The following is a 144,179-nucleotide window of genomic DNA, read 5'->3' on the forward strand; positions in this document are numbered from 1 at the left end:
GCGTGCAAAACGAAGGGTTAATACCCTTGATGTCCATCAGCTTCCACGCAATAGCCTGCCTATGCTCTCTCAACACACTCATCAGCTTCTTCTTCTCCTCCTCCGTCAATCCAGCAGAAATGATGACGGGTAACTGAGATCCCTCGCCCAAGAATGTGTACTCTAGATGAGACGGCAACTCCTTTAACTCCAGGGGCGGGGGTGCCTCAACAGACGGTCTCTCCTTCGGGATCTCCTCCTCCTCGATGACCTCAAACACATCGAATCTAGGGGAAGGCTCGGTAGCCTGCAAAAGAGGGTCCTGCTCAACATCTACCTCAGTGACCTCACTCCCCTGATCATACATACTCATATCCTGCGTATCAGACGCATCTCTCCCACAAATCTCGCTGAGAAGGCCACCCACATGTGACATGAGAGTATCAATAAAGTAAAGAGTGTCATCATGCTGATGGGTGTGCCTCATAGATCGCTGAATGTCGAATGTGACCTCATCCTCATCTACTCGAAGAGTCAACTTGCCGTCGTGCACGTCAATAAGTGCTCGTGCCGTGGCAAGGAATGGACGACCTAAAATCAGTGGGACCTCAGAGTCCTCGTCCATGTCAAGGATGACGAAATCAACTGGAAACACGAATTTATCGACCTTCACTAACATATTCTCTACGATGCCCCTAGGAAACTTCACCGATCGATCGGCGAGCTGAATACTCATGCGCATAGGGGAAGGCTCACCTAGGTCAAGCTTAGCGAATATGGAATAGGGCATGAGGTTTATGCTACCACCTAGGTCAGCAAGCGCATTGCTGACAGTAAGATTCCCAATCAGACATGGGATGGTAAAGCTACCAGGATCAGACACTTTCTTCGGCAGCTTGTTCTGCAAGACGGCAGAACACTCCTCGCTCTGGGTGACAGTCGACAGATCCTCTAATTTCTTCTTATTCGTAAGAAGATCCTTCAAAAACTTCGCATACTTTGGCATCTTCGCCAAAGCCTCGATGAACGGAATGTTCACATGCAGCTTCTTCAGCATCTCCATGAAACGACCATACTGCTCTGCGTCCTTACCCTTCACTAACCTACCAGGGTAAGGGGGTGTCGGCTTATACACCCTCATCGGCTCCTTCTCTGACTCCTTCTCCTCTCCTGGAGACCTGCTGGACTGTGCTGTACATGCTGGGCGCAGCCTAGGGTGCACTCTGCCAGCAGGTGTCTCCATCTCAATCTCCTCGTCGACCTCCGGGTCCTCATCGACTACCGGCTCGACCTCAACAGCTCCTCGTCCGCTCCTAGTGGTAACAGCCTTCGCAGTGGCGTTCGGATTCCCAACAGTGCTACTAGGGAGACCACCTTGAGGTCTATGGTTCAGCTGATCGGCCAGCGAACCCACTGTCCTCTCCAGGTTTTGTAGTGCAGTGCTCTGACTCTTCATGAAGGTCTCGTGCTCCATGAACCTCGACTGTGTCTCCTGATGTCGAGTATCCTCTCGCGTGATAAACTGTGTGAGCAACTGCGTCTGCTTAGCTAACGTCTCCTGGTTTTGCCTCAGCATCTCCTCTATCGTCGGGTTTTTAGTACCCGAACTCGCCCCTGCTCCTGCTCCTGCGTCCTGAAACAAACTCTGACGCGGCTGAAACCCCGGTGGGTTGTTGTTCTTCCAGCTGAAATTCGGGTGGTTCTTCCAGTTCGAATTGTAACGCTCCCCGAAATTTCCTTGATTCCGATTACCCACAAACTCTACCTGCTCTGGTGACTCCTCAGGGCTATAGGACACACGGCTGTGTCATGCTTCCCTGTGCATATCTCGCATAGCTGCTCTTTCTTCATCTGCATCTCCTTCACCTGTTTCTGTAAGGCCTCGATCTGGGCTTGCATAGAGGTGGTAGTGTCAACCTTATGCACGCCTCTCTGTGCAGCAGACGAATCTCTAGACTCGGGAAACTCATAGCTACTCATCGCGATGTCCTCAAACATCTCGGTACACTCATCTGGGGTCTTGGCGGTCATCAGATTGCCGCCAGCAGTAGTGTTCAGCATATTCCTGGTAGCAGGCGTCACTCCATGGTAGAACTTCTCAACTAGCGCCCAATTCTCAAACCCGTGATGTGGACATTTAACCAACAACTCCTTGAAGCGCTCCCATGTCTCGTAAAATGACTCTCCTTCCTTCTGACGAAACTCCTGAATCATGCTCCTCAGACGAGCGGTTTTAGAGGGAGGAAAATATTTGCCTAAGAATTTCTCTCGCATCCCAGCCCAGGTAGTAATGGATCCAGCAGGAAGAGACTCTAACCAAGCATGAGCTCGATCAGTGAGTGAGAATGGGAAAAGACGTAACTTGCAGGCGTCCTCGCTAACGCCTTGCTCCTGAAATGTGTCACAGATAGCTGAAAAACGAGAGATGTGAACATTTGGGACCTCGAAAGGTAACCCATGAAACTGGACGGTGTTCGTAACCATCGAGATGATCTGGGGTGGAATCTGCCAGCTATTGACAGCAATAGCAGGGCGGGTGATGCTGGATCGAGCATTGGCCGCGTTCGGCCTGGCATAGTCTGCGACGACTCTCCTAGCTGGGCCTTCGTTGTCACCCATAGTAAAAGCAGAAGAGGAAGTGTGTACCTGACTAGCTCGGGAAGTGCGAAGGCGCTCGTGGAAATCTCGCTCGGGCTCAGACGAAGCAGCAAACGAAGGTGGCCCCTGTGAACGAGTATGGCGCATAAAACGAAAAGATTACTAAACTAAGTACTAAAGCAAATCTAACCCTAAGGGCACAAATTGCAAGCAAAAGGCACCTAAAGGCAATGGAAATCTATTAAAGCAAATAAACAACTAAATAGACGACTCGGGTCGTTCTCTAAAGTGCCAGTGTCCCCGGCAACGGCGCCAAAAACTTGATGTGTGAAAATGTATATATTAAATTCGGACAAGTTTTAAAATGGAATCACAACCTAAACCACACACAATCGGCAAGTGTACCGGTCGTAGTGTAGTGTAGATGGTAAGACCGGATATCAATCCGTGGACACTGTATGCAAACTTTAGATACTAAACCTCTATCGAGTAAATAGTCAACTTTTGGATTTGTTTTGAAATATATTGTAATAATAACTAAATGAAATAAACAGAACGTACGAAACAAAGCAAACAAACGAGGCAAGAATACGAGCAAACTGTGATCAAATATATATGAGATAAAGACTACCTAGGCATAGAATCCCTAGAATCATGCAATGCTACTGTGACAGTGATAACGGTTAAATATCTATTTCCCTCAATTGACCCCTCGCTAGAGATGTCCCAAGTGAGAAAGCAAGACTAAATGTGAAGTGCTAGAACGGACCGGCTCGAGCTATCGATACCAAATCCTACGAAAATAGAACCCTTTTGACCTCAGAAACAGTGATGTTGAGAGAGGATCCCAAAATCGCAAAGCAAACCTAACTTAGATAACCGAAATCCTAGGAAACCCTAATTACGATGCAATAAACGAGCCCGAGCTATCGGTCACCCAATCTACACACCAATAATTAGCTAATAACCTAGCTCACCCTAATCGTCTTTCGAGTCACAAGATGAGGATGCACGTTTTAGTAAATCAATTTTAATTATTAGTTGAATTGGTTAATTTCTCAACATAATACTCAAACCGAAAACCCTAAGATCAACGATTCAAATTAAACTCTAAGTCTAGGGGGAATTTCTTCGTGCCTAAACCGCTGAATTCATCAACCAAAAATCAATCAAAACACACCAACATGCAATATCAAGATTAATATCAAAGACAAGTTATGTAAATCACATCAAATAACCGAAATCAAGTCATAAACGCATTACAATCAACTAGTTCATCAAAACCTAGGTAGTTGTGAAGTTTAGCTACTCATAATATTCAAGAATTCAACAATACAAAGTCTGAAACAAACTGAAATCATAGTTCAAAGCGAAAAGAAACCGAAAAACCAATGTTTAACGAACCTGATACGCTCCAAACTCGAACCGAAAGCTTCCAAGACCTTTGCACAGCTTCAAGATGCTCCAAAATCGCCCCAATATGCTCCAATGCCGTCTGGTTGCCGAATGATCAAACCCTAATCGGCTGCCTTGGTTTTATAATTTTTTTTGCGAAATAAGACAACCTTACGGACCGTATGGTTAAAGGCTTGCGGTCCGTAAGGGACTAGGGCAATCCGGGTGCGCGCCTCCTCCTTGCGGACCGTAAAGACCAGGTCTTACGGTCCGTAAAGGGTCCTGTACAACATTATTTTATTTTTTTCTTGCTTTTCCGACACGTCTTTCCGTGTTCCTTTCGCTGCACCATTTTCCTTCCATTTTCACCGCGAAATTGGCAGGTTCATCATCAATTCCTGCAAATCCATAATTTAAACAATTAAGTATCCAAATCGCGAGAAAATCACTTCCAAAATCATCAGAATGTAAGGAATTCGATACAAAAAATATGTGTAATTATAAACATATCAAGTACCTCTTCAAGACATAGAGGTAAATGAAAAACTGAAATTCATAGAGAAACCCTTACAAATAGAAGATAAGAAATTCAAGTTTCTCAAACACAAGCGACTAGTACTGGTGAAAGTCAAATGAAATTCAAAGAGAGGACCAGAATATACTTGGGAACTGGAGTCAGAAATGAAGCGGAAATACCCTCATCTATTTCAATGAATCTCGAGGACGAGATTTTTCTTAAGGTAGGGAGGATGTAACAACTCTCATTAAAATTTATAATTAGAATGATAATTAGTCAATAAGGGAACCCTAATTGAGACACCCAAGTAATTCTGCACTAACCCTAAAATTTCCGGAATAATCGGAATCAGGATCAGGGCCCCTAAAACTCAAGGGGGTAAACCCTAATTGATAATTATCAACAAAAATTGCGTTGTACATACTAACACTGAATTTAAAAGTGAGTCATACAAGCTAGTCCCGTAGCCAGCAAGTCTACATAAATAGACTGCACCCCTTACGGACCGTAAGGGGAAATGCCATACGGTCGTAAGAGTGTCCCAAAATTCACTATAAATAGCCGACCTTGGCAGTAGCTTTTAGAAGTTGAAACGACGTCCCAACTTTCTGTATACGTCGAATTAGCACAGAAATACTACAATTAAACACACACTGCACTCGAATCGCTGCCGCAAAACAGGGTAATTACTCGATCGCTATTACGATTCATTTTCCGAGATCAATATATCCAAAGAATGTTTAAGTGCCGCCCACATTGGGTTATACTTTGTCATTCGTCGTTAAATCGATGAATGTTTAAGTATTGCACTTTGTCGTTCATTGTGAGAATTTGATTTCGTGAGTTATCGTGACTGCTGTATTGATCACTAACCCAGTTTTGTGTGCATTATTATTGAAATTAGGTTAACCAGGCTAAATCATATTCTGTCTGTGTTAAATCTGCAATGTGAGTCATTCTCTTTTTATCAACTGTTTTACAATACTCCAAATTATTTTCAAAGTTATAATTACAGTGATTAAGTTTATGTAATCACCAAATTACAGCCAGTATGTGGGGTATTATGTACATTACTACAGTTTTAATCACATTAGGTGGGCGAACCTAAAATTAAGTGATATACGTCATTCATTGGGGCAGCCAATGGTGATATGACCACAGTCACAGATCCGGTCAAGTGACAAATACTGTGGGTAGTTGGTAGATAATAAACATATGTAAAAACTCTTAATACTGTGAATTATAACAAATGTGTCGTTTCAGTAAACTGAATGATTCACTCAGTATTTCCCCGCTCACAAAACCTTTTTCAAACATGTTTCAGGTGATCTATTGTAATTCAGGAAAAGTGCTGGGAAGCAGTGCAGGCTTAAAATAGTGGCTCATTATAAAATAAAGAAATACGTTTCGTAAAAATAAGGATTTCTCAGTAAAACCTTATTATTGTAAATTATCGGGGTTTTATCCCGAATTGTGAAATAAAATAATCGGGAAAAGTTTTTAGCTTTAAAACGATCCTGGCGATAAATAAACTTCCGCTGCTAAATAAAATCACATAATTAAAATATCACGGGATTTCTGTCCCGCGGCTCCTGAAACGGGTCAAACCGGGTCGGGGCCGTGACACCTGGGTTGGGTACAAACGCCCAAGTCACCACCCCGGGTGGGTTTGGGTTTCGGCGTGGCCCCTTGGGCGGGGGTTTCAGCTCGGGCGTTGGGCGGGGCTATCAAGATGACATGGCAGGATCTCATTGGCCAAGAGAAGTAGCCGTTGGCCAACGGCTATATGTAAAAAAAAATTAATTTTTCACTAACAAACTCACACTTCTATTCATTTTTTTACCAAAATTATTCCGCCTCTTCTATAATCATCTCTATCTTATTTAAAAAAAAAAACATCCAACCACAATACGAAAAATGAATCTTCATAATCGTGGTTTTGACCCGAATAATCCGTGGGCATTACAAGAAACACCTAGCCCACCATCCAATCGTCCAATTGCTCCCTTTTTAATACACTACCCTATGCCGGATATGGCTGGTTACGCATCGTTTCTCTCGAATCGTTTGTATACTAACTTCCCTCACACCGACGATTCTATACCTAGCCCGATTCCACAAACGCCCATCAACCTTTCACAAACACCCATCAACCTTTCCCATACCGAAACTCAACCCCCCATCGATGGTCCTTCCGCATCCAAACCCATCGGATGCACGCGATCAATAGTTGGAGGACTATATGAAATATCTAGCCCAGTCCATCGATCACCTATCAAGTGAAGAGTTTGAACTAATATTGGAGACGAGAGAAGAGAGAGAAAAAATATTAGGGTGAAGGGGGCACCCCTAATGAGGTGAGGGGAAACTTTTTTTAACCCAATCATACGTTGCCATGTCATTTCCCCTCTATAACTTCCCTCTTGTCCAAAAACGTACGGGGTGCACCCCTCTTAGGGGAATTGTTTTTTATTAAAAAAAAAAAATTTTTGATTGGTTGAAAATGCGGGTGGCCCCACCATCTCCTCTCTCCTTCTTCGGTGAACACTCTCCTCACACCCTCCCCGATTTGCCTCCCCTCTTGGATGGCGGCACCTTCCCGCACGGCAAAAATGGTCCCCGAATGGAGTCCCCGAGGGTGCCCCGTGCACCCTTACAAACAGTAGAAATTTTTTATGTAATTTTCTTTATTTAAAAGACATTATTAAAAAATTTAAATTTGTTTATAAAAAAATATAAATATGGAGGTTTGGGCTGGCCACGCCCCAAACCCCCGCTCCATTATACCGTCTTTAATGTGGATTAGCTCAGCGAAACCCAACCAAGTCACGCATCGGGCCACGCCTTCAACCCCCCACCCCACCATACCCCACGTTCTAAAATATGTATAAAAAAGGGAACCTTGTTTGACTATGTGTTAAACTTGGTCCCAACACCGGAACCACACTTCACATCTCGGTGGCTGAAATTCCTAGGCATGAACCAATTGCCCTTTTCAACTCCCTATTAACCACCCCCTCCAATAGCGCGTGTGGAGATCCTACCGTGCTCATTGCTCAACGTCACCGCCGTCACAAGTCACCATCCAACACGTAACTCTCACGTTTTTAATTAGCGCGTAAGGGAATAGATCCACTGGATCCCACAGAGTCATTTCATAGATCATAGATGAAATATTATCTTGTACTCAACAACACAACACATGTGAAGAAGTACTCGGGCTTTATCAGGTAAAAAATATGATGTATCAAGGGGATAAATCACATTTAAGATGCATTAGGCTGTAAGGAGTGGTTAAACACTTTGAAGTGGCAAACCAAAAAACCGATCAATCAGAGTGCGCCATGAATCAGTCAAAAGTGTTTAAACTTTGGTGAAAAGTGTTGCCAATGGTTTAAACACTTGGTGAAGTAAACTATTTTTTTTTAAAAAAGGAAAAAATTGTGATTGGTTGAGATAGGAATGGGCCCCACCCACAATATCCCCTCTCTCTCTCACTGCCCTCACTCTCTCATGTTCCCGATCGGCAATATGTCACCGAGCGACAAACAAACCGACGCGGCAAAGGGGTTGGCGGCGATGTTGCCGCGCGTCAAACCACTTTGCCACTTCCCTTTGCTGCACCACACCGTATACCCTTATAGGATTTTTTTAATAAAATTAATTTTCTAATCATGGTTTAAAAAAACAGCTCAGGCGTGCACCTTAATGCGAGGCGCCCAAAAAGCAAGTTTGAGGCGACACCTCAGGGAGGTTATTTGTACATACACCTCAGCTCGCCTCATAGGTATGAGGTGCTAAAAAAAGCTGGCCTCATGACGTCTCGGAGGATTTTGAAGTTTTTTTACTTTTTCTCTCAGTTTCAAACATTTTTATGTGTTTTTTTATATATTTTTGATGAATCTAATGATAAAATTAGTTAGTATTTTCTATTTTATGAAACATATTATTATTTTTTATCTATATTCTAATTTCGTCTCAGGTCTACACCTTGGTTCGTCTTGTGAGACGAAGAGAAAACACCTCGAAGCACGATTCCATACTTTTTAACCTTGTTTCTAATGACAAGAAAATTAGTTAACTTCATTTTGATTTCTTCTAAAGTTTAATCTTTATGATTAATTAATGAGTGCATAAGCGTTTTTTAACTCAATGGAACATGTCGTTTAACCATATATATTAAGCCAACGTAAGGCTAGCTCACTTGATAGAGGATCTTGCCTTTTAGTAGGAGTTCTTGGGTTTAATCCCAAGCAACAAATAGTTTAGAATTTATTTGGTGTCATTTAGGAGAATGTAAGCATTGTCATCACAAAAAAACTATATATATTAATGTAATTACATTATTTTTTAAACCATTTGTAACATTTTAAATATTTAGGTTACTAACTTTGAAACAAAAAAAATATATATGTTTGAACCAGCAAACTGGTAAAAACGAATCCTTAAACTACACAAACGGCCGGTCTGATCATCCTACCCAATTTGCCTGGTTTAGTTGTTGTTCCATGAAACGTAACTAGCAGTACGATCTACATTTTTATACAAAACCGACGAATTGAATTGTGAACACCCTACATCTACTTGGATCAACAATGACAACTACTTAGGGCTATGAATAGCATGCAACCTGTAAACTTTAAACAAAATATAATTGTCTTTATATAAAAAAGACGTCATTTGTAATAACACTATTGATTTTAAACGGTGTGTTTAAAAAATAAGGGTTACAAAATAAATAATAGAGTTAAATGCCATTTTAGTCCATGTGGTTTGTGTCATTTTGTCAGTTTAGTCCAAAGGTTTCATTTTTTGTATGTGGGTCCAAAAATGTTTCACCGTTATCATTTTAGTTCACTTGGTTAACTTCATCCATTTTTTTATGTTAACAAGAAGAGCAATTCGGACATTTTATATGTAATTTTGTTAACTAGAAGGACAATTCAGCCATACAAAATGACCGAATTGCCCTTCTTGTTAAGAGAAAAATGAATGAATTTAACCTAGTGGACTAAAATGGCAATGGTGAAACATTTTTGGACTTTTTGGACCTATAGGCGAAAAATGAAACTTTTGTATTAAACTGACAAAATGACCAAAATCATAAGAAGTAAAATAGCATTTAATTTTATAGAAAAAAAAAAAAGAACAATGATAATATGTAAAAACAAAGGAAAAAAAGTAATGTTAGTGAACATAGAATATTCGTCATTAAACATTTTGCGTAACTTTAATCCCGAATATCGAAGAAGATGACCTAATATGATATTTTTAATCAATGGATGCATACTAGATGTGCACAATGGAGAAACACCAAAAGAGGTGACATAAATAAAATAAAAGGTGAAGACATAATCCTATTATTATTTAGTGTCAAAATGTGAAATGTGTGGTTTAAGGAAGAGATAAATATATAAAAGGTCGCCTACATCAAGTCTTTTAGCTAGATAAAAATGAAAGAGCACATATGCCACACTATAAAAAAAAAAAAAAAAAAGTCATCACATTTAGAAAAAAAATAATAATAATAAATGTATATGTATATGTGTGTGTATATATAATCTTTTCGTCTTCTTTACATTTCAGTCACCCCCTCTCTCTCTCTTGAAGATATTTTTCTCTCTTGAAATGGAGAATTCTCCGGCGACCCATCACCCATCGCCGCCGCCAACTCCGGTCACAATCTCCGACCCGAACAACCCATACCCAACAACCTTCGTTCAAGCCGACACCACTTCTTTCAAACAAGTAGTTCAAATGCTAACCGGATCATCCGAAACAGTCAAACAAGCCTCCACCACCACCCGACCCGACCCACCACCCAAAAACCCGATCCCACCCATGAAAACCGGCCCAAACAAAAAACCCTCAAAGCTATACGAACGAAGAAACAGTTTAAAAAACTTCAAGATCAGCCCGTTGGTCCCCGGTTTCGCAAACCCCAGTGGGACATTTTCACAAACACTTGGTGGGTGTTCTGGGTCTCCCCGGAATTATAATCCGGTGGAGATTTTGTCGCCGAGTTTGCTTGATTTTCCGAAACTGGTGCTGAGTCCGGTGACACCGCTTACTTTTGATCCGTTTAACCGGTCGCCGGTGACTGATGGGAGCCCGAATTTGGACGTTGGGGCTGAGGAAAAAGCGATTGCGGAAAAAGGGTTTTATTTGCATCCGTCGCCGGTGAGTACTCCGAGGAGAGAGGCTGAGCCGCAATTGTTGACGTTGTTTCCGTTGACTTCGCCGAGAGTTCTTGATGTTGAGTGATGGATGGTACTTTTTGTTGTGTTTTGTTGTACATTAGTTTTAAGTTTTAACCTTAGTTATTTTATTAATAATGATATGATGATTTTAATTTTAATTGGATGTTACATTGTTACTATGGATAGTTATTTTTTTTTATTATTTTTGTTGTTTAATGTTTTATTTAAATTTAAATTTAGAGTTGACAATGAGGTTTCGAATATCCAAATTAACATTTGGTAGAAACGTAGGTGACACATGACAATGAAAACGAATATCTTGTTTTTCAACCATTTTCCAATGTGATTATTAACTCACATACCTTTAATTTTATCCAACTCTTATATTATACATCGTTTATCGAGTTGAAAAGTCTATCCGTCAAAAACTTAGTTTTATCTTAACAAATGACTAAAATATAGCAATGTTAAGGAATAAGAAAAGAACTTGGTCGGTATTGAGTAGAAGTTAGTGATTAGAAACTTGAATTTCACTTTTTTTTTTTGGTGTGAGATTAGTTTAAAAAAATTACGAGTTTAAAACGACAGGACGTATATGGTGTTAAGCGATATGCACATGATTGCTTGATACACGCCAAAAATGCATTTATTAACATAATAATATATAATCTTGTAAATGACAATAAATAGCATATTAAAATTGTAGAACTATTAAAAATCTAGTTAAATATTTTGTATTTAAAGTTGGTTTTAAGGAGTGTTTAAGATGAAATTTAAAGTACTAGGCTACCAAACAAATAATTTTAATAATATAAGTCGATAAACGTGTATACCTGATAATATACACATGTATATAGCTGATATAAGGCGTTCTACGATTATACTATATAAATGACATAATATGTTATATTTTAACTAAATAATGTGTGATTTTGTACTTGACAAAAACTCTTTAAATTCATTAAAAAAGATAGAAAAAAATGTAATATTTTTGTTAATTAATTAATATGGTATAGATTAAAATATATTTACAAGAGTAAAAAGTCAAGCTTGTTAGTGTAATTAGATGGGTTGGATGTCGTGAAAAATGTGAGAGCTGTCACTTGACAGAGAAATTGTAAAGAAATGGTTGTCGAATCTTGACTCTTTTGATGACGAAGGAGATGCCAGGACAAAAGTGCCCACTATTTGCTTCTCTTGCTTGTGATCTAGAAAATATAACTTATTTTAACTTATCTTAAATATACAACATTTCTTTATACATTATAATATGAATATGAATTATTCTATCATAAAGTATGCAGATATGTATTTTAAAATCTATTATAAAGTTTTAGTCTAGATCGAAAAACACTATTTTTATTATTCCAATTTGATGGATGTTATTTAACGCTATTTAATATATGTTTTCAAACCGATAATATAGGTATGAGAGAAACATAATAATTTGTTATATAGCTGGGGCTCATTCTACATTCACTAATGTTATAAGAAAATAGCATTAACACTGGTATTTGGGTTTTCCAAAGGGTGATTTACACATAATTAAACTAAAATTTATTTTAGTTGTTACACATAAAACAGACAGTTATGTAACTATTTCATAAACTTTCTTTTCTCTCTCGTAGAATCAAGATGACACTCTATACAAGTGTGTCATATGATATTCGTGATTATTTACTTAAAGTTTGTTATGCATCGAACGTGTCTAGATTAATGTATATATAAGAGATCTTATATCATGTATGTTAAGAAAATGAAATGATGCTATGGACATATTTTTATTTATAAAGCAACCCTTTTTTCTAATTTTGAATTGTTGTACTTTTGATTTTTGTTATTTGTAATGACTAATTAAATAATTATCTATATGTTTGCTAACTAAGGGTGGTGAGAGCTCAAATCTTCGTATGATAAAAAAAAAGTCAATATACATACATACACACCGTCACCCATTACTTATATGAGCAAGGATTAACAAATATGATCGAGCACTATATTTTTGACTGATAAACAATTGCGACAATTGCATTAAATTGACATTCGTATTAATATATGATATATCATATCAAGTGGACTAATATAAAAGACGTATTTAATACGATTATAAGGATTTAATTAAACATGTGATTATTATTAAACAAAATAATTGAGTATTAGTTTTTTTTTTTTTTTTTTTTTTTTTTGGGCGTCTTTATCTCTATATTGTTTCATTATTAAATAAATAAAACAAAATAGTTTTCCATAAAAGAAAATGTTAGGAGAGGAGAGTAGAAAGTTTATGAACCTTTAAGTATGAAACATGTTGAATTGGAGTGCAAGGGATAACAAAGTCACGGATGCATTTTAGGATTGCTTTACTTTAATATCTAGCATGAAAAATCATGGAATCAACTTTGTTTATTTTTAGGATAAATTACAGTTTTCGTCCTTTATGTTTGTACCGTATTGCAATGGATGACATTTAACTTCAATAATTACAACCACAGTCCTTTATTTGGAAAACTCATTACACCCTAGGTCCTTTAACACTAACTAGGTTAAAATTTTAAGTTAAGTCTTATCAGTCAAGAGTAGTTTAGTCATTTTATCAACTAAATTAAAGAAAAGATTAAAAACCCACTTATGTCTTACTTTTTTACATTATTTCACTCCTCATTTTTTTCTTCACCATCACCACCACCACCACCAAATTTGCCGCCACCACCGAATTCGCCGCCACCAACACCAGATCCGTTACACCACGGCCTCCATCTAGTTCGTGACTTAACCACCACACTCCATCTAGCTCTTAGCCTCGTACTCAATATTCAACCAAATCCTCAAATAAAAACACCACTATAAAAAACTAAATAGGTAGCTCCAGGATGACAATATGTATATTAACTTCTGTAATTTCAAAGATCACAATCACTTTTGTAATTTCAAAGATTACAAAACATGACTAAAAAGTCAACAACAAACAATCAACACTTCAATCAACCATAACCATAATTTCAAAAACGATGGACTAAAAAGTCAACAACAAACAATCGAAATCATTCCAAATATCAAAGTAAAGTATGAGCGAACTGAATTTACCAGATGGATACTCAGAGAAGTTTGAAGAGTTCGAAGGGATGTTTCCACTCACTTCACCATCGATCGAAGACAGAAGATGAAGGGATTATGTGTCACAGCCCCCGATCCTAATCCCCGGGAACGGGCGACCGCGAGCCAGTTTCGGTGGTATCACGTTATTGTCTAATTTGGCAGCGGAAATTTTCATCAGGACCGTAGTTAGGAAATATGTTATCAGAGTAAACCACCACATTTTATAACATTAAACATATGGGTAAAACCCAAGTTTTCAGTATACACACTTTTATAGGAATAAATCATATTTTATTTAACAAAACATCTATTTTATTCTTAGGTAACTTTATTGCCACTTTTCCAAGCCTTCAGTGCTGTCCAGCTGGCTTCTATTTGGCTTTCACATTTTGTTACCTGAAACGCGTTTTAAAAACATTTTGTCAGTGGAAAATACTGGTGAGTGAATCCCAGTTTAATCAAGTTTAAGTAAAACCATTTCATAGTGTACAGTATTGAGGGCGATCTCGCAATTACATTTGTTTCAAAGTTATACCAATTATCACCCGTCGGTACTGTCAGACCTGACTTGTGGAAATGTTACTCCTTGACCAGGTGGTAACAAATTTTGTATACAAAACCCCAACATACCCACGATAATTGTATTCTTACAAATACTCAATAACTGTTTTTCGCATGGAAAGGTATTTAAGGTTTTGTAAAAACAATTAACAAAAGGTTTACAAAAAGTGGATCAACTCACATTGCTGTTTTAGGGTTTTCAGTAAGGATTTCCTGGGAATAATCTATAAATTACACAAATGCACGTGTGTTAGTATAATAACCCATTTTAACATTAGCAATACCCGCCCCGAGACGACATTCCAATGACTACGTCGGGCAGAACCACGACAGCCGTTACGGAACCCTAGATCAATCGGGCAGAATATCTAATACGTCTCAAGTGGTTATAATACTTACATCGTAGCAGAACCTCGCTATTTATGGGGGTATAATACCCGTAGATTATGCCTACTATCAGAATTTTGAGATTTAGAAAAGAAAATGAGCGATCGGAACTGAAGGCCGATGCCCTTCTTATATAGGGCTGAAATCTGGTCCTTACGCGGCCCGCGTAAAACAAAGACAAGGGTTACGTGGCCCGCGTCAACCCTGGTCAAACGTATAGCTGGGCTGAGTCGATGTGTAGGCCTGCCGGGTGTTGGGCCACGTGGCCGCACCGGGCTTTGCCACAGTTTAGGCTCACGAGGCCCGCGTAAGTGTAAGCTTAAGTTTACGCGGCCCACCTAAACTTAAAATTCTGATTTCTATTTATTTTTAATACTATTTAATGTATTTGAGGCCCATTTTCGCGTATGGGGTGTATTTACAGACATATTAGGATATTTTAAAATATATTAGGGTGTCGGAAAAATTATAAGGGTGTCGGTTTACGTTAGGGTTGTTATATTATGGCGCCGCCGCCAGACAATAAATTAAAAGTGAAATTTCCAAAAGAAGAAGACGAATCAGACAAAATCAGTTACGACAGTGACGTTGGAGGATAACGATTAAGAATAACCCTTTTACTGTAGCAGATGGAGTGTGGCGGTTAAATCATGAACTAGATGGAGGCTGTGGTGTGATGGATCTGGTGTTGGTGGCGGCGGCAGATTTGGTGGTGATGGTGATGAAGGTGAAGGAAGAAAGGGAAAGTGGAATCATGTAAAAAGGTAAAAGATAACTGGGTTTTTAATTTTTTTTCTTTAATTTAATTGGTAAAATGACTAAACTACCCTTGATTGATCATATTTAACTTAAAATTTCAACCTAGTTAATGCTAAAGGACCAAAGGTGTAATGAGTTTCCAAATAAAGGACTGTGGTTATAATTATTAAAGTTAAAGGTCATCCATTGTAATCCGTACAAAATAAAGGACGAAAACTGTAATTTACCCTTATTTTTATCATTTGAGTATATATTTTCGTACTTATCTTTTTTTTTTTCATTTTGTTATATGCCTATATCATATTCTTGTATTGATTTTTAGACTTACTAGTTAGAACAATAAATCTACCTTTAAATAATATATGCAGGCCTGTAAATGAACTAAACGCACATGAATAGAGGCACATTCGTGTTTGTTCATTTAACTTTAACCAACACGAATTTATAATCTAACATGTTTTTTTGTTCATGTTTGTTCATTAAAAATGGGCATATTCGTATTTGTTTATGGTCGTTTTTTAAAACTTAAACAAACAGTTCACAAATGTAAACCAACATAAACAAACAAACTTGAACGGGCATAATTTAGCAAACATAAAACAACACAAATGAACATAAATGATCAAACATAAACGGACATAAAGTAACATTTTTATATAAATTATTGATTAATTACGATAGGTTCCATTGGAAAGCCCAAATGTCAATTAGTTATATTTATACAAATAGTTAGAAAACTCATTTCATGTTTATATTTATATAAAATAACTATTTATGTATTTATTGAAATTGAAACAAACATGAATGAACGAATGACATGTGTGTTCATGTTTGTTCATTTGCTTAAATAAATATAAACAAACTTTCAGCCGAAAAAGTTCACAAACAGTTCATGAACGTTCATTTTGTTTACATGCCTAAATATATATGTATTGTCGATAGATAGAAAAACAGGTGAAACGATGTATAACTTCCAATGTATATAAAAAAAAAGATAGCTTAGAAAAACAGGTGAAACAATATGTAACATTTAAAACATAAAAATTATTAGTTGGCAACTATTTCAAACTTATAAGCAACTCACATTTCTCAATTATGACAATGTTGGCACATAAGTTAGGAACTCTATCGTTTAGAAATCATATGTCAGTATCAGACTTACAAGATACACAAACGTAAATACTACCTCAAAATGAAGATGCATGCATCTTGCATTCAGCATTCCTTACACCCTCAAGAGAGCAATTCTATAATAACCCACATAAATTTTATTTATTTTTTTGAATGGCAAAATTTTCAACATCTTAGCTCTTTCATCTTTACTTTGCACTTAAAAGAATATGAACCCACAACCGCACGTTTATTGTTTTATTTTGCTGTGCTTTGTGACAAAATGATTAACGGGATAATATCCTAGAGTGGTATTCATGTTCAAAACAATGATCTTGACGTTTGTGATTTTAGTGGTTTTAACTGAATCCTGAAAGCTTTTTACTAAACTAAAACAATGAAAATGATTTTAGTGAAAGTTATATGAGATTCAAAATCAAGAGACTGTTGAACAGTGACGAAGCTTGACCCGAATAATATGGGGGAGGGGTCGAAAACGTATATACCCAAAAATTTCTATGATAACCGGGGGGTCGAAAACATATATACCCAAAAATTTCTATACGAAAACTACATATATAACACTATTGAGCGAAAAGTTCGGGGGGTCGGGCCTCCCCCCACCCTTCTATACTTCGCCCCTGCTGTTGAAGGTGGGGGGTCGAAAACGTATATACCCAAAAATTTCTATGATAACCGGGGGGTCGAAAACGTATATACCCAAAAATTTCTATACGAAAACTACATATATAACACTACTGAGCGAAAAGTTCGGAGGGTCGTGCCTCCCCCCACACCCTTCTATACTTCACCCCTGCTGTTGAAGGTGGCCCCTCGTATCGATATTTACCGTTCAACACGTATGTTATGCTGATTTCGGAAACTTTAAAGTTGTTAGACGCGAAAAATATGATAAGGTATTAGTACCCTATCCAAAGTGCCACAATCTTCTTCAATGTACGTACCAACCAACCAACATCACTTCATATCTTTGATGCTTCCATATGCACTTATTTCAATCACTTCGACATTCACTTTAGAATTGAAGGCTCAAAGCCATGAGCATAAAAGTACGTACACCACATATTGATGGCGTCAAGTACGAACCTTAAAAAGCCATCCTTAGCCAAAGAGATAACAATCTCAAATGACCGGTATGCATTTGTACTTACCAAGTTAGTGGTGAATCAGTCATTCAGATATAAGTATAACATGATGCAACATTAGGGATGAATGAGCATGGATATGTTTCATGCCACTTTTTGCCCTTTAGAATTGTTTGGATTTTGATTTTAAGTAGTTCATTTTTTGTTTAATTTTAATTTGGGGGTGGCGGCGCAACTTGTTGCCCGACTACCTGTCATTGCTTTGTAATTGTCCTTTTTCGTGTGGATTGATATTGACGATATTACATTAAAAAATAAAATGTATTTTAAACAAAAAAAAAATTGGGGGTTTAGGGAAACAAATGTCTCAATTTAGTTAGTGATTAACAACCAAATGATCCATCAAACCAAATAAATGAAATACGATACAAAATCTTAAAAAAAAATTATTTTATGAGTATCAAATTTAAATATGAAGTGTTTACACTTTACATGAAGAAACCAACATCCACCTGAAATGCAAAAGAATGAAGATTAAATAGGTGCTCACCTTTAGGTTTCTCCATGTGTATGGTTTAGGGGTGTGTATTGGTTGGTTTGGTTTTTACAATTAATCATAACCATAACTGCTAGTTTTGGTTATGGATTTGGTAACCATAACCATAACCAAACTTCGGTTATGGTTAATCAGTTATAAAGTCAGTTATGATTAATATCGGTTAAGTAACCAAGCAAGGTTTAAAATAAATAGGGTTGTGCACGGTTTGGACTTAGCTTGAACCTTTTTTATAAGATAACCAAGACTAAACTTTTTAATTAACTACCGATGTTGGGTTCTTTTTAATTAGGTAATTCGCAAACAAAAAAAATTATGATCATAACACTTTAATTCCTAATCAAAATAAAGGGCATCCACATTAAGAACATTTTGTTACTAACATACTTTTATATTGGTAAAAACCCTCTATATGGTTACGTAAAACATAAATCCACTATATAAACTTAACATTACAAGTTTGGTTCGGTTTCGGTTATATCGGTTAACCAAAATTTCATAACCATAACCGATTGAGCAGTTATACAAAGTTCCGCAACCATAACCATTAGTTATGTTGGTTATCGGTTAATAGCGACTCAGTTATGTCGGTTATGACGGTTAATTTGCTCACCTACATGGGAAACTTTTTGTTTCTAGATTTAAGCCCGACACTCAAGTATAATCATTATATACGTGAAATACAAACACGAATATGTATGCGGATAAGGTTGGGTTTTGTGGGCTCAAAAGGCACTCCACACCATCACCTTTCACGCCACTAAACCATTACACATCTAGCTAGCACTATTGGACGCTGCCATGGCAAGTATCACGTTCATGTGGCGAGTTTTGTATTTTTTATTATTCTTAATTAATGTATAAAACAATCATTTCGAGTTACCTTAAATCAGTATCATATTTCACATAAAACTCCAATACCCCTCCTCGTGTGGATAGTAAAAAAAAAAATAGGCCTACATAGTGACACATTTTTTTTTAACATAGAGCCCCACAACACATAGACTAAGAGTTTGATTCATGAACAAAAGTTGAATATTGATAAAAAGTACGAACATGAGTAAAAGTAGATAGTATACACGACTCTTATTTGTGAATCTCATCTCTGTATAACATACCGATAAAAATATAACACACTAATAATAGTTATTTTGTGATTCTCTCTTTAATAAAAGGATTCAAGTAACGTAAATAGTCCCAATAGTCCGATAACAGAATCAAGAGGTTGCAATTAAAAGCTTATACAACCTTCTAGTTTTTTTTTTTTTTTTCGATACAGGCGGGCAAATGAACTATACCTAAAGCACAATTTACATTTTATTAAGTCCACATCTATTGGTATCCCTGAAAACCTACAACACTAGCAGACCTAGACACAAAGTTTGGTGTTGTGACACTGCATACATTTTTTATGTGTTATAAACTTATAATGGATTTGATACTCGTTTTTATTTGTAATATACTAATTTGACACATTAGTAACACCGATTCACCACACATTTTCAAAATGTGACAAATAAAATTTTCATTTAGGTATGCCACTACCTACAAGTTTTCGTACATACTAAATCCCCATCAAAGAAGACTTGGATAACCTTGGTGCATAGTCGCGATCAATGACCATGTGCACATTGAGCTGTTCACGTCATATCTATAAACAGAAAGGTTTATTAAACTAAAGAGTTGAATAAATCAACTAGCATACAACACGTAGTAAATGAAAAAAATGGATCGAGAAGAAAGAATACGTCAAATAGTTGTATAGAAGATGTAGAATTTAAAATAACAACCATTTTCATTTGTAATTAACTAAAGATGCATGTATGCTATTTGATTAAAACTAACTGATTATATATCAAGGAGTAAACTGTCAAAATGGTCCATGAGTTTTGGTCACTTTTGTCACTTTAATTCAAAACTCAAACACTTTGAATTTGGGTTCATGTGAGTTCAATTTTGTTGCCATATTCATCCAAAATCAAAATCTGGTCAGATTTTTTAGTTAACATCCATCTTTTTTGTCATTTCCCCCCCTTTTAATTTGTTATAATAAAACATTAAAAAATCATTTTGCCCTTCATTAAAGGGAGGAAAAAGACAAAAAAATTGAACGTTAACTGAAAAATCTAACCAAATTTTGATTTTGAATGAAAATGGCAACAAAACTAAAACCACAAGAACCCAAATTCAAAAGGTTTGAGTTTTGTATCATTTTGACGGTTTACTCTATATCAAGAAAACAAAAGAAAACATTAGATTACGTTAGGATCAAAATACATGGTGTAACATTTAAAATTCTAATAACTACATTTACAAAAATGAGTTTCACAAATGACCTAATCTGGCGATGCAGATGATTACCGATTCGACTTATTATTGACAAATCATCCACGACTAAAACTAGCGAGGAAGTACCAACAACTTTGTCAGCATCATAGGTGGTTGGTGGTGTTCCCATCCATCGTTTCTTTGAAAGTTTAAGGACGATTGGTGTACTCAATAATCCGTAGGGAATTTCTTTAAATAAAAAATATAATATTATATTTAATTTTCATCTTTAAAAAAATATATTAGTACACATTTTCTTTACCGGTATAAAAAAATGCCTCAGACGTTTTTTTTCCATTTGGTGACGTCAGAAAAAAATATAAATTTTATTTTAGTTTCCGAAAATAAACAGATGTTTTAGTTTTTAGCATTTATTTATAACTCATAATTCTAAATTTAGTTTTAAAGGTTAGCTGATGATGCATGTGGCCCATCGGGAAGCCCAGATGGTGAAGACAGCCCAGAGCCCAGTGAAGACGGCCCAAAACCTGTACCTGTAACCGATAACATCGACCCAGACCCGTTGGCAGAACGGTTGTTGGGTCTTTTATTTCTTTGCTCAAGTGATGATGGGTCAAATATACTAAATGAAATTATGCTACAAAACATAGCAAAACTTAAATAAGAACAGTAAAATGATGTAAATTGAAACTACACACCTTAAAAATGATAGTGCCAAAATCTAACTATAAACAATTTCTTCAAACTTCTAATTAACGGCAGTTAGCCTTAATACTCATAGGTGTTACAAAATCAAATACATTGGGAGAAAAAAGAATATATGTTTTAACATTTAATTTTTGTTACACGATCATCTCTCATTTACCACATAACATTTACCATATAAGTTTATGCATATTAACTATTAAGATTAAGATCATAAATCACTTTCTATTTAATTAAAAAAAAGATAATAATTCTTTGCACAACTAAAAATTAGTCTTCCCCACTTGTAGCATTTGACAATATGACCATTTTTTTAGGAAATTCATTCATTTTGTATCATCCGATGACATCTTTGATATTAAATGATGGCGATGATATATGATTAGTTTAAAGAAAATGTTTATAAAAACGAAACACCTATAACAATAATTTATATATATATATATATATATATATATATATATATATATATATATATATATATATATTTTGTTTCTATATATAAACATTTACAGGGGCGGACCTAGAGTGATAGAAGAGGTAACTTCCGTTGGCCCTTGACGCTCCGCTGACACTCCGACGGTAGTGTAAGTTTTGAAAAAAATTGACATTTTTTCGATTTCGTTACCCATTTTTATTGAAACGTTACCTCAATATGGATTTTCTAAATTCGCCACTGAGTATTTAGTTAATTAACAGAAACCAAATATTGTTATTGAAACACCAAATTAACTTTGCATTTGTAATGATGTTATATAGTTAATAATAATAATAATAATAATAATAATAATAATAATAATAATAATAATAATAATAAGAGTTAATTATAAGTTTTGTTCTTTATCTTTGTACCAAATCTAAGGCGGTGTCCTTTGCCTTTAAAATTGATAAGTTTTGTATTTAATGTTTTCAAATGCTACACGTTATGTGTTTTAACCCTAACTCAGTTAAAAATTTTTGTTAAATCATATCATAAAAGGGTAGTTTACTAGTTTAGTTCTTTTACCCCTATATTTAAAGAATATTTAAAAGTTAAAATATGTGTGTATATTAAGAAAACCCACATTTCTCTCTCTATCTCTCTCTCACCTACTTTCTCCAGCCACCACCCTCAACCACCTCCAGCTACCACCTTAAGCCACCATCCTCCATGCCACCTTCCACCACCTCCTTCTACCACCATCCACTCCACGCCACCATACCACACCACCTGCGACTGCTGGAAACTCTTCACAGGAAGACCTGCAAACTTCCCACACCAACACCACCACCACTACCATCACCATCCACTCCCAACCACCACCCACTACCCCCACCTACGAAACTACCACCAATCCACCACCCACCCCTTTCATTCTTATTCTCAAAACCTCTTATTCAAGCCTCCAATCATACAAGCACCAACAACAAGATCTGCAATTCAACAACAAGAAGCAACTACCCCACCAAAAAAATTAAGGAACTTTGAAACCTGCCAAAACCCCCAAAACCAAAAATCCCCAAAAACCCCCCAACGAGTCTCCGACCATTAACGAGTCTCCGGCCACCACCCACCTTGCCACCTATTGATCCGTGAAGTGATAAACGTTTTTTTATTTTGTATATAGAGAGGTGTTTGCGTAATAGATCTGACATTCCAGCGTTGTTTACGGCGCACACGGTGATGGTTTGGCGGCTGTTGATTTCGTCGGCGAGGTGTGTGATGGTGAGGTAGTTGTTGAAAGTTGAGAATTCCGGGAAGTTTGCGAGAATGCGAGTGATGTTATGGGCATTAACGGTTGGTATATGGAGGAGTAGGAGTGTTGCGGAGATGAAGGTTTTCGGAGGTGCATGGTTGTTTTCGGTGAGAGGAAAGTGTTTGTGTGTGTGTAACAGTGGTAGAGAAAGATGATGTCGCAACCCCCGCCCCCTGTCTGTCCCAGGAACGGGCAGCCGCGAGAATCAATATTGGTGGTATCGGTGTTTATTAATTTGGCAGCGGAAATTTCATCAGGACCGTAGTTAGGAAATATTTTATCAGAGTAAAACACCACATTTTATATAAAGAAGTATATTGGGATAAAACCCAAGTTTTCATTACAAACTGATTTATAGGGATAGACCATATTCTATTGAAATAAAACATCTTCTTTATTTAGGTAACTTTTATAGCCACTTTTCCAAGCCTTCAGTGCTGTCCAGCTGGCTTCTATTTGGCTTTCACATTTTGTAACCTGAAACGCGTTTAAAAACATTTTGTCAGTGGGAAATATTGGTGAGTGAATCGCAGTTTAATCAAGAAGAGTTTTATTAATTTACAGTATTGAGAGCGATTACAATGTTTACATCTACACAATTACTCATTCAGTATTGTCAATCCTGATTGGTGGGTCATATTACACATTGGCTAACTCTTTGTCCAATGGTAACGTGTTCCACATTTTGTATACAAAACCCCAACATACCGGCAGTAATTGAAGAATTACAAAGACTCAATCACCGCTAATCACATTGCAAAATATTTAAGGTTTTGTAAAAACAGTTTACAAAAAGGTGATTACTCACATTGCTGTCTTAGGGTTTTCCTTAAGAATTTCCTGGTGATTATCTATAATTTACACAAATGCACACACGTTAGTATAATAACCCAATATTTACATTGGCAATACCCTCCCTGAGACGGCATTCCAACGACTACGTCGGGCAGAACCTCGACAGCCGTTACGGAACCCTGGATCAATCGGGCAGCGTATCTAATACGTAACCGGGGTTATGATACTTACAACGAGGCAGAACTTCATTATTTAGGGGGGTATAATGCCCGAGTATAGAGCCTACACTATAGAAATTGAGAGAGAAAGCATGAGATTGAACGATTTCAACTGAAACCGATCGACCCTATTTATATTTGTGATCTGACATTGGGTCGCGACCCGCGAAAGAGAAAGAGAGGGTCGTCGCGGCCCGCGAGCTAGGCAGGGTAGGCCCTAGCTCCGCCTCATCACCGGTGTAGTCTGGACGAGTGGCGGGATACGTGGCAGCTCAGGGTTGCGCCACTTGACCCTTCGCTCGCGCCCCGCGACAGATCCTAAGGGGTCTGTCGCGCCCCGCCAGAAACCATTAATTTTTGTTTTTAATTAATTTTAGTAAAAATAAAGGTATTCGGGGCCGTTTTCGTATTCGGGGTGTATTTTAGGACGTATTGAGATATTTTAAATATTTTTAGGATGTCGGAATTATTTTGGAGGGTTGTTATATCCTCCCCACCTTGTTTTAGAGCTCGTACTCGAGATCTACTGGAATAGGTGCGGGTATTTTCTTTGCATTTCCGATTCAAGCTCCCAAGTGTAATCTGGTCCTTTTTTAGAGTCCCATTTTACTTTGACCAGAACTAATCTCTTGTGTTTGAGGTTCTTAATTTTTTTGTCTTCAATCTGTAGAGGTTTCTCTATAAATTTAAGTTGACTTTATTTTCTTATGTACAGTTAAAAAAAAATTCTTATGTATTTATGTTCACTTGTGTAACCGATAAATTTCAATTCAATTAAATTGTACTTACCTTTAAATATCCTTTTACCACATTTAAATTGAGTTAATGAAACTGTATCTATATCTATACATATAATAAAAGAAACCACTTTGAGAACACTTGTCATCATATTAGGCCATGTCTTATGAATAATTATAATTTTAGTTTATTCAATTCTAATTAATTATAGATAATCCTTCTACTAAATATTTATTTAGTTTAATTATTAATTTTATATTTATCTATTTACTTCAAATTCAAACTTAGTTATCTAATCTTCCTATCTATATCTATATAACTATATAAAGCATCTCCCATGGATATGATGGTAATTTCTATCCCTAATTTTAAGATGGCATATGAAAAGGTAGTTAAAATCCCTAATATTTTTACCTTTTTCTTCCCATTATAACCCTCAATCTTCTTTCATCAAGATCAATATCCAAGCACGGGTCTCCATTTACAATAGTTGCTTCAGATTCCCTTCACTCTAATCAATTCAAGCCATTGAATGCCATAATTAACCATCTTGAATGCTAGAAATCTAATTTCGCCCTAAATTTCTAAGACGTCATCTGAAAGGTCACTGCTAATCTCCATGATTTCATCCTCCGCTCCCAAATCTGTCCCTCCTTTCAATGAGTTCTTCAGTTTCTTATCAGGGAGTTGTGTAATCGATACCCTAATTAATTGTACATTCAATTTCGTATTGAATGCAATTGAAGATGTGGCTTGAATGTTGGGTTTGCAATTTAGGTGTTTATAGGCACTCAAAGAGTCGATTACACAGATGCAACAAGATAACATTAGTGGCTGCATATACAAGACAGAGCCACAGAATTATGTGGCTGAATGGAAGAGATTCCGGTCAACTTCGGTTCATCCCTGTTCACAATGCATGTTCCTTCTCGCACTTGATTTCAATTTGCAAGAACCATAAGGTTTTATAATTTATGGTTGGTATTTGCTATAATTTTTTAACATCATTTTCAACCCCTTTTGTTGATCTGCACTTGATTACAGTTTGCAAGATCACTGGAATATATAATTTATGCTTGGTGTTTGGTATGATTCTCCAAAATCAATGGTTTTGGATTTAACCCCTTTCATTTGATTTGATCTTGTGAGGTTTGATGATAAAAGACGATCAATAAGAGGCAACGATGACTAAATTTGATTTGATCAGGTTTCAGATTCACCGCATTTGGCGTGGCAGATTCAGAGGATGGTAACTGCAAGATATGTCTTTCATACTGCAGTTGCAACCTGTTGCGGCTAGGGTGGTGTAAGTCTGTTTATGTGATGGAAAAAAAAATATGAGCCTTAATGTTTTGCAATAAAATTATCTTTGATATCATATGGCTACTGTTGTTTGAATCTTTCATTTAGGAGCTATCTGTTTTACTATGTATTAGTGGTTGATAATTTTGATGCAGAAAAAACTTGCACCCTCCTCAATTCATGTTTTATTTTTTCATCTTTCGTTTTTATACCATCAATAGTTTAGACATACCAAAGTTTTTTTTCAAATTTGTATAGAGTGAATTATTTCTGCATACAGGGATGGTAATGAGCGACGTCTTACGGGGTACCATGAAACCGCTGACATCAACACCTTTCTATGGTTGGTATCCTGTTTCGCATTAGCAGGTAAACTGTTAAAATACTTCCAGGTTAATGTTAATATCCATTTTTTTCCCAACTCTTTAATTATCTTGCAAAAGGGCACACCCTCTTAACTCTTTATTTTCTAACTTTTACTTTTCAAACTTAAATTTTGTAACATATTTACTTCTGAATTAAATACAAATTTCCGGTTTGTAGCTTTATTAAACAAGGTTTTAATGTTGTCACTAATATTCAAAGAGTCCAATGTAGATTAAACTTGAAGTTGGGGTTTTTTGGTCGTATTTGATGACTTTGATTAGGTTAACTGACTTGCATTCCCAAAAGATTGTACACATATATGTAAAGACTGAGAACATGCTGTTGGACAAAACCAGAATCGTTAAAATTGTTGGTTTTGGGCTGCACGTGTTGAAGCCTCTAATCCAAATGACATTAGTTGTGAAATTGGGACCCTTGGCTATATGCCCCTGAGGTATATCTCCCCCATTTTCCTTGAAAGTTTGGGCAAGTTCAGGTCAAAATGGTTCATCTTTGAATTGCATCTGGATGTGATTATAAGATATTTTGAATAATTTACATTAACATAACGAGCTCTAACAACATGAGCAATAGTTTGGCGGCTCGGGTTTCAGGATATAGACATAGTTTGGGCGGACCTTGTTTGAAGTTTGATAAACCGATAAATATATAACTAGCTATTTGTTCATGTGTCTTATTGAAGAATATTATGTATAATGACCCCTGATGAATATTTACACACCTAATATTGATTATTGACTATTAAAAATCATACAATCAAAATCACTATAACCAAATGTTAGAAAGTCAGGTGGCTGTGTGTTTTAGGTTTGAATTGAGAGACATCATTTCTTTATGTACTGGAAGTGATACACTGTCCCTGCCCATTTCAGCCCAAAGTCCCAAACCCATAATCATATATGCAATGTATAGGGTTTTTTAGGAAAACTGAACATTGTTGGGGTAAGCATTGACATAAAAAGTCAAAGTGGGATTAGGATTAAAAAAAATAAAGAAACGATAAATCAAATAAAATGAGTCAGAGTGGAAATGTGTTAAAGTGATTACAATGCAGGTGGTCAAAATTACAAATAAAAAGTATGCTAAATTTTTTGACTTGATTGACTTATTGGTGTGAACTCTGAGATTGGCTAGAGCTATTATTTTTGCTCTGGTTGACTTTCCGGTCAACTTAAAAAATGCACAAGGTAAATTTTTTTACAGTCAAAATTTACCAAAAAGGCAATGGAAAGTCAAAGTCTAGCTGAGACGGGTTTAAATTGTTAACACAGGCTATAGATGGAATGGAAATTGATGAAGGCATTTTTACATGACAAAAAATGCACAAGGTAAATTTTTTTACATGACAAAAAAAATCGGTCATGTGTTCATGTGTTGCTAGCAGCATACATGGTTCAACCAAGGCTTAAATCTTTTTTAATATAACTCCCCAAAATTTATACATGTACACAATTAAACATCCCTTGAGCTACTCTCGGCCACTTATCATGTGTGCTCCTAGGAGCACATGATTTCCCTGTAGTTTTTAAATGACTAATCATCTTATTGCTTTCTTACTATTCTAATAATATGATTTTTGTAATAATATTTAAGTACATAAATTATTCTATTAACAAAAAAAGTTAGGTGGATTGGCCTGACCCGTTCTGTTTTTTTACTTACACCCGTTTTTGCCACCTCTATCTATTGTTATATTATACAAACCATTAAGTTCGCTTCTTTTTTGGAGAGACTTTGGTGCACTCCACACTTGAACCATTTGAAGACGCAACTTTCATATTATTTGTCAACTTTAACCTTGAGAATCACCAAGTCTATGTTTGTTGTCGGCCTTACCATAAAGAATTAATAAAAAGTGTTCGTTGTCATAACGAATAACCCACAAACAAACGCCATCCATGCAATAAACCCCAACAACTACGAGGTGATAAAACAGACGCATCCGTCGCAACGCGCGGACATTTCTACTTACTATATATATTAGATTATTTATAAATAATAAAAATAAGGTTATGGATAATACACTAATCACATTCATTAATAACATATATTCAAAAATACATTCTATTGTATTTGTGTATTTGGACTAAAGGACTAATCAATGAACCAAAATTAATCAAATTTAACATGATATGTATTTTGTAATTTTAGAGAAGTTAGTTAAAAATTTAGATGTAAATTGTCGACTCCGCCGCAACGCGCGGGTTTCCCACTAGTACTAATAAACGAAAATCATTTTGTACACGTGTCACTCTCTAGTGCCTCCTCCCTTTTAATAATAGTATTACATATTAATTTTATACACAAAATATAATATAATATTAATTAATATAGTTAGAGATAAACGTCTAAATTCAAATTTAAATAATAATTATCTATAACAAATATAAATGTATCAAATAATATAATAAGTATATTATTATTTAATATAGTTAGAGATCAAACGTATAATTTCAAATTTAATTAATAGTAAATTACTTTTGAGTCTCTATGTTTTAGTGGTTTTAACCACTTGAATTCAAAATCAAAAAGTTACTTTGAGTCTCTAACCGCTCATTCACACCCTCTGTAAAAAATTCAAAAAACCTTTCGTAAGGTTGAGTTCTCTAAGTTCTCACAACTTTTAGAAGTTTTTATTTTACCCTAACCATATATATTTGTTAAGATAAAGTATATTATTTGGATATAAACTATAATTACTAATAAAGTATCAAATCACATGTACAAGTAACGAAAATATAAATGTTCTTTATTTTTACTAAATTATCTAAATAAGTCATTTCATTAATAAGAATTATATACAAGTTTATAATTTACATTTTTCGTCACTTAACCCGTGTAATACACGAGGTTGTAAGCTAGTTTGATATTAGAGTAAATTATGATTTTGGTTGTCACACCCCCAAAATACCACCTAGGGAATGTACCTGCTAGGCGTGTGACGTACCAACAACGAGCCACTAATTACGTTGAACCCATACAAGTTTATAGATAAAATCCTCAATTATTATGAAAATACCATTAACAAGTTTATAAATGAAAACCAACATGTTCAGCGGAAGCAAATAATAAACCAAAGTTAAACTGTTTCAAAACCAATGTATAATATCAATAATCAATCACATGAATCCCTCCAGTCGACCCATGACCACTCCAGCTACTCCATACAGCAAATTCCCAAATACAAGATATCTAACAACCTGCGAGCATGCAACAAGTGTATCAGACAACGCTGGTGAGTTCATAGTTTTACGAAAACGTTGGTTACCAAGTGTTTAGTTAATCCATTGAATTTGATTCCGAAAGTAATGTTGATAATATCTCGATACTGAACAAGACGGCTCCTGATTTATGTTTTGCCCGTTCCCTAGTGCTCCTATCAAAACACTGGGCATGACTGGGTCATTAGTTCACAACCGTCCTCCCCGGTACGGTGTGAGGGTGCCAAACCTAAGTAGCGCTACCAACTAATACCCCGCTACCTACCCGGTAACAAAAGATGGGACTTAAGAATGATAGGGAGAGAATATTATCCAACATCCCAGTTTTACCCAAAAGACTTATCCCTCCCCGGGATACCCACTGACTGTTCCAACCACCGGGACGCATGCTCAAGAGATGAACTCACCTTGGTTTTGCTCGGTTAGACTAGTTACGTGTTCAAGTAGCTCAAAACATTCCTGACATGGTTTGTCAATAATAGTCAGTTTCGCATTCGTATTGAATCATCTACTTTGTCACATATTGCACAACTTGCACTTACAAAATACACGAAATATTTTACACGTTCTAACAGTTAGCTTCGTCATATATTAACCAAGTTAATGTCATTTATTCACACAGCAGATGTTCATGCCCAACACATGTTTGCTTTACGAGCCCAAGTTACAATCAACACTCAACAGTCCACACTAGCTTAATCAGTCAGATGCGGCCCAACCCGTTCTAATTCGGTGATCCTGCATGGGCCTTTAAATAGCAGCCCACTTGCTGGGGGTGCTTTAAATATTGTGGCCCAATTTCCAAGTCACAGCCCAATATAAATAAGAAAGTAACACAAGGTCTATTGAAGTGCACGACCCAAAACACATGGTCCTCTACCCGTGTGTGCGGCCCACTCGCTCACACTCACCTTTGTAACAATTTTCCATATTAACATATTATCCCTACCTTGCACCTTAGAAAACAATGTATATCAGTTATTTGAAATATTAATATGTATAATTCGAAAGTTCCAGTACTCATATAACATCTCATACAAACCTCTTAATTGATATAGTATAACCCACCCTTATTTACAATAACCAACCCGAACCATCACCTAATGAATATCATCAACATTATCCGTCTTCTACAAACAAGAAATCAATTAATCGAGTAACCTTAAACCACCACTATCAAATCTGAACCAAATAATCATGCAACAAAACTATGTGAACTTATCCTTGTTATCGATTCCCACTTAATAACATATAGTCAATTTCAACAAATAACACGACAACCTTCTGATGGTGATAACAATTAATTATTTAATCAGATTATACCAAATTACTGATCATATTAACTGATTATTTAATCAAGATTATACCAAATCATCAATCATAAATCTAATCCTAAATCGTATAACTAATTAACTGATCATATTCAAATTACTCTATATCTTAACATTGTAGGCACTCAATCATCTCAGTTCATAGATTAACTTATCATAAAAGATTTCCTTCTACTCATTCAATGTGTCACCATAATTAATTTCCATGTCATGCAAAGCATGCATATGATCACATGCAACCGTACACATGTAAGGTTTACACACTTTCTATGTTACTGACACAATATTGGGATTTCCACTTTGCACATGAGCCGCCATTTGTATTCAAGGTTACCAAACTTTTTCAACCACTAAACTTCAATTCCATTGGACCGATAAACTATTGTTACATCAAAATCTATTATAAGTCATATATTTGTTACATGCATACGTCAATATCAAGCACACATAATCATTCAAGAACCAATAATTCGATTCACATATATAATGATTCGCACATAAACAAGATCACACTATTACAAAATAACATGAATACGGATTTACTAACCAGGAGGGGCTCGACTAAAGAAGGTGATGCTCCGATGGGATCTACTGCTGTTGTTAGTTTTAACCTAGGGTTTACAAGTGATGGTGAAATCTAACACATGACACACGTAAATAAGAGAGGGGAGAGGTGGGCTCGGATTGGGCTATGGTTGCGAGGATTGGGCCAGGGATTTAATAATAGTTCACACGAATTGGGCTCAAGTGCAATAATAAGGTGAGTGCTCGTGTGGGCTCAGACCAGACTCCAAGTGGGGCGGGCCGAGGAGAACAAGTGGTTTGGGCCGAGGGACCCAAATGCCCATGCGTGCAAGTATGAGAGGATGTATGACCCGGTAAAGTGCACGACTGATAAACATAACTCAACACTTCTACACTAAGGGGGTGTTTGGCCTAGCTTTTTTTAACAAAGCTTATAGCTTTTTTAGCTTTTTTTACAAAATAAGCTTCATTTGGTGTTTGTTTTAGCTTTTAAACTTATGCTTATTAGCTTATATAAGCTAATTTGAATAAGCTTATTTGAGGATGATTTTTAAGCTTATTTGAAGAATGATAGAAATAAGCTATAAGCTAATCCAAACACTTAAAAAGAGCTTATCAAATGGGAGAAAATAAGCTATTAGCTACTTTAAAATATAAGCATAAGCCAAAAAATAAAAGCTAAGCCAAACACCCCCTAAATAACGCAAACGTAAACGATAACACATCACATGGCACGAGAAACATAACAATGTTAACTAAGAGGGTTGTGAAATTAGGTAAACCTTGAAAGTTCGGGTTGTCACATTGGCCCCTGTAATTATATCGCTTTTACCCTTTTAACCTAAAAAAGATTTTTTTAACATCTGAGCCTTCAACGTCTTTTTTTCTAACCATTTTGGACCCCAACGTCTTTTTTCTAACCCTTTTGGTAGGGGCCAAAAGGGTTAGAAAAAAAGACGTTGTGGGCTCAGATGTTAAAAGATTCGTTTTTTGGCTAAAAGGGTAAAAGTGATATCACCACAGGGACCAAAATCGTAATTTACTCTTGATATTAACTATATATTTGAACGTTTTGTTTAGTTTGGTATCAGATAGATTTTACGAAACTTAAAATAAAATTAACTAATATTATTTATCATTTCTACATTTACAAGTTTTAAATAAATGGTTAAATTTATTGAGACTTCGTTACATTTACAAGTTTTAAATAAAGGGTTAATTTATTGAGACTTTGTTAACAAATTTTACTACAATATAATAATCTATTTATATCAATATAAATCTATATATATATTCTAAAGTTTAGTTATATGTTCTATTTTAAAACCAAAATTTATGGTTGTTTTAAATGAGGTCATTTACATATATCCCCATCCTAAGATCATTTATTACATATATACCCAACCCATAAAATCAATTACATATTTCCCCCGTTTAAACCATACATATTACATATTTACCCATTTTATTAAAATCACTCCTATTGAATTACTATTTTACCCTTAATGAACTTATTAAATGATTATTACATTTTCCCCCTTTCTAATACCATTACTTACATATTTTATGATTTAATGTGTAATATAATTGTTTACAAATAAGATATTAACCTAATGATATGAATTCATTTTTTTTATAAGCCCTGCCTATTTTTTTATAAGCTTCTGCCTCTGTTATGTGAAAATTGAAAGTTTTGCTTATATATAATACGTCATAGCTCTTAAGCATTATTTTTTTTACAGAAAACAGTCATGCGACCATGGTTTAAAAATTTACTTTTGCTGTAAAACAGTTTTTTCAATATTATTTTGAATGTTTAAAACATGACAATTAGATTTCTGAAATAGCATTACACAAAAAAAAATGGAAATTTAGCTCCTGCTTCAAAACAATTAAAATGTTGATGATCGAACTAAGATTTAGGCTAAAGAAAAATTGATTACGACTTGAAAAAAACAAACGTATATTGTATAACAATATGTTTTTTTATATAAGATATTTTAGATAATCAATATTTTAACGTAAATTGTTAGTGTAGTTAACTAAAATTTAAATGTATAATGGGTCGGTTGGAAAAAATATGTAAACTTAAACTTAACCAGTAACTAGATATGTAAAAAGGTCACTTGTTTTATAAAATGGGTATGACCGTTTTTTTTTCAAAGAAATATTTTAAAGATTTTATCACAACATATAGAGTATTGACTAGATTGATTTTGAAGTTAAGAGATAAGAAATTAAGAAAAAGGGTAAAAGGGTAATTTCATAAAGAAAGGTGGAAATATGTAATTGATTTTAAAGATTGGACAAATATGTAATAAGGGCTTTTAATAAGGGGATATATGTAAAAATTCCTTTTAAATGCACCAGCCTATAAGAATCCTATTAATTTCATTTAATTTACTTAATAATCACAAGTTACATTACTTTAATCATTTGGGTCAAAAACAATTCCAGTTTAATAATCACAAGTTACATTACTTTAATCATTTGTGTCAAAAATAATTCCACAAAAATAATTCCACAAACCCTAGATCATCTGATAATAACAATAAGAAGAAAGCTCCGGCCGCACACAAATCTCCGGTATTCGACTGCGATTGCTTCGATTATTACACGAACTACTGGTTCCGGTGGGACACGTCTATTAACCGAGAGCTAATTCATCAAGTAAGAAGCTATTGAAGAAAACTTTACCAGTAGTGAACAGGTTAACTGTCGCGGCCGTAAACCTAACCAGAAGAAAGAGAAGGCGAGTCATCGGAGGTTCGCCGGAAAAGCTTTAAATCCTCCGCCAGAGGTTTCGGTTTCGCCTCCGTATGACATCTCATTAGTTGCATCGTTTTGGTTTTGATTTTTCCCAGGAATTGTTTTGTTTCGATCTAAGTTTTTTGAGTTCGTTTCGGTAAGATCTTTTACGTTTTTTGTTCCATTTTCAGTTTTTTTTTTTTAGTTTTGTGTAAATTTAGTTTCCTTTCCGGTTAGATTCGCTTTATTTGTTTTTGGTTCAGGTTCGGTTTTCATTTCAGCAACATTATTTGTCTCAGCTTATTTGTTTCGGTAAAATTATTCAGTTTGTATAGGTTCATTTCAGTCTGGTTTTGTTTTTTGGTTCGTTTAGGTTTGGTTTCAGTTTCCTTGGTTTTCGCTTTTAGTTGGGTTCCATTTTTATTTAGTCCCCGGTTCGCTTTCTATTGGCTCAAAACTATTTATGCAGATCAAGTTAAAAACATATATTCACATACACACACACACGTGGTTAAGGTACGTTGCATAATCTATACATCTTGCTTTAAACAGAAGTAGGTGCAACCCGTAAACGAATTGGAGGTTCAATGTTATGTTCGTTTATTTTCGCTCATTTATGTGCGATGATTGACTTTCGTTTATGTCTGTCCTCTCTCTTATTTGCGTTCGTTTGTAACCATTCTTTATTTTCATTTGAATGTTCGTTTAAATTTATACATTACTAATATTCATTTGAAATAGTTTTCATATTATCAAACCATTTGTTTACTTTTAAAAAGTTGGATGTAATGATATTGGTAGAATATTGACTTCTACCATGCTGGTAAAATTAACACAGTTTTACCACCCACCAACCCAATTACTACTCGCCTGCCTATTTAAATAAATGGGTTAAATAAGTAATGAACCGCATTCAGGTTACATGAATTTAAGCGTGACGGAGTTAGACTTGCATGGAGTTTTCCTACATATTTTGATAGGTCTGTTTGAATTTGCATATAAAAAATAATTATCTGAATATGATTTATTTCAACTTCAACTTTCAGTAAACAATTTCTAAGTTTAGCTATATCTTATATTTAAAATCAAAATTTATGGTTGCTTTAAATGCATTACAATTAACTTTAATGAAATAGTACCAGCCTTTATGACCATGTTTAATCAATGAGCCTCTTCCTTTTCTCCATATATTAATGTTTAAGTTAGGGTTTATAGTACGAGCCTAACTTAAACATTAATATATTAGATAACTAATACTTAATATTACAATTAACTTTAATAAAATAGTACGAGCCTTTATGACCATGTTTAATCAATGCGGCTCTTCCTTTTCTCCATATATTAATTGAAATAGCTCTAGCACGGGATTTCTGGACTCTGAGATACACTACCAGTTTAGCAAATGGTAGTCTTGAGGTAAGTTTATTGTACCATTGACGGTTCACCATTATCTTTAGAAATTTACTTCTGATGTATATGTTGCTTCTTTAAATAACTGAGAAATAGAGGCGAAACGAGTTGGTTAACGGGTATTAAAACAACATCACATGACTATAAGCACAATGACAATTGTCACAAATAGAGGACTACATTGTACCTATGCGTCAACTAAAAATAAAATTTAATTAAATGGACTAAACAACTACATTAAGTTTGAGACCAGGGTAAAAATCTAAAACATCATTTTTGTTTATTTTTTACTTTTATAACCAGATGTGTTGCAGGCATCTGAAAATGTTACCCTGGAGTCGGTACACAAGATTGGCAAGCTGGAGTGACATACGTGTCCAGATAACACTTTTTAAGTCCTGCATACCCTATTTATTAAGTATTGGGTTAATTGTAATAAATTTTAGTAAATAAATATATAGATTATATAACTAAACACTTGAAGAACTGTTAGGATTTGTTAATTTTGTTGGTTTATAAACTGCTTTCTTATCTATAAAAGGGAACAAAACCTGCAATTTGACTTTTAGATGTTAAAACTAAATTTATATGTATATGTGTATGTAGTATAATATGTATATATATATATATATATATATATAACATCTATTTTACACCATTTAAAACACAATGAAAAAGAAAAATTAAAAAAAATTGAAAACTGTGACGTCTTTTGAAGAGGATTGAGAAACCACACGTCCATAGATTTGAAGTTTGTGAGACCACATGTGGTGGGGCGCAAACCTCTCTTAAAGCGTCTTAAAAACGTGGGGGAACACTGTACCCTCGGGTGTTTTGGGCCTTTTTTGACTGGTGGTGCTACCACAAAGCGCCGAATGAGGAGTGAACTTTGGTCAAAATAACCATGGTCAAACGGCTAACTTTAAAAAAACCCGGTTTTTGTTTTAAAAATCTAGACTATATTCGCACTTTCGTATCGTGTCACGCACTATCTATATCCGTCGTCGTTCCAGGAAAAAACAATAACTATTATGCATGTCGTGCATCGCACGGGTATTCCCCCTAGTATATATTTATATTATACTATATAATAAAACATTAATGCGTAACACTTATCATTCATTCAACCCGTGTAATAAATGAGGTTTTTTTATAGATATACCTTTTTTATTATTTATTATACAAAATTATATTTATTCGACCCGTGCAATAGATGAGGTTTTTTAAAATATAACTTTTTATTATTTGATATATAAAATTAGATTTATTTAATTAGTACAATACACGGGGTTTTTTTAAGGATATATATTTTTTATTATTTAGTAAAGGAAATTACATTTATTCAACCTGTGTAATACACATATTTTTAAAGATGTAACTTTTTTATTATTTGTTATATAAAATTACATTTATTCAACCCGTGTAATAAATGAGGTTTCTTAAAGATGTATTATTTTATTATTTGGTAAACAATATCATATTTATTCAACTCGTGTAAAACAAGCGGTTTTAAATATATAACTTTTTTATTTGGTATATAAAATCATATTTATTCAACCCGTACAATATGGTTCTTACAGGTATAACTTATTATTATTTAATATATAAAATTATATTTATTCAACTCTGCAATAAAAGAGGTTTCTAAAGATATATTGTTTTATTATTTAGTATATAAAATTTATTTATTCGACCCGTGTAATACACGGGGTTATAACCTTGTTTATAAATATACAAATACATATACAAAATAAGAATCAAAGCTTAGATTATTTTTATTCCACTTATTTTTTTTTTATTATTTGACATATTGTATATTTATCATTCAATCACATTTAATATTTTAAAAAAGTACAAATCATTCATAATAAACAATTATTATTAATATTATTCTTTTTTAATATTTTAACAAACATAATTTGAATTTTATAATAACTGAAGACTTAAATGAAAACTTTAAATAAAGAAAATAAGTTTATTTAGTTATTTTAAGACTCAAAAGTAATTATTTGAACACTTAAATAACTATCCAAAATTAAATAACAAGTATTTATAACTAAATTTATATTAGGTATCTAAAAGTATTTTTTAATAAGATTATTTAATAGGAGAGATGTGAGAAAACCAAAAGTTAGATAGCTTAGAATGATAAAAATGCTAGTAATATATATATATATATATATATATATATATATATAGGGTAGGGCTAGATAGAAAACCCTATATATATAAAAAACCCGAGAAAACCCAAGCTCCCGACATTTTTTTTTTTGAAAAAAATAACACATGTAATATACATGTTTTTAAGACTTTTGGGCCAAAAAAATCAAAAAAGCGCCGAAGGGATATTTTTTTAAAAAAAAAACAAGTTTCAGCAATTTTCAGCGAAATTCTGTTTTTTTTGCTTAACACGTGTTAGGAGCTGAAATTTGTTTATTTTTTTAAAAAAAATCCCTTCGGCGCTTTTTTGTTTTTTTTTGGCCCAAAACACTCTAAAACATGTATATTACATGTGTAATTTTTTTCAAAAAAAAAAATGTCGGGAGGTTGGGTAAAAATGGCTTCCCATTTGGGTTTCCAAAGTTTTCTAAGAATTTTAGGGTTTTTTATCTAGCATTATCCTATATATATATATATATATATATAGGGCCAACATCATTTCATAACCATAAATATTTACAGAACTCGCAGAACTCCTAATAAACAATCTTTTTATTTATATATTTTTATGTTTAAGATAATTTTATCATTTATTATTTGTATTTTTACGATTACATACATGTTAAGAGTAATTTTGTCATTTTTTATATGTAATTTTATAATTACACATATGTAAACTAGTTTTTTTTTACATATATGTAATTAGTTATGACACATATATATAATTTTAGCAATTAAACATATGTAAACTACTTTTAACATGTATGTAATCAAAGAAATACATATAATAGATGATATAAAGATTCTAAATACAAAAACTTATATATAAAATGATTGTTTATTAGGACTTCTGAAAGTTCTGTAGTTATTTAGAGTTCTGAAATGAACTCAACCCTATATATATATATATATATATATATATATATATATATATATATATATATATATATATATATATATATATGTGTGTATGTGTCTGTGTTTTATTTACTAATTTTACTTTTGGGTTTTTCTAATATGTTATGTTTTATTTATTATTTTTTAGTTTTGGATTTTTCTAAGAGTAATTGCATTACTTAACTTTCTGTTTTAGGAATTGAACTTTTTGTGATCATTATTATATATTAGAGTTAATTACACTGTTAGTCCATGTAGTTTATGGAAAGTAACAACATCGGATATAGTTTAAAGTAACAATCTAAGGTTTTAACTTTTGATTTTGTAACATCTTAGGGCCTTAAGGCTAACGACTATTAAAAACTAACTGAGAACTTAGTACCCAACCTTGAACTTTGGAGAAACCACATGGACTAACCACAAAATTAACTCTTGTAATATATAAAACACAATTTTTCTTTTTTCTCTTATTATTTATTTAAACCTTTTTAATTATGTATGTACACTATTTTTTAAATAATTATACGTAATTGACGTATTATTGCTAATTTGAAGCCACTTTAGTAATTAGCTTACAAGTAAATTAACAGGAATATTTCACAAAATATAACAAAGTTTTAGGAATATTTCACCCAACGTAGCATCCAACTGTCGCACCACCGAATTGTTGCACCATCCAACACTGTCGCATCATCATGCCGTACTACCACTGTACCATGGAACCACCACCGCACCGTGTCGTGGAACCACCACCGACATCGTGTCATGGAACCACCATCGGCATCGTGCCGTAGAACCATCCAACCATTTTTTGGTGACCACCATGCAAATGAGAATTTAGTTCTTGATGGATATAAAGTGATGAATGGATGAGAATATAAATATGCTAAACTTCGTAGAAATTTAGTTCAAACTAAATTGTGATGAATGGATGGGTATATGATGGATATAAACGTCATACTTGCTTTATTGTTTGATGACCACCTTCAAACTAAACTCATATTGACCATTTTGGATTTTATAAATTAGCGTGCTTTGGTTTGTCCTCATTTTTTAATTTTTTTTAGTTAAATAATAAAAATAACTTAGTTAAAGAAAATGAAAAAATAAAATTTGTGTTTTAAATACTATCAGAGTTAGTTGTGGGGTTAGTCCCTGTGGTTTCTCCAAAGTAACAAGGTTGGGTACTAAGTTCTTAATTGTCAAAAAAGGGAATTGGCCTCTAATAATCCCACCTAGACCTTACTGGCCATTAATAATCCCATCTCAGAATAGTCCCCCCACCAGTCCCACCTTTCACTTATTTTTCCTACAATGATCATCTGTTAAAAAAACTTAACGGAGTTACGCTTTTTTTTTCCAAATTACAAACAGATTTTTAGGGCTTTTGATCAGAACGATGATACAGGTCCATTGATGTAAAACTTACTTCGAAATGGTGCTCCAAGTGACTTGATTTTGGTTAATTGGAAATTTAAACACCCGAATTGAAGCGTCGTTTTCATCGTTTGGAGCACTATTTCGAGGCAAGTTTTACATCAATGGACTCGTATCGTCGTTCTAATCAAAAGCCCTAAAAATCTGTTTGTAATTTGGAAAAAAAACTTAACTCCGTTAAGTTTTTTTAACGGGGGATCATTATAGGAAAAATAGGTGAAAGGTGAGACTGGTGGGGGGAATATTCTGAGGTGGTATTATCAATGGCCAATAAGGTCTAGGTGAGATTATTACATGCCAATTTTCCTTGTAAAAATATCGTAAGTTTTCAGTTAGTATTTAACACCCGTTAGCCTTAAAACCCTAGGATGTTACAAAATCAAAAGTTAAAGACTTAGATTGTTACTTTAAACTATTAGTACATAAGGTTGTTATTTTACATAAACCACACAGACTAACGGTGTAATCAACTCTATATATTAATTATTAACAATAGTGCAAGTTTAAATGAGAAAAAAAATTCTTTGTAAAAATAAGTATCAAAATTCAACCAATAAGAATGTTTTATTTAATATTTGTATCCAATGTTATTGTAAGGGTATATTGGTAAACTTACATAGATAACTAATTTGTAGTATTCTTCTTTAATAGCTAACTACATTAAACTTATAAGTTATTTTCAAAATATATATTTAAAAAAAAATTAGAGTATCAGATAAATTACAAGGTGTGTAGGATAAAGTGTAAGATAAATTTCGACATATGTGTAGAATATATGTAGGATAAAATTTTATATGTGTAGATTAAAATCTATATATATTCTAAAGTTTAGTTATATGTTCTATTTTAAAACCAAAATTTATGGTTGTTTTAAATGCATCATCCTATAAAAATCCTATTAATTGCATTTAATTTATATTAAATAAATAAGAGATAAGATAAAAATAAAATAAAATAATTATATATCAATAATCATTAAAATTAATATCATCAATAACACATTATACTAAATAATATATTATAGATAAAGGTAGATTAGTTTAAAGTTAACTTTGATCTTAATTTGTTTTAATAATTGGTTTAAAGATAATTATTCTAAACTTATGATTATTCTATAAAATGATCTTTGACAAGGTAACCATAAATTTAAATTTCGAAGTAACTAATATATTAAAAGTAGCTCAAATATAATTCGTAATAAAAACACAACAATATATTTTCAAAGAAAACATATAATAAAAAAAATAGGTAAAGGGATCCAAATGATATCAAATATTAAGAACTTATCCATGATATTAGTATCAGAATTTAATAGATTAAGATAAAATTTAAACCGAAAGATCATAAGTATCATAAAAATATCATTAAATTAAAGTTAAAAAGTAAAAAAAAGAATTATTATTATAATATTAAAATAATAAAAATATATAAAAAACTATATATATTATTAAAATATTAAAATTACTATTTGTACCGATACCAAACAACACCGTACCGGTATTTTCGATACCAGTACCGGTTGACACCAAACTTATCCCACCCCGTGATACTAAAAAATCATTAAATTAAAGTTAAACAGTAAAAAAAAGGAATTATTATTATAATATTAAAATAATAAAAGTATTAAAATAACTATATATATATATATATATATATATATTCTAATATATTATTAACAAGATTTTGGCTAAATTAATTAGATTATTATAAATAATAATAATAATTTACAAATAAAACAACACAATTTGCAACAAAGCAATGCATGAAACACCATATTAACATATAGTACAGTACATTAATGCTAGAACCTAATCTATACTATATTATAAAGCATTTCATAAGGATACCAACCAAATTTAAGTAATTACAATCTTTTATACTTATAGTACAACAACTTAATGATGTTAGTAAGGGGTGAAATGGTCTTTCTACACTAATATTAAAAAATAAAAAAAATAATTATCTATATCTATATCTATCTATCTATACTATATTATAAAGCATTTCATAAGGATACCAACCAAATTTAAGTAATTACAAGCTTTTATACTTATGGTACAAGAACTTAATGATGTTAGTAAGGGGTGAAATGGTCTTTCTACATTAATATTAAAAAATAAAAAAATAATTAAATGAGAATAGAATCACAATTAATTATAATAATACAATAATAAGTTCGGTTCTTAAATGCAATTAATAAACGAAACCTATTGGGATAAACCGCAAAAGCACTCCAAAGGTCCAATTTCAATCAATATGTAATAAATTTGACCGATTAAGGAATCTCCTATCATTGCTATAAATTCACCATTTCACTCAACATCAACTCCTTTGTCTACTATTGTGCGAGTTAGAGTCGAAAAGAAAGAGATAAGTTGATATGAAATTTATTTATCTTGGTGGAAAGGTGTGTTCTTTTATACCCATTTCAACATTTATTCGAAAAAACTTTGGTTTGTTTCTTAAAATATTCAAATGGGATAACAGTTTTCTTTTACATAATCTATGAGTTTATATTGATGTTTTATTATGTTTTTGGTGATTTAGTGGTTTTTTTTTTCAAATTATGATTTTATATTACATATAAAGTATACACACAGGTTATTGGATACAAAAAGACAGACACTTCATACTTCATCAAGGTACCCTTGCATGACTATAGTATCTGGAACCATTTACCAATGTATTGTTTAATTGTTCATAAATTAATAGTCTTTTTCCTTTTTGCAGCTTCATGTATATGGAGGTGTAAAAGGGTGGGTACGAGAAAAGTTATTCATTTGGAGATAGACATTTATTTGGCCTATTGGAATTTCCTTTTTTAATTTCTACTTTACTATTTTTTTTAAACATATGATGCTTTTGTGTGATTTAATTGATACTATATATAGGCAATATAGATGCAGAGGAAATATTTGAGGAGGTATTGTTTGACAGGATTGGGCAGCAAAATTTAAGGGCTCGGATGTTTTCAACCCGCGCAAAAGATTTAAATTGATTGCGTTTATCTATACTATCGTATAAAGCATTTCACAAGGGTTCCAACCAAATTTAAATAATTGCAACATATTATGCTTATAGTACAACAACTCAATGAAGTTAGTAAAGGGAATTAGTCTTTCTACATGAGTATAAATTGATAAATACAATTAAATTGATAACTTTATAAATTAAGTATTGTTAAATACTTGATAAAGAATTAAATCATTTGACTTAGTTGAACATCATCACCTTCCTCATATTTACATTGCTTTTCCATTTCAAGTTCTCCGTAACCGATTACTTGATTGAATTTTATAATTAAGTCATTATTATTTGGTTTAGTAATTGCTAAACATCATACAAATAAGGTTACAACCTTTTTTGCAATTTTATCAGATAGTTGATGAACATCATATGAAATAAAAATAAAAATAAATAATAATAATAATAATAATAATTAAATATAAAAAAACTTAATCAACGTTATTATGAATTTAATTATAACTATAAATGGTTTTAAAACTTAAAAGATGCTAACCAATTAGAAACGAAAATTACTAAAAGGTAATTTCATGGGGTATTATTATCTATAATACCTAATAATTGCAACAATAATGATTAAATAATGAACTTAATTACAGATGGTTTAAAACTCAAAAGAATGCTCTTTGCATCTTACCTCAAGTCTCATGGAATAAGGTTCAAATGATAACCATTGCATAATTAGGAACCACTTTTTAGCCCTTGGATCGTATTTTGATGGTTGAGACCTTTAAGTGCAATATCTATATCTCTAAGATGAAGATAATGTATGGTAATGAAGATTTGGAGCAGCAAGAGGTAAAAACAGCCCGAATTTTTCCTTTTATAAATTCGATTCGATTCGTGAGTGTTAGTGTGTGTGTTTATATTGATTAGGGTTTCATCAAATGCAATGTGAGGGTTTCCAATCGGTGTTTATACAAATAATATAGAACCCAATTTTTATGTATGTGTATGTAGTGTGTAGTATGGGGTCTTGCTTACCTCATTCAAGGAATAACAATGAAAGACAGGGGTCATTGATTTCGAAAAACTCCGCCCCTTTGTTCGCCTTCTTCCTGATTTTAAGTTACGGTGAGTCAATTTCCTTTTTTCTGATTCTAATCGATTAAGAACTATACGTGATTAACCAACGAATTGTGGTAGATTTTATGTTTCTATTGCAGTATTTGGATTGAATTGACTGTTGCAATTTAATAATCGTCAGTTATAGTTCGTTTTTTGAATATAGAGAAACACTGACTTATTTAAGGTGCTTGATTTGGGTGAATAGTAGCAATATAAACTGCTATTGTAATTTGGTGTGATATTCAATTCAATATCAGCAACCTAATCAAATTGTTCCCTAAACATAGAGTAAATGTGTTCACCAGCAAGGTAATAATATGTACTAATTTTCAATTATAAGAGACTTCTAATAAGGAAATATAGCTATTAGGTTATGTCAAGGTAAGCATAGTTTATAAAGAATATGTTGCAGAATAAAGTTAATACAACATTTTAGTAATAAATAATAAACTGCTTTCTTATCTATAAAAGGGAACAAAACCTGCAATTTGACTTTTAGATGTCAAAACTGAATTTATATGTATATGTGTATGTAGTATAATATATATATTTAACATCTATTTTACACCATCTAAAACAATGAAAAAGAAAAAATAAAAATAAAAAAATTTGAAAACTGTGACGTCTTTTGAAGAGGGTTGAGAAACCACACGTCCATAGAATTGAAGTTTTGTGAGACCACATGTGGTGGGGCGCAAACCTCTCTCAAAGCGTCTTAAAAACGCGGGGGAACACTGTACCCTCGGGCGTTTTGGGCCTTTTTTTGACTGGTAGTGCTACCACAAAGCGCCGAACGAGGAGTGGACTTTGGTCAAAATAACCATGGTCAAACGGCTAACTTTAAAAAAAAAAACCGGTTTTTGTTTTAAAAATCTATACTATGTTCGCACTTTCGTACCGTGTCACGCACTATCTATATCAGTCGTCGTTCCAGGAAAAAACAATAACTATTATGCATGTCGTGCATCGCACGGGTGTTCCCCCTAGTAAAATTAACTAATTAGTTAGAGATAGAATAATTAATGTAAGTTGTTATAAACTATTTAATATTTTCCATTATACCCTTTTATTACTCTTTAAATTGATTTTCTCCTCGTTTGATCTTTCCAACAATATTTATATATGTCTTCACCATTTTATATATAGTGACGGCAAAAGAACCAGAACATGATACCAAAACATCCGGAAACCTAATACTTTAAACATCTAGAAACTTGGTATTAGAACATTTAAAATGAGTATTTAGGTATGAGATTGATTTTAAACTTTTTCATATATTTAAAATGAGTATGATATTAAGTGATATACGCGTCTTTGTAACTTAAAGTTAACATCTCGTTAAATAGGTTAAATACAATGAATAACATAATTAATTAATATCAATATCATCATTTCGCCTTCCATTAATGCTAACAAATATAATTGTTTCATTTTGTGTTTAATAAATCTTTTTAATATATAACTTTTTATTTATTAACATTAAATGTACATATTTTTGTAATTAGATTCAGGGTAATATTATCTCTTTCCCATCAAATGCTTTTGTTTCCCTCCTCTCTCAATTCATATGAATTCAACCACCACAATTTCATAAATCTCTCCCTCTACTGCTTGAATTTAATTTGGTTCTTCAATAAGTCTTCAACAATTTCTGTCTAAGAAATCCAAACTTCAGGTAAAAATCAAACTTTTGTTGTTAGTTTACTAACATAGCTTATTCGTCTGCAAGGCCATAACCAAGGGATTTGATGATCGATCGCCAAAATTAATTTTTTTTATTAAAGTACGTAGACTGCTTGACTATTTTGTTTTAGTAGTTACGAGAACAAAACTTTGTTACATATCTAGTTCAACATGGTCTGGTTCGGCTAATGTTTATCTAACATGACCTTTTGTTATAATAATTTAGAGTGAATTTTAAGGATTGTCCTTTATCTTTATACCCGTTTTCAGGCGTTGTCCTTTATGTTCAAAATTGGCGAGTTTTGTCCTTTATGTTTTCATATTATACACGTTTTGTCCTTTAGGCCTAACCCAATTAGTTTTTTCAGTTAAATTCCTTTGAATTGACAAAAATGCCCTTATGTGCAAAGCATATGACCAAATTTAACTAAAAAAACTAACTGGGTTAGGCCTAAAGGACAAAACATGTATGATATGAAAACATAAAAGACAAAACTCGTCAATTTTGAACATAAAAGATATCGCCTGAAAATGAAGGACATCGCCTGAAAATGAATATAACAATAGAGGAGGATACTTGAAACTCACTCTAATAATTTATGAAAATCCAGGAAGAACTACGTTGCTATCATTATGGATGTTGACTGTCAGGAAATGTGAGTTTTTTCTTCACTCTTTAAATGCCTTTTTTTTTGTTTTATTTTTCTAATTCTTCTTTTTATGATGTATTGTGTTTAATCGAAGTTATAATACTGGTTTTCTTGACTAAACTTTTCAATTACAAAACATACATTTTAGGTGATACAAAACTCTTTTTTACTTACATGATGATTGTCTTACAAAAAAAAAAAAAATAGTTTTTGTTATCTCAATTCATCATTTCATCTTAAGAATTCCTCAAATAAGTTTTTTCTTCCAAAAATAAAAAAAATATTAAATAATACCACAACATGTGTTTAGAATTAAAATGGAAATTAGAAATATGCTTTTGGATTCAGAGACTACTTTACGGGTCAACTAGTAAGGACTCTTAATGATTTAGTACAAGGTCGCCAAACAACCTATGACTCTTCATTTTCAACAATTTAAACCACATCACTTTTGTAAGGGCAAACACCATATGACTAGACCGCTAAATCATGATTACATATCATCGTTCATAAATTTATTGATATTTTCAATTCTTTTATTAATTTTATATAATTAATTTATCATACAGAAAATATTTGTACTTACAAGTCCATCAAACATTATATAGAATACATCTCACCTTTTTTAATATCCATTAACTATTTATTAACTATTCTAACTTTATAGTTTTTAAGTCAAATTATGATATGTTTATGTCTTGTTCATATGAACACAACCATTTATTTACCTTTTTTGAAAACTACAGCTCTTACTTTTTTTTTTCAGTTACAGATTTTGTTATGTACCATTTTATATCAAAGGGTAAATGCCATAATAAACCAATATACTTTCTGTTTTTTCTTATAAAAGTTCTTTTACTTTTTTTTGTAATTAAAAAACCAACATACTTTCTTTTTTGTTTCATAAAAGTCCTTCCACTTAAATGCCATAATAAACCAATATACTTTATGTTTTTTCTTATAAAAGTTCTTTTACTTTTTTTTTAATTAAAAAACCAACATACTTTCTTTTTTGTTTCATAAAAGTCCTTCCACTTTTTTTTTTCACATTAAAAACTAACATACTTTATTTTTTTGTCTCATAGAAGTCCCTAAATAACTTTTTGTATATAAAAGTCTCTCCACATCTTATATTTGAACAAAATTGTGAATATTTTTGTTTCTTATTAATATCACGTTAGAAAAGAAATTGATATAAATTAATGTTTTAAATTTGATATATGACAAACAAAAGTATGTTCAACGTTTGTCTTTTCTTTTCTATTTTTAATTCAATAAATTGATAACAATAAATATTATTCGAAAAACAATATAATAAAATTCACGAGCATGGGTGACATAACTCAAAATAAAATAAAATAACAAACATATAAAATGGTAGGTATGAATCTAAAATCGTTAAAAAGTATAACATAATTTGTCAAATAATGTTTTCTTGATTTCATCCGATTATAATTAAGAGATTTTTGTTAAATTTTAATATTCTAATGGATTTGTATGATACAAGAGTAAAAAATATGTTGTTTTTTATGTATAAAAAGTGGTTGGGGGAATTTTTTAAGAAAAAAGAAAAGTATGTTGGTTTTTTATGTGAAAAAAAAGTGAAGAGACTTTTCTGAAATAAAAAGAAAGTATGTTAATTTTTTAAGTAAAAAAATAAAAACTTTTATGAAAAAAAAAAAAAACATAAAGTATGTTGGTTTTGTATGAAATTTGCTATTTATCAAAACCACAAAACTATTAACTTTTATGCTTCACAAACTTTTTGTTGTCATATTAACTTTTTGAATGCCCATGACTTTATAGTCTAGTGGTTTTTTGGGTGTGAGATAAGTCTTTAGGACCAATAGGTCTTGAGTTCAATTCCCACAAGAGGGTTTTCCCATATTTATTGGGTTTCCTTCTAAATTGGTGTAGTGTATAGACGTTATACCTAGTGGAGATAGATATGATCGGTGCTTCCGCTGGTGGCACGATGATACTCCAGTACTCCGTCAGTGATCCAAATTTGCCATTTAATAAAAATATATATATATATATATATATATATATATATGATCATTGAATACTTATAGCCGTTGATTCATGTCACATGATCATAGATCACCTTCTTTTTATTTCTTATTATTTGTTTTAATTTTTATTTCAGGTTGCATGTTTATATGCTCGACTATTTAAAAAAAAAGGGGATGAATCAAACGGCCGAGATTTTCGCCAAAGAGGCCGGAATAACCGACCCCCGTTCTGGTACGTTCACCGCCGATTGTTTTCCGATCACCGCTTCTTGTTTATTATTATTATTATTATTATTATTATTATTATTATTATTATTATTATTATTATTATTATTATTATTATTATTATTATTATTATTTTAACCATTAGTTGTTATAGTTAATGCTATACTGTTAAGAGTTTCGAATTTCGTTTCATATTTAACAAACCCTAGCCAACATTATAATGATTTTTAAGGTGTATTTGTTTGGTACTTTTTTGTTATTTGTTCAGTAGTTATTTCAATGGATTCTAATGTTAGATACTACAATTTCTGCTTTATAGAATTGCTAGGCGCTAGTCGGGTCGGTGGGGGTACCTGCCAACGATTTATCGGATTGGGATCTTTTATGTGTAATTTTTAGTTATATATATATACAAACACATTTTTATATGTAGTTTTTTTAAAGTAGACATGTTTTAACCCCTCATTTGACCCATTTTTTAAGCAATTGGCGGGAATTTACGAGGTTTGGTCGAAATTTGGCTGGGATGTGGCCACATTTTGGCAAGAATAGGACCGCCATTGATCGCCTAGTGATTAATCGGCCACTAATTGGTGAACCTCCGATTAGTGATTAACGGCGACTAATCGGAGGCTATTCGGGATTTCTACAACCATGCCTTTATGAACATAGTTTTTTTTTTTTTTTTTTTTTTTTAAGTTATTTATGTGTTGGTGTAGGGGGTAATGGAGGTGATGGGTTTTTTTTAAGTGACTGGTGGGCAGTATTCTGGGACCGTTATTCTTCGAACACACGCGCTGCTGAATCTAATGCTGGCCAGGATATCCCAGAATCCTCTGCGCAGGTGATCGTTTAGTTGCATTCTGAATTAACCCGTGCGCGCGTGTGCTTGTAGACTAATGTATATTGTATATCTTATGTAGGCACAAGTTGTATCTCAGACTCAGAGTCAGGCTGTGGCTCAGGTTCAGGCCCAGGCCCAGACTGAGATTCCGGCTCGTGCGCTGACTTTAGCGGACAATGGAATGTTGGGTTTTGAACCTTATGCTGCTGGTAGCCTGGGATCAATATGGAGACTGGCCGGACAGCAATACTATGCTAACATGTTGAGTGATCCTATTTTGGTTTCTACATTGAATGATGATCAACTTGGTGTTCTTCCTAGTTATGTCACTGCGGATTTTAACCCAGGATGCGCTATTCCGTCAAGCAATCCCAGGTATTTTTTCAGATATTTAATTCGATGTTGTTAGTTGTTACCTTTAATGCTGTTCTATTTTTCTTTTGCCACATTTTCATACTTAACGAGATAACTTCTGCAGGCTCAGCACGGACCAAATTCCGCGACGGCCCCGCCGCAGGGTATGATGCTAATATGCAGGGGGTGGTACGATGGGTCGGTTGGGTAACGGGTTGAAATGGGTCATTTTTGAATGGGCTGGTTACATAAATAATATTGTTATAATTATAATATGAGTCGTTGAATAAAATGATTTACAAATTTAGGAGGTTATATTATGAGTCGTTGAATAATATCAAGCTGGTTTTGACCCGTTTGATATCAAACACAACCCAAATCGATCCATTTGTTATATGGGCAGGAATTCCATCTATACTAATGTGCAGGTATTTTATAAGAAGTTTAGCATTTTTATAATTTATATAAAAGTAGTTCAAACTTTACTTGTGTTACAGGTGAATAGATCTGGGAATCGAGCAGGGAAGACTAATGGTAGCGATCCAGCATAAGCTAGAGCTTCAAGGATCATGAGTCAAGCCGCAAGCAAACCTGGTAGTTTGAATTAATAAGTTGAAATTCTTAAAAATAATACTTTAATTGTTTTAAGTTCTTAAAAAGGAGATGACTCCTTTCTTTGTTTTATGTTTTAAAGGTTATTTTGTGGACTTATCTACCATTTAGCTACACATAGGGTTGATTATTGAAGTATGTTGACTTGACTTGACTTTAGTGAAGTTACTCGAGTTACTATTTGTTAATTAGGTATAGTTATATTATTAAGGTTCTTAGGGTGTCCGGAGTGGTGCGGCAAAGGGGAGCGGCAAAGGGTTTTGCCGCGCGGCAACACCGCCGCCGACTCCTTTGCCGCTGCGGTTTCAATCTTGATCGGTGAAAGGATGCCGCTGCGGTGAAGGGAGGAAGGAGAGAGAGAGGGCTGCGGTGAAGGGAGGAAGGAGAGAGAGAGGGGTGTGTGTGGTGGGGTCCATGCCATCTCTCAACCAATCACACCCTTTTTTTTAAGTTTACCACTTCACCAAGTGTCTAACCATTGCCAACACTTTTCAGCATAGTTTAAACACTTTTCACTGATTGACGTGGCGCACTCTGATTGGTTGATTTTTTTAGTTTGCTACTCTCAAGTGTCTAAACACTCCTTATACCCTTAAAAGTAACACATTCCTTTGTTTCAAGTTCCTACAAGCGATTTTGTTGAATCATCTACCCTTTAGCTACAAGTTGGTATCTATTAGTTTACATGGTAAATTATTGTAGTATATTGACTTGACTATAGTGAACTTACTCGAGTTCCTATATATTAATTAGGCATAGTTATATTAGTAAGTAAAGTGATCATATCTTATCATACAAATTGGTGGACGGACATACCATTGAATGAAACCGGAGTGCTTTGGTTTTTACTATTTTGAGTTCTAACTTGCAATATACTCGAGTGAAACTTAGATTTTTAAGATACACATTGGCGACAAGGTCTAAAACGGAGGCGCAAAGCGCTAAGTGCTTGCTTTTCGTATTCGAGACGCAAATTATTATATAATTTTATATATATATTTCGTATAGGTTCTAGTATCATTTACCCAAAATTTAGACAAACATTTTATACATGTTTTAATATATAAATTACCTACATGTACAACCTAAAAGCATGTTGTAGAACATCCTAATGCACAAAAATATGGCATATACATGAAGCACGCCTCAAGGTCAAAGTTCTGCCTAAAAACCGTGCGTAATCTGCGCGCTTTATGTATTACTCGCACCTTATGTAGGCTGAAGCGAAGAGACACGCAAGTCAACCTCAGGCGCACTTTTTAAAACCAAGAACACACCCTCTTGCCCCCACGTAAATGCCGCACGACCAACAAGGCCTGAAAATTGCGTAAAACAAAGACAAGTACATGGGATTGGGAATGAACTTAGAGAGCTTTACGTTTTATGTCCATGAGGATTAAGCTTTGATTGTGGGGATGCTAAGTAACTTTATATAGTCGCTTAGTTCGGTTAGGTGTAAACGATGAACATGCGGAAACAAATAGGATATTGCAATGATGGAAGTAACATATGCAAGGGCGTAGGATAGTGGGGGCGGGAGGGGGCGGCCGACCCCCCGAACTTTTCGCTTAGTAGTGGAGAGTATGTAGTTTTCGTATATAAATTTTTGGGTATATACGTTTCCGACCCCCTGTTTTATAGAAATTTTTGGGTGTGTACGTTTTCGACCCCCCGGTCGGAAATCTCAAGCTTCGCCACTGAACACATGCATTACTTAAAAAAGTTGCATATCTAGAGGGATAGAGAAACACAAAGAAGATAAACACTACAAGAATAAATCGACAAAAGCTAGGGCCTCTAATATTGACTAGGGACCAATAACTCAATTGGTCAACTCGTATCGTACTAGAAACGATAAGTGGAACGTCTGAGAAAACAATCTAACCTCAATTGGTTGTAACTCCTAACAGCCATCGTTTACCTCTCCAAGTTCATTTTTTCGGTTACATTTTCTATTACGCCATACTCTAGCCATCTTCGTCCGTTACTTAAAAAATAAATTTAACTTTTCAAGCTATTCTTTGGTTATTTTCCGTTACATAATACTTTAGACCTGGTTTTGTGTTTTGGTTATTTGAAACCGTTATGAAAGATCTTCATAATGCTTGAATAATTTCAAAATATCATAATACAAGTGTGTAAACGAGTTGAGTTGAGCCTAGCTTGACTTTACTCAGGCTCGGGCACGATTCGTTATTATTTATTTATGTATATATATATATATATATATCTTTTCGAGAAATACACACACACGCGCTCACACACACACGCGTTCACACACACACACACGCACACGCGCACACACACACATATAAAACGTAATATATATTACCTATTTATATTTATTATAATTATATCTATTATTATATTTGTATAGTGACAGGCTCATTTAGCTTTCGAAGCTAATTAAGCTCGGTGTATAAAGCCCATACTCGAGCTCGTTTTTTAAATGAACTTCAATTTAGGCTTGAGCTTGGCTCGAACTCATTTAAGCTTGGCTCGGTTCGGATTCTAGTGACCCGATCTCGAGTAACCGAGGAGCTGCTCGACTTGTTTACACCCCTCTTACCCAAATATGGTTGTTCACTAAATACTTGTTCAAACATATCTAGCACATAGTGCTGCCAATCCGTGTGATACAAGGGGTTGCTCTCCATTGAGCTTGTTGAGATATGGATTCGATTGCCTAAGTCCCCAAAACCGTATGGGTTATTTTAGAAGGTTTCTCCATTTGAAAATTTGGTTTCCTTGATTGAGAATTTTCATTAATTATGTTTCTTTCTCAACAAGTTGCAATCCTTTATAAATAGAATGATAGGGCAATTGTAATTCTTAACACCTCATAATAATATCACAATCCTAGCTACATCCCGTGAACGTAGGTCACACTTACCGTACCACGTAAATCCTTGTATCATTTTCTCTTTCGTATATAATTTTGTTTGTGTGCGTGTGATTTGATTGTCTAACAGTGCTTGTTAGCATCCTTATGACATACAAATCAACTTGTAAGCTAGTATTTTTTTTTTCCTTTTTCACATTTAAGGTTGAACTTTGAGGTATGATATAAAAACACAGAGTTAATTACTGTTTTCGTCCCTGTGGTTTGTCAAAAATCACTATTTCAGTCCATTAGTTTAAAAATTGCGATTTCAGTCCCTGTAGTTTCACTTTCGTAACCATTTCAGTCCACCTCGTAACCATTTCAGTCCACCTCGTAACCATTTCAGTCCCTGTACTACCAGAATAAATGGATTGAAATGGTTACGAAAGTGAAACCATAGGGACTGAAATCGCAATTTTTAAACTAATGGACTGAAATAGTGATTTTTAACAAACCATAGGGACGAAAACAGTAATTAACTCCAAAACATATCTTTCCTAGATAACTTGAAGCATGTTCTATGGTGAGGTTCTACATATATGAGTGTTATTGTATCATGCAAATAGGAGGTATTTTCCATATATAAAGCTTTGCATTGATTCTTTCAATTAGTTTCGATAAGGATCTAAAGGAGCGCTACCATTATGATATATGCGAGTAGAGGGGGCGTTGCATGGCCTAACGCATAAAAACTAACGCAAGGTTCATATCACATGTAGAATGTGCATTATTTTTTGGCATTAGATAGATGATGTTTGTAAATGTATATTTAATATTCTTTGAGTGGTTATATCATTACAATCTTCTAAATATACGTATAAAATCGTGAAGTCACGAACTATGGTTGTGTTTATTCACAGGGGAGCCTCAACCCATTTTAACAAGTAGGCTTTAGTATTGGGCCTTATTGTCTTCTAACATCTGTTGTTTAGTGCTCGCCCTCGGGCCTCGGCTCATTTAGTAGCTAGACTATAGTAGTGGCCCTCGACTGTTTTAGTAATTAGAGTTTAGTAGCATGCCTCGACCCGTTCTACTATTCGGGAATTAGCAAAGACTAGTTTACTCCTTTATATCGGACCAACCGACCAACCAAATCATGATGTATGCAGAAATTTGCAGAAAAATTATAACGAAGATCGTTATTATTAGTTTCGAGTGTTTAAGGGAGACAGCCGGCAACCGAATAGTCAGCTAACCACTTTGTTTTTGGTAGTTATTGTTCAACAAATTTGCTTAGGTGCTATCAGATTGTTCCCTTAACTCTTTTTTTTTTTTTTTTTTTTTTTTTTTTTTTTTTTTCTGTTAGTGTGGATATCTCAAACTTTGGGGCAACAAACACAACTTTAATAAGAACAGTATCACCATATTAGAAAACTGAAAAGAAGGCCGATAAGGAAATACTGTTACCTTTTTTTGCGAAAGACTAAAAGCATTATATATGGCAATTCATTAAAATTGGTTGAACTTATATGTGGAAATCCATGTTATATTAAGGAAATACTATGTAATCCGTGGTCCGCTAAGCGCTATAGCCCCGCTATTGACTGCATAGATCAAACGCTAGTCTCACAACAGTTACATCTCAGTCGACTGCTTGGAGCAAATCAATTGCTGAGCTGCTCTTGTTGGAGCAAATCGAACTCCTCCTGCGTAAGTCTGTGTTAGCCTTAATTGATGATCAAGTTTGATACAAAAGTTAGTGAGTCAAATATGTAATTTATGTGTAGTTAGTTTGGTGTCAAAGTTGTATTATCTAGGAGTCTATGGGTCAAGATGTAGTTTAGTAGTAGACTTGTAAAGGGTTGCGACGGTTTTGATGAAACACGTCGATTCCCTCCTTGTCTATCTATATATATTCGATCTGTGGAAATCATAAAATTTGTCTTCATCAGTCTGAAAATCGAACTACTTGCTTAGTTTCTTTTTTTTTTAATATATATATTAATCATGTATATTAATATGTTTTTTTTACAAAGGAGGTGCGCTTCACGTACGTAATGCGTGGGCCTTCATCTCTCGCCTCGGCTTCGGGATCCTATCGCTTCTGTGCGCTTGCGTCTTTTAAAACTAAGAGTACACGTGGATTCATGATACAGGTATGTATAATCATTTTTAGGTTTTTCACATAGCCTTATTTGTTTATGGGAGTTAATATTCACACACCCCTTGTCTCTATCTCTCTCTATATACATAGATACAGAGAGAGATAGAGTGCGCAAGCATAGTTGTTAATAGCGAATAGCGACAAGGGACCTATATGCTACATAGCGAATAGCGACAAATAGCGACCGCTATTTTATATATAGCGATACACTAGAAAAAGAATTGAAAATTTTTATATGTATATTATATCAAAATACCTTGGTATATATGCTATTTTACATGTATATTTAACAAAAACCTATAAATCCAGCTATTTTATAGCTATATCTAATTGATATTTACATCAAAAAAAAAAAAAAGGAAAAAAAAAGAAAAAAAGAACTAACTGTCGCTATTCACGCTATTGGTCGCTATGACCCAAATAGCGACACTTGTTCCATATAAGACTACTATTGATTGTGATTTACAAGTTTAAGTTGGCACATTTTCAGAGTAATGGTTGTATGCTTTATCTGGTATCATTCGTAAAATATTTTTTGAGCAGTTTAATGTGGTCGAGATCCTTGACATTTATTTCCCACAATCCATGTAGTTTTGTTTATAAACTTCAATTTGTAATTGGAATACTTTTCTTCGTTTTATTTTCATTAGAGGACATGATACTTAGAATATAATTTGTTGCATAATTTACCCTTTGGCTACAAATGAAATTTGTTGGTTTACATCCGTAGAGACGTGACTTATTGAGCTTATTGTCCTTCTATATGCATTAATTAGAATGGTTGGCCAGTTTATGTCCTCTAACCTTGATCTGCCAATGTCGTAACAAGACTTCTTTTAGACAGTTACAGCTCAAATTTTATAAAAAAAAAAAAAACAGTTACAGAAATGACAGGTTAACAGTTTATGTTGATTAACTAACAACTGTAGTTGGTGAAAGAGTGTCAAAATTGACCCGCACCCTATCAAAAGTCTGGAATAACCAAACGAGGATTGACCTGAAATGAAGTTCCATTTGATTTTTGCCTTGTGTGTGCATCATATGTGCTGAAGGGAGTGATTTACAATGCAGGTATTCTTTTTGCGCACAAATATTTGGACTCGAATTTTTGTCATACGAGTCCTTGTCTTTAACTATTTATAGTTTGGGTTAACTGTGTTAAATGACCATTATAGTTACCGTGGTTTCAACTGTTTGGTTAGAGGTTGAGGGCGCCAAAACCGCTAACATAAGTCTGTATTGTTTACTTCTGCACGACGTGAATCATCACTGCATTATCTTGCCCGTTCGATTGTAATTTTTTCAATCAAGCATATTGTATTCAAAATCTTTTTCTTGTTATATTTCATGTGAATCGTGTGTTGTTCTTTGTTGCTTACATTACATTATCAACTGCAAGTTTCTATCTTGATACACGATTGCTATAGCAATGCCTTTTGGTGAGTCTGCGTCGTAGAATGTGTTTCGCTAAACGTGGGTTTCATTCTAACCAACGAGCTAGTCTAGGTTGGTGTTGGTTCGAGTGCTGTTAGCTTCGCTTTATACCATTGGTACATCATCCCTCCCGACAAATCTGATCGCATCGAAACTTGAGGTCATCCCAAGTTGTTCTAAAATGCAAAATTAATGTTACTAGTTAAATTCCACCCGCGTGTTGCGGCGGGGACCCAATGACTGCAAAACGCGTGTCAGTAACGGCAAGCAGATACCGAATACCGAATATCAAAACATAAATAAAAATGTCGTGAAAATGATAGTCAATCCGTCCTAAAAGAAGCGATTTTAAATAACCTAATATATAATAATAGGACCCACACGTCCTACACGTTGGAAATTCGGTTGTTTTCAGTTCAGTTATTACGGTGCTAACACGTTAAAATATGGATGAGCTCGGTACCGGTAACGGCACCGAAAGTACCGATCCGGAAAATCATCGAAATTAGCTACCGGCACCGAAAATGCTCGGTACAATACGGTATGGTATTTGAAGGTAAAAATCAATAAATATAGGTATGGTGCTAGACCGGTGTCGAATCAAAAGTAACGATTCTGAAAATGCCAAAAGGTGGGTACCAGATTGGTACCAAAAATGGTTTAGTATAGTAAATTTGATACCGATACGATACCGGTTTGATTACAGGATTTGATACGATTTGTTCATCAATAATCTAAATATCCAAGTTAATTTTACATGCTACAATTCATTCATTACGTAAAAAGACAAAAAATAAAGCAAAATAAGTTGTGTATATAAAACCTCATTCAAACGAAATACAGTTTACTTACTGTGTGTATGAAAAGTAATCTAAACTGTACAATTACTTGCATTGCTACGTTGCTACAGGATTTGATGAGCTCGGTACCAACCGGTACCGAAAATACCATTACCGAAATCCCCAAAAGTGGGTACCGGTACCGAATATACCTGGTACAGTACGGCTTGATACGGTCGGTACTGGTACGACACCGGTATTTGAGGGTAAAACCCGATGAATACCGGTGCCGAACGGATACCGAAAATACACTCAATTTGGTAAATTTGATACCGGTACCGGTATCCGATACTATTTATTCATTTGTATTTTTATTACTGTTAATTCATTTCTCTTTTTAATATTTAATTATTGATTAGTGTTCATTCACTTCGTTTTTTAATATATAGGTAAATATTGACTACTGTTCATTCACTTCATTTTCTAATATATAGGTAAATATGGTTGCAACTCTACCGCCATGTTTATCTATTTAAGGGGTCAAGTTATTCTACAAAGGCTTCTAATTGTAAGAAGTGTAAGAAGGATTTATAGAGTGACAAATGTCCAATAACCTAAAACTAAACCCACTACATCACCACCAAAAACCTAAACACCCACCCCCACCCCACCACCACCCAAAAACCTAACCCCCCCCCCCCCACCCAAAAACCTAAACCCCCCCACCCACCCCCCCCCCCCCGGGCAAAAAAAACAAAAAAAAAAAACTATACCTCACAAAAAAACCCCCAAAAAACCTACCCCCCCCCCACACCCCCACCCCCCAAAAACCTAAAAAAAACCTAACCCCCCCCCCCCCCCAAAAAAAAAAAAAAAAAAAAAAAAAAACCTAAAAAAACCTAACCCCCCAAAAACCTAAAAAAAATCTAAAAAAAAAACTAAACACCCACCCCCACCCAAAAACCTAAACCCCCACCCTCCACCCCTCACCCCTTCGGCAAAAAAAAAAAAAAAAAAATTTTTTTTTTTTTTTTTTTTTTTATGGTGGGTGATGTGGGGGTGGGGGGGGGTGGGGGTTTAGGTTTTTGGTGGTGGTGGATGTTTAAGGTTTTTTTTTTTTTTTTTTTTTTTTTTTGTAGTGGGGTTTTTTTGTTAGTGAGTTTTTTTAGGTTATTGGACACTTGTCATTCTATAGATCCTTCTTACACTTCTTACAATTAGGATCCTTTGTATTTGATCCTAATCCTCTATTTAAATAACAAGTTTTATGCCCTGCTCGTGTCCTCAACCAAAATGATGGCAAGACTGTAATTTTGAGTTGGGGGCAAAACTATAATTTGTCAGGATAAATGAGCGAGTGTTAGGTAGCTGCTTGACTGACATGAATAAAATTATATCGAGTCAACCAATTAAAATGAACACTACCATAGGTTTGCTAAAAAAAACTAAAACAATGACAAAACTGTAATTTTGAACGGAGGGGAATCGTAATTTGTCAAAAGCTACAACGATGACAAGATTGCAATATTGAACTGGGGGCAAAATCATAATTTTAACTGAAAGTAAAATCGTAACTTGTCAAAAGCTATAACGATGGTAATACTGTAATTTTAAACTGCGGACAAAACTGTAATTTTAAACTGGGAGGAAAATCATTATTTGTTTAAGCTAAATAAGAAAATATGCTGTTTAAAAACATATATAACTTTGACCGGAAAAGTCAAAATGTATTCCCTGGTCTTTAATATATACAATACAATACAATTTAAAAACCTTCGTATCAAAACAATGGAAACTTTGACCGGAAAAGTCAAAATGTACCTAGAAAACCCAATTTGGGGAAAACTACTACACTCGGGCCAAAAATCCAATTGTTCGTGAGGCTGAGGAGAGAAATTATATATATCTAAAAAAAATCAACTTGGGTTGTCTCTCTAGAATGAAAAGTGACGACCTTAAAACACCATACATACATACATACATACCCTTTTGTTTGGGTTGCCACTCTAAAATGAAAAGTAGTGACTTTTATATGGATACAAAAAGTAACTTAAGACATCATAATTTGTAAAAAGTCACGATCTTTCAATAATAACTTAAGATACAATGGTTTGTAAAAAGTCATGACCTTTCACTTATAACTTAAGACACAATAGTTTGCAAAAAGTCATGACCTTTGTCACTTATAACTTAAGACATAATGGTTTGCAAAAAGTCACGACCTTTTAGTTATAACTTAAGACATAATGATTTAAAAAAAATTGCCATTACCTTTCATTTATATGATAGTATAATATTATAAGAGGCCGGTTATTGTAAAAAATGCCTTAATGTACGCTACGTACGAGATTCGGTATCAACATACGAAATTTGGTTTATAACATGTGACTTTCACTTTTTTTTTTTCACATGCGATTTCATTTTTTATGTGAATGCGATTTTGAGTTTTTTTGGAACATGTGATTTCCCTTTTTTATGTACATGTGATTTCCTTTCTTTGTAACATAACGTGAGATTTTGCCATCGCATACGCATCGTATGTTAAGGCATATTGTACGATACACTTTTTCATATTATAATGTTATACCACCGTTTCGATTGAAAAATGAACACTTCAATTTACATTAGAACTTTTTTAATATTTGGAAACAACTAATTGCCACCGTTACGCAAAATTGACGCCACAACATATCAAACAAATTGTCAGACTCCACTTTATAAGGTTATATTTACGTGTCATATTTTTATTTAACACATATACACAACTTTCTATATTACTTATATACAATACATATAACACCACCATCAATGACATACAATACATATAAAAATTAACACCACCATCCACGACACAATAACCATCCACCAATGCCATCAATTACCGAAGCAACACCACCAAACCGAAGCAACACCACCAAACCGACATGAATGCCACATTCTAAGGGTACCATCGATTCCGCCAATCAACCGAAGCAACACCACCAAACCGATATGTATGCCACATTCTAAGGGTACCACCGATTCCGCCAATCAACCAAAGCAACACCACCTAATCGATACGTCTACTCCCACCACCGTTCCCCCATATGTGATCATCCATTTAAAAACTTTCAAACTCATTTATCGATCTCCCAGTCCCCACAATCATTCACCGATCATGATGATCAGAATAAGAATGATCGCCTCAATGCAACTGAAAATTCACTTCGATCTAAAGCCGACATAGGAAAATATAAAAATGCAAAACACGCGTATGAGAAAGGAAAATTCGGGTCTTGAAATTCTAAGAATACTCGAAGGCAACGTTAATCAAAACCATTTTTTGTTTTTTTAAAATCAAAAGAAAGTATATACCCTATTTGTATGCATCACAATCAAATCCAAAACTTCTAAGCTACACCAATTTTTCTAATGAAATCATCAAAGCAAACAACAATTTTTATAATGAAATCATCAAAGCAAACAAGAACATAGCTTTCGATATTAAATAAGAATAATTAATTTAAAAATTTCCGATCCACAAAAATGAAGAAGAGAGGTGGCTTGTGTGGTGGAAAACAATTCAACAAAAATGAAATTAAATTTCGTAAATCATTTATTGAAAAATTGATATCATAATTGGAATGAAATCTAGATTTTTTAAGCAACCAAGTTTCCGCAAATATCTTTGATTAAAAAATCCAAAAATCCTACCATACTCTTGGACACGTGTATACACATTCCACCTTATATAATCAAACCCTCCACAACACCGGAAACAAGATAAACATCACCAACCAAAACAAAAGAAGCTCCTCCTGCAACTGTAGAATATTTGACTTGTAACAATGGCGGCAATGCATTTCACAATAACTGCAATCCACAACATCTCTAAAGCAAACACTCCTCGTTTCACTTATCTCTCTTTCCCTCAAAAAGCTCCTAGGGTTTGCTTCACTTCTGCCTCCAAACATTCTCAGGTACAATCAATCAATTTATTCTAATCAATCCACTTATTATTACATACTAAGGGCTGCAGGGTTAAGACGGTCCGCTGACGCGTTACCATAAATTTTTGGATTTTTAAATATAAACTCCCTAAAAAGTTCTGGTTCCACCACCTTCTTAAAATACCGTCAAAAAAACGACTAACATCATAAACCAAATACAGTACGGATTAGGCCACCCGGGGTGGACTCCCTAAAAAAAAGTTCTGGTCCCACCACGTATTTAAAATACCGTCAAAAAAAGAGTAACATCATAAACAACCACCACGTACTTAAAATACCGCCAAAAAAACGAGTAACATCATAAACCAAATACAGTACGGATTAGGCCACCCGGGGTGGACAAATTTTTGTCCGTGATGTATTAATTCAACGCGTGCAACTTGGCCATATACCACTGCCACGCGTTGCCATCACGCGTGGATATTTTTGTCCGTTATATATTTGATGCTTTATCTTTTGGGGATGTGAGGGAAATTGTTGGTTGGGGGAAATTGTTGGGTGTGGTGGTGAGTGATGGGCATTTCCACTAAAAAAAGTTGTGAGCGATGGAATAAAGCTCGATGACGTGACGGAACTTGATTGAAAGTTGTGAGTGATAAATGGGTGGTGGGTAACAAAAAGTATTGAAACTGATTCGAGATAAAAGGTTCTGGTTCCACCACGTACTTAAAATACCGTAAAAAAACAAGTAAATTCATGAGTTAATTGCTTGGATGGTCCCTGTGGTTTCACGTTTAGTCCCCACCTTTTGAAAATAGCAGGTATGCTCCCTATGGTTTGTCATTTTGTTACTCGGATAGTCCCTGGGTAGATATTAGTTAGTTTAGAAATAGCTTGTATGCTCCCTATGGTTTGTCATTTTGTTACTCGGATAGTCCCGAGAGTAAATATCAGGGGACTATCCGAGTAACAAAATGACAAACCATAGGGAGTATACCTGCTAGTATTTTCAAAAGGTGGGGACTAAACGTGAAAAGGTGGGCAATTAACTCTAAAATCATAAACCAAATACAGTACGGATTATGACGGTTCAATTATAATACTGAAAAGTATTGAAACTGATTATGCTCATCCAGTCGTCCCTACCGATTATATGTATAGGCAAAAGATCAAATACAAATAATCTTAACATACTAAACATACAAATTGAAGGAAAACCCAAAAAGACAAGGTGGCATTTTTGTAATTACCACCAACTATCAAAGTTACAACCAAAAATACCTAAAAAAACACAATTTTTTTTTAACATTTTTTATTAAAAAATCGCTACATTTCGTTAGCAAAAAAAAAAAAAAAAAAAAATTTTGGCTGCTACTAAAAGTAGCGATTTTTAATAAAAAATGTTAAAAAAATAAAATAAAATAATTTGTGTGTTTTTTTTTATTTTTTTAGATTTTTTGGGGGTTTAGTTTTTAGCATTTTAGCTTGGGGGGGGGGGGGGGTTAGGTTTTTTTTTAGGTTTTTGGGGGGTGGGGGGGGTAGGTTTTTTTTAGGTTTTTGGGGGGTGGGGGGGGGGTTTAGGTTTTTTTTGGGGGTGGGGGGAGTGGTTAGGTTTTTTTAGGTATATTTGTAGAGTAACTTTGATAGTTATTGATAATTACAAAAGTGCCACCTTGTCTTTTTGAGTTTTCCTTCAATTTGTATGTTTAGTATGTTAAGATTATTTGTACAAGAACTTTACCCTATATGTATAACATCATTAGGGTTAGAGTGGTTTATTATATAATCAAGTTTTGATCAGGTGCTTTGTTTTGATAGAGAATACATGCAAGTCAAGAGACCAACAATGGGTGGTCGGAGAACGCCAATGAGGTGAAAGACAAAGTGAACGACATGGCGGGAAAAGCCGCCGACAGAGCCGGTGAGGTTAAAGACAAAGCGTATGATATGGGGGGAAGAGCCGCCGACAGAGCCGGTGAGATTAAAGACGAGGTTAAAGACAAAGTAAATGATATGGCGGGAAGAGCTGCCGACGGAGCTGGTGAGATGAAAGAGAAAGCGGAAGAGAAGAGCCGTGAGATGACGGAAAGTGCTAAAGAGACTGCGAGCGTGGTGGCCGATAAAGCCGAAGAAGGGTGGAATAAAGCGGGGGAGACGGCGGAGGCGGCTAAGGATAAAACTCTAGATGCGGCTGGGACGGTGGCCGAGAACACGAAGCAGACGGTGACGGGTGCGTGGGACGCGGCCAAAGAGACGACACAGAAGATTAAGGAGACTGTTGTTGGGAATCTTGATCATGAAAAATAGGATTACTAGTTTCTTTGCTAATGTCTTCTTTTTTTTTTCTTTAACATCTTGCACGCTTTTTATGTTGGTATGTTTCGCCTTTTGGTTCGCTGTTGGCGGCTATACATGTTTTAACAGTTTAAGGTTCACATAATGCAAGATGATTTGATTATGGTTTCAATCAAGTAGATATGGAGGTTATTGTTCTGTGTAGTAGGCAGGTTGGTGGATGACGAGGTGTTGTGAGCCCACCTGTGTTGCCGGAGTTGAAATTTTGCGTGGAGCCTAAACCACCCGTTCATGGCGTTGTGCTTGCGCTATCAAATTTCCACTGCCGTTGAGGGCAAATGGGAGGAGACGACGTGGCAACTCTGTGTTGGTGACTATGTGTTGGCGGGTTCAATTTTAAATATAAAATAATAATAATAAAGAGTGCGTATAAAAAGTGCGTGTCACGTGTCAAATAAAGCTATTCTTTCATGCGCTGTTTTACACCTCCCGTTTTTGCACCACACATTATTTCTGACGCGTGCTTACGTCTTGTCCATATGTCGCATAACGTCTCATTTTTCAAGCCACTTCTCACACCGTATAGTCTAACGTCAATCACGACACATGATTTTCATTTGAACATAGTTGAGGGTATCAACTTTGCTATGATTGATTTCCAAATTACTTGTTGAGTTCTTTACACATGATTTTCATTTAAACATAGGGTATCAACTTTGCTATGATTGATTTCCAAATTACTTGTTGAGTTCTTTTGCAAAAGAAACTGTTGAATTTATCACTGAATTATTAGAGAATATAGGGTAGACTTATATTTTATAAATTCTAGAATTTCTAAAAAGTGGAAAATGTATCATAAACAACCAAAACCCATCAAAACCCATATAAGAGAGTGAGTGGTGAATTATCAACCCAAACCCGAGTGAAGATTACTATAAATAGTATTGGACTGTGATCGGCTAGCATTTGCGGTGTGTGTATGCTTTAGTTTTCCCATTGGCCACAATGTTTTGTTTTTTTCACTGTGTGGCCTCACCTTCTTCACCACCGATCTTTACAACCATTTGAAACTGGCCACAATGTTTTGTTTTTCCACTGTGTGGCCTCACCATCTTCACTGCCGATCTTTACCACTACAATGTTTTGTTTTTTTCATAGAGTGACCTCACCGTCTTAACCGCTGATCTTACCCTCTTATGCTTTTGTATGAGAACTTTGACCCGATAATCACTCAAATTAACTCATCACGATTTTAAAATTCCAAGATGTTACCCAAACTCATAGAGTGAGTGGTGAATTACCATCATAAACAACCAAAACTAAAACCCACATATAAGAGAGTGAAGATTACTAAAACATCATATTTGAATCCTAACATTCTATAAATATTTCAAACACACCATCATACAATTATAAATATAAAATATTACATGATAATCAAAGTAAAACACCATACCGTCTGATTAAACATCATATTTCAATGACAAAGACTTAGCATCCAAAAATTAAAACAAAACCTAATAGTGTAGATTACTAAAACATCATATGCGAACCCTAATAGTTCATAAATTATTTTAATCTAAAGGCTCACATCAATATTTACAATTTTTAGGAGTTTTAAACTTTATAGTCAACTTCTATCTATATAATATATATTTAATTACTTGGGATATGACTAATACAATTATTATTGATTATTTTTACCTTCACTACATTAAGTACCTTTCTTGTTTTAACCAATCAAACACATTCATTTTAGTTTTTAGGGAAAATTACACTTTTTGTTCTTTATGTTTGTACCGAATTGCAACGGATAGTCTTTAATTTCAAAAATTACAATCACAATCCTTTATTTGCAAAGCCCATTACACAGTACGTCCTTTAGCACTAACCTGGTTAAACTTTTTTGTTAAGTGTTGGTGCAGTTTTTGTGTCCGATGCTATTCGAATAGATTAGCTTACATTTTATGTTGATTTTGTAATAGTTAGTGAAACGGTCAAATGAACGTGTATAGACCCGCTCGTTTGAAGTGGTCAAATGAAAGGGTTATTTGTTTGACCGTGTGTGTTTGCAAGTGAAGGTGGTGTGGCTATAAATACCACCCCTTGGTTATTTGCAACACTTGAAGGTTTTAGACTTGAGGGAGAGATCACCACTTGGTCTCTCCCCGGATGTATGCTCCTTTGGTATAATTTGGCTAGCTTGTAATCGGGCCGATTTGTAATGTTATGCTACCGAATTTATACAAGAAAGTTGTTTATCCGTCTCTAATCTCTCGTCTTTGAACATAATCACACACTAATCACGGGTTTCGGTCCCAAAACATGAACCTACAATTGGTATCAGAGCCATGGTACCCGACTTAGTGAACCTAACCATTTGCTAAGTCACATGAGCTCTTTGCTAGTGATTCTTGTGGGTTTTTGTTCAAGATGTAAAAGTGGTGTAAACATAAAAAAAAAAAAACCCTCTTAGATCTGGACCCAAAAAGTATGGATCTAGATGAAACAGACCATACACAAGGGTTAAATCTTATGTTTCACACCAAAATTATCAAGTTTTCATCATCCTTTATCATTTTTAAGGTGTTTTTGGTCAGATCTGCGGATGAACAGTTCGCTGTGTTCTTAAGGTGTGTGGCGGCTGTTTAAGAAACATTAGGGTTTCTTCAGATTTGGACCCAAAAGTGAACAACGAAGAACCTCCCTTTCACGAAAAACCCTCCTACCGAAGAACCATTGTTCACGAAGAATCATCTGCCGATGAACCTCTCTTAGCTGAAGAACCTTCTCACAAAGAACCCTGAATGCCGAGGAACCCCCTTTGGCCGAAGAATAACATCTGACGAAGAACATTCTTCGTTGCTTCGTTTGTTCGGTGATGTTGGTCTATACGAAGAACTCCTCACCTCCCGAAGAACCTCCACTCACGAAAAACCAGGACACACGAAACCTCCGACGAAGAATATTCTTCGTCTGATTGTGTAACAGGTCGGAGATGGTGATGTGTGGTGACTTCTGTACTGAATGTTTGGAGGTGCACGTTGGATGCAGAAACATATAAAATTTTAACAATTTACCTCATAACAAATTGTAGAGGTGTACAAATCGTTTTTTTTTTTTTTGAAAACCGGTTACGGTTATTAACCGGACCGGTTTTTTTGTTCAAAACAAAAACCGGTTTTTTTAATAACCGGTTTCGGTTACTAACCGGTTTTTCAAGTCCAAAATAGTAACCGGTGTAACTGGTTGGGACCGGTTTTTAACCGGTTTTTTTTAAAAAAAAAAACGGTTTTCTTAAAACCGGTTTCGGTTATTAACCGGTTTTTCGAATCAATAATAGTAACCGGTCACCAACCGGCGGTTCGGTTATAAAACCGGACCGGTTATAAAAAAACCGGTTAAAAAAAAAACGGTTTCGGTTCTAAAACCGGTTTTTTTGTACATCTCTAACAAATTGGAGTGGGGGTAGTGAAAAGTGAACGCAGGTTGGCCGATGGGCGGCGCCGCAACGGTGGTCCGTGGTAGTGAACGGCGGCTGGTATATGGCGGATGAGAGTGGTGTTTCAGGTTGATGAAGGTGGTGACGCATGAATGAAGGCCGATGAATATCAGGTGATGTCGGCTCTTGTTATTGTAGAGAGAGAAAGAGTGAGGTTAAGGATGATTGACGGCTGGACAATATTTGTCTAGGGTTTGCTTGAAAAGGATTTGGTTTGGATTTTTACTTGGGGCCCAGCTATATGCACTATTGTTGGACCAGATTCATGTTATGAGGTAAATGAAATTTGTATGTTTTGAGGCCCACTAGCAACCATTACCACATTATGGGCTCACGTGATGATGGTTCCTAAATTTTTGAAGTCACATTATAGTTTGAGGCCCACATGACTTCTTGTGGAATATTGATTGCAGCTAAAAGTCAATTTTTTCTTTGTGGGTCTTTCATTTCTAATGAACCTACCTTGGTGGAGTAAACAAATTAATAGTGGGAGTGGCGTAGTGAGTGTTTTAATTAAGTTATTGTGGGCCTTGAGTTTTGATGCAAATTTCGTTTTTTCATATAGCGTTGTAGGCCGGTGGTTTGGAAAAATAAAAAGAATGCTTTGAATGAACGTAAAAATTTTAGCATATGATATAGTGATATCAAATACATCCATAATCAACATCCAGCCGTAACGCAATGGTTGCATTAACTCGTTATGTAAAAAGCGGAACTCATGGGCCATGGCTAAGGTGGCCAACTAGTCTTTTATCTTTGAAGATAGTTAGAAAATGGTAAAAAGAAAACTAAGACGTGAATTTTGAATTTGTAAAGAAGGTGAAGCGTTCGTCATTGCTCCATTACACCTTCTATCTTTGGAACTGTTTGAGGTAGAGCTCGGATATGTTCGAGCCTACTGATTCACAATTGAGCCCGGCTTGTAACATATGTTGTAGGCCCGGATACAAGCTCATTATATTAAGTTGTTTTCTAGAAATACAAGATGCTTGCTAGTGATTCTAACAAAAGCAAACAGACAAAAAGATTGGCTAACAATTAGTTGGTTTAATCTTCGTAGTCCGTATCTTTGATCGCCTACTCCTAGTTGCCTCAAATCTCGATTATCTCATATGTGATTGCTCATAGAAACCCTATAAGAAATGTTATTTTACATATCTAATAATGTCAAGTAACGTCTTATATAAATCATTCACGTATAGTGATGTTATAAATTTAGCCGATGAGTTTTATTTAGCCTCATGTTCTTTTATAATTTTTAAATATTTATGTTCACATTAACTTATTTACAAAATTATAAGATTTATAATTTATACTTCACAACACTGGAGGACATACCGTATCACAAGGGGTAGCCTCCGCTATCCCTCAAACACTCGTCAGTAGTGTAAACAACAAAAGTTTTTAACCCTTTGAATTTGCAGTCCCTTTAATTTTTTTTTTAAAACGTTGTCGTTGTAATTATTTTTTAGATTTGCCACTGCTTCATAATGTGACGTAACGGTAAAACATCTCCCATGGTACATTTATTATCAACGTATACATTTACAAGTTGATATGACGTCATTGAATAGTTTTGTTAAGTGGTTGGCCACTTTTGGCGGCCACTTTTGACTTTTGTTTTTTTTTTCTTTTTTTTCATATAATAGTTATTTATAGGTGATGCCGAATTACAATTTTATCCCAGGTGTAAAATTACGATTTCGCCCTCGATTCAAAATAAATTTTGCTTTTGTCCCCTGTTTAAATTTACGATTTTGCCCTCAGTTAAAAAATATAATTTTGCCCTCAGTTAAAAATAAAAATATGGTTTTGCCCTCAGCTAGAGTCCTGCCAAATTACGATTTGGTTCCCAGTTTAAAATTACGATTTTGCCCCCAGCTAAAAATTATGGTTTCGCCCGCAGCTAAAATATTACGATTTTGCCCCCATTTCAAAATAAAAAAAAATGGTTTTGCCCTCAGTTCAAAATATTATTTTACCTCCATTTTAAAATTAGGATTTTACCTCCGCTAAAAATTGCAATCTTGCCATAGTTTTTTTTTTCTTTGACAAAACCATGGTAGTGTTTTATTTTACTTTGTTGACTTAATTTTGTTTTTATTCATGCCAAACAGCTGCCTAGCACTCGCTAATTGGTCCTGACAAATTATTGTTTTGCCCTCAACTCTAAATTACATACACGTTTGTCATCGTTTTAGTTAATTTTTTTTATCATAACTATGGTACTGTTTTTCTTTAATTGGTTAACTTGATGTATCTTTTTGATATCGTGTTATAGGTAGCATGTATAACTAACCGACATAAATGCATACATGTTATTAACCTAAGAAATACTTGGTTTAGCGCCCGCAACGCGGGCGGCGCATAACTCCAGCTGCCTAACACTGGCTCATTAGTCCTGGAAAATTACATTTTTGCCCTGAGCTCAAAATTACGGTCTTATCATCGTTTTTTTCATAGCAAAATTATAGTAGTTTTTTTTAATTGATTGAGAATTATTCGGCCATTACCCCACAACGCGGACGGTGCAAGTTTAGTAACACTTTCCAATTTCTCAAAATTCGTAGTCACCTCAGAAGGTTTAATATATCTTTTTTATATATAATTTAACATTTTCTTGGTTAATAGATATTTACACCAAAAAAAAAAATTTAATTGTGCTTCAATACCATTTTTTACTAGGATTTTGACCCGTCGTGCGTTGCGGCGGCGTCGAAAGTTACACTAACTTGTATTTATACTGTAAAAAAAAAGTAATGCACGGTACCCCTGACCGCGGAGGGGATAACCCCTCCCAGGCCACCACCCGACAAGCCTGAGCCTGGCAGTAAATACCCTTGCCGAGCCGACCCTTTGAGGGTACTTTGTTCGCCCCAAGGTTCGAACCCGGTACCTCTTGGTAAGAGGTGGGTGTCGGTGGCCAACTGGGCTACCCCAGTTGGTTTTATACTGTATATTTGACCCGAGTCTTTACTTAAAAAAATTACATCGCTATCGAATGAAAATGTAGTATATTTGACCCGACAGTTTACGAACGTACACAAAATAAGTAGAATATAGATAAAAAAAAAGTATAGTAATGTGTCCACGTTGTGGTGTAAAGTCGTAAAAGTCATTTAAACCAAATGAGGTGTCAACTTATTAAGTAGAAAAGGTTAAGAAGGTCAAAGTTGTCAATTACTGAAAGTTAGAAATGAATGTACAACTTAATTAAAGATAAAGGTTAATAGTGTTTCATGTCAAAAAATTAAGAGTGTAAAATGAAAAAATTTGAAAGTATAAGGACCTTTTTTGTTGGTTCAAAACTTTGAAAAAAAGAAATATCTAAATATGTAATGCAACATGGTGACTACCTATAATTTCTTAACCAAGCCCAAACAGTTTTATGGGCCTAGCCTAAACTTTCAAATTGAGTGCCAGACATTGTGACCTTTTGAGAAATCAAGTATTCAGCCTATCAAACTTGTGGTTAATAGAGAAAGTTCTACCTTTCTCTTTAATTTAATTAATAGTATATAAATTTCTCAGTTTTTTAGAAGATAAAAAGGATAAGTTGATGACATGTAAAAAAAAATATTAAAACCCTAACACCTTTCTGTTACACGTATCATACTGTTGGACACGTGTATACACATTCAAGCTGCCACCTTCCCCTCTAACTCCACCTTATAATCAAAACCTCCACAACACCGGAAACAAGATAACATCACAACCAAAACAACAAAAGAAAACTGTAGAATATTTGACTTGTAACAATGGCGGCAATGCATTTCACAAGAACTGCAATCTTCAACATCTCTAAAGCAAACATTCCTCGTTTCACTTCTCTCTCTTTCCCTCAAAAAGCTTCTAGGGTTTGCTTCACTTCTGCCTCCAAACATTCCCAGGTACAATCAATCAATTTATTCTAATCAATCCACTTATTATATACTATAAGGGCTGCGGTACGAGGGTCAAGAGGGTCCGCTGACGCGTTACTAGAATTTTTCGGATTTTTAAATATAAAATCCTAGATAAGTTGAAACTCCCTATTTTAACATGTAAAAATGTTCTGGTTCCACCACATACTTAAAATAGCGTCAAAAAAACGAGTAAAATCACAAACCAATTACAGTACGGATTATGACGGTTCAACCCGATAAGTATTGAAACTGATCTACTCATCCTTACCGATTATATATATAACATCATTAGGGTTAAATGGTTTATTATATAATCAAGTTTTGATCAGGTGTTATGTTTTGATAGGGAAAACATGCAAGTGAAGAGACCAACAATGGATACAACCGAGACGAATCAGTCAACTACTCAACTGGGAAGTCCTCGGAGAATGCGAGGAGCAAAATGGAAGAAGGAAAAGACAGAATGAAAGAAGGTGCTGGAGAGATGAAGGATATACACATGGATAATATGAAGGGAAAAGCCAATGAGGCGAAAGACAAAGCGAACGACATGGCGGGAAGAGCAGCCGATCGGGCCGGTGAGGTGAAAGACAAAGCGAACGACATGTCGGGAAGAGCCGCCGACAGAGCCGGTGAGGTTAAAGACAAAGCGAATGATATGGCGGGAAGAGCTGCCGATAGAGCCGGTGAAATGAAAGACAAAGCGAAAGAGAAGAGCCGTGACATGAAGGAAAGTGCTAAAGAGACTGCGAGCGTGGCGGCCGATAAAGCCGAAGAAGGGAGGAGCAAAGCGGGGGAGATGGCGAAGGCGGCTAAGGATAAAACTCTAGATGCGGCTGGGACGGTGGCCGAGAAGACGAAGCAGACAGTGGCTGGTGCGTGGGACGCGGCCAAAGAGACGACACAGAAGATTAAGGAGACTGTTGTTGGGACGTCTTCATCGGATGACGAAGATTCTTGGGGCGATGATCAGACCAGAAAACCGAAGAAGGTGATAGATGCAGATGTGAAAAATTTGAGGAGGAAAGTTGGGAATCTTGATCATGAAAAAAAGGATTACTAGTTTCTTTGTTAATGTCTTCTTTAAATATTTTGGGTTGTTTTTAACATCTTGCACGCTTTTTATGTTGGTATGTTTCGCCTTTTGGTTTGCCGTTGGCGGCTATACGTGTTTTAACAGTTTAAGGTTCACATAATGCAAGATGATTTGATTATGGTTTCAATCAAGTAGATATGGAGGTTATTGTTCTGTGTAGTAGGCAGGTTGGTGGATGAAGAGGTGTTGTGAGCCCACCTTGTTGCCGAATCTAAGGTTAAGACCACACACCAATCTACCGGGTGATCTACCGGGTTAAGACCACCCGGTGTGAGCGTTAGAAATTTTGCGTGGAGGCCAAAATATAAAATAATAATAAAAATAATGCTACTTACATACTCCTGTTTTTGCACGTAGGGGGAGGTTCATTTGCACCGAGTTAGACAATATAGGGAGGGGGAGGTTCATTTGAGAAGAAAATTTAATTGAGAAGAAAAAGAACAAAGGGTACAATTGTAAAATATTAAGTAGGTATTCATTCATCTTATTTATTACAATCTTTAAGTAATTAATTACTCATAAAGACTATTATTATTCTCTACACTAATTTTCATTGTCTACACACATAAAAAGTTATACTACACATTTCGAAAATTATCCTACACATACTTAAATTTATTCTACACAACTCATAATTTATCCTACACACCTACTAATTTGTCCTACACTCTAAATTAATTTTTTTTATTTTTTGAAAAAATATATATTTTGAAAATAAGTTATAAATTTAATGTAGTTAGCTATTAAAAAGGAAGACTAGAAATTAATGATCTATATAAGTTTACAAATATACCCTTGTATTAAAATTAAATACAAATATTAAATGAAGTAAAATGAAAGATTTTTATTGGTTGAAACTTGTTCTTTTTTCTTTTTACAAAAATTTTCTTCTCATTTGAACCTTCCATTTTAGACTTATTTTTTATTTTATAGTCTAGAATTTCTAAATTGTATCATATACAACCAAAACCCACATAAGAGAGTGAGTGGTGAATTATTGTCAGACTGAAGGGAGTGGGGCAACCTTTAGAGGGGGCGTCTTGCGATACGTGGCGCCATGTCAGATCAGAGGATTTTAAGCAAAAAAGGGGGCGTGGTGTTTGGGGCAACTCAAGTTGCCAAAGAAAGATGTGATTGGTTGTTTGAAAAGTTAAGGTTTTTTGATTGGTTGTTTGAAAAGTTGGTTTTGAAAAGTTGTTTGAAAAGTTGGTTTGTTGTTGGTTTGTGGCGTTCTCTGCAAGACGGGCAAGCCAAAATTTTCAAGAGGTTGCCATAGGGGGGCGGTGTGGAGGGCAACTTGGGGGTGGGAGTCGCCCCACTCCCCTCAGTCTCATAAACCACCCAAACCGAGTTAGACAATATAGGGTAGACTTATTTTTTATTTTATAGTCTAGAATTTCTAAATTGTATCATATACAACCAAAAAAGTGAGTGGTGAATTATTATCATAAACAACCCAAACCCGAGTTAAACCCAAGTGAAGATTACTATAAATAGCAATGGTGGACTGTGATCACAATGTTTTGTTTTCTCAGCAATAATGCGCCGTTGGGTTCGCTTGTAACGTATTTCAAACAATTAACTAAAATAAATCGAAACTTAATTTTTTATAATTTTTATAAGTGTTTATATAAAACATATATATATATATATATATAATAAATAATTAAACTTTTATTTATTTACTTTTAATATTAACTAAAAGAAAAAAAATGCTTTTATGAGAAAATTACACTTTATGTCCTTAATGATAACTAACTGAGTATATTATACATTGTGTCCTTTATGGTATGTGAAAGGACAATATTGTCCTTACCTTGATTTAACCTAACTAAGATAATTAACTCAGTTAGGTTAAAAGGACATAAAATGTTACATAACATGGTGTTTTTAAAGGTCACGTTTCATAATTTATATAATACATAAAGTACACAAAGTGTAATTTACTCTATAACTTATAAAGAGGCTATTCAAGTAGATAATTTGACTCTTACTAAAGAGAAAAAAAAAGATGAGCAAAAGTTACATGATTAATGTTTGTATCTTACAGCTGGGAGGTGCTGCTGGAGTTCATAAAGACAACATCAGAGATGGTACAAAAGTTATTACAAGAACTCATCAACAACCTTGGTGTGAAACTAAGCGACTCGAGATTCCACACGAACTTACGAGTTTTAATATGGTTAACCTCAACTTTTACCTGGCCTGTCCGAACCCTGAGCTAACTGTTAGCGTGGAAAGACACTCAAATGGTAGCATGCTGACTGTGCTTGTACAAGATGACATCGGTGGATTATACGTGAAAATAGGTGAACATGCATTGTCCGAAAATGAAGTGTGGGTTGAGATTCCACCCGTGCATGGTGCTTTGGTCATTAACGTTGGTGATTCACTACAGGTAAACTTTCATCAACAGGGGCGAAGCTATGAGGGGGGAGGGGCGTAACGAACTTTTCGCTCAGTAGTGTTATGTATGTACGTTTCGTATAGAATTTTTTAGGTATATAAGTTTTCGACACCCCGGTTTTATTAAAAAAATTAGGTATATACTTAGGTCCGGTAACTTCCGACCCCCGATAGAAATTTTTAAACTTCGCCACTGCTCATTAACATAAGTGATATAGTTAAAAACCAAAACCAAAGTGACATTGTTACAATATATTTTCTACTAATTAAATAACTAAAACCAATACCTTTATATAGAGATACAATATTAATAATAATAATAATAAAATGCTATGTTGATCAGTTCTGTTTAGACATAAAGGAAAACATGAAAACATACCTGATTGCAGCAGTACAGGCCAACAGAGAATCCAGATGTAGACACAGCAATAAGTTCTGACATGATTGTCATCTTGGTCTGGTTCCTCCTTAGGGTGCAATCTAATGATGGTGATGATAAGAAACCGACAAGGGAATCGGTTATGGAGAGGGAGGCGAGATTGATGTTATGTGCTATTAGGGTTTATGAAATTGTCTAACCCTTTAACCTCCACATTATTCTCCTTATATATGCACTCAGGAGGAAACCCTAACTAGTTAATAAGGGTAATTAGGCCCATCAACAATTACCAACTAATTATTTAATAGGATTGTTATATATTTTGATCCATATAATGTAAATGATTATAATGGCTACTTGAAGAAACACTAGATAAATGGTCGGAACCGAGATATCTAGGGGGTTTGAATCCGCATAAAAAAGGTTGGTTTCCACTCGATCGATTTAGGTCTAACAGACCTTCTTCTCCGGTAGTTCTGCAAAAAAGAACACCGTTAGCCTCGCCAAGGAGAGAAGAGGGTTCTCTCCTTGACCCGACTCCGGTGTGAGAATAAGTATTGGTAATGAAGAAGATGTATTTGAGAAGTGTGAGTAACTTGTATTCATACCTGATCTTTTTCATATTTATAGCCGGGAGTCGTTTAAAGGCGGGAAAACCTGTTAGTGAAAAAGGGACGGAAGATGCTAACCCCGTAAGCGGTTATGTTTCCTTCCGTTAATATTCCCTGATCCGACGTGATAGCACACGGATCGTGGTTTAGATCAAAGGCTAGGGATTTGGCCACGTGTAAAGTGACTTAAGTGGATATTACTCTTCATTTGCATGCATTCGTTGTGAATTTAGGGACGACTGATGTAGTGACACGTGTCCAGACGGTTGTAACCGTCTTGGTGGTGCACGATCGTATTATTTCTAGAAGATTGCTGCTGTAATCTGGTGTGACACCTTACCGTGTGGAAACAGGTGAATAAATCCCAAGTCTGGGCAAATAATATCCAAGTCTGGATATTAAGCGGAACTATCTAACTCCGGATTCTTATCCTTTGTTTTGTGTAGGAAAGGCGCAAGGTTTTATGGTTCCCTTTGGGCGCAAGTGTTGACTGTTGTAGGCCTTTTAAGCCTTTTTGTGAGACCAGTGCGCGGCCGCGCAAGGTGCCAGGCTGAAAGTTAAGGTTGTGGTATGGTCCCAAGCACTTATTATGAGGTTTTTTGGGACCTTACCCCTTCAAGTCCCCCCAGTCTAGTGTTGTACTTATGCAAATAAGTGGAGCACTGGACTTATGAGAAGGAATGCTTTTGGGTGCGGTATGTAAAGAATCTTCTACGAGAAGATTTTAATTTTGTCAGAAAAAAGAAAAAGGAGGATTTTGAAAATTATGATCATATCGTGACGTGTGATGATATCATAATATATTTGCGAGGGTTTGTTTTTCTTACATTGGGATACGAAAATTTTAGGGTTTATGCGGAATCACTTGGGTTTCTCAATTAGGGTTTTCTTATTACCTAATTATCATCCTAATTATTGGTTTTAGTGACAGTTGTTACACCGTAACCGACCTTGCTGAAAACTTCCAGGTACCTTGCTTACGGACCGTAAGCCAAGGGCCTTGCGGTCCGTATCCGATGGCCAGAAGACAAACTTTTGTGAGCTTTTAATTCTTAACCATGCAATCAAACCAACTCCGAAATCAGTCCCTCTTTTTCAGATGTGGGACCATCTTGATCAGCCATTGCATGCCTAGCATGCTTTTACATGTTTCCCATTCAATTTCAACTCACGAGGGTCTTGCAAAGTGACGGAGATTTCCAAGAATGAGTCTTGGATTCTCATAATGGTTGGCCAAGGAAAATAAACTATATTGATTTCTATTTACCAGGATTTTATTTTAACATTTTCAGTAGTAACAACCTATAATTCCCAAGTCCTTAATAAAGATACAACTTTATTTATTTGAGAGCAACCGGTTATCATATAAGATGGTTATCAGATGATTTAAGGATCTTGGGATTTATAAAAATTTCGGGTCGCTCAGAGGTGATTTAATAACATGTCGCCCTTGGGTCGTTCAGAGGTATTTTAAATAACATGACGCCCTATAAAATCCTACCAAACATCTTTTTATTTAATCCGGTTTTTCTGACACCTCTGTCTAACGTGACACGTGTCTTTATTTTAATGGACAGGAATTTTCGAGGTGTTACAACTTATGTTACAGAGTTCTTGATTATCATAAGAGACATCATGTTTGATTTGTCCTATTCATCATGCTCTACTTTTCTTCTGTAGTGCTTTATCAGAAGAGAGCAATAGGATCATCGTGTCTTAAGAGATAATCAAGGATTTAATTTAAGAGCTAATTCTTATAGAAACTTTAAGCAAAACATATTAGATTTAGGAATTAGAGTGGATGAGATATGATTTATAGAAGAAAATTATAGTGAGTAAAATTATGGGTACTAAGAATAAGGCAGACAAAATGATCACAAAAATTAATTGAGGATCATTAATATAAGGATCATTATGTGAAGAGGTTGTGATATGTCTATTACTAACATCAAAATAATAGACTACTTAAAGTTCTACTTAAACGAAGACAAAACAGCTTTGGCCAGAAGTGTAATCATTTAAGCATGTGTGTAACACCTCGAATTTTTGTGTCCAATAATGTGTTAACACGTGTCAATTGATTACACGTGGCATTGATATTAAATAAAGGACTAATATTGACAAACCTTGAAAATATATAAATTCGAGGGTTATAAATGTCAATCAAGGGTAAATATACTGTATAGTAACCCTAAATAATGCTTGTACCTTCACACGAGTAAATCATAGATCGTACGGAAGTGAAACGCGGAAGAAAGTGAGAGATTACAAACCACAGGGGTTAACTGTGTCAACATGTTTAATTATACCTCTGAGTGACCCTTTAACGCTCCCGAGGCTTTGTAACAGTATTATACGCTCACTAGAACATATTGTATAAATTCCGCGAAGTTCCGTTTTAAAACGAGAAAGTTATAATCAAATTCGTATGAGAAGGGTTAAAAGCGTCAATAATGAAAGTTAAGACTTTCTGAATAATTAATAAACTAAATGGGGACTTAACAACACGGGTAAATAACACGAGGTCCTTAGTTGTAATTAACCGAGGGCCAAACCGCAAAGTTACCCCTTCAAACCCGAAAGGTCAGGTAAATCATTACGAAAGATTTCGTTATTAATTACCAGATTCTGAAATCATTACAAAAGATTTAAAATTTCTGGAAATCTAACCTCTCGCGACCCGCGTGAAGTTTCGGGTTAAGTTGAGGCGGGCCGCGAGCCACCTCCTTTACTCGCCTGATATTTGAATCTCAGGCGGCCCGCGTACAAATGCATGGGAACTCCCATGCGGGCCGCATTAGACGCCCAGATGCAGAATGTTTGTAGTTTCTTGCCTTTTGAGCTTGTGAACGATCAAAACGCCAATAAATGAGGCATGGGCACCCTATACTCGACCCATAGCTCTATGGGACACCTGCCCATCATCCATGATCAGTGTAGGTTGTTGTGTAATGATCTTGAGGGCTTTGTTGCACTATAAATAGCCACATTGAGCTCATAACATTCACACAACTCAAACACTCAACTACTAATCATTCTAAAGCTCCCAAGCATTTCTTTTCTGCTCTCTAAGCAAGATACAACTTCTGTAAGTCGTTCAAATCCATTTTGGTCTTATATTTCCATAGATTTAGCTTATAAACTCAACCGTCGTAACTAACGGTTGTCACAACGATAATTCACAAATGGTCCAGTGAATTGTCGGATCAAAAGTAGTTTTGAGTTGGTATTTATGTGGGTAATAAACCCTTAAAAGGGTTCCCTCTGATCACCACTCTAACTATGTCAAATGTCGAGTCAAACGTGCACTTAAAAAGTCAACAGAAAGTCATTTTGCCGTTTTGTACATGATCTGTAATGTATACGTTATGAAACCTGTTTTGATGTTCATAAAACGTGATATTAAGCATATAAACTTGTTTGCGCTCATTTGAATCGACCGTTTGCTATGTTGACCCGGTTCGGGGCCAAATGTCGCAAAGTTTGACTTTTGCTTTGACTTCAGTTCTGACCCGTTTTAGTGAGGTATAGATATGCCTTAGGACTCTCTTAGGACCAGGTTACATGATGGTATAAACCTCTGTGATCGGTTCATGAGTTATCCGAGTCTTTTGCGCATTTCCGTTAATCGCCTAAAAGTTGACCGTAACGCTATTTTGAAAATAAAACGAGTATTTCGGACACGTGAATGGACCAGAATCTTGCTTATTAAATTATAAGCATGTCCTTAAAGTTTCACGTCAATCCGAGGTCTAGAATGAGAGTTATGCTAAATAGCGCAATTAAAGTAAACTTTTGTAATAAACGGCGCAATTAGCATAACGCCTATCTAAACCAAGATTTCGTCACCAAAACTTTTACCCACTGTATTAAAATAATATTTTGGGAATTTTAAAGATTTTTAATAATTTTTACCTCACTCATAACCTGCAGTTATGGCTACGGTTCGGTAAATACCGAATATGCCCTTTTCGGCCAAAACTTGAGTTCTACAAGGTCTTTTGACCCGATTCCAGTTGCTACTGATTTTAAATAATAAATAAAGTATTTTAGACTTTATAAACTGGTCGGGAAACTCAGATTTCCTGTAGAACTCGAAAAGCTCTTTAAAAGTCTTTAAAATGACCGGAAACCCCCTACGGGGCATAATATTAACTTAAACTCGTTACGGGCATCACGGAAGGTATCCTACTGATACCACAACCTCTTTAAGGCATATTGACTTAGGAAATAAGCGTAAGACTCTCATGGTTAACCGTTTCGCCTATTGCGCGCACGGTTCGGCTTATGAAACTAGTTTTCATAATTTAGCCGATACGGGTCAAATTATATTATTTGGACCCCAAAATCCAGAGTGTGAACCTTGAACCCATATAAAACAAGTCTCTGAACTTGTTTGGGGCAGAATCACATTCCATTCTCGGTTTTCGCCTTTTTCGCGCGATTAAACCATATATATATATATATATATATATATATATATTCCGGAACCAACCGGTCTAGGCTACGGCCAATATAAAGACCCGTTAGGATTCTAAGAGGTTAATTAAAACCTTCGTTCTAGATAAGGAGCCCCAGTAAAAGCTATCAGTGATTTAATCAAACTAAGGAAAATACTTGCAAAGGTAAATACTTTAACTTATTTCCCCTATACGGGCTTGGGTTACGGTATGTTAATACCGCTTGATTGAGCATTATATTTTTCCATCGCTTAGGTGGTTAATTAAGTAATATGATCGGCTCATTTAAACAGTTTTGTTTCTTAAAAGCCTTTGGGGGGTTTAATGACCGTTGTCCCGGATATCCTTGGCATCATTTTACGAAATGGCCACGACCATCGACATCCCGGTGTAGGCGTACACCCGGTATACATTGTCGACATTAAATTAAAAGACGTAGCCGTTGGTTTTTATACCACGGTTTTACGCAATGTGGTGTGTCTATAAATCTTTAACCCGACACGACCCGGACTACTGAACGCATAAAAGAACATGTAATACGTTCACAAGATTTTAATAATTTTCCCAAGTTATAAAAGAGTTTGTGCCTTGTGCATTCAAATCAATTTTAAATAAACATTTTCAAATGTGTCAGTTGAATGTATTTACCAGTGTAAACTGACGTATTTTTCCCCAAAAGATTAAGTGCAGGTACTATACGAAATGGGCTGGTAATAGCTTCCTAGGCATCACGAATAGTCTCGCAAACTCGATGCCGTATCTGAATGAACAATATTTTATTATTATTTTGATCCGCTGTGGATACATTCGACTTCTGTAATACATTTGATATTATCACCAAAGGTTGAAGTATATATTTATCTTTAAAGCTTCCGCTGTGCATTTATATAATTGTGTGGTTTGACTATATTGTTGCCAACATCGTCACGGTAACCCCCCACCGGGCCACCGGTGATACACGTGGAAATCGGGGTGTGACAATGTGTGCAAAGTGGTTGTAGCAAATCAGCTTTGGCCAGAAATTGAGACAATCACTTTAGTTATGCACTTGTTAAGTATGCCATCTATGAAGGAATTAAATCAGCTTTGGCCAGATATTAAGACATTCATGTTTATGATGCACACTTAACATAGCTTTCGTAATACTTGAACGATAAGTAGATGCATCAAATCAGCTTTGGCCAGAAGTGATACATCAGAAGCTCATTCAAGTTAAGCCATTTCGGTTTTGTAAAACATTATTTGATCCTCATTAATTAACTAAGTAATTACAAAAACCAATCATTTAATGGCGGAGCCCCGAGCTAAATCTTAGTTCACATTAAACAGCCTAAAATAATGAGGTTTCGAGTGAGATCTCGACTGAGTTATGAGATCTCGAGTCAGTTATGAGGTCTCGAGTCAAGTCTCGACTCAACTTATAACATTATGAGGTCTCGACTCATTAATGGTCTTGAGTCGCAACCTCAGTGTCTCGAGTCGTAATCATGGTCTCGACTGCTGTGAATTATGAGATCTCGACTCCTTATGAGGTCTCGAGTCGTACAGATTTAAGCCCTTAGTCGAAACCTCAGTGGTCTCGAGTCGAGACCTTATGATCTCGAGTCAAAATCGTTGTCTCGAGTTGTAAACATTTGAGAACACTTATGATTTCGAGTCGAGTTCTTGTGGTCTCGAGTCGAGACCTTTGTCTCAGGTGGTTAAAACTTATCTCGAAACTTCTATTACAGCTATTAATGTGAAAACATAACCGAAAATTCGAATTGTTAGGGATTTTGAGATATGGTTTCCTGTTTTAGTGATGATCTAATTTTATCATAATATTTCGAAAATTATAACTGTATATCTTTTAACAGTTTTCGAATGAACTTAACAGATTAAATTGGATCAAACAGGGAAATAACACTCAAAAATCCAAATTATATTCCAAAACATAAAGGAATTTCGAATTTTCCTAAGAAAACATGATGAACCCTAAAAAAAACATGATTCTGGAACCTGAAACCTGAATTTTAAGGCTTCTAAAACAGATTTCGGACATAAAATTAACCTATTCGATTTCGAGTCACATTATTAACCAATTCAGTTTATCGAAAAAGTGTTTTCGGTGACATTCAAAGAACTCGAAACCTACTATTATGGTTTATTAAGTTTTCAAACTCCGTTTTCCAGATTTCTATCCCAGAATAATGGATAAAAACAGAACTGATTAATCAACATATGCTCTGATACCACATGTTGATCAGTTCTGTTTAGACATAAAGGAAAACATGAAAACATACCTGATTGCAGCAGTATAGGCCAACAGAGAATCCAGATGTAGACACAGCAATAAGTTCTGACATGATTGTCATCTTGGTCTGGTTCCTCCTTAGGGTGCAATCTAATGATGGTGATGATAAGAAACCGACAAGGGAATCGGTTATGGAGAGGGAGGCGAGATTGATGTTATGTGCTATTAGGGTTTATGAAATTGTCTAACACTTTAACCTCCACATTATTCTCCTTATATATGCACTCAGGAGGAAACCCTAATTAGTTAATAAGGGTAATTAGGCCCATCAACAATTACCAACTAATTATTTAATAGGATTGTTATATATTTTGATCCATATAATGTAAATGATTATAATGGCTACTAGATTAAATGTAATATAAAATATTTAATCTTACATGCTAATTATAACTATTATTCAAGTTAGAGATATAATAGTTATTGACAAACATGTGTAAAGATAAATGATAAACTGTTAAAATGGTCCCTGAGGTTTAGTCACTTTTGCCATTTTAGTCTAAAACTCAAACATTTTGAATATGGGTTCTGTTGTTTCAATTTTCTGTCATTTTCATCCAAAAGCAAAATATGGTCAGATTTTTCAGTTAACATTCAATTTTTTTTGTCTTTTTTCTTTCTTTTAATGAAGGGCAAAATGGTCAAATTTTATTAATTTGTTATAATAAAACGTCAAAAGACCATTTTGCCCTTCATTAAAAAGGAGGAAAAAGACAAAAAAAACTGGATTTTAACTGAAAAATCTAACCAGATTTTGATTTTGGATGAAAATGACAACAAAATTGAAACTACATGACCCAGATTCAAAAGGTTTGAGTTTTGGACAAAAGTGACCAAACCATAGGGATCGTTTTAGCAGTTTACTCTAAATGATAACACAAATAATAATAAATCTATACCTATAATAAAGTAAATCAATGGAGGGACACGTGTCATTTATTGGAGCTATTCATTTTTAATTTTCTCGCCTTTATCTTCAACTTATTTTTTTAATCAAAGTCTTTATCTTCTACTTAATTATGGATAATTATTATTAATTAAAGTTAATTATTATATCGTTATCTAAATAAAACATTAATATCTATTTATATTTAGGTTTATCTATATTTATATCTATTCTATATCTATATATCCAAATCTAATCTTCTAAATTCTAATAAAAGATTTAATTCTAAAAAAAATATTTATATTTTTTTAACTTTTTAACAATTAATTAATACATAAATATCACTTATCGTTATCCATTATAATAAAATTAATTAATAAATTATTCTAATTAATTAATTAAAAAGGTAAAGTTAATTTACATATTTATAATATTTACTCACCAATATTAACGTATGAATTAACACAATGAGCAATGGATATATTTAATTGAAATATGTTATTAATTGTAATACAGTGTAATGGGTTCGTCATATATTACAACTAAAAAAGTTGTTTTTTTAATATGTAATTAAAGAAATTTACCCTTTTTAATAATTAACTAATTCATGGTTCCAAATAATGTCAACCCGTGTAATACACGGGTTTGTAATACACGTATAATAATTAATTAAAAAACTTTATAATTCATATTTTTCTTTTGGGGTAACTCGCCATTGGAAGTTGCCTGGGTAAACTCGAAAGGCAGATCTGGTGGGATTGCCCTGTCTTTGGGACCCGAATATTTTTACGCGTACTGGAACGGTTAAACAAAGGTTTTCCCTACTGGTTTGGGGCACGGTGAAAGGCATCAACGAACCGATTCACATCTTAAATGTTTACGCCCCGCAAACAACATCGGCTAAAAAGGAACTGTGGAATCAAATCAAAGTACTCAAAGAGGCTCACAACGGTATCTGGATTCTCCTGGGCGATTTTAACCAGGTCAGATCTGCTGAGGAACAGCGTAATTGCAGATATGATCCATCTCCCGCTGCTGATTTCAACAATTTCATCTACGAAGCGAATCTTGCGGAATATTGTATGAATGGTTTCAAGTTTACGAGATGGCTGGATGGAGGGAACAAACTCAACAAACTTGATCGGATGTTGGTGTGCGAGCGGTTCTGAGGGTTATGGCCGACAGCTTCACTCCGGGCTCTTCCACGGGAGCTTTCGGATCATTGTCCGTTATTTTTTACCACGACTTCAACGGACTATGGTCACATACCTTTCAAGTTCTTCAACGCATGGCTCTCTAAGCCGGGTCTTGATGAACTTGTCAGATTGACTGTTTGTGCTTTTGTTTTTGCAGGACCACCTGATTTATTCTTGGCAGAAAAATTAAGACGCATTAAAGAAGCAATAAAAATTTGGAACAAAGCAAACAGGAGGAAGGAGGGTGAAGTACTCAATGCTTCAACCGCTGAAATCCACCGACTGGATCTTATATGCGAGTGCAGGAATATGACGGAATCGGAAGCGGCGTCTTATCTTGAACATAAGAAGATTGTCTCCTCCATAAACGATGATAGGCTCAAGGATCTTCATCAAAAATCTCGGATCAAATGGGCTATTGATGGGGATGAAAATTCTGCTTTCTTCCATGGCTACATAAACAACAGAATATCAAAAAGTAGACTAAACGGGCTCTTGATTGACGGTGTTTGGTGCAACGACCCACCTAGGGTCAAGGAGGAAGTATGCAATTTCTTTAGGAACAAGTTCATTGAACCACTGCAGTCAAGACCACACTTCACATGCCAACACGTCAAGAAGCTATCGTCGGATCAGGGTATGTCTCTTGTCTCCCCGTTTTTATTCTCGAAAGTTAAGAATGCGGTTTGGGATTGTGGGAGCGATAAGGCTCCCGGTCTGGATGGTTTCAATTTCAAATTCATCAAACATTATTGGGACTTGTTTGGGGTCGACTTCTATAACATTATGGTTCGTTTTCATGAGTCGGGGCAGATTTCAAAAGGTTGTAGCTCCTACTTCATTGCACTTATTCCCAAAGTCAGCGATCCGAGCAATTTAAATGACTTCCGACCCATTAACCTAATCGGGTGTATTAGCAAAGACATCTCAAAGGTCCTTGCTAATAGACTTAAATCGTTACCGGCTCAGGGACTTATCTCTCGGATAGGAATATATTAGACGCGCCACTCATCATGAATGAAATAATATCCTGGGTTAAAAGGGCAAAATCACGGCCTTTCTCTTTAAAATTGATTTCGAGAAAGCTTTCGATAGTATAAATTGGGATTTTGTGGACTCGGTGTTTTCCCAAATGAACTTTCCAGAGAAGTGGAGATTATGGGTTCGAGGAATTCTTATGCCGTCTCGCTCTTCGATATTGGTCAACGGTTCACCAACATGCGAATTCCAATGTCATCGAGGGGTTCGACAAGGTGACCCTCTCTCACCCTTCATTTTCATTCTAGCCATGGAGGCTCTCTCGAGTTTCATGGTTAGTGCGAACTCTGCCGGATTGATTAGAGGTATCTCTCTTCCTAACGGAGGCCCATCTGTTTCTCATCTTGTGTTTGCGGACGGTGTCATGCTAATGGGGGAGTGGTCGGAGCAAAGCATTTTAAATGTAAAGCGTCTTATGAGATGCTTTTACCTCGTGTCGGGTTTAAAGATAAATCTAAAAAAGTCTTGTCTCTACAACGTTGGGGTTTCTCCAGAAGTTTGTGATCAAACGGCCAACTTACTCGGGTGCAAAGCCGGCTCACTACCTTTTACTTATCTCGGTTTAAATGTCCGGGGTAACATGAATCGCTATCACAACTGGGCACCGGTAATCGATTCCTTCGAAGCTCGTCTTTCGCTTTGGAAAGCTTCAACATTTTCCATTGGTGGAAGGACTACTCTAGTTAAATCGGTTCTTGATTCTCTCCCAGTATATTATTTTTCTCTTTATCTTGCGCCCAGTAACATGATTAATAAACTGGAACAATTAAGGAGAAACTTCCTTTGGGGAGATTCGAATTCTAGAAATAGAATGCATTGGGTAAATTGGGAGAAAGTCACAAAACCCGTTAAAAATGGAGGTCTCGGTTTGGGGTCACTTCGACACACTAATGTTAGGCTCTTGATGAAGTGGACGTGGCGTTATAAAACGGAAACATCACGACTTTGGAGAGCGGTAATCTCTAGTATCCACTACAATCCGAGGCATGGGAATTTCTTACCAACAAAGAGAGGCTTATCGGGTGTTTGGAACAACATCATTAAAAAAGAATCTGATCTCAGGAAAAAAAAACATTTTCCTCAGCCACTATATGCTTTGCAAGGTGGGCAACGGTTTTGGCGCTCAGTTCTGGACGGACGCCTGGGCATCGGACACTCCTTTTCAGGCTATGTTTCCCTCTCTTTTCCTGCTCGAACGACACAAAGGGTGCCTAGTCCGTGATCGTGTGCTGGGAAACGATGGTGGTCTCCCTCAGACATCATGGAATTGGTTTCGTGAACCTTCAACAGTACAGGAAATCCTAGATTTCGGTATGTTGACACAAGTTATCACTAGTGCAGTCTTTTCAGTAGCAAATAATACATGGGTATGGGCGTCAGACTCCAATGGAATCTTCTCGGTTAAAGCCGTTAAAAGTCTCTTGGGTGCTCCGACAACACAAACAGACGAGAATCACTTTCTTTAGAATAAATGGGTGCCCCACAAGGTAAATATTTTCGGGTGGAGATTATATCTTGATCGCCTTCCGACTAGGTGTGCACTGGAAAGAAGAAACATTGTTTTACCTTCGAACTTATGTCCTTTCTGCGGCGAATGTGAAGAATCCGTCGAGCACCTGTTCACAGCATGTTATGTATGTTCGTTCGTTTGGCAAATGGTATCCAGCTGGGTATAGATGCCTCCCATATATGCTTTCTCCATCTCTGATTTACTACAGAGTTATCGGCACTCCGGCGGATCAGAGGCGAAGGAACAGTTTATATACGCTATCATCCTCACTACATGCTGGGGCATTTGGAAATTACGAAACGAGGTGGTATTCTCCAGTAAACGGCTTGACCTCTCGAGGCTCATGGCGGACATCGAAAGTACAAGCTTCCTTTGGGTGAAAAACAGAGCAAAAAGGGTGTCGTTAGAGTGGTCAGATTGGTGCGCCTTTAATGTATTGTAATCTTCTTGTTTTTGTATGGTTTCTAGCTACTTGCTAGTTTGTTTTCTGTGGCTAATGAATTCAGCCGTTTAATAATATTATATTTCTTAAAACTATTTGTTTACGATAAAATTTATTTATGTAACCCGTGTAATACACAGAGTTTTTACCTAGTATAAATGATAATAAAGTCTCGTAATAAAAGAGCATGTATACATGTCGCTTCAATTATGTCAAAACTTATTTTTTTGTCTTTTTGGTGTTTTTATTATGTTAGATTTTAAGTAATGGAAGGTGTAAAAGTGTAGAGTGCGAACCATGAATATCAAGTCAAGCGTTTCCATCCCAATATTCAACGCCCCACTGTTCACAACAAAAATTGGACCGTTTCCTGAGGTGGTGGCTCGATATAAGGAAGTCGTTTATGAGGAGTACTTGAAAAACTACCTTAAAAAGTCTCTTGATGGAAAGAATCCCCTTCATTTTGCATCACTTGATTAGGATGGAGACTAATTATATTGAATATTTTCCTTCAGTTCCATTTCATGTTATAGGATTTTCTTGTGTGTAACAAAAGACTTCGTAAGTTGTCTTACTGCTAAGATCCGTTAATGTAACATGACACATAACAAAGTTAATCTTAATCGAATTAATATCTATCCCTTTTGCATAATATGACATCCTTGACTTTCACGTATAAATAAGGACAGAAGCGGAATTTAACACAATGGGATCTGTGGCGCAATGGTAGCGCGTCTGACTCCAGATCAGAAGGTTGCGTGTTCGATTCACGTCAGGTTCAATCCCTTTTTGCAATTTTTAATATCTATGGGTGCCATTTTGGTTTGAAATCGGATTTTTAGAGGAGTGTGCCTGTCTAGTGAAGGAAGTATGGGTGGAGGCTAATCGTGATTCATGTACACTGATAATCTTATGACACCATGGATGCATTGGTTAGAAGAAATGTGCAGATTGACTCAGTTCGTTGTCGTTTTTGTAACTGTCAAGATGGATGAATCTGTCGAGCATTTGTTCGTAGCATGCGAGTTTGCTCAGCTGGTTTGGGACTTTGTGGCTAGCTGGACCATGTGTCCGAGGTTCATTATCTTTGGGATTAAGGACCTTTTCGAAGCTTATAAACATGAAGTCGGTACTCGGAGATGGAAGATGACAGTCTACTCGGTTATCCAGATCAGAGCCGGCCCCAAGGGCTTATGACTCTAGGCAAAGGCCTAGGGCCTCCAAAATCAAGGGCCTCAGAATTTATATTTTGTTTCATATACTATATTAGTTTTGGCCTACATAAACAAAGTGTAAGGCCCAAATATAACAGCTATATTTTTAAAAAAGGGAAACCTTTCTTGCAGCCTCCAACCCTCAACGCGCTCAAGTGTATCCCAAAAAAAAAAACTAATCATTGCTTGGATGTCTTAATTATCTATCTCAATTGCAGATTCTCAATTCTCAAAACAGTAACAACTATTATTTTGCAACATCTACTAATCTTGTGTTGTGTATATATATTGATGATTGCTCAGCCCTACAAAATAATTCAGTTTTGCGATTTTAATCTTTAGTGTTTGTGATTTTGATTTGCTATCGAAACTTTCTTATTTTGATTTGCTATTGAAACTATTATTTTGTGTTGTGTATATATATTTGGATTAGCTATTAAAATTAAAAGTATTATTTTGCAACATCTACTAATTTTGATTTTCATTTGAAACTTCTTAGTTTATAAATTTTTAGGTCTCAAGCCCGGGTAATGGAAGAGGGCTTTTAGTTTATATTTTTTGTTGTTTGCATACCATTTTTGAAAAAAAAAATGTATACAAATTAAAGGGCCCCTACTTTGTGTTTCGCTTAGGGTCTCCAAAAACGTTGGAACGGCTCTGATCCAGATCGCGGTATGGTGCATATGGAAATGCCGTAACGACATGATATTTAATAACAAGCAGCCTAATATCATTGGTGTGAAAGAACAAATAAGAAACTTGAGCAAGGCACAAGCGATTACACGGGAACAATGGTGCGAATTCGATTTGTCTTGTTTGAGTTTGTAATATCTGTAATGGTGGCCCTTTTTATTTTTCTTTGTTTTGTATGATAGTGTGAACTAACGAGTTGTTAGTTCTATTGACGAATAAAGTTTTGTTGGCCGTCCAAAAAAAAAAAAAAAAACTACATAATTCCCTTACTCGAGCCAATGCGTGTACTTGAGGACCGCCAACTTCAGCCATGGTTTTTCGATGTGTACCCTCTTCACTACAAACTAAATCAGGACTAGTCTACAATCAATTAAACTCCTCGATTGCTTCCTTATCGGCTGCCGCATCTACTTGGGTATTCTACCCAAATCAATCGACTCCTTTTGATTAAGGTTGATGTTGCACTCCCACTTATCACACCTTCAACTGGTTATTCGCCTCGATTGATTACAATTAGCTCTGATACTGATTGTTGGAGCAATCGGTACTATATGCAATCACTAACACGAAGATTTTGTGACGAACTCCACAACGGTCCTTTTAGAAGTATCCTAATATCTGCTCACAGGTAACACGGGCTAGTGCTAAATCCGCCCCTGACTATAACTCGTATCCTTATAGACTTGGAATAAAGACAACATTTAAATTTTGAAAGCTGAATAAACAATAAATAAACTTATTGGAACTTGACTTCATTAACCCAGCCAATTTTTGTTTGACCCATCAAGGCCGGCCCATCGTCAATAAATCCTATAAGCTTAACTTAACACCGTTAATTTAAGTCCGTTTGGTCGATCTGAAGTTACAATGACATGAAGAAAGTTCAAAACAGCTATTTAACACAATTGGATCTGTGGCGCAATGGTAGCGCGTCTGACTCCAGATCAGAAGGTTGCGTGTTCGATTCACGTCAGGTTCAATTCATTTTTTTTATATCTTTTTTGTTCAAAATATTTTCTAAGTTAACCCTTTGCTCAAATTTCCAGTTTAGAAGATGTGGGTTCGATTTTTGAACTTGTCTACTACGATCACGTATTGTAATGATCATGCCAGATTGTTTGTTCCAAAAAAGGAAAAAAAAAAAAAAACTAGGCATTAGCGACGGAAATATTAGTCACCAAGATGCAACAGACTTCGTAGGGGACAAGATAGTTGCTTTGTTGCGATGAAACGAGCAAGGGTAAGAAATTGTGGCGAAACACACTAGTTGCTAAGTTGTGACGATGGCACTTTAATTAGTCTCTAATAGTAGCGGTGTTTTTTTTTTCTCGCGGCCAATACCGTCACACAATCTACAAATGGAAGTAGACTTTTGGGTGTTTTTTGAAAGCTCTTTTTGATAATGGGTGATCGGCTAGTCGAACTAGCGGATGTGGTGGTGACTTGGCGTCTCAACCAAGTGGGTATGTTGATGTGGCGAAAGAGACTGGATCCACTGTTTCAACTAGCGGATGTGCCTTGGCGTTCCAACCATTTGGTTATTACTTGCCCCATGTTTTTTTCTTTCTAAAAGGCTCTCTCTAAATTACGTCCTGGAGGTGAGGCTGGTTGTGCTACCATTTATTAATATATTATAAAATGTTAGAGCATCCACAATGTGGTACTTTTCATTCGTCCATTTCATTTTGGTATGCAGTGGACCTCCTTTGCTCGTCCAACCACATTGTGGCACATGTCCGGCTCGTCTCGAGTTTGGAGGTCCGGACTTCTTGTGTGGGTCCCCCCCCCCCCCACCCACCACCACTTACATACACATGTATATAAAACGTGTGTGTATATTGTGAAAAAAAAGTACAGGTTTTTTAGGAAAAAAAATTAAATATGATGTGACAGACTAACATTGTGAAATGCTATTTTAACATTTATGCATTCACTTTCACTTATCTGCTTTGATATTATATTTGTCAAAAATGGTAAGACTAGAAGGTATGGAGAGCCTCATCCCCACGGGGATGGGCCGCCACGTCACCGCCACGTAGGAAAGGCTTCAAGGGGATGGACCTAGGGGGGTGGGGGATGAGCCCCTTTATATATATATATGCATATATGTATAGGTGTGTGTGTAAGGAAAAAGAAGGAGAGGACCGGCAACCCCGGCTGTGGGGAGCCGGCCTTGCCGAGCCGGAGCTGTCGGGGGCGGTGTGGGGGACCGGCGCCGGTCCTAGCCGGGCCTCAGCCGGCCCCCATACCCACTAGTCTAATCGGAAACTTTATTCAAAATAAACTAGCTTGAAACAACAAGAATTTATCAAAGACAATACAATTACAACCCTTAATCAACCAAATGATCAACTACACTAAATCTAACAGACGATCAGTTCTACAAAGAATTGAAGAACTACAACCACAACCCTAAATCTAGTACACGAGAGGATCACAGAGAGAACCAAGAAAAATATCTACTGGAAGGTCTGGAACCCTAAAGGTAAAAAATTAAGAACTCATTGTTTCTTCTCTATCTTTGACAAACAAGACAAATGGGAGATTATATACTCCAGCTGAAGTCCAGCCCTATTTGCAACTCACGAGCCCATCTGCAATACACCAGCCCAATAGCAGTAGCCCACATCAACCTTTAATCAGCAGCAGCCCACATGCATAAATCCATACCTCATATTTAAAGAATTACAAATATTAGAACATTTAGAAAATATAAAACTGAAAGTATCACAATATTATTTATTATTTTTAACAATATTAAAAAAAGACAATGAACTTTACATATAGATAGAGCTGAAACTCAAAATAGAAACAAAATTATGTCTATATGCATACCAACAAATTTAAAGCTAAATGAACAGGAAAGGATATGTTCAGCAAGCTGACCAACCTTATCAAATACCTAGATAATTGAAAGGGTAAAAAAAAAGTTGTCTTTCATGACCAGCACCCAAGAAAGACTATATAGGCATGTTAGTGATATATACTAGGAAACACACAATCATAAAATTCGAGAAGCACATTTTAATTTTAAAATGGCTCCAAGCTTCAATGATGAGAATTCACTCTTCAACTTTGTAGTGAAAGAAGGGAATGGTGTCAAAGGTCTAGTGGACTTGGGCCTTACCGAGGTACCCGATCGATACATCCAGCCACCGCACCACCGAATCAACAATAAACAGGCTGCTGGTTCACATGAAAACCTGATCATTGATCTATCTGAGTTTGATGGTCCCAACCATGAGCAAGTGGTGAAGGCCATCGCCCATGCATCCGAAACTCTCGGGTTCTTCCAGGTGGTTAACCATGGAGTGCCATTGGAACTGCTTGAGTCGCTTAAAGTTGTGGCTCACCAGTTTTTCGGACAACCGGTTGAAAAGAAGGTTGTGTATCTCAAGGGGGTTAGTCCTACTCCCTTGGTCCAGTATGGTACTAGCTTTGTTCCTGAGAATGAGAAGGCTTGGGAGTGGAGAGACTTTGTTACTATGACATATACTAATGATGCTGAAGCTCGTGAGCTTTGGCCTAATGATTGCAAGTAAGAATCCTAAAGTACAATATTTTTTCACTTTTCTACTCTCTTCGTTGAGATATATGGTGGTGCTTTATCACGCTACATTAGAGTGTTTTATAGCTAACTACTAGACCTGGCAAACGGGTCGGTTCGGGTCGGGTCATGGGTCAAAACGGGTTCGGGTCAAAACGGGTTCGGGTCAAAACGGGTCAATTACAAAAAAGGGTTGTTTTGGTTCGGGTCGAAACGGGTTCGGGTTGGAACGGGTTCGGGTCGGAATGGGTCCGGGTCGAAACGGGTGGGGGTCGGAACGGGTTTCGGGTCGGGTCGGGTCAGTTAAAAATTGCTTTCTTTAATAAAAGAGGGAGGTTGTACATCAGGGGCAATTTTGTCGGGTCAGAACGGGTTTCGGGTCGTGTCGGGTTGGTTAAAAATTGCTTTCTTTAAAAAAAAAGAGAGATTGTACAATTGTTATACAGTTGTACATTTTTATAATACATAGAGATGATACATAGACTGACTGTATAACAAAGATGAAGTAATTCATGATTAACAACTTCATAATAAGAAGTCAAAAGATCTGTTTTTTTTATCAGCATATAGACTCTTTCAGTTTTTTAATTTTTGCTATTAACAACAACTAGCAGCGTAGTAATGAAGTTCATGATCAGCAGCTTTATAATAAGAACTAACAGCATATGTAGTAATGAAGTTTATGATCGGTAACAAAACTATCAACTGTTTCTGTTTTATATTTTAACTAAATGAACTAATGATTATGAAAGAAGAGAACGTCAACAAGAATTTCTTACCAACACCCATGTACGTATTGACCCTAAAAATTCGCTATTATGGCGAACGAAATTTAGTGAATTAATTGAAAAAGGAAATTCAATGAATTGATGCAGGAAATTCGCAGAATTGAATAGCATGATGCGCTGAATTGATGGAGCGAATTCGCGAATTGGAACCGTATTACACGCATACGTATTACGTAAGGTACGCGTCGAAACGGTTTGATTCGAAACGGTACGGGTCGAAACGGTTCGATTCGAAACGGTACGGGTCGAAACGGTTCGCGTCGAAACGGTTTGATTCAAAACGGTGCGGGTCGAAACGGTTCGATTCGATTCGAAACGGTACTGGTTGAAACGGTACGCGTCGAAACGGTACGCGATGAAACGGTCGATTCGAAACAGTACGAAACTCGTCCCGACCCGAAACTCGTCTCGTGCGGAAACTCGTGTCGGCACAAAACCCGTTGCGATCCGAAACCCGTCCCGTGCAGAAACCGTGTCGGCCCGAAACCCGACCGAACCGACCCCGTTCCGATCCAAAACCTGCGTCGTGCCGAAACCCGTCTCGGCCCGAAACACAATTTGAACTGAACTCGTTCCGATCTAAAACCCGTTTCGTGCCGTAACCCGTCTCGTGCTAATACTTGTGCCTGCTCGAAACCCATTCCGACCCAAAACCTTCCCCGTTTCTTTAAGACACTAACCCACATCGACCCATTTATTTAATGTTGTCGACCCGCTTTGACCCGAAAATAACAAGGTGGAATTTCAAGTGACCCATTGTGACCCATTTAGTTAAAATATCTTACCCAAACCAACCCATATAATTTTAAAACCAACCCAAACTGACCCATTTGGAAGGCTTTGGGTCAAGATTGCCCCCTCTACTAACTACCATACAGTGGGATAAAGCCACATAAATCCCCTCTATCCATTAATAAGAAAAAAAAAAGCAAACAAGAAAAAAATATGATTGGCTCTTGAAAAGTGGTCCCCCTAAACGCTCACCAAAACCATGGCTATGTCATCAATAATGACCTCCTTTGACGGTGGAGGGGCAGTGTTCTGGAGCGCCATATGCTGAGGTTAGGGGTGTTCATCAAATCGAATACCAAATTTTTCAAATTTTTATTTTTTACTTGAATTCGTATTCGATTCGATTTGTATTCGAAACCCGAATTCGAATAAATTCTATTTAATTCAAATTCATCATAAACGATAAATTATTTTACTTTCATTTTTTAAAAACTACTAAAACAAACTATATTTATCATAAAATATAATAATATGCAAAATTAATTAACCATCAATATTTAATATTCTGATATAACACATAAACACAACACGAATTCATAAGTCTTAGGTTTAGTCTAAACTGTTTGGGTCAGTGTCAGGTTGACACATGAGCACGTTTGGCTAAACGCCTAATCATGTTGTGTTCGTTTTAACTAGGTGGGTTGGTAGGTTGAGCTATTTAACCTATTTGTTTACTTTATTATTATTGTTGTTGTTATTACTTTTATTATTATTATTATTATTATTATTATTATTATTATTATTATTATTATTATTATTATTATTATTATTATTATAAATTGTGTTTTATGTAATAACTTAAATTTAGAAACTATTTGGATATTTTTACGCCAAAATCAATAAGCTCTAATTAGTAAGTTGGTATAGGGTATGTTTGGCATGGAGCTTTTAGGAGCTTTTAGGAGCTTATAGCTTTAAGCTTTTAAGAAAAAGCTCCTACTCAATAAAAAGTCTTGTTTGGTTGAAGGAGCTTTAACCTTTTAGATTAGAAGCTTGAAGCTTTTGGTTGAGCGCTACTACTAGGGTATGTTTGGTATGGAGCTTTTATGAGCTTCTAGCTTTAAGCTTTTAAGAAAAAGCTCCTATTTAATAAAAAGTCTTGTTTGGTTGAAGGAGCTTTAAGCTTTTAGGTTAGAAGCTTGAAGCTTTTGGTTGAACGCTACTACTAGTAGCGTTTAGAAGGAGCTACAAGCTTTTAGGGAAAAATGACTATTTTAACCTCTCAAAATAAGAAACTTTTTAATGCACAAACTTTCTAAATTTTTAGTTATGTCCATTTTGGTAATTTTATACATTTTATTAAAAGCTCCAGCTACTCTACCAAACACCAAATATATCTAAAAAGCTACAGCTACTAGCTACCAGCTACAGCTACCAGCTTCCAGCCACCAGCTATCAGTTTTCAGCTTTCAGCTACCAGCCACCAGCTACTTTTGCCAAACATACCCCTAGTAGCGTTTAGAAGGAGCTACAAGCTTTTAGGGAAAAATGACTATTTTAACCTCTAAAAATAAGGAACATTTTAATGCACCAACTTTCTAAATTTTTAGTTATGTCCATTTTGGTAATTTTATACATTTTATTAAAAGCTCCAGCTACTCTACCAAACACCAAATATATCTAAAAAGCTACAGCTACTAGCTACCAGCTACAGCTACCAGCTTCCAGCCACCAGCTTCCAGCCACCAGCTACCAGCTTCCAGCTACCAGCCAGCAGCTACTTTTGCCAAACATACCCATAATATGTATATTATATATGTTTCTTAAAGTTTTTTTTATGCAACCAAAAAAAATATACATAACTTATTTTTAGGTTAAATAAGTTGTGTTGGGGTTCATGACACAATTTTGTAATTTAACATGTAATCCAAATTATTCTAGTAATTGATTTTGCTCTTAGAAAGAAAAGATGAGCCAACTCGATCACTTGGGTTAAGAGTTACCATATAATTAAATTGGTTTCTTGTATTATATAGAGAAGTGGTGCTGGAGTTCATAAAGACAACATCAGAGATGGTACAAAAGCTACTACAAGCACTCATCAACAACCTTGGTGTGAAGGTAGGTGATTCAAGATTCCATGAACTAACAGGTTTTAATACGGTTAACCTCAACTTCTACCCTCCCTGCCCAAACCCCGAGCTAACCGTCGGCATAGGAAGGCACTCAGATGCCGGCATGCTGACGGTGCTTCTACAAGACAACATCGGTGGATTATACGTGAGAAAAGCTGAACCGGATCATGCATCACCCGGAAATGAACTGTGGGTTGAGATTCCACCTGTGCATGGTGCTTTGGTCATGAACGTTGGTGATTCACTACAGGTATATATAAATTTTCATCCACATAATTATTTACCGGAAGCAGCCTCTCTATTACTACGGGGTAGAGGTAAAACTGTTTACATTTTACCTTCCTCAGATCCTACCTTAACTTTGCTATTGCTATTGATAGGATTTATTAAGTATGATGATGATGATGATAGATTGATTTGCAAAACGTATTGATAAAAATATTTTCTGTGTATTGAATAAATAAAGAGATCACAATAATAATAATAATAATAATAATAATAATAATAATAATAATAATAATAATAATGATAAAGTGGGTGGAGATACAGGCTACGAAGTGATCTTGACCATCCATTTAGTTAATCAAGGGCTAAGATTAAATCAGGGAAATTGAAGGGAAGAAAAGAGGCGTGTGAGTTTGTTAAGGGGCATTCTAGTCAATCCAAGCCAATAGTTTTTCTCTACTCCAATTCCCCCCCCCCCCATTTTTTAAACGTTAATAACTCTTTCATACGACATTATTTTTTTATAAAAATTGCACCAAAAAACGAGCGTTTTTTATCTTTAAAACGAGTATACTATTGCTATATTTAAAAAAAATTAAAACCCAGTTGCGTAAAACGCAATAGAAAAACCCCTAGTTACGTAAAACGCACTGAAAAAAAAAACCTAAAAAATGTCATTTTTCTAAAACGCAATGCACCAAAAACACAAAGAAATGACTTATTTGTAAAACGCAATGGCCAGAAAACACAAAGAAATGTCTTATTTCTAAAACGCAATAGCCTAAAAACTTAAAAGAAAATGTACTTTCTAAAACGCAATGGACTAAAAACACATAAAAATTTTACCTAAAACGCAATGCATAAAAAACACATACAAATGTCTTATTTCTAAAACGCAATGGTCAGAAAACACTTAAAATATCTGTTTTCTAAAATGCAATGGACTGAAAACACATAAAAATGTGTTTTACCTAAAACGCAATACACAAAAAACACATACAAATGTCTTATTTCTAAAACGCAATGGCCAGAAAACACTTAAAATGTCTGTTTTCTAAAACGCAATGGACTGAAAACACATAAAAAAATGTTTTACCTAAAACGCAATGCACCAAAAACACAAAAAAATGTCTTATTTGTAAAACGCAATGGCCAGAAAACACTTAAAAATGACTCATTCTAAAACGCAATTGCTAAAAAAACAAAAGAAAATGTTTTATGTAAAACGCAATGGACTGAAAACACCTAAAAAAGTGTTTTTATCTAAAACACAATGCACCAAAAACACTTCAAGAATGTGTTTTTCTAAAACGCAATGGCCAGAAAACACATAAAAATGTTTTAGTTCTAAAGCGCAATTGCCTAAAAACACCAAAGAAAGTGTTCTTTCTAAAACGCATTGAACCATGACAATAGTTTTGTCTGTGCTGTGAATTGTCTGTGCTGTCAACCCCAGCCAGGGGCTCTGCCCCTTGGACCCTGCCAGGGGTTGCCGCCCCTGGGACCCCGCTACTAGGGGCGCTGCCCCCGGACCCCCGCCAAGATCGTAAAATACAATGACTAAATCAAAAACCCATATCGTAAAAATGAAATTAAAGAATTTCTTACATGGATCGAAGTGATTTCTTCAACAATTGACGATTTTTGAATGATTGAAACACTTATCAGCCCTCGAATCGAACGGATCGAGTAATTATCTTCAAAATCACCGGAAAAAACGAGATTTTGTATGAAATTTAACTGGGTTTTCTTCAAAAAAAAGCTGAAGAACACGTTGATCGGGTGTTTGAATCATTGATTGGTGATGAAAATCGCACTATAATGTAGTGATTATTGAGATAGAAAGTAAATAAATGGTTGAAGATGGTGGGTTTTGAAAATGGTGGGTTTTAAAGTTACTGGGTTTTCAAAAAGGAAGAATAAAGGGTTGGATTGACTAAAATACTCTTTTTCTTTATTTTAAATGTTGCCACATGTCCTAATCCTATTGTTTTCTACACTTCCTAGCCAAAATAAACTTCTTATTTGATCTTTTCCCATGATAAAGTTGGCCATTTAATCTATATAATAAAAGAAACCAATAAAGGGACACATGTCATTCACTGGAGACATCTCTATCTCCGACTTAATTATAATTAATATTAATTAAAAGATAATTATAAAATAAAATTTAATAATAAATTTAAACAATTTGTATAGAATATAATATACTCTTTTGAAATATTTATTAGATATCAAAATTATTTATCTTGAAATTAACAAAAGACTACACTAAATATAAATTAATATAATGTAAAGAGTTAAATGTCATTTTAGTCCCTGTGGTTTGAGTTATTTTGTCAGTTTAGTCCAAAGGTTTTATAATACACAGAGTTTATAAAGATATAACAACATATAATTTTTTATTGATCGGTATATAAAATTACATGTGCTCAACCCATACAATACATGAGGTTCTTAAAAATTTAACTTTTTTCTTTATTTAATATATAAAATTAAATTTACTTAACCCATACAATACACGAGATTCTTAAAGATGTAATTTTTTTATTATTTAATATATAAAATTACATTTATTCAACTCATGTAATAAACGAGAATTTTGAAGATATATTATTTGATTATTATTCAACCTGTGTAATAAACGAGGTTTTTTAAGATAATTTTTTTTTTATTATTTGGTATTTAAAATTGCATTTATTCAACCCGTGTATTACACGAGGTTCTAACCTAGTAATAATGATAAGTAATAATGATAAGACCTTGGTTACTATCTTAATATTCGACAAAATAATTACTAACGAACCTAAAAATAATATGATAAAATAAATAATAATAGATATAAAGTTAGTTAACAAAAGAGCTTATATATATATATATATATATATATATATATATATATATATAATGTAAGTATCTATAGAAAACCCACTTTAATTTAGAAAACCCGGGAAACTCAAAGCTCCCGATGTTTTTTTTTTCTTGAAAAAATTTACACATGTTATATACATGTTTTTAAGGGTTTTGGGCAAAAAAAAATCAAAAAAGCGCCGAGTAGATATTTTTAAAAAAAATAAACAAGTTTTGGTGTAACACATGTTACAAATATGTCAGATGAATGTAACATGTGTTACACCAAAACTTGTTTATTTTTTTTTAAATATCTACTCGGCGCCTTTTTTATTTTTTTTGCCCAAAACCCTTAAAAACATGTATATAACATGTGTAAATTTTTTCAAGATAAAAAAACATCGGGAGCTTTGAGTTTCCCGGGTTTTCTAAATTAAAGTGGGTTTTCTATACATCTTTCCCCTATATATATATACACACACACACACATTATCTCTCACATCAATATACCCAAATTTATGTTAGATTTTAAGCAATGGGAGGTACCAAAGTGCAGAACATAGAGTGCGGACTACGAACACTGTGTCAAGAGTTGCGGTCCCAATATTCAATGGCCCACTGCCCACAACAAAATTTGGACCGTTTCCTGAGATTGTTGCTAGAGACGGGGTGGCTCGATATAAGGAAGTCGTTTATGGGGAGTACTTGAAAAGCTACTTTGAGAAATCTCTTGATGGAAAGAAGTCTCTTGAGTTTGCATCAATGGAATAGGATGAAAAGCTAACCATCCTATTTTATGTTGAAACTTAAAAGGACTATTTTGTGTGTAATAAAAGACTTTGTAACACTGAAAGCGAACCTATGTGAAAGACTTTTTTTAGGTTTTCTTATTTTATATGCAACCGAATAAATAAAAAAAGTTCTTGTTTAATTTGTGTTGGTGTTTAATTATTCAACTTAATCATGAAGAAATGTTGAACTACACAGTGAATAAAATCAAATTAACGCAAAATTAATATCTCTCTGCTTTTAGGAAATCCAAATTATTAAGGAACTATTTATGTTATTTAGAGATTGAAAATTTATGACATGATCGGTGAACACAACATTACTCAACAAGATAGTTAAACGAGTTAAGGTTTGAGCTAGTAGACTCGGGTCATAAATGGGTAACACATTAATTAATGATACGAATAAAAACGTGTTTAAACAATTTCAACCAAGCTAATATGTGGTTTATGAAACGGATAACATGCACATTTAACTTATGGCTTCTTAAGCTAAAACCGAACGTATAACTCATGTTCTGGTTTTTAGATTATCATAATGTTTATGATGTTTTTTAAAAAATATTGTTCAGTTTAGATGTGGATGATTTAATTTAATAATCTAATATATCTTGTACCAAATAAAATAGTAACAATAGATTTAATTTTATTAAAATGAATAAACGTCAACTAATATGTTATAATAAGATAAGTGTTATAAAATTCTCCAACAAACTTAGTTATAAAAGATTGAAAAAAAACATAAACGTAAGTTTTAGTGTCGGTTCAACACCGTTGGTACAAATATATAATCAACCAACAAACAAATACCGGTTATTAAAAGTATCATAACCAAACCAAACCCAAGCATTGGTTTCTCAAATCTTTTATAACCTTTATATTATCATGCCGGTCACGTCTTTTTATATACTATCCATGTTGGGTGAGCCTTTCAAAGTTTCAATCATCTTGTTAAACATACTTTTTTATTTATTTTCTTGACTATGCCTTTGGCATATTCTGACGTCGTTGACTTGACTTTGACGAATAGGTATCATGGGAAGAGACTTTTATGTTTTAAAACAACAGGATCTGTGGCGCAATGGTAGCGCGTCTGACTCCAGATCAGAAGGTTGCGTGTTCGATTCACGTCAGGTTCAAACCCTGTTGGTCCTGTCTTTTTTGCAGTTTTAATAATCTGTGGGTTCATTTTTTTGGTTGCAATTGGATTTGAGCATTTCATTGGTTCTTTCAGGTCACTGATTATTGTGGTCATGCTCCAAGATTAGCATGGGTTGTTGGATGACTAACGCACTCAAGCTGTTTGCTAATATGCCCAACTCATTTTTGTCGATAACTTATATGACTTGGTTCTTGTATAGTTACGAGTTAACGCTACCCGCGTGTTACGGCGGGATGTTAATTATTAAAGTTATTAGTAAGTACATTTTACGAAAAACAAATATAAATTACATTTTAAAATATTATACGTATAGAATGAGAGCACAACATTCATCCACCGTTTCATGGAAAGACAATAAACGTTCATATCAAACAAATATACTTACTCAACCAACAATTATATCACACAAATGTCATGTTTGATACATATGCTAATACACAGATCTATAAATATAAATTAAAATTAGATTTATCAACTTTAATAAAAAAAAATAGTAACTATGACAGACAAATTGCCACGGTAAAAATCAAAACCATAGACTCCTTTCACAGTTTTCAACAACCTAATTGTGAAAGACACAATTTTAAATTCACAAAAAATCAAACATAAAAGTCTTTGATTTTTCTGTATTCCGTAATTATTATATAAATTTTATGTCAAACTATTCAAATAATTACTCTATTATTATTATTATTATTATATATAGGCTCGGCCAACCCGTGTCGACATTCGAGGCCCAAATTTTTAAAGGACCTGAAAGATTTTTATTAGCTTTTATATATATACTAAATTATATATTCAATATATGCATCTATTTATTATGCAAAAAAGTGTTGGTAGTGGAGTGAAAAAACCATCTCAAGATAATGTAAAGACCTCAAGTTCTAGTCTTGGCTCTCCACCACCAAAGTTTTATGTTTTTAAATCATTTCCCCTTAACCATAACTTTGAACCCAATTATTTTTGTCGCCTTAGACCTAAATCTTTTTGAGAGTTCTCGAGGAATACTCTAATTACATAAAATAAACACTTTATCTGTAAACTATCAAAGTATGATTATTTAAATTTGTAATTACATTACAATATATAATATATGTTAAGTGAAAGGGTCACATTTTATGCTTAAAGATTGAACAAATAGTTATATAATTTATCATGAGAGGTTGGTTATCCATAGACACGACCACACTCCCCCAAAATATCTCTCTCTCTACCAACAGACAAACATAAATCTTTCAGAATTAGTAACGACGACTCACCCTTTGACGTGATTTCGGATCGTTATTTCCGGCGAATAGAGATATGGGTGGCAAATCATCGGCGATGGCAACACAAATGATCCGGATCTGGAAAGAGAGAGAGGGGCCGGTAGGGTGGGTTTCTCCGATTACGTCTTGAATCTTTGTTCTTTGTCGGAGTAAAACTGAGATTCAATGAATCACTTTTCTGATATTTCTGTGTAGATGTTCAAAATAGCTGATTGGTTGGCGGCCTTTGGAGTTTCGGTTTCAAAGTGATTAATTGAGTTTCTAAATGTAACGGTGGGGGTTATATACGGTGTGAAATGGTGGCAGACGACGGGGGAAGGGCTGTTGAAGGAGACGCAGCGGTTTGGTTATAACTGTGAAGTCATCACGGTAAATGACGGTTAAAGATGGAATAGTTAAACGTGGTGGTTGTCGGGAATTGTTAATGGGGGGAAAGAAACGGTGGGAACGGTTAAAGTAACTGTGGCGGGACAACAATTGGTGTCATTATGGTTGACAGAAAACGGTGACCCGGTGAAATGTGGCGGTTTTAAACGTTGATTACTTCACACGGTGCGTCCCCGTATTCATATTCATAACGCGTCGGTTTTTTTTTCTTTTTTTCAAACGGTGCGTCGGTATGGATTTGTTCTATTGTTTCCATTGATTCCATAACGTTGTAACCGCTGCTGTAAAGTTCCGACGGGTGTTCTTGTTTTTTATTGGTTCCATAACCGTGTGACTATAACGGTGTGACCACCGCTACAAATTTCCGACGATGTGTTCTTTTGTTCTCAAACGTCACTTTTAGAATGTGGTGCTTTAATCGTTACAGCCTTTCATTTTAGAATGCAGTCTTTATTTGCCAATTATATATTCTTAAATAATTTTCCAACGGATGCGATTTTCTAAGAGACGCGACTATTAAACAAAAGAGGTAACCCAAGTTACTTTTTGTATGATTATATAATATGTCGGCTAAGAAATAAAAACGAAGATAAGTGTGCTTGTGTAGGGAAGTATGGGTGGAGCCTAATCGCGATTCATGTACAATGATAATCTTACTACCGGTCTTCAATAATTGCCTGCCGCTCGAGATGTTACCATACATAATTTCGGTATATAGTAGACATTGGTGACACCGTTCTTGCAATCGAACATAATTAATCCCCTTCTTTTGATTTTACCAACGGGCCATCGCCAAATTTCACCAACCTATTTATGTTAAGAGTCAATCTCCGAGAAATGACAACAAACTCCAGTCATATGGTTCGAAGCTCAGCTGACAAGATACCAAATTTCGTTAGTTTTGATATCATTACGATAAAGATTACAATCAATTAAACTCCTCGATTGCTTTCTGTTTGGCTGCGGCATCTACTTGGTTATTCTACCCAAATCAACCGACTCCTCTTGATTAAGCTTGATGTTGCACTCCCACTTATCACACCTTCAACTGCTTATTCACCTCGATTGATTAATAATGATTACAATTAGCTCTGATACCAATTACTGGAACAATCAGTATTACATGCCATCACTAACACAAAGATTTTGTGACGACACCACAACAGTCCTTTTGTATTTTACACTCGCAATTACAAAGATACATATCATCTATTTATATACATGTTTGTTTGCAAATTAGGTCCTGTTTGTTTACCTCTTAATGAGGCTCTTACATCTTACTGGTTCAACACTTAATGGTTCAGACTGTTTGTTTCATAAGCAAATGTATAAATGGCTCAGACATTTGCCTCTAAATGGTTAACCATTATACTGAGTCTGAATGGTTAAGACCTCTAATATGAATTGGTCAGACATTTGCCTCTGAATGGTTAAACATTATATTGACTCTTAATGGTTCAGACCTATTACCGGTTCATCACTTAATGGTTCAGACCTTTTACTGGTTCAGCACTTAATCATTCAGAGGTTGTCAAATGGACACTAAACATACTATACTATTTGTCATTTTTACTATAACTCGTATCCTTATATTATAGACTTGGAACATAGGCAACATCCAAAGTTTGAAAGCTAAATAAACTTATTGGACCGTGACTTCATTAACCGAGCCAATTTTTGTTTGACCCATCTAGGCCGGCCCATCGTGAATAAATCCTATAAGCTTAACCTAACACCGCAAATTTAAATTTGGTGTCCGTTTGGTCGATCTGGAGTTAAAATAACAAGAAGTAAATTAAAACAGCTATTCAGAACATCAGGATCTGTGGCGCAATGGTAGCGCGTCTGACTCCAGATCAGAAGGTTGCGTGTTCGATTCACGTCAGGTTCAAATCATCTTGGATTTTTTTTTTTTTTTTTATGCAATTTTTAATATCTATGGGTATGGTTTTTGGTAGCATGGGTTGTTGGATAATGCACTCAAACTGTTTGATAAAATGCCCAACTCATGTTAAGTCAAAATGTCATAACTAAGTTATATGACTTGTTTCTTGTATGTTGGCGTAGAAATATAACGAAGCGAGGTGTGCTCGTCTGGGGAAGTACGGGTGGAGCCTAATCGCGTTTCATGGTTCTCTACAGGTTACATTCCATGCCATAACTCCTACATTAATCATAGCATACACGATTACATGGTACAATGGTTGTGTTATCCGAGTTTTACAAAACTTTGTATTATTATGTGTTGTTTTTAACAACATCATGGTATATATCAAGTTAAGCTTTCATATTTTTTAAACAAAAAGTTATAATTACTCTCACATGTAGGGCTGCAAACGAACCAAACGTTCGGCGAACAGTTCATGAACCGTTCGACGGGAAGTTCGTTTGTGTTCGTTCGTTTATTAAACAAACGAACACGAACAAGAAATTTCATTTGTTTAGTTAAATGAACAAACATGAACAAAGGTTGTGTTCGTTCGTTTATGTTCGTGAACGTTCGGTAACGTGTTCGATAGTTCATTAGTGTTTTTAGTTTTTATATATATTTAAATACTTCAAAATTCTGATAAATTAAATATCTAATAAGTGTCAGTATATTACATATTCTGCTCATGAACGATTGTTTGTGTTCGTTTGTTTCCATTTGTGTTCACGAACATTAGTTTGTGCTTATTTGTTTCATCAACGTTTGTTTTTGTTCGTTGCCTAAAATTAACAAACAAACACAAACGAACACGAACAAGTTCATTTCCTTAACAAACGAACACGAACATAAAATCTCGTTCGATAAGTGTTCGCGAACGGTTCGCGAACACATACATTTCTTAACAAACGAATACGAACAAGGTCTTGTTCGTGTTCGTTCGGTTCGTTTGCAACCCTACTCACATGTACAAAAAATACCAGACTTTGTATATTCTTTGTATATAAAGTGAAACAATATTACATATTTAGATAGCTTTTGATTCAAATATTTACCTATTTACATGTTGTTAATTGGTTTAACATATGACAGGTAAATGTGGTTCACAACTTCACATCACTACTAAAAAACTGGGCATTAGCGAACGATATAAACCGTCGCTAAGACGTGACAGACTCAGCAATGCGACCACTGACCACCATCTCTAACGACGGCTCAACTTATAATTTAGGACCGTCCATTATTAATGAATCGTCAAAGGTAATTTTCCAAAGCAAAAAGAATACGATAATGCATCAAAAATTTATTCCTATCTTGTGTAATAGTCTTGGCACTCATTCTTGGATTGATCTTTTGCTTTCTTTTTATGTTAAGTTTCGGGTTCTCTTTTTTAGTTTTAGGTAATGTGAAACTGAATAAAAATTTAAACTAGCAAACATCTCTAAAAATATTTAAAAGGTTCGGTTTATCTAAGGTTTTTCCTAAGTAATTCCTCCTTAAGTTGGTTCTTACATTTTTCACATTATTGTCATGTTCTACAACTTTTTAATTAAACAAGTTATTTATTACAAAGTCTAAAAACAGCTCTTTAAGCTTGTTGAACTCGTCCGTAGCCACAAATGTCTTTGCCACAAACGGCGGCCTGCGACTTGTTTGTCGTTGTTTGCCAAAAACACTTCATCGCAGCCACTCTTACTCTCTTACCATCCACAACCAAGTATCTAAACCTAGTGATCAAGATTTGCTTACTCCTTGCAAAACATATGTATATGTTTCATATGCTAAAACTTAACTTGTACAATTTAATAAAGAAAAGAGTGATAAAAAGAAGAGGTATCCCAAGGCTTCTTTTTCCCTTTTAATTCCAGCAAGAAAAGCATCTGGACCCTTTTAAATACATCATTCCCTCCAATAAAACTTCAATCTTTCAAATTATTTTTATTGTGTGAGTGGCAAAAATGGCTCAAGAGAATGAAGATAATGAGATTGACCGATATCTAGTAGAAAAAATCGGTGATGCCATTGATCATTTAGGTGAGCCGAAGAATCTAGTGGCCAAATCATACTCGTTTAAAAATGAATTAATGAGTTTGTTGAACGATCTGCGAAAAACAAGAAACCCTTCAATACCTAAGGAGCATGTTTGGTTGGGTGTAAGAAGGGGCAATCTTTATACACTCAACAATTTGGTGACTGAATGGCAGCAGATTACCAAGATCCAAACCTCATTCGCCTCCAAAGAAGTTTATGAAGCTTGTGAGAACATGAAGAAAAGCATGAGGAAGATGAAGAAAGATATCAGTGGTGATCCGGAATCCAGTCAAAGAGGCGATACTGACGAGTCTCGTCGTAGTTATGATGATGAAGAACAACCCGAGACTTTTCTAAGACACACGAAAGAGGTTTATAGGTGGAGTTCAAGGCATGAACCAAGGAAAGTTCATGGTATTGAACATAGGGTGTTGGCAATGGTGAGAGAGCTTGTCATGCGAAACACCGATGCTCCGTTTAAGGTGTTTGGGGTTGTGGGTATTTCCGGAATTGGAAAAACAACTCTTTGTCAAACACTTTTTGGCAATGATTTTGTGAAACAACATTTCTCTCCAAGGATATGGGTCTGTTTATCCAAGCAAGAAAAAGTCGGAAATGAGTACTACAAAGAAGAGATTCTTGTCAGGATTTTGAAGTGTTTGGGGATTGAAGACGAACGCATTGATGATGCAAGAAAAGCCGGCGGACTCAAGAAACTAGTCGAAAATGAGTACTACAAAGAAGAGAGTCTTGTCAGGATGTTGAAGTGTTTAGGGATTATTAAAGAGGAACTCATTAATGATGCAAGAAAAGGTGGACTCGAGAAACTAGTCGAAAATGAGTACTACAAAGAAGAGATTCTTGTCAGGATGTTGAACTGTTTGGGGATTGAAGAGGAACTCATTGATGATGCAAGAAAAGGTGGACTCAAGAAAATGATCCTTCTTCTCAGGCTGCAACTGAATGGCACAAGGTATCTAATAGTTCTTGATGATGCTTGGAATGATGATAAATTCTTCTGTGAATTGACCCAAAAGGACCGGTTGGATGAGAACTGGGGCGCGGAGTTGGCATATGCTTTGCCAAAAGGGTATGGTGGAACGGTCGTATCGTCGAGCACTGATAAGGAACTGCTAAAAAATATGCTTGGAGAAGAAGTTAGTTTGCAGTATATGGAGCCACTCAACCGCGAGATCACCTGGAAGATATTTAAAAACGCGGTTGGATATGATGACGATGAGAGGGTGGATGATAATTTGGGACAAATCAAAGAGGAATTGCTTAACAGGTGTGATGGGATCCCGTTGGCCGCAAAACTGCTTGCTAAAATTGCTTGTAAAAATCTGGATATAAAGTCGAAAGGCCCAAAGCCACCAACCGCTGGCGGTGATAGCGGTGCTCATGTTTCAGAGATCGGAGACGATCAGACAGCATAAACGGCCAGCAAGAAGTTAACGGAAATAATAAAATGTGTTTGTGTTTTGCAATGTTTTCATGTCCGATATTTGGTAATAAGGTGAGCGATCCAGTTGTGTATGTTTTGTTTAGTCTTGAGATACTCTTAAAATACTGTTTTGTGGTTTGTGTTTGTGTTTGTGTTTGTGTTGTAAGAAAATAATAAAATTGTAGCTATAATATTGGTTTGTAACTATTACTCGTAATAAGAAAATAATTATAATATAACTTTTTATTTTATCATAATTTTGTTAAATTTATGGATCCAATATAGTATTTAAGGAGACCAAATTGAGAGTCGCGGATCCGAGAAATCTTTTTAGTAGGTTTATTGTTTTTAGATGCTCTAATTTCATATAACCGGGCGTAAAAGATTCGGGTTGGTTTGACGGTTCGGGTCGGGTAAATTTCAATAACCTGACGTAAAAAATTTCAGATCGGTGCAACTGAACGGTGGTTCTTAAATCGTGGGGTTATCTAGAAGTAAGGCTGTAAACAAACCGAACGAACAAGAACAAGGACTTGTTCGTGTTCGTATTTGTTTTCGTTCGTTAAGGATATAATGTGTTCATGAACGGTTCATAGACTACCGAACGAGATTTTATGTTCATGCTCGTTCATTAAGGAAAGGAACGTGTTCACGAACACAAACGACCACAGATAAAATCGGCGAAGACAACGGTGGCTAGAGGTGGATGGTGAGAGGGAGCGACGCTAGACCTTGAAAGCCCAATCGTTAAAGAAGGTCGTTAGTGTTTTTCGATGTGAATAATGAGAAAGAAAGTGAAACAGTGTATAAATAAGGTGGAGACAGAGTTTCCTATTTTATTTATTTGAGTAAGGAGATAAATAAGAATTAAAGAATATAAAAAGTTTAGTTAAATAAATAAATTATAAAAGAAATCTTTTAATGAGCAACACAAACGGACACGAACCACTATTAGAAAATTAGGTATTTGCTACCACATTTTCGGTCGCAAAACGGTGGCAATTGCCCTTTTGCCACCGTTTTGCCACAAAAAATTCGGTAGAAAAAACTAACGTGGCAGTTGCCCTGTTGCCACCTATTTGCTAGCGTTTTATTTTTTGCTACGGTTTTGCCATTGTTTGTTTGCCACCCTTTTGCTACTGCTTTTTGTCACTGCTACTATTTTTTGTCTCCATTTTGCTACTGCTACTATTTTGTCACGATTTTGCTACCGCTTTTCGCCACCATTTTGCTACGACTACTAATTTCCGTCACCATTTTGCTACCGCTTTTTAACACCTTTTTGTCACTATTTTGCCATTTATCCATAATACCTGCTGTTTTATTACCATTTAAACCTACTAGAAGAACTAAAAAATATAACCATTTATATAAATTGAAAATCATAACAAACATCCAATGTTCATCCATCAAATAACCCAAATTAAAACAACTAAATCCAAACATTCAAACTAAAAGTGTAAAATATGCTACCACATCTTCTTGAGCTTTGTAAAGTTTCCATACTAGCAGCAAAACACCAAGCATCGTTACCCGAGTCAAAGTATCCAACCATTACCTGCATAGATTAGTCAACAGCATCTTTACCGAGCTTTGTTACCTCTATAGTTGGTGGACCAGAGGCCGGCCTCTTTCTCTTTCGCTCTGGTTAGAAACTGCAGCCTCTTTCTATCCCATGTATTTTCTCATATCGAGATATTTGGTAATCGCATCAAGGGTATCTGAATGTCTACTTGATTCCTCAATCAACTGATGAACTCATCACCTCAGTCTTCACAACTTGAAGATAATGCTCTATCTTTTTTTTTTTTTGAACGGCGAAACTTCTATATAAAATATAGAAAAAGGGCCAGCAAGAAACTGGAACCCCAGTTAAACAATTACATCTCGGATATTAAATTCGCACCATCTAGCCCAATTAAGGTTTACATATTTAGATCGACTAGTAATCCAGTAAAACGCATTTTCTTTAATGTTGTCCGCCGTTCTATTGAAATGGATGTGATTGTTGTTGAATGTCGCTTCGTTCCTTGCCTTCCATATCTCCCATGTCGAAACCAAAAGGACCCCTTCTATAACCTTTTTCCAATCCTTTGACCCTTTCATATTTGCTACAATTCCAAGAATTTGCTGCAACGAGACATCGGAAGACGGGAAAGGAATCTTAAGCCACACAAGAATGCACCACCAAGTGGCTTTAGACACCCAACAGTCCCAAAAAAGGTGAAACGCCGTTTCTTCACTCAAACCGCATCTAGAACATAAACGGTTTTGAATGAAGACTCCTCTCTTAGCAAGGCTAAATTTAACCGGAATCTTGTTTAGACACGCCCTCCACCCGAAAATATTAATTTTAGGCGGAACCCAATTATTCCAAAACGGCCATAAAAAATCGTTATCTTTCTTCGCTGCATCAAATAACAAATTTCTCACCTTCGAAACCTTTAAAGGATCATTGTTGCTATTATCCCAGACCCAATAATCCGGTCCATTATGAAGATTATAATTGTTCACCAAATTGATAAGCTGAACAAATGCATCCTTTTCCATACCTTGCTGCAGATTACGAGCCCATACACCCAACCAAGAAAATTGCCCAGCACCATCCATGAAATCCGTAATTTTTGCTTCTTTATTTTGGGCTACTTTAAAGAGACATTTAAAACGATCCTTCAACGGCCCCGACCCAACCCAATTGTCTAACCAGAAACAAATTTTGTCCCCTGACCCCACCACGCCTTTGAGATTTTTCAAAAGAGACATACCAAGCGCACTAAAATCTTTCTCGATACCTCTTATATCTTTCCACATGCCGGCGACTCTACGATTAAGCGGGAAAGATAGGAAGTTGTTCTTCACTTTATGAATCGCCTCCACCACCCGGACCCAAAGGGCACCTTTGTTGTCTTTAAATTTCCACCACCACTTAGATAGGAGAGCTAAGTTCAAATTCCGGATATCTCCAATGCCCAAACCCCCAAGACGTTTAGGACGCACCATCTTACCCCAATCGATCCATTTAATGTTTCTCTTCCCATTCTTTAGACCCCACACGAAGTTTTTTCTAATTTTTTCTAGCTCCTTTATCACTCCAAGAGGCGCCTTAAACAATGATAGATAATAAATCGGAAGAGCCCCAAGCACCGCTTTAGCTAACGTGACCCTCCCCGCCAAAGATAAACTTTTAGCTTTCCAACCCGAAAGTTTAACATTAAACTTATCCACTATGGGTTTCCAAAACTTAATTCTTTTCATATTGGCGCCAACAGGAATACCAAGAAAATCAAAGGGAAACTCACCGGCTTTGCACCGAATAGAACTCGCCATATTCACCACGTGCTCCTCCGACACCCCGGCCCCGAACAAAGTACTTTTGTCTAAGTTAACCTTCAACCCCGAACAAAGGAAAAAACATCTTAGGATCCGATTTAGATTTAAGACATTTTCTTTAGACCACTCCCCGATAAAAACGATGTCGTCTGCATAAAAAAGATGGGATATCGAAGGGCCTCCATTAGGCAAAGAAACTCCTTTGAATACACCTCTGTCCACCGCTCTCTCCATTATCACGTTCAAAGCCTCCAACATAATAACAAAGAGGAATGGAGAGATCGGATCTCCTTGGCGGAGACCCCTATACAGTTGGAATTCCGAGGTAGGGGATCCATTTACAAGGACCGAGGACCTACCCGATTTCAAGCAAGCTTTAATCCAATTTCTCCAACGATTAGGGAAGTTCGAGTTTTTAAGAATTTCCAAGAGGAAATTCCAATTAACCGAATCATAGGCTTTCCGAAAGTCTATCTTGAAAAATAAAGTCTGTTTCTTAAAAATTTTGGCCCAAGATAATATTTCACTAAGGATGAGAGGACCATCCAAAATAGACCTCCCTTCAATGAAACCCGATTGAACGGGAGAGACCACCGACGCTAAAACCGGCTTCAATCTAGATGCTAAGACTTTCGAAATAACCTTGGGAATAATCCCGATGAGGGAAATGGGCCGAAAATCCGTTACCTCCATAGCATCCCTCTTCTTTGGGATGAGGCAAATAAACGAGGAATTGCAACCGATAGCCATTTTCGGTCTGGAGTACAATTGACTAAACATCTCCATAAAAAATCGTTCCAGTAAGATCCAGAATTTTTTTACAAGTTTGAAGGTGATCCCGTCCGGCCCGGGCGCCTTATCTCCCCCACACATCCAAACCGCATTTTTAACTTCATCCCTAGAAAACGGGACGACCAAGGATTTAGCTTCTACCGCCGACAACCTCTTAAACCCTTCAGGCGATACCAACGGTCTCCTACGCTTTGGTTCAGAAAATTGTTTTTTGAAGAATGCCTTGAATTTATTCTTAATCTCAATAGGGTTCGTGATAACCGTGCCATTCGACCACAACATGTTGATGCGGTTTGATCCCTTTCTGATGCTCACATACTTGTGGAAAAATTTAGAATTATCATCCCCCAATTTTGCCCAATTAAGTCTAGCTTTTTGCTTAAGGTCCACCAATTTCCTTTTTTCAAATTCTCTGATACGAAAGTTACAAAGAACACGCCTCTCTTTTTCATCTTTATTAAGCCGCCTATTTAGCGCGACCAAATCCAAGCTATTAATTTCCCCCAAAGCCTCAGATATCTCTTTTTCTTCAACCAGTCTCCCTTTACTCCTCCATTCTTTGATCTGGATTTTCAGATTTTTGAGCAGATTTTTGAGATTTACAAACCCATCAGGATGACCTCCCATTGAATCTACTGCCCCTTTAATAATGTCCCCAATCCCTTCTAACTCCAACCAAGAATTATAGAAGCGAAATGGAGGTGCTCCAAAGTCAACCGTAGAGCATTCCAACAACAGAGGTGAGTGGTCGGACAACCGCCTCGGGAGAGCTAAAAATTTTGCGAAAGGCCAGGTTTGCATAAAATCATCACAAACTAGGACCCTATCTATTTTACTCATACTCGATCCGTCATCCGGGGTATAAGTAAAATTGCTCCCACCCATCACATATTCAACCAATCCGGCGTCTCGGATAAAGTCGTTAAATAACATAGCTCCCCGATTATCAAAGTTGGAATATAAACGGTCCTGAATGAATCTAACCTCGTTGAAATCACCGATAAAAATCCATAACCCGGGCAAGCTATAACGGATATCTAACAGTTTATTCCAAAGAGCCCGCCTTTCAGAAACATCCCGTGGCGCGTAAATATTCACCACATTCAACATCAACCCCGACTGGATAATAATTCCCGACACCACTAAGAACGAGTCCTCAGACCGCACCCTTGTCATATTAAAAACACTAGGGTTCCAAATTGAAAACATACCTCCAGATCGACCTCTGGCGTTAACGCTAACCAAATCCCCTTCACCTGCACCCCAGAATCTGAGCATGTAGTCCTCACTCAGATTCGACATTTGAGTTTCTTGAACACACAGGAACGAGATCTTGTAGTCGCGCGTTAGCCTCTGAACCCACAAAACTTTGTCAAGACGCCCTGCCCCCCTAACATTAACCGACAAAAAATTCATGATGAAATGGGTTTCTCCAGTTCCTCCCTCACCAAAGATTCAGTTTCCTTTCTAAAAAGATCCACGTTAATCCCCAACCTCCTACCAACCGACACCGTAGCTTCAGTTTCGTCGGCAATGGAAGGCCCCAATGAGTCCTCTGATAAATCCGGCAATATATTAAGGTCTTGCACGCGACTCTTACCCAGACCATCTTCCCCGATTCTGAGAACTTCATCCCCTTCACCCGACTCCTTTCCGGAATCGAGCTTCTTGCTGCCGAGTGAAACTGAGAAAGAAACACTCTGCTTCTTTTTTCTAGAAGTGACGTATTTTAATTCAGACTTAATAATAGGCGAAAGGTTAAAAGGATCGCTGTTAGTCCGATCATCGGGCCCAACTGGAGAATTGTTCACCTCCACAATAAAAGGCCCAACGTCTCCCTCTTTAACAGGCTCAAAATCTGAGAAATTAACTAAGCTAACAGGCCCTTTGGAAAAATTCGAAATACTAGGTCCCACCTCTGGACGTTTAGGGTTAGAGGTGCTACAGCCCCCACCTAGGGACCCCACCCCCTGCTTTTCGATCTTCTCCCCGTAATCATCACAAACTTCCTGGTTCCCATGCAAACGCCCCACCCTATGCGCCGTTCTATCTTCTGCTTTCCTATAGGAATCAACCGTCTCTCTGTCTTCCTTTTCGCCTTTATCCGGCATGACGGACTCACCGGAGCTTGACAAGGGTCCCACCTCGTGGTCTGAGGAGACTGCATCTGAATCTACGACGTCAACATCTCCTTCGACTCCTCCAGACTCATTGCAATTGATAGGCTGCCAACCCTTATCCGTTTCGGTAATCCAAACCTGGTGGTAAGCCCCGTTGATGAGGACCCTAATTTCTTCATTTATCCTGGAACCATGGTGGACTAACACCCCAACCATTCCCACCGAAATATCGACATCTTTAAGCGATGCTTCAGAAGGAGCCACAATCTTCCCATAATTTTTTCCGATCGAATTAAAGACCTCACCGTCCCAATAGACCATCGGGACTCCAACTATCGACAGCCAAGCGATACGCTGAAACTCTAAATTTTGACCTTCCCACTTAACCAACTTCGAAATCCATTTACACCATCGATCACCGTTATTCTTGAAAGCTAAAGCCACCTCCCAGTTAGTAAAATTTATCAGAGTTCTAACACCACCCAAATACTTCATTTCCACGATACCCAGGTCATCTGCGATATTCTCTCGAAGGAAATTATTCACACTACCAACGTCACAAAAATCTACCACCAAAGCACCATCACCAAATACACTAAAGCTATCATCACCACTGGGGTTAACTTCAACAGTTCTGATCTTAGGGGCCCAAGCACCAAAGTTAAGCGGAGCAACTTTGGGCTGTGTCCCTCCTATCTTCTCCTGAGCTCTAGCATCACCACTGCCACTCACCTGATTCAAATCAACTCCTTTATTATTAGGAATATGAGGCACGGATTCAGATCGTCCCTGAAACTTCTGTCCATTCTCCCCTGGAAAAAAATTGCCATGCACATCTGTTCTAGTTCCATCAAACTGAAATTTCGCAACGTTAACCCCCAACTTAGCGCCATCTATCGAGATTTTCGAGAGCTCCAATACCCAGTCCTTTGTCCTCACTAGGTTGGAGAGCCTAATGAAGCCAAACCGATTACCACCCGCGTCGCGTTTCTTCGGCACAAAGGCATCCTCCAGATTTTGGTAATGCTTGAAAGCATCCCAAAGTCTATTGCTATCACACCAATCAGGGAGATTGGAAATAAAAAACGTTGTAGTACGGCTCAGATCCACCATTTTTCTCCGCTGCTTCGACTCCCACCTCTTCTGGTTTTTGCTCTTAACTACTTCCCAATCGTCCGGGTCCTTTTCTCCTCTAGCTAATCTTTCTTGTTCCTTCTGTTTGAGCTTCCTGAGATCTTCAATGTTGTCGAAGTATTCTTCGTACGGGGTCTTCTTCCTTGAGTTGTAGTGCCGTTGCTGCTTCCTAGCGTCTCCTTGTCTCCCTTTCATGCTTTCTATTGGGTAATTAGATAATGATAATGCTCTATCTGCAATTACATTCACAACTACAAATAATAAGCATCAAGTACAATAACAAGTGACAGTTAATTAAGTTAGTTACTTATCTGCAATTTACATTCACAACTACAAATAATAAGCATCAAGTACAATAACAAGTGACAGTTAATTAAGTTAGTTACTTTTGTATAAGCTTACTGTGACATGTATGCGGTCTTTTAAAGTGATGTAGGCTTTACTAGCTAGCTTGTCATGACTTTTGATGTAGGGTCGCAGTCTCTTAAGATCACTTATCACTCACGGAGTCACCTTTTACCGAAGTTGAAACTGTTTATCACATGTGACATGTTTATGCGCGAAGCATCAAACGAGTGGGATTCAGATCGCGCTGATACGATAATATCGCCTGGAACCTGCGTGGTACACGGCATGTTTTAACCATATTTGCACAGTTTCTTTATAAAATGTTGAAATGTATTTCTTTATAAAGTAAATAGACTGAAACTGACATGTCTACCTTCTTTACTCGTATAAACCCTTCAATTCTACATCCCGCTTCACGTGGTGTGGGTCTTTTTGCAAAAACAATAGCCTTTCCGAATTTATCATCTAACGTAAATTTTCGGGAATCCGAAGGTGTAACCAGGTGTTCCATTGCCTGTAGGCAAGAAATGTGTTACAAAGTAAAAACCACAGGGACCATCCGTGTACTTTTGAAAATCGAGGGACCAAATCCAAATTTTTGTAAACCACAGGGATCATCCGTGTACTTTACTCCGTTTTTTATTTTAAAAATTTATTTACATTATATAAACATGAACCTTCTCTCATGTTATGCCATCATAAATCTGACCTCACTATGGAAGCTCAATCATCAAACCACTTCATAGTTTATATTTTATAAACCTTTTGATAAACCAAGCATAGTTGATGCCGTAAATATATAAATTTCTTTAAATTCTTGAGAACTTGAAACTTAGCCTTCTTACCTCAACCAAGCTATTCGTATCGCGGTTTCCATAATATGATTCATGATCATGGGTCCCATGTGCGTCTCTGATTCAAGAAAATAAGACAACATGAATTTATAGCTTTTGTTTAGATCAGCAAAGTGACTGTTTAAAAAAATAATGATAATACTGTCTGAAGTTACTTACTTTATACCATTCCCCCTGCGGAAGATGCGGATAGAAGGATAACCTTGTACGTGATGTCTAGAAAAACATGAGAAAATGAGTATTAATCATAATAACTGAGAAGTATGAAGCATTTAAGTGAATAAACTATAACTGATTAATACAAGAAACTAAAGAATGTTTGTATTTGTGATGGATGCTGTTTTCATTGATGAGTGGTTATGGGTTCGGGTCAAAATAAATCTTTGTTTAGTAAGGTCAGTTGGATTGACCCATTAACACTTTTTTTTGTCCATTTCTTAAAAGTTTATAATTTATTATAAGTAAATGTAATTATTTGAAAAGCAAATTTGGTGGCTTTCAACCCATCTGCAATAAAACACATCCTACATAAACTCAGTTATAAGTAAACGGGTCGATACTGCTAGCTCTAAGTTGAGTGTTGACCCAACAAATCCAAATAAAATGTATTGAGTCTAATGTCAACAGTTGCCTTTTACAAAGATTTTGTTCATTCGCGCAATCCACCTTTCCCAAAAGAATACGTCCATCCGTTGTTGGATTATGTCTAATGATGCGAAATAGACGATATTAAGAACTAGAAAATGCGTAGCATTGACCGAATAAAATCTGTTATTTGAGAAATATAGACAGTAATTTAGACCTTTCTCTTATAATTTTGGCTTCTTTCTCCCATGACGGTTTCTGACATAAATAAACGACGATAAATATGAACTTTGAAGTAACAAAATACTTTGATGGAGTGTCTTATAAAAACAAAAATATTTAAGATGTTAAAGTTTACCAAAGTAGAAGCCAGTGAGATTGAGCGTTCTTAGCCTTTCTAGCTTGTCTTTCCTTTTCGGTGTCTGCCCATTTAACAACCAAAGGGACATTTGAACCCTAATACAAGAAAACAACAAGATTACTACTACACTTAAACTATCTATAAAAAAGAGAAAACAAATGCAAAATTATTAATATAAAGTGAAACGAGCGGGTAATTTATATAAACCTCCATCTTGTGTTTTCCATTAAGGCCCTCTATAGCAGAAACAACTTGTTCTTTTGTCTCGTACTTCACAAAAGCACAGCCTGCCATAGTCATGATTCTGAAACATGAACCGAAGCCCTAGAAGTAGATAACAAACTTAATATTTTGCAGTTTGCTAAACCAAGGACCAGAAAATATCATATGCACCTTTACTTGTTTGTTGAAAACCTCTGAGAATTTGTAGGTCTTTTAAGGTTTCATATTGTGATAATAATGCTGAAACTTCAGTCTTAGAAACATTCTTGGGAGGCATACTGATAAAAAGCTTATTTGCACTTATTCTACTACTTCATGTTTGATAAAATACCATTACAAGCATCATGTATATGCATCTTGTGGGCCATACGTGTTCATAGTTGTCGATAGCGAATAGCGACAAATAGCGACAAGGCACCTATAGGCTACGTAGCGAATAGCGACAAATTCTGAACTGGAATTTAATTGAACTCGTGCGTGCCCGCACGTCCTGCGGACACGAATGCAGCTCCCAAAACCCGGGCCCGCGTGGGGCAGTTTTTGCGCACAATTTAACCTTTAACCTCCTGCTTTTTTAAGCAGATTATGCAGTTTTTTTTGTATTAAAAATGGCCCAAACGAGAGGTGAAAAACTAAAAAAAAATACCTAACTGTCGCTAACTTCGCTATTCGTCGCTAAGACCCATATAGCGACACTTGGTCGCAAGGCTACATAGCGCGCTATAGCGGTCGCTATAGCCGCTATTAACAACTATGTACTTGTTACGCATGAACATAAGAGTATAATACGCATTATACGTTTTCGTCTTTTCAAGTATTATGTGCATCATATGAGGTTCCACAAGTCAGAATTAATTCTGCAAACAAATCGATAGATGTCGTTTTCATACTGATAAAGATGTTGTTTTCATACTGATAACATCAAGTAGACGAAGAGGAATGGCGGTGTTTTCCGAGAAATGAGAGAGAATACCTTGCTGAAAATGACGAGGTGTTCAATCTCTGACACTGCTCTGTTTCAACAGCACTGCATTATACACACATATTTCAGTTTTTTATAAACCTAAACATCTTAATTTCACAAAACACGCTACAATTTCAAAATCTACACACTTAAATCCTACATTCTCCATACAAACTATCAACATTTTCAATCTAACTCACTCAATACCATGAGAATCTAGATAACAGTAAATGAAATCACTCAAACACTGTGTTACACACACAGATTTCAGTTTCCATAACTTAAACAACATCTTAATTTCACATAACACACAACAATTTCAACATTCTATACCTAACTCAATATCATGATAATGCAGATAACACCAAATCAAAACACTCAAACACGTAATATTATCATCAACTACACAAACTTGAGCTTCAATTCCAACTATCGAGAAAGAAAACACATCGGAGATTCGAATTACCACCGTTCTCACCGGAAACGCTGACAAAAACCACCAAAATCAACGAAATTAGCAGCACAAACGAGCATCAAATCACAGATTCCAAACGCACCGCCACTGTCTTACAAAAACTCCTTCAATTTCCTCTTCTTTATGAAACGAGCTTTGATTCGAACGACGGCTTGGTTCGTGAGAGTGAGAATGACGGTTTGGTTCGTGAATGTGAGAACGGCTGTTTGATTGTACAGTTTGATGATAGCAGTGGTGGTGATGGTAGTGGCAATAGCAGTGGTGGTGATGGTGGCGGATTTGAGAACAACTGGATGAGCACGGTTTGGTGTTTGATCGAATGAAACGGTAACAGAATAGGCGGTCTGGTTAAAACAAATAAAGAAAGAGAATTAAAAACTCAATTTGCTACCTATTTTGCTATCAAACCATAAGGAAAGTACCGCTTATTGAAATTAACTTAGAAACAAGCAACTAAGTCCACTCGTAGTGGGGCGTTTTTTTTTTTAAATTCAAAAAAAAACGCTGGAAAACGGCCCGGACCCCATTACACCCGGCGTTTCCGGGCGTTTTTTTTGTTCAAATTTGTTGTTGGCGTTTTTTTTTAAAACGCTCATTTGTGTTTGACCAGCCACTTTTGCATGTGACCATATGTTTGATTAGCCAATCACCATTTGTTTCCTTTTTTTTAATAATTGGAAGGGGCGTTATTGGAATAATGCCCCACTACGCCACTTTTGCTATAATGCCCAACGCTGACTAGGATGCCACGTGTCGGATAATGCCCCATGGTGGGGGCATTATTTTTGTTCACCACTACGGGTGGTCTAAATTTGCTATCGTTTTTTAGTAGCAATTTAAGGAATTAGTTTACTGACGGCATCAGATTCTTGATAGAGAAAGGTCTGGTGGTAAGAAAAACTGCTTCCAGAAGATTGTCAAGTGTTTTCGCTCGACGATTCCATTTTTTGGTCGTTGCTTTGTCCCTTGTTCGTGTAACTCGAATCCTAGCCCTATCCCATTTTAGTTTTACACCATTGTGAAACTTACACTTTTTTTACTCTCTGATCGAGGTTCTCAGCATTGAAAAATCTTCGTAAACTAAATCACACATGTATATGTTGATATTTAAGAGATATACAGTCAAGAAAATCAAAAGCAATGGTGATATATATGCGGATTAGACACCAAAAACTAAACACTCAAAAAATGACTACAATTTAAAGAATGTGTTTAGTGACGCCATCAGATTCCTAATTGATGGAGAAAGGTCTGGTGGCAAGAAAAGCCGCTTCCAGGAGGTTGTCAAGTGTTTTCGCTCGACGATTCCATTCTTGGGTGGTTGGTTTGGCCCTTATTCCTGTAACTCGAATCCTAGCCCGGTATATCCCATTTTAGTTTTACACCATTGTGAACCTTACGCCTTTTTTACTCTCTGATCGAGGTTCTCGGCATTGAAAAATCTTCGTAAACTAAATCACACGTGTATATGTTGACATTTAAGAGATATACAGTAAAGAAAGTCAAGAGCAATGGTGAATATGCGGATTAGACACCAAAAAATAAACACTCAAAAAATGGCTACAATTTAAGTATTGTGTTTAGTGACGACATCAGATTCCTAATTGATGGAGAAAGGTCTGCTGGCAAGAAAAGCTGCTTCCATGAGGTTGTCAAGTGTTTTCGCTCGACGATTCCATTCTTGGGTGGTTGGTTTAGCCCTTGTTCCTGTAACTCGAATCCTATCCCGGTATATCTCATTTTAGTTTTACACCATTGTGAACCTTACGCCTTTTTTACTCTCTTATTGAGGTTCTCGGCATTGAAAAATCTTCGTAAACTAAATCACACGTGTATATGTTGACATTTAAGAGATATATAGTCAAGAAAATCAAGAGCAATTGTGATATATATGCGGATTAGACACCAAAAAAATTCTATAATTTAAGGAATGTGTTTAGTGACGGCACCAGATTCCTAATTGATGGAGAAATGTCTGGTGGCAAGAAAACTTGCTTCCAGGAGGTTGTCAAGTGTTTTCGCTCGACGATTCCATTCTTGGGTGGTTGGTATGGCCCTTGTTTTTATAACTCGAATCCTAGCCCCACCATTGTGAACCTTACTCCTTTTTTACTCTCCGATCGAGGTTCTCGGCATTGAAAATTCTTCGTAAACTAAATCACGCGTGTATATTTTGACATTTAAGAGATATACAGTCAAGAAAATCAAGAGCAATGGTGATATATATATATATATATATATATATATATATATATATATATATATATATATATATATATATATATATATATATATATATATATATATATATATATATATATATATATATATATATATATATATATATGCGGATTAGACACCAAAAAATAAATACTCAAAAAATGGCTACCATTTAAGGAATGTGTTTAGTGACGGCATCAGAATCCTGATTGATGGAGAAAGGTGTGTTGGCAAGAAAAGCTGCTTCCTGGAGGTTGTCAAGTGTTTTCGCTCGACGATTCCATTATTGGGTGGTTGGTTTGGCCCTTGTTCATGTAACTCGAATCCTAGCCCGGTATATCCCATTTTAGTTTTACACCATTGTGAACCTTACGCTTTTTTATCTCTCTGATCGAGGTTATCGGCATTGAAAAATCTTCGTAAACTAAATCACACGTGTATATGTTGACATTTAAGAGATATACAGTCAAGAAAATCAAGAGCAATGGTGATATATATGCGGATTAGACACCAAAAAAATAAACACTCAAAAAATGGCTACAATTTAAGGAATGTGTTTAGTGACGGCATCAGAATCCTAATTGATGGAGAAAGGTCTGGTGGCAAGAAAAGCTGCTTCCAGTAGGATGTCAAGTGTTTTCGCTCGACGATTCCATTCTTGGGTGGTTGGTACGGCCCTTGTTCCTGTAACTCGAATCCTAGCCCGGTATATCCCATTTTAGTTTTACACCATTGTGAACCTTACGCCTTTTTAACTCTCTGATCGAGGTTCTCGGTATTGAAAAATCTTCATAAACTAAATCACGCGTGTATATGTTGACATTTAAGAGATATACAGTCAAGAAAATCAAGAGCAATGGTGATATATATGCGGATTAGACACCAAAAAATAAACACTCAAAAAATGGCTACAATTTAAGGAATGTGTTTAGTGACGGCATCAGAATCCTAACTGATGGAGAAAGGTGTGTTAGCAAGAAAAGCTGCTTCTAGGAGGTTGTCAAGTGTTTTCGCTCGACGATTCCATTCTTGGGTGGTTGGTTTGGCCCTTGTTCCTGTAACCCGAATACTATCTAAATTTCCTAGTTGTTCTTGTTTGGTTACGACAAACGAAATCCTTCGTTTTAGTAATATCCAAATATCATAACGATTTGATTATCCTGCAACGATTAAACATAAAAGTGCTAACAAGATATTACAAAGCGCGTAGCCGCGTACCTTTTAAAGCTTTCCTTTTAAACGGTTATCCGTCCCGCCTTGCACACTCGATGATCCACCCAATTTACCTATATAATTTAATTCGAATATATCGTTTAGAACTTATGGTTCAATATTCACCATATAATACTCTTGGTTAATCAATTAAGCGATTATTTCATATTTTTCAAGTATTCCAATTCACTTAAACATCTTGTCGAACACCTTAAAGGCGAGATTATTATACTAACAAGATTATGTTCATTATCAACAAGTTGCCCATATGAACTCATCTTCATAATCCTATGCCTAATATAAATGAAACAACACCCAATTTGTATCATAATATTCAATTAACATCAAATATCACAAAGATTCAAGTGTTTAACACTAAACCCATATCACACCTATATGACAAACATTGAAACTAATAGATTATGACATGAATTGATCAATTATTGTCTAAGACTTGTTCCTAGACTTGTATTCATCATAATTCACCCATAACATCACTCAATTCTTCACTAATATCAGTTACAAGAATTTATGTACGTTTTGCCCAGCGATTGTAGTCCTCAATAGCCATAAGCTTAGGTGGTTTGTTATACGTGCCATAGGCGTTCTCCATGCTAAGCGAATCCGATATCGCTTTTGTAGTTGTTTTAGGATTTACGTCTGATGATGTAGCTCCGGTGCTATTGTATGCGAAAAAGTCACCGAACGGGTTCAGGAACTCGTCACCCATGATTGTCGTACCTAAAAAAGTCAAACTCGCTCAAACTTGAATACACAAAACAGGTGATCGGATGATCAGTCGTCCGGATGGCTATCTGGATGAAATGATCAAATGCACAAGACTCAAATGTGTCAAGTGTCGGATGGCTATCCGATCGAATGGTCAGTCGACAACTTACAAACTCAAACTTTCAAACAACCAAAACTCTTATCCGGTCAGATGACTATCCGATCGGATGAGTAGTGACGTCAGCAAGCAAGCAAGAACTCAGTAATAATTCAATCCGGTTGGATGACTATCCGATCGGATGAGTGACGCCAGCACAGTTCATTTCAAAATTCATGGTTTTTGATCGATTTTGATGCGATTTTGTTCGAATTTTGCAGTGAAATTTTGTAGGATTGTTATTTAACAGATCGTGCACACAATATGTGAATTTTAGGCCATTTTAACCGTGAAATCTTAGTCAATTTTAGATTTTAAGGTGTTTGAGATGAGAAAAGGTAGAACTAAGATGAAATCAGAGAAATAGATGAAGAATCAGATGAAATCTCCGGTAGAATAGGCTGAAATCGGTCAAATCTCTGTCAAATCGTTGTAGTTCCTCTCCGAATCCGACCTCCAAGCTTTGATACCACTTGTTAAGACCGGGAATTAGGCTCGAATGAACTCGCTCAGGTCAGATCTGCGATCAACGTGAGAGTGTGAAATCCAAACACGGTGTAGGAGTAAGATCAACAACGAAAGTACAGTTCAAAGCTTCCATTCTCATTAGATGTAATAGAAAGTAGAAAGTTCCGGTGAGAAAGTGCAAGAGCTTCGCCTCTGAGATCAGAACTGTTCCTTACAAGTGAGACCCATGACTCCTATTTATAGGCGAGCTCTAACTGTGAGAAAACATCAGCCGACCGGTTGATCATTCGTCCGGATGATCATCCGTCCGGATGACCCTGTCCATCCGATCGGATGGACTCCATCCATCCAGATGGACTTTACAACATACGTTTAGAACCGTTTCATCCCAGATATAATATAATACACATACAAAACTATACAACGACACTAACAGGACAAAACAGACTACATATAGACGAAAGCTACAAACATTAGTGCATCTACAATGAGGTTATTCTACAAGGGCCTAGGTTATTCTACAAGAAGATTTGAATGTTCCTGTAACAACTCTCACCAAAACTATTATTTCTTATTATATTTTGTCCAATAGGAAACCCTAATTGAGACCCCAAGTGATACTGCATGACCCCTAAAATTTTCAGAACAATCGAAATCAGGATCAGGGCCCCTAAAACTCAGGGGGGGTATTTCCTAGTTAGTATTATCCAAACTGTTTTCGATAGAAATTGAATTTTAACAAACCGTCGACTCACCCAAGCTACTGAGACGCGTGGCAACACCATATTAAAAGTGACCTCTCGCGCCACGCGCCAGGACCAGGTTTCCCTGTCGTGACACGCGAGCGCGCCGTTTTTCCAGTATAAATAGAGGAGTTTGGCACTTGATTTCCTGCGTTGGTTCGACGGTAAAATTCAATTCGTACACCCAGATATCGTCGAAATACTACAAAAACCCACATAATCTCGAAATTCTGCCGCAATAACAGGGTAATAACTCGATCGCTATTACGATTCATTTTCCGAGCAATCAATATATCCAAAGAATGTCTAAGTGCCGCCCACATTGGGTTATGCTTTGTCGTTTGTCGATAATTCGATAAATGAGTTGAAGCATTATACTTTGTCGTTTGTCGATAATTCGATAAATGAGTTGAAGTATTATACTTTGTCGTTTGTCGTTAATACGATAAATGAGTTGAAGTATTGCACTTTGTCATTTATTGGGAGAATTTGATCTCGTGAGTTATCGTAAAAGCTGTATTGATCATTAACCCGGTTTTTGTGAAATTCGTTAAGGTTCGAATCTCATGACTACCGTTAAGGTTTGATTTGGGTTTTACACCAATACGTATTCTATTCTGTTAAACCACCAAAAACACTCCCAACTACACCCTTACAATCAAACAAACTATTAAATCATCAGAAGATCCAGAATAATAAAGTACATGCTTAATTATCGGGAAAAGTAGAATCAAGAAGTTTGTTAACTCAATCCTGCATGATGATTAGTGAGTTATTCCTCTTTTGTAAATTCTTTTCTCACAGTTGTGAGTTATTCTTCTTTTATAAACTCTTTTCTCACCGTTTGTGAGTTGTTAACTGTTTTACAATACTCCAAATTATTTTCAAAATTATAACTTACAGTGATTAAGTTTATGTAATCACCAAGTTACAGCCGGTATGTGGGGTATTGTGCACATTACTTGATAATCGTCACCATTGGGGCAGCCATTGGGTGATATGACCATAATCACAGACACCATTGGACGTATGGGCTAATGGGTCGAGTGGTAAAGTACTGTGGGTAGTTGGTTGATATCAGAAACATTGTAAAAGATCTTAACACTGTGAATTATAATAAATGTGTCATTTTCAGCAACTAGAATAAGTCACTCAGTATTTCCCGCTGACAAAATCTTTTTAAAACGCGTTTCAGGTAATTACAATAGATTGGATCCGACACTGAAGGACTTCAAGAAGTGGCTTATTTTCAAATTAAGAAATATTGTTTTTATTAGCAGCTACCTTTGTAAAACATGGAATTTATTCCATCTTTTTAAATAAAATCCGGTGTTTCTAAACTCTGATATTTTTCCTAACTCACGGTCCTGATGAAATTTCCGCTGCAATGTTTTTTTTAAAATAATCACCGGTACCACTGGACTGCTCACGACACCGATTCCGGCTAGATGGGGTCGGGGGTCGTGACAGAAGGTGGTATCAGAGCTAAGCCACTGCTTTAAGCCTATAAGTGTTGTGATAATAATACTTAAGCTTAAATAAAAGAGTTAGGAGATTGTTATTAACTGGTAGCACATCTGATAGAATTTAGACTTAAACATAAGAAAAGATGCCTTAGTATAAACTAAGCCACTTGTTTAGAGCAAGTAGGTATTATAATAATAATAATACCTAAGCTTAAACGGAAAGTTAAAAACTTAATATTATCTGATAACATTCTGAATGATATTTAGACTTGAACTTAAGAATTTTGCCTTAAAATAAACTTTAAGGTAAATTACTTATATAAGTATAATGTAATGGATACTGGTATGTCATAAAAATAACGGTTAGCAGGCAATAGCACTTAATTGCTATTTATTCTTGCTTATTGATATTATTTGGTCTAAAATAAGATATGTTATGGGAATACAAATTTCCTTGATTCTGGATAAAAGTCCTAATAAAAGAGACACTTTTAAAATCTTGAAAAGATACTATTTATGGGAAATAGAAAATTTTCTCCGGCAAAACTGGGTATAGAGTAGCAGACTCTCCAGCTTGTCCGGATATACTGAGATTACCTCTCCGGCGCGAACCGGGTAAGATGGGGTATATAAAATGTCAAACAAGTGACAAGATTTCCCTAAATAAGTATCATGGCCTGATATCAGACTTGTTTTTGAAAATAAGAATCTGTTAAATACATTAACCTTATAAAGGGTATGTATATTACAGCATGTATATAGATATGTATATCTATAAGAAATTTCAAAAGCCATAACAATTGATAATTAGGGATAAAGCACAAGTATATGTGTCAATAATAAATTTAGATTCCTTTATCAAGAATCTCTTACCTATATCGATATCAAACATTATTTTGTTTGATCATCTACCTCGTAACTCGAGCAACAATAATAAATGGAAAACCCATTAGACACCATCAAAAATATAAGAATTCCCAATGCGTTACCATAAATTATTAACGCCACAATTATGAACTCAAATAAGAAGCATGTAAAATTTTGGTGCACAAGAAAAACACATGAAACTTAAAATTATACGTCCACAAAGGTCGAAGTTTATCACACACAACTTCCAAGGCAAGACCTTTGAAAAATATAAATTAGGCACGATGACACCAATATTAATTCCGTCGGTAAAAGTACTACTAATCAAAAAGCGGTATTTTGCCACATGATCTTACAAAACAATCAAAATCTCGCTGAGGTACGTTGGAACAATATTTCACAAACATCGGTGCATAGTCTAACCTGAGTCATAATTATTAGCACTACAAAAGAAGTCATATAGTTTTGCAAATTCCCTATTTCATTTCACTTCATTCGGCATTCTCTGATAATGTCATTTAACAATAGTTATCACACGAAATTCCAGATAAGAAGTTCTTATATTTCTTTCGTTGCAATTCTGACTTCTGCATATAAAGAGTTGACTTTCGTGTTTTCCACTTCTTTTAATGGTAATCATACCATGAGGATTTCTTTCATAGCAGCAAATATTGATCCATTTCATTTCTTGGTAAATCCACACGTTACACATGCACTGTTTGTTGCGCATATGGTTCATTTGAGTTATGAAAACCATAAGAGGGCAACATTCCAATTTGTTGTTTTATCAAAAGTTCAAATATCATTTCACTATACTTGATCTTTGCATTGTAAACCGCGTTTTTACAAAGCAATAACTCTCTAATATCGAAGCAATGAGTTTCTCGAAAAACTCGAGTTTCTTTTGAAAGGTATACATGGTTTTGTTGTGATCATGTCGAACTTTCTTATTCAAACTCGGTTTATTCAAAATCAGTTAACTTGCTCGCAATACATATTCCATTCAAAGTCCCATATGATGAATTGCAACCATCATATTCAAAATAATCCCAACAAGCACTTCAATTTTCTTGAACTATAACATGCTTGTTGGTCTTCAACTTCATTAAATCATTTTCTTTAAATCACGATCACCTTGTGGTGACGTTTTCACAAAATCTGAAGCTTGCGCTAATCTCGGATTAATTATTTAGTTATTTACTTATTTTGAATCCGCTTTGTTGATTTATTCTATACAAACAATCTTAACACAATTATGTGCTAAGATAAGGATACCCCATTTCATGTCCTATTTCTGTGTATCTCTTAAATAGTTCTTACAGCATCAATCGAGCCTTTCATGATATTTATTATCATCATTGATCGAAAAACATTATATAAATTTAAAATATAAATTTTATTTATTTTATATGGAAACTTACATAAGTTGTGACAACCCGAATTCTTGAGGTTAGTATTATCCTATTCCCCGACTCCTTTGTCGTATTTACATATCCTTGGAATCTTGTAAGATCTTTGTGCTAGTAGGAATATGTTGCAAACTTGTTAATGAGTAACGCATTGAAATACTCGATTTATACTAAGACATCTTTCAACCAAAGATCCTTCGACCGAAAGGTCCAACCTTCGAAGGATCACGAAACCGAAAGATCCAACCTTCGAAGGATCACGAAACATAAGACATAACTTTCGACCGAAGACCCTATCTTTCGACCAAGGATAGGATCCTTCGACTGGGATCCGGGTCTTTCGGCCCAGTCCTTCGGCCCACGAGTTTAAGGTTATATTTAGAACACACGTGTGTGATACGAACAGTTACAAACCCTAGACCCTCTCATTGTGTGACGGCAGAAGATAGGTTTCCTCTCTCGAAGCATCAAACTGTTGATCCTGTCTTTCGGTTAGTAAGATTCTTGTTCGTCTAGTGGATTAGAAATGCTTATGATTGCTTGTTTGATTTAACATAGTAACAACCTCGTTCATGGATTGAATACGTATGCGATTAGGTCACGACCGATTATGCTTGTGATATTATATTTGATTTGCAATTTCGATTATCGTTTATCGTAACAGTGATGGTGAACCCACATGTCTTGTGCCGATAACTTTTAGTGAATAATTCTGATATGCTGAATGTTGTGTGTGAATTAGATCGTTAGACATTATGTGTTAAATCTTAGTGACTAGTTAGCATGGATATTGGTTTTGATAAAATTGTTGTTAGACGGCACAACCTAAACTGTTGGGTCAAACTGATTAGACCTTGATACATGTTTACTGCACTGCTTGATGATCATTAGGGTTCCGTTTCGTAACTGATTGATCGAATAATAATTGCTGAATCGTAACCGAATGATAGCAGTTAAGTCGTATGTTTAGGATTCTGGGAACCGAAAGATAACTGTGGTAGTCGAAGGATAACTGGCATAGTCGAAAGATGGTATTTGGTTCGAAACATGATATTTGGTTCGAAACATAACTGTTAGATCGAAAGATAAGTATGTCGAAAGATAGGTAATAGGTCGAAGGATGACTGTGAATCGAAATATAACTGTGTGTCGAAACATAACCGTTAACCGATTGATAACTGATGTGTCGAAGGATAAATACGAAACGAAAGATAGTGTCGAAACATAACTGAGGTGTCGAATGAAAGTGTGAACCGAAAGATATTGAGGTGTTAACATTGTATTCGTGTACACTAGTTGATGATTAAATGTGAAATGATACGTGTTGTGCTGATATGCAAACTGACTGTTATTTGTAACTATCATAGGGCTTGGTAAATCACTGTTGTTAAACGAGTAAATAATTCTACCGAGCAAACCAAGGTGAGTTCACTACATTCGAGCATGCGTCCCAGTGGTTGGGGACAGTCAGTGGGTATCCCATGGGGGGATAAGTCTTTGGGTAAAAACGGGTATATTGGTTAATATTCTCACCTATCATCTTTTGTAAGTCCCTCATCGGGTATTAGTTAGTAGCGCTACTTAGGTTTGGCACCCTCACCCCGTGCCTGTAGAGGACGGAGGTGAACTAATGACCCAGTCTGGCCCAGTACTAGATAGGAGTACGTGGGAAGGGCAGTCGTGTATTTCAGGAGCCGTCATTGTTCGGAAATGAGATATTAACAATATTACTTGCATTGGTTATTGAACTGTTTTACATACAACGGGTAACAAACGTTTTCTAAAACTGTGAACTCGCCAGCTTTGTCTGATACACGTGTTACATGCTCGCAGGTCCTTAGGTACTTGGAACGCAGGAACTTGCTGGCTGGAGGGCGCGAGTGGTCATGGTTGCATTGTTGAGTTATTTAACAAACATTTATTTACTGTGGTTGTGTGAAACATATACTTTGTGATACGTTAATGCTTCCGCTGAACTTAATGGTTTCGAACAACTTGTGCTTGGATTTTATTACTAATAATTTATGAAACTTTGTTTTGACCTTGTGATTCAATGTAATTGGTGGCTCCTAGCTTGTTGTCACACGCCTAACAGGGACACTCCCTAGGTGGTAAATTGGGGGTGTGACAGTTTGGTATCAGAGCCACTGGTTATAGTGAATTTGGTTTTAAAAATGTTTTATAAAACCAGACTATAACTGAACTGATACGACATACTGATACGACATGGACCATGACACTCAGCTCCAGGCAGCAAGGTTCGTCTCTTGTTTACTATTGCATAGCATAGTTAGCACGTACTCATGATTAGTATCACACCCGAACGCACACTTGAAATTACAATACGAATTACTATGCTATCTGTTTATGCTACGTGTTTTAAGAGTAGGACTCTACTTGAACTTACATGCTCTATGTCGTGATGTCGACGGACGTACTGTATGAACTTGGGGAAACCTTTTAACATGAGTAGGGAGGAACTGAGATAAGCATGCAAATCAGGTTATTATTATGGGTGCACACATAATAACAACGTGGGGTGCATGTGAGTCCCAGTAAATCTCGACTAGTGTGAAAAAGGAATCCCACGTTGTTAGTCAATGTTGTATTAGAACCTCGAAAACTGTGAATACTATAGCAATACTTGACATCCGCTTGAAATGGTCTGCTAATTCGTTCCTTCTTCCCATACTTATAGAATCATGAACGGACGTGGTGGAGGTCGTCATGGTGGACGTGGTGGAGGCCGCGGTGGTGGACGTGGCGAGATCCATATGACCCAAGCTGAGCTAGAGGAATTACTCAACGCCCAGGTGGCTGCAGCCTTGGCAGCTTATCAGGCTGGTATGACATGTACCAGACATTCCTTTCCTTTGAATCGTAAACTTGAGTCTTACTTGTGGTATGTTTTCTCTCGTTAATAGGTCAGCCGGAGCCACAAAACCAGCCTCACCCACCGGTCTGCACATTTAAAACTTTCATGGATTGCAAGCCACAGACCTTCAGTGGCACTGAAGGGGCTGTAGGACTTATACGCTGGTTCGAAAAGGCGGAGTCAGTGTTCGCGATATGTAACTGCCCGGTTGGGGATAGAGTAAAGTTTGCAGCAGGCACGCTTGAGGATGGTGCCTTGACCTGGTGGAATGCCCAGGTCCAACTGCTAGGTATTGAGGCGGCGAACGCCACTACGTGGGATGATTTTAAAGAACTGATGAGAGAGGAATACTGTCCTCGAGACGAAATACAGAAGTTAGAGAATGAGTACTATGATCTGAAAATGGTGGGGTCTGAGATTGAAGCGTATGTGAAGCGGTCGTATGAGTTAGCTGATTTGTGTCCGACTTTGTCCCGACCCATGTCCCGAAGAATCGAGTTGTTTATTAAGGGGTTACCTCCACGGGTGAAGGGTTTAGTTACAGCGGCGAACCTCAATAACCTAACTCAGATTGTTAGATTGGCACATAAGATCGTTGACCAGGAGGTGGAGAGCGACTCATTGCCACCTCGTATTTCTAGCACTACCACAGCTGCCACTACTTCCACTGCATCTGCTGCTGATAGCAAACGTAAGTGGAACGATACGGACAAGGGGTCCAACTCTGCACAGCCTCAGAAGAAGATGGATACTGGCAGCACCCGTAGTTTCAGTCAGACAGCATCAGTGAATCAGAACTCGAGTAACAAATCAGGGCAGGGATCATATGCGGGGAAGCTACCCTTGTGCAGCAAGTGTAACTATCATCATAAGGGACAGTGTGCTCGGGTTTGTCATCGATGTAATCGACCAGGGCATATGGCTAGGGATTGTAGGGCCACTTTTCCAACTCAGCAGCAGCCATCACAGCAGTTGGGTAGGCAACAATCTCAACAAAATCAGGGTACTCAGAGAGGGTGTTATCAGTGTGGAGCCGAGGGGCACTTCAAGCGAGACTGCCCTCAGCTGAAGCAGAACACAGGGGGTAGTAACGGGAACAACAATGCGGGGAACAATGCGGGTAATGTCGCGCGTGGGCGCGGGTTTGTGTTGGGAGCTGGGGAAGCGCGGAACGACGGCAACGTGGTTACTGGTACGTTTTCAGTGAACGGTGTTATTGCTTCTATTTTATTTGATTCTGGTGCCGACTGGAGTTACGTGTCTTTAGAGTTTAGTTCTCAGTTAGGGCTAAGTCCTACACTTCTCGTAATGAAACACATAGTAGAAATCGCAAATGGTAAAACAATCGAAGCTACACATGTTCTATTTGGGTGTAAAATCGATCTTCTGGGTCAAGTATTCGACATTGACTTAATACCTATTACTCTTGGAAGCTTCGACGTGATCGTTGGAATGGACTGGTTGTCCAAGTATCAAGCGGAGATTCTCTGTAAGGAGAAGATCATACGTGTTCCCCTTCCTGGTGGGGAATTTTTATCAGTGCAGGGTCATCGCAGTGGGACCCCAGTTAGTATTGTTTCGGCAATGAAGGCTCAGAAGTATTTGCGTAAGGGCTATCCTGCTATTTTAGCTCTTGTCACTGATTCACCGTCTGACGAAAGGAAGATTGAGGATCTTCCAGTTGTTCGTGAATATCCTGACGTATTTCCTGAGGAACTCCCTGGTTTACCTCCACATCGTCAGGTGGAATTCCAGATCGACCTCGCCCCAGCGGCAGCCCCGGTTGCTCGTGCTCCTTATCGTCTTGCACCAGGAGAACTGCAGGAACTATCAAACCAACTCCAAGAGCTGTTGGATAGGGGTTTCATCCGACCTAGCTCCTCCCCCTGGGGAGCTCCAGTCTTATTTGTGAAGAAGAAGGATGGGTCCTTACGAATGTGTATAGATTATCGCGAGCTCAACAAGATGACAATCAAAAACCGTTATCCTTTACCTCGTATCGACGACTTGTTTGACCAGCTGCAAGGGTCAAGTTTTTACTCCAAGATCGACTTAAGGTCGGGTTACCATTAAGTGCGAGTCAGGGAAGAAGACGTTCCCAAAACCGCGTTTCGGACGCGATACGGTCACTATGAGTTCTTGGTTATGCCATTCGGGTTAACCAACGCACCAGCGGTCTTCATGGACCTCATGAACCGCGTGTGCAAGCCATACCTTGATGACTTCGTTATCGTTTTTATCGACGACATCCTAATTTACTCCAAGAACAAGGAGGATCACGAACGACATCTACGCCTTATCCTAGAACTTCTGAGGAGGGAGCAGTTGTACGCGAAATTTTCGAAGTGCGATTTTTGGATACGGGAGGTACATTTTCTGGGGCATATAGTTAATGAGATGGGCATACATGTGGATCCTGCCAAGATTGACGCCATTAGAAATTGGGCGGCACCGAGGAACCCTTCGGAGGTGCGACAATTTCTCGGTCTAGCAGGGTATTATCGTCGTTTCATACAGAACTTCTCAAAGATTGCACAGCCACTCACCTCGTTAACACAGAAGAAAGTAATTTACTCTTGGGGGACGAAGCAGGAGGATGCTTTCCAGCTTTTGAAACAAAGGTTATGCAGCGCACCAATCTTATCCCTACCAGATGGCACTGAGGATTTTGTAGTTTATTGTGATGCTTCGATTCAGGGCCTCGGTTGCGTGTTGATGCAACGCGAGAAGGTGATAGCTTACGCTTCTCGACAATTGAAAGTTCACGAGAAGAACTATACGACACACGACTTGGAGTTAGGAGCAGTGGTGTTTGCGCTGAAGATTTGGAGACACTACTTATACGGTACGAAATGCACCATCTACACCGACCACAAGAGCCTTCAGCACATCTTTGACCAAAAAGAATTGAATATGCGACAGCGTCGTTGGGTAGAGTTGTTCAACGATTACGAGTGTGCCATCAAATACCACCCAGGTAAAGCTAACGTAGTAGCTGATGCACTCAGCCGCAAAGAGACAAAGCCTAAACGTGTTCGCGCACTACAACTCACTATTCATTCCAACCTTCCTGATAAGATTCGTACGGCTCAGACTGAGGCATTGAAGGAAGAAAACATCGAAGCTGAGGGTTTACGCGGTATGGAAAAGCAGCTTGAGCAGAGATCTGATGGTATCTACTACATCATGGAAAGAGTATGGGTTCCTCTGTTTGGTGATCTTAGAGAACTTGTGATGGATGAAGCACACAAGTCACGATATTCTATTCACCCGGGATCGGACAAGATGTATCACGATCTTAAGGTTATGTATTGGTGGCCGAATATGAAAGCCCTCATCGCCACGTACGTGAGCAAATGCTTAACTTGTGCAAGAGTTAAAGCGGAACATCAGAAGCCTTCGGGTCTACTGCAGCAGCCAGAAATACCCAAATGGAAGTGGGAACAGATCGCTATGGATTTCGTTACTGGATTACCAAGGACTCAGGCTGGAAACGATACTATATGGGTGATTGTTGATCGACTCACGAAATCGGCACATTTTCTAGCAATCAAGGAAACAGATAAGTTTTCGCAGCTTGCAGCGGTGTATCTTAAGGAGGTAGTTGCTCGGCACGGAGTGCCAACTTCTATCATCTCAGATCGAGACCCGTGTTTTACTTCTGAATTATGGCAGTCTATGCACAAATTGTTCGGTTCAAAACTTGATATGAGCACCGCTTACCACCCACAGACGGATGGTCAGAGTGAGCGCACTATTCAGACGCTTGAAGACATGTTGCGGGCATGTGTGATCGATTTTGGGAAGGGATGGGAAAGACACTTGCCGTTAATAGAGTTCTCCTACAACAACAGCTACCACACAAGTATTCAGGCAGCTCCGTTCGAGGCATTGTACGGGCGGAAATGTCGTTCTCCTCTCTGTTGGGCAGAAGTAGGTGACAGTCAACTCACAGGTCCTGAACTCATTCTTGAAACTTCACAAAATATAGCTCGGATAAGGGATCGTATGGCAGCAGCGCGTGATCGCCAGAAAAGTTATGCTAACAAGCGTAGAAAGCCCTTGGAGTTCGAAGTTAATGATCGGGTTATGTTGAAAGTTTCACCGTGGAAGGGCGTTGTACGCTTTGGGAAGCGTGGCAAGCTTAATCCACGTTACGTTGGGCCATTCAAAATTCTAGAGCGGATCGGTAAAGTCGCTTACAGACTCGAGTTACCTGCGGAATTAGGTAATGTCCACGATGTGTTTCACGTTTCTCAACTAAAGAAGTGTCTGGTTGATGAGACACTAGTTGTGCCATTCCAAGAGCTCAAGTTGGATGACAAGCTGCAGTTTGTTGAAGAGCCTATTGAAATCATGGATCGGGAGGTCAAAGTGCGTAAACACAGCCGAATTCCGATTGTTAGGGTCCGTTGGAATTCAAGGCGTGGACCGGAGTTCACGTGGGAGCGCGAGGATCAGATGAAACTAAAGTACCCTCACCTTTTTCCCAAAGACAAGGCAGAGTCAAGCAAAACTAGTGAATCTCAGGGCGAGATTCCCCTTCAAGTTGGGGATGATGTAACACCTGAGGAAAATCCGCAACGATCTTGAATTGTCGCTTCACTCCCTCGTACCTACTTGCTAAATTTCGGGACGAAATTTCCTTCAAGTTGGGGATGATGTGACAACCCGAATTCTTGAGGTTAGTATTATCCTATTCCCCGACTCCTTTGTCGTATTTACATATCCTTGGAATCTTGTAAGATCTTTGTGCTAGTAGGAATATGTTGCAAACTTGTTAATGAGTAACGCATTGAAATACTCGATTTATACTAAGACATCTTTCAACCAAAGATCCTTCGACCGAAAGGTCCAACCTTCGAAGGATCACGAAACCGAAAGATCCAACCTTCGAAGGATCACGAAACATAAGACATAACTTTCGACCGAAGACCCTATCTTTCGACCAAGGATAGGATCCTTCGACTGGGATCCGGGTCTTTCGGCCCAGTCCTTCGGCCCACGAGTTTAAGGTTATATTTAGAACACACGTGTGTGATACGAACAGTTACAAACCCTAGACCCTCTCATTGTGTGACGGCAGAAGATAGGTTTCCTCTCTCGAAGCATCAAACTGTTGATCCTGTCTTTCGGTTAGTAAGATTCTTGTTCGTCTAGTGGATTAGAAACGCTTATGATTGCTTGTTTGATTTAACATAGTAACAACCTCGTTCATGGATTGAATACGTATGCGATTAGGTCACGACCGATTATGCTTGTGATATTATATTTGATTTGCAATTTCGATTATCGTTTATCGTAACAGTGATGGTGAACCCACATGTCTTGTGCCGATAACTTTTAGTGAATAATTCTGATATGCTGAATGTTGTGTGTGAATTAGATCGTTAGACATTATGTGTTAAATCTTAGTGACTAGTTAGCATGGATATTGGTTTTGATAAAATTGTTGTTAGACGGCACAACCTAAACTGTTGGGTCAAACTGATTAGACCTTGATACATGTTTACTGCACTGCTTGATGATCATTAGGGTTCCGTTTCGTAACTGATTGATCGAATAATAATTGCTGAATCGTAACCGAATGATAGCAGTTAAGTCGTATGTTTAGGATTCTGGGAACCGAAAGATAACTGTGGTAGTCGAAGGATAACTGGCATAGTCGAAAGATGGTATTTGGTTCGAAACATGATATTTGGTTCGAAACATAACTGTTAGATCGAAAGATAAGTATGTCGAAAGATAGGTAATAGGTCGAAGGATGACTGTGAATCGAAATATAACTGTGTGTCGAAACATAACCGTTAACCGATTGATAACTGATGTGTCGAAGGATAAATACGAAACGAAAGATAGTGTCGAAACATAACTGAGGTGTCGAATGAAAGTGTGAACCGAAAGATATTGAGGTGTTAACATTGTATTCGTGTACACTAGTTGATGATTAAATGTGAAATGATACGTGTTGTGCTGATATGCAAACTGACTGTTATTTGTAACTATCATAGGGCTTGGTAAATCACTGTTGTTAAACGAGTAAATAATTCTACCGAGCAAACCAAGGTGAGTTCACTACATTCGAGCATGCGTCCCAGTGGTTGGGGACAGTCAGTGGGTATCCCATGGGGGGATAAGTCTTTGGGTAAAAACGGGTATATTGGTTAATATTCTCACCTATCATCTTTTGTAAGTCCCTCATCGGGTATTAGTTAGTAGCGCTACTTAGGTTTGGCACCCTCACCCCATGCCTGTAGAGGACGGAGGTGAACTAATGACCCAGTCTGGCCCAGTACTAGATAGGAGTACGTGGGAAGGGCAGTCGTGTATTTCAGGAGCCGTCATTGTTCGGAAATGAGATATTAACAATATTACTTGCATTGGTTATTGAACTGTTTTACATACAACGGGTAACAAACGTTTTCTAAAACTGTGAACTCGCCAGCTTTGTCTGATACACGTGTTACATGCTCGCAGGTCCTTAGGTACTTGGAACGCAGGAACTTGCTGGCTGGAGGGCGCGAGTGGTCATGGTTGCATTGTTGAGTTATTTAACAAACATTTATTTACTGTGGTTGTGTGAAACATATACTTTGTGATACGTTAATGCTTCCGCTGAACTTAATGGTTTCGAACAACTTGTGCTTGGATTTTATTACTAATAATTTATGAAACTTTGTTTTGACCTTGTGATTCAATGTAATTGGTGGCTCCTAGCTTGTTGTCACACGCCTAACAGGGACACTCCCTAGGTGGTAAATTGGGGGTGTGACATAAGTAATTACCTAATTCATAATATAGTATTACTATATTTAAAATTCTTGTTAAAACCATTGAGATACAGAATTTATATTTTACATATAAAATTATGTTTGAGGTATACTCTCATTTTAGTTTTATTTAGTTATTTATTATTGGTAATTCATATTAATTTTATTATTAGTAATAATATTAATAGTGATAGTGTTAGTATTATTTTAAAATACTAGGGTTATTGTCAAAGACGGGTATTGAATAGCCTAGCCTTAGTTAGGCATGGACTGATCACCTATGCTTAAACAAGGCAGCACTAACCAATATCCAACCATGATAATAACTATTTACTATATATAAATTAAGTCATCATACTTAGTTAGTAAATTTCAATTACATGTAAAAATATTTTTATTATATATAGAAATATATATATACTTCGTACTGTAAAGAGAAATATATTTTCATAAAAATAATTAAAGGGACGAACAAAATTATCTAAATAATTGTCTAAGCATTCATGAACAAAACATATGATCATCTTAATTAATATTTCACAACTATTAAATACTTATAGAAATATTCTTTTATAATATATACATATTAAAATATCAAATGTCATTTACGCAACCCAATATTTAAGTATGCTTGATATTAGAATAAACATTTATTATTTTAATTTTATGATTTAAAATACCCTATTATAAAATCTTATAGTTAAACATACTTGATTTTAAAAAAAATGATAAATTTTAGAATATTGGGTAAACCTATTTATAAAACATATATCATTATTTTATCAAAATTATTACGGGTTTTGATATTTTAAACCTATCTATATTTATTTATTCTACTTTATGATAACATAAAAGGAAAAGGTATTTAGTAAATCAAAATATCATCAATCTTTAAATCAAACATTTTGATTAAAATCATCTGAATACAATTGTGTATTAGGACAAAAATACTCTAACTTCATTATCTTTTCATGTATTCTTACAAATCACCCATCGCAGCACATTGATTTTCTCATATCATAATTCGATATCTGACAAAACATTTTCATGTTTTCATTTCATTTTGAACCGGTCAATCTTAAATCTTCCTTAGGTACCAATCAAGGTAAGTTTTCTTCTGACAAAGAATTTTACTAATTCCAAAAAGTTCTTCACATTCATTTTAAGAATCTATAGATCATATATCTTTTGGCTTGAACCCAATCACCTTGAAAAACTATACCATTTCATCTCATTCGTTTGAACATTTCATCTTTTGAAATATCTAGATTCGCTTCCTTGAAACTCACAATTTCAAAAACGGTGAATTTATTCGGTCATCATTATTGAATTCTTTCAATCATTACAAACACTTGTAGCATCCGAATAGAGCTGTAGCCTGTGTTAAACCCTATTCATGAGTCATTCGTTTGATTTGTCATATTCTTGGTACAATTATGTACTCAGATTACAATACACTAAATCCTGTTGTCCAGTACCATTTAAGTAAACGATATTGATTTTCGGATAATCATTAACAAATCATTTTCCATACTTCCATTCACAAATAAATATCTATCCATTCAGAATCTCCCTCAATTGATCAAAGTAAGTTCATTTCGAATATTGAATCCAATTGTTTCTATAAATCATTTTTAACTTTAAATTTTCATACCCCTCAAAATATCATTTGATTCTATTCCACGCTACATTATTCCTCTTAATTAAAAGAAGAAACATAACCCCAAGAAAATATCATAGTTCAAATCTCGAGGACGAGATTTTTATTAAGGTGGGGAGAATGTAACAACTCTCACCAAAACTATTATTTCTTATTATATTTTGTCCAATAGGAAACCCTAATTGAGACCCCAAGTGATATTGCATGACCCCTAAAATTTTCAGAACAATCGAAATCAGGATCAGGGCCCCTAAAACTCAGGGGGGGTATTTCCTAGTTAGTATTATCCAAACTGTTTTCGATAGAAATTGAATTTTAACAAACCGTCGACTCACCCAAGCTACTGAGACGCGTGGCAACACCATATTAAAAGTGACCTCTCGCGCCACGCGCCAGGACCAGGTTTCCCTGTCGTGACACGCAAGCGCGCCGTTTTTCCAGTATAAATAGAGGAGTTTGGCACTTGATTTCCTGCGTTGGTTCGACGGTAAAATTCAATTCGTACACCCAGATATCGTCGAAATACTACAAAAACCCACATAATCTCGAAATTCTGCCGCAATAACAGGGTAATAACTCGATCGCTATTACGATTCATTTTCCGAGCAATCAATATATCCAAAGAATGTCTAAGTGCCGCCCACATTGGGTTATGCTTTGTCGTTTGTCGATAATTCGATAAATGAGTTGAAGCATTATAATTTGTCGTTTGTCGATAATTCGATAAATGAGTTGAAGTATTATACTTTGTCGTTTGTCGTTAATACGATAAATGAGTTGAAGTATTGCACTTTGTCATTTATTGGGAGAATTTGATCTCGTGAGTTATCGTAAAAGCTGTATTGATCATTAACCCGATTTTTGTGAAATTCGTTAAGGTTCGAATCTCATGACTACCGTTAAGGTTTGATTTGGGTTTTACACCAATACGTATTCTATTCTGTTAAACCACCAAAAACACTCCCAACTACACCCTTACAATCAAACAAACTATTAAATCATCAGAAGATCCAGAATAATAAAGTACATGCTTAATTATCGGGAAAAGTAGAATCAAGAAGTTTGTTAACTCAATCCTGCATGATGATTAGTGAGTTATTCCTCTTTTGTAAATTCTTTTCTCACAGTTGTGAGTTATTCTTCTTTTATAAACTCTTTTCTCACCGTTTGTGAGTTGTTAACTGTTTTACAATACTCCAAATTATTTTCAAAATTATAACTTACAGTGATTAAGTTTATGTAATCACCAAGTTACAGCCGGTATGTGGGGTATTGTGCACATTACTTGATAATCGTCACCATTGGGGCAGCCATTGGGTGATATGACCATAATCACAGACACCATTGGACGTATGGGCTAATGGGTCGAGTGGTAAAGTACTGTGGGTAGTTGGTTGATATCAGAAACATTGTAAAAGATCTTAACACTGTGAATTATAATAAATGTGTCATTTTCAGCAACTAGAATAAGTCACTCAGTATTTCCCGCTGACAAAATCTTTTTAAAACGCGTTTCAGGTAATTACAATAGATTGGATCCGACACTGAAGGACTTCAAGAAGTGGCTTATTTTCAAATTAAGAAATATTGTTTTTATTAGCAGCTACCTTTGTAAAACATGGAATTTATTCCATCTTTTTAAATAAAATCCGGTGTTTCTAAACTCTGATATTTTTCCTAACTCACGGTCCTGATGAAATTTCCGCTGCAATGTTTTTTTTAAAATAATCACCGGTACCACTGGACTGCTCACGACACCGATTCCGGCTAGATGGGGTCGGGGGTCGTGACAGTTCCCTCCCTGGTTGCAAATCTATTATGAGGTCTTCGATACTTACATAAAAAGTTTCCTAACAGGCATGGTTGCAAAAGTCGCTAGGCGCTCCCTAGTCGGATTCGGGAGTACTCGGGAAGTACTCGGCTTAGGCGGAGATTACTCGGGGAGTACTTGGCCTGGGATACCAGTACTCGTGCCTCGGCAGCCTACCTTGTAGCGAGTACTCGGGGAGTACTCGGAGCCTAGGCGGGACTTTTACAACCATAACAGCTGACTTGTTATCACCTTGGTCACAAAACGAGGAAAGATCAGAAAAGGTTGACGTGTGTGTATGTTTGCTTTTAAAAGCTCTTCAGAAAAGGTTGACGGGTGGGCAGTTTTGCAAATCTATTATGAGGTTATCAGATTTTCTGATGATGTCATCAGAATTTCTGGTAAAAAATAATAAAATAAATAAAATAAATAAATTAAAAAAAAACAGATTTTCTGATGAGGTTATCAGATTTTCTGATGATGTCATTAGAATTCCTGGTAAAAAAATAAATAAAAATAAATAAAAAAATTTAAAAAAAAATTCAGATTTCCGATGCGATCATCAGATTTCATCAGATTCAATCAAATTTTCTGATTAAAAAAATTAAATAAATAAATAAGAATTATAGTATATATACATATATAGATTTATAATAGTATAATATATTACATTCTTTTTCCGTATAATGCTTTCCTTTTATTTGTAGGTTGATGTCCTCAACCCCCATACCCGCTATTGCTGAGCCAGCCAACGAACCAGAACCTAACATAAGAAGAAGTAGGAGGCGTCGCGAAAGATCCCGTGTTATTGCACAAAGAATTGCTGCAGCGGTCGACGAACCGGTGATACTTTCTGATAGCAAGAGTTCAGAAGACGATAGAGGAAGCATCATGGCGGAAGACGACCGGCCATTGAATGAGACCGGCCGACTATGAGGAGAGGGCTTGTTACCGAGCATCGCCCGACCTACAGTAATAACACCTTGTTTTGAAATCAAATCTAGTATTATTAATATGTTACAAAATTCGGTGCAGTTTGATGGGAAGGATCACGAAGATCCGGGTCGACACATAGCTTCGTTTCTCGAAGTGTGTTCGACTTTCAAAATACGAGACGTTTTTGAAAACGCAATCCGTTTGCGGCTCTTTCCATTCTCTTTGCGAGACAAAGCCCGCTCTTGGCTTTTGTTACTTCCGGCAGGATCCATCACGACTTGGAACGAGATGTCAGAACTTTTCATGCAAAAATACTTTCCTCCAGAAAAAACAGCCAAGTTGAAGAATCGTATTATGACATTCAAGCAGGACAATGGGGAATCTCTACACGCTGCGTGGGAGAGATTTAGAGATCTTTTGATTGATGTCCCACATCATGGGCTGTCCAAAAGGCAGCTTGTACTTAATTTCTACCAAGGACTCAATTACGACTCACAAGAACGTTTAGATGTATATGCAGGAGGCGATCTTGGAACAAAAACACCCAATGAAGCCTATGCAATTATAGAAAAAGCTACCTTGAAGTCAAGTTCTTGACACAGTGGGGTGCGAACTAAAGCATCTTCCATTCCTGGCGTTCATGTCGTGGATACGTATACGGCTCTTACAGCACAGATTGGAGCTTTGGCAGCAAGAC

At 36.0% G+C, this 144,179-nt stretch overlaps 7 protein-coding genes, 3 long non-coding RNA genes and 5 other non-coding genes across 19 annotated transcripts; 13 read left to right on the forward strand and 2 right to left on the reverse strand.

Moving 5' to 3' along the window:
- The first annotated feature begins 2,098 nt into the window (after positions 1-2,098).
- On the forward strand, positions 2,099-2,205 carry LOC118491853. The gene has a single exon (XR_004892298.1). It is a non-coding gene; the product is annotated as a small nucleolar RNA R71 (small nucleolar RNA).
- A 7,845-nt stretch (positions 2,206-10,050) lies between these two features.
- On the forward strand, positions 10,051-10,874 carry LOC110937895 (VQ motif-containing protein 4). Its single transcript, XM_022180357.2, has one exon. The coding sequence runs from the start codon at positions 10,118-10,120 to the stop codon at positions 10,751-10,753; it is 636 nt and encodes a 211-aa protein (XP_022036049.1). The 5' UTR covers positions 10,051-10,117; the 3' UTR covers positions 10,754-10,874.
- A 14,255-nt stretch (positions 10,875-25,129) lies between these two features.
- LOC110937896 lies at positions 25,130-26,120 on the forward strand. Its single transcript, XR_002591103.2, has 2 exons — positions 25,130-25,704; positions 25,787-26,120. It is a non-coding gene; the product is annotated as an uncharacterized LOC110937896 (long non-coding RNA).
- A 22,565-nt stretch (positions 26,121-48,685) lies between these two features.
- Positions 48,686-57,006, forward strand: LOC110937897 (transcriptional corepressor LEUNIG_HOMOLOG). Of its 4 annotated transcripts, none has more exons than XR_002591104.2 (7): positions 48,686-48,832; positions 49,545-49,669; positions 49,749-50,044; positions 50,148-50,187; positions 50,521-50,617; positions 55,496-55,615; positions 56,553-57,006. XR_002591104.2 is itself a non-coding variant. In XM_022180358.2 (6 exons), the coding sequence occupies exons 1-5, from the start codon at positions 48,748-48,750 to the stop codon at positions 50,572-50,574; spliced, it is 600 nt and encodes a 199-aa protein (XP_022036050.1). In that variant the 5' UTR covers positions 48,686-48,747; the 3' UTR covers positions 50,575-50,617; positions 55,496-56,263. The 4 variants fall into 4 exon arrangements, 1 of the variants encoding a protein (XP_022036050.1); XR_004890838.1 differs by having other exon boundaries at positions 56,695-57,003; XR_002591105.2 differs by lacking the exon at positions 56,553-57,006 and adding an exon at positions 56,114-56,263.
- A 4,578-nt stretch (positions 57,007-61,584) lies between these two features.
- On the forward strand, positions 61,585-64,232 carry LOC110937898 (late embryogenesis abundant protein, group 3). The gene is made up of 2 exons (XM_022180360.2): positions 61,585-61,795; positions 63,584-64,232. The coding sequence occupies exons 1-2, from the start codon at positions 61,664-61,666 to the stop codon at positions 64,070-64,072; spliced, it is 621 nt and encodes a 206-aa protein (XP_022036052.1). The 5' UTR covers positions 61,585-61,663; the 3' UTR covers positions 64,073-64,232.
- Positions 64,233-71,257: 7,025 nt separating this feature from the next.
- Positions 71,258-72,681, forward strand: LOC110937899 (late embryogenesis abundant protein 14). Its single transcript, XM_022180361.2, has 2 exons — positions 71,258-71,452; positions 71,814-72,681. Exons 1-2 carry the CDS (start codon positions 71,321-71,323, stop codon positions 72,528-72,530), a joined length of 849 nt encoding a protein of 282 aa, XP_022036053.1. The 5' UTR covers positions 71,258-71,320; the 3' UTR covers positions 72,531-72,681.
- A 13,245-nt stretch (positions 72,682-85,926) lies between these two features.
- LOC110934177 lies at positions 85,927-87,054 on the forward strand. The gene has a single exon (XM_022177365.1). The coding sequence runs from the start codon at positions 85,927-85,929 to the stop codon at positions 87,052-87,054; it is 1,128 nt and encodes a 375-aa protein (XP_022033057.1).
- A 1,439-nt stretch (positions 87,055-88,493) lies between these two features.
- TRNAW-CCA lies at positions 88,494-88,565 on the forward strand. The gene has a single exon. It is a non-coding gene; the product is annotated as a tRNA-Trp (tRNA).
- A 2,033-nt stretch (positions 88,566-90,598) lies between these two features.
- On the forward strand, positions 90,599-90,670 carry TRNAW-CCA. The gene has a single exon. It is a non-coding gene; the product is annotated as a tRNA-Trp (tRNA).
- A 1,961-nt stretch (positions 90,671-92,631) lies between these two features.
- On the forward strand, positions 92,632-100,888 carry LOC110937900 (scopoletin 8-hydroxylase). 2 transcript variants are annotated; one of them, XM_022180362.2, is made up of 3 exons: positions 92,632-93,229; positions 96,795-97,143; positions 100,494-100,888. In XM_022180362.2, the coding sequence occupies exons 1-3, from the start codon at positions 92,727-92,729 to the stop codon at positions 100,737-100,739; spliced, it is 1,098 nt and encodes a 365-aa protein (XP_022036054.1). In that variant the 5' UTR covers positions 92,632-92,726; the 3' UTR covers positions 100,740-100,888. The 2 variants fall into 2 exon arrangements, with proteins under 2 accessions (XP_022036054.1, XP_022036055.1); XM_022180363.2 differs by having other exon boundaries at positions 100,525-100,888.
- Positions 100,889-101,823: 935 nt separating this feature from the next.
- Positions 101,824-101,895, forward strand: TRNAW-CCA. Its single transcript has one exon. It is a non-coding gene; the product is annotated as a tRNA-Trp (tRNA).
- Positions 101,896-103,059: 1,164 nt separating this feature from the next.
- Positions 103,060-103,894, forward strand: LOC110937901. The gene is made up of 2 exons (XR_002591107.2): positions 103,060-103,291; positions 103,382-103,894. It is a non-coding gene; the product is annotated as an uncharacterized LOC110937901 (long non-coding RNA).
- Positions 103,895-105,392: 1,498 nt separating this feature from the next.
- TRNAW-CCA lies at positions 105,393-105,464 on the forward strand. Its single transcript has one exon. It is a non-coding gene; the product is annotated as a tRNA-Trp (tRNA).
- An 11,316-nt stretch (positions 105,465-116,780) lies between these two features.
- On the reverse strand, positions 116,781-118,520 carry LOC118491212 (protein disulfide isomerase-like 5-4; the record flags this gene model as incomplete). The annotated part of the gene is made up of 7 exons (XM_035988784.1): positions 116,781-116,968; positions 117,073-117,213; positions 117,545-117,611; positions 117,713-117,769; positions 118,185-118,259; positions 118,356-118,396; positions 118,497-118,520. Coding segments are annotated over 7 exons (513 nt in total), but the record flags the coding sequence as incomplete, so codon positions are not given.
- Positions 118,521-118,525: 5 nt separating this feature from the next.
- LOC110937902 lies at positions 118,526-120,500 on the reverse strand. The gene is made up of 5 exons (XR_002591108.2): positions 120,155-120,500; positions 119,695-119,748; positions 118,893-119,578; positions 118,707-118,823; positions 118,526-118,594 (listed from the first exon to the last, which is right to left on the reverse strand). It is a non-coding gene; the product is annotated as an uncharacterized LOC110937902 (long non-coding RNA).
- Positions 120,501-144,179: the final 23,679 nt, after the last annotated feature.

This window comes from Helianthus annuus, chromosome 4 (assembly GCF_002127325.2).
Source record: "Helianthus annuus cultivar XRQ/B chromosome 4, HanXRQr2.0-SUNRISE, whole genome shotgun sequence".
NCBI lineage: Eukaryota > Viridiplantae > Streptophyta > Magnoliopsida > Asterales > Asteraceae > Helianthus > Helianthus annuus.

Excerpts from the sequence above, each read along its gene's own strand:
- LOC110937897 (XM_022180358.2), top strand. The coding sequence starts at position 48,748 with ATGCTCGACTATTTAAAAAAAAAGGGGATGAATCAAACGGCCGAGATT. Across the intron at positions 48,833-49,544 it reads AATAACCGACCCCCGTTCTG|GGGGTAATGGAGGTGATGGG; the intron begins GTACGTTCACCG and ends GTGTTGGTGTAG. Across the intron at positions 49,670-49,748 it reads TCCCAGAATCCTCTGCGCAG|GCACAAGTTGTATCTCAGAC; the intron begins GTGATCGTTTAG and ends TATCTTATGTAG.
- LOC110937899 (XM_022180361.2), top strand. The coding sequence starts at position 71,321 with ATGGCGGCAATGCATTTCACAAGAACTGCAATCTTCAACATCTCTAAA. Across the intron at positions 71,453-71,813 it reads CTGCCTCCAAACATTCCCAG|GGAAAACATGCAAGTGAAGA; the intron begins GTACAATCAATC and ends ATGTTTTGATAG.
- LOC110937898 (XM_022180360.2), top strand. The coding sequence starts at position 61,664 with ATGGCGGCAATGCATTTCACAATAACTGCAATCCACAACATCTCTAAA. Across the intron at positions 61,796-63,583 it reads CTGCCTCCAAACATTCTCAG|AGAATACATGCAAGTCAAGA; the intron begins GTACAATCAATC and ends TTGTTTTGATAG.
- LOC110937895 (XM_022180357.2), top strand. The coding sequence starts at position 10,118 with ATGGAGAATTCTCCGGCGACCCATCACCCATCGCCGCCGCCAACTCCG.
- LOC110934177 (XM_022177365.1), top strand. The coding sequence starts at position 85,927 with ATGAACTTTCCAGAGAAGTGGAGATTATGGGTTCGAGGAATTCTTATG.
- LOC110937900 (XM_022180362.2), top strand. The coding sequence starts at position 92,727 with ATGGCTCCAAGCTTCAATGATGAGAATTCACTCTTCAACTTTGTAGTG. Across the intron at positions 93,230-96,794 it reads CTTTGGCCTAATGATTGCAA|AGAAGTGGTGCTGGAGTTCA; the intron begins GTAAGAATCCTA and ends TGTATTATATAG. Across the intron at positions 97,144-100,493 it reads ACGTTGGTGATTCACTACAG|ATTTTAAGCAATGGGAGGTA; the intron begins GTATATATAAAT and ends AATTTATGTTAG.